The sequence below is a fragment of the Oryza glaberrima genome, chromosome 2 (genome assembly GCF_000147395.1).
Source record: "Oryza glaberrima chromosome 2, OglaRS2, whole genome shotgun sequence".
Lineage (NCBI taxonomy): Eukaryota > Viridiplantae > Streptophyta > Magnoliopsida > Poales > Poaceae > Oryza > Oryza glaberrima.
In genome coordinates this window covers 22,027,660-22,142,948 of record NC_068327.1, presented here as the reverse complement: position 1 = coordinate 22,142,948, position 115,289 = coordinate 22,027,660, and the positions used below count along the sequence as shown (strand labels likewise).

The 115,289-nt window shown below is 40.3% G+C and overlaps 12 protein-coding genes across 22 annotated transcripts; 9 read left to right on the top strand and 3 right to left on the bottom strand.

Moving 5' to 3' along the window:
- The first annotated feature begins 27,859 nt into the window (after positions 1-27,859).
- Positions 27,860-29,349, top strand: LOC127764064 (leucine-rich repeat extensin-like protein 3). The gene is made up of 2 exons (XM_052288888.1): positions 27,860-28,034; positions 28,473-29,349. Exons 1-2 carry the CDS (start codon positions 27,941-27,943, stop codon positions 28,736-28,738), a joined length of 360 nt encoding a protein of 119 aa, XP_052144848.1. The 5' UTR covers positions 27,860-27,940; the 3' UTR covers positions 28,739-29,349.
- A 2,042-nt stretch (positions 29,350-31,391) lies between these two features.
- LOC127764298 (extensin-like) lies at positions 31,392-32,250 on the top strand. Its single transcript, XM_052289157.1, has 2 exons — positions 31,392-31,562; positions 31,922-32,250. The coding sequence occupies exons 1-2, from the start codon at positions 31,472-31,474 to the stop codon at positions 32,194-32,196; spliced, it is 366 nt and encodes a 121-aa protein (XP_052145117.1). The 5' UTR covers positions 31,392-31,471; the 3' UTR covers positions 32,197-32,250.
- A 2,342-nt stretch (positions 32,251-34,592) lies between these two features.
- On the top strand, positions 34,593-35,748 carry LOC127764162 (uncharacterized). Its single transcript, XM_052288996.1, has 2 exons — positions 34,593-34,735; positions 34,859-35,748. The coding sequence occupies exons 1-2, from the start codon at positions 34,730-34,732 to the stop codon at positions 35,381-35,383; spliced, it is 531 nt and encodes a 176-aa protein (XP_052144956.1). The 5' UTR covers positions 34,593-34,729; the 3' UTR covers positions 35,384-35,748.
- A 4,906-nt stretch (positions 35,749-40,654) lies between these two features.
- On the top strand, positions 40,655-42,226 carry LOC127763871 (uncharacterized). Its single transcript, XM_052288671.1, has 3 exons — positions 40,655-40,817; positions 41,096-41,174; positions 41,268-42,226. Exons 1-3 carry the CDS (start codon positions 40,812-40,814, stop codon positions 41,921-41,923), a joined length of 741 nt encoding a protein of 246 aa, XP_052144631.1. The 5' UTR covers positions 40,655-40,811; the 3' UTR covers positions 41,924-42,226.
- Positions 42,227-46,229: 4,003 nt separating this feature from the next.
- On the top strand, positions 46,230-49,302 carry LOC127761283 (uncharacterized). The gene is made up of 4 exons (XM_052285556.1): positions 46,230-46,427; positions 46,540-46,642; positions 47,781-48,161; positions 48,812-49,302. The coding sequence occupies exons 1-4, from the start codon at positions 46,330-46,332 to the stop codon at positions 48,938-48,940; spliced, it is 711 nt and encodes a 236-aa protein (XP_052141516.1). The 5' UTR covers positions 46,230-46,329; the 3' UTR covers positions 48,941-49,302.
- A 1,844-nt stretch (positions 49,303-51,146) lies between these two features.
- On the top strand, positions 51,147-57,821 carry LOC127764195 (pentatricopeptide repeat-containing protein At5g65560-like). 6 transcript variants are annotated; one of them, XM_052289039.1, is made up of 4 exons: positions 51,147-53,986; positions 54,793-55,575; positions 55,672-55,889; positions 57,484-57,821. In XM_052289039.1, exon 1 carries the CDS (start codon positions 51,277-51,279, stop codon positions 53,812-53,814), a length of 2,538 nt encoding a protein of 845 aa, XP_052144999.1. In that variant the 5' UTR covers positions 51,147-51,276; the 3' UTR covers positions 53,815-53,986; positions 54,793-55,575; positions 55,672-55,889; positions 57,484-57,821. The 6 variants fall into 6 exon arrangements, with proteins under 6 accessions (XP_052144999.1, XP_052144998.1, XP_052144997.1 ...); XM_052289038.1 differs by having other exon boundaries at positions 57,372-57,821; XM_052289037.1 differs by lacking the exon at positions 57,484-57,821 and having other exon boundaries at positions 54,793-55,175; positions 55,319-55,575; positions 55,672-55,965.
- A 1,882-nt stretch (positions 57,822-59,703) lies between these two features.
- LOC127764350 (uncharacterized) lies at positions 59,704-63,673 on the top strand. 3 transcript variants are annotated; one of them, XM_052289222.1, is made up of 4 exons: positions 59,704-59,962; positions 60,816-61,034; positions 61,135-61,218; positions 62,500-63,673. In XM_052289222.1, the coding sequence occupies exons 2-4, from the start codon at positions 60,872-60,874 to the stop codon at positions 63,261-63,263; spliced, it is 1,011 nt and encodes a 336-aa protein (XP_052145182.1). In that variant the 5' UTR covers positions 59,704-59,962; positions 60,816-60,871; the 3' UTR covers positions 63,264-63,673. The 3 variants fall into 3 exon arrangements, with proteins under 3 accessions (XP_052145182.1, XP_052145181.1, XP_052145180.1); XM_052289221.1 differs by having other exon boundaries at positions 59,705-59,945; positions 60,816-61,049; XM_052289220.1 differs by having other exon boundaries at positions 59,705-59,962; positions 60,816-61,049.
- A 4,030-nt stretch (positions 63,674-67,703) lies between these two features.
- LOC127764617 (uncharacterized) lies at positions 67,704-72,563 on the top strand. 2 transcript variants are annotated; one of them, XM_052289516.1, is made up of 5 exons: positions 67,704-67,981; positions 69,340-69,429; positions 70,401-71,104; positions 71,304-72,025; positions 72,154-72,563. In XM_052289516.1, the coding sequence occupies exons 3-5, from the start codon at positions 70,529-70,531 to the stop codon at positions 72,260-72,262; spliced, it is 1,407 nt and encodes a 468-aa protein (XP_052145476.1). In that variant the 5' UTR covers positions 67,704-67,981; positions 69,340-69,429; positions 70,401-70,528; the 3' UTR covers positions 72,263-72,563. The 2 variants fall into 2 exon arrangements, with proteins under 2 accessions (XP_052145476.1, XP_052145477.1); XM_052289517.1 differs by lacking the exon at positions 69,340-69,429.
- A 2,791-nt stretch (positions 72,564-75,354) lies between these two features.
- Positions 75,355-76,236, bottom strand: LOC127764556 (uncharacterized). The gene is made up of 2 exons (XM_052289449.1): positions 75,946-76,236; positions 75,355-75,791 (listed from the first exon to the last, which is right to left on the bottom strand). The coding sequence occupies exons 1-2, from the start codon at positions 76,043-76,045 to the stop codon at positions 75,574-75,576; spliced, it is 318 nt and encodes a 105-aa protein (XP_052145409.1). The 5' UTR covers positions 76,046-76,236; the 3' UTR covers positions 75,355-75,573.
- Positions 76,237-78,932: 2,696 nt separating this feature from the next.
- LOC127762324 (protein PHYLLO, chloroplastic) lies at positions 78,933-92,874 on the bottom strand. 3 transcript variants are annotated; one of them, XM_052286801.1, is made up of 27 exons: positions 92,456-92,874; positions 91,931-92,127; positions 91,731-91,848; positions 90,981-91,097; positions 90,752-90,853; positions 90,068-90,124; positions 89,511-89,579; positions 89,022-89,132; positions 88,764-88,958; positions 88,434-88,532; positions 87,333-87,899; positions 86,987-87,211; positions 86,217-86,519; positions 85,848-85,915; positions 85,450-85,608; positions 85,080-85,205; positions 84,875-85,006; positions 84,208-84,316; positions 83,276-83,428; positions 82,958-83,200; positions 82,697-82,864; positions 82,403-82,546; positions 81,860-82,321; positions 80,764-81,060; positions 80,531-80,688; positions 80,309-80,416; positions 78,935-80,081 (listed from the first exon to the last, which is right to left on the bottom strand). In XM_052286801.1, exons 1-27 carry the CDS (start codon positions 92,849-92,851, stop codon positions 79,823-79,825), a joined length of 5,142 nt encoding a protein of 1,713 aa, XP_052142761.1. In that variant the 5' UTR covers positions 92,852-92,874; the 3' UTR covers positions 78,935-79,822. The 3 variants fall into 3 exon arrangements, with proteins under 3 accessions (XP_052142760.1, XP_052142761.1, XP_052142762.1); XM_052286800.1 differs by having other exon boundaries at positions 78,933-80,081; positions 80,531-81,060; XM_052286802.1 differs by lacking the exons at positions 90,752-90,853; positions 90,981-91,097; positions 91,731-91,848; positions 91,931-92,127; positions 92,456-92,874 and having other exon boundaries at positions 78,939-80,081; positions 80,531-81,060; positions 90,051-90,119.
- A 2,502-nt stretch (positions 92,875-95,376) lies between these two features.
- LOC127763550 (ASC1-like protein 1) lies at positions 95,377-100,017 on the top strand. The gene is made up of 6 exons (XM_052288288.1): positions 95,377-95,754; positions 97,561-97,784; positions 97,870-98,025; positions 98,210-98,395; positions 99,184-99,365; positions 99,558-100,017. The coding sequence occupies exons 1-6, from the start codon at positions 95,605-95,607 to the stop codon at positions 99,587-99,589; spliced, it is 930 nt and encodes a 309-aa protein (XP_052144248.1). The 5' UTR covers positions 95,377-95,604; the 3' UTR covers positions 99,590-100,017.
- Positions 100,018-105,857: 5,840 nt separating this feature from the next.
- On the bottom strand, positions 105,858-106,631 carry LOC127763933 (uncharacterized). The gene has a single exon (XM_052288742.1). The coding sequence runs from the start codon at positions 106,461-106,463 to the stop codon at positions 106,221-106,223; it is 243 nt and encodes an 80-aa protein (XP_052144702.1). The 5' UTR covers positions 106,464-106,631; the 3' UTR covers positions 105,858-106,220.
- Between the last annotated feature and the right edge of the window lie 8,658 nt (positions 106,632-115,289).

Sequence of the window (115,289 nt, the reverse complement as noted above, 5' to 3'; positions counted from 1 at the left end):
AACTTTCGTCGTCGGCCGAATTTCCTCCCTGAACCTGAAAGCCAGACATCACTCATCCTAAACCACACTGCAGCCGTCCGCCTCCTACAAAGCTCCATCTCGCGTGACTTGTGCGTCGCCACCGCGGACGCGGTCGCTGACACCGTGCTTCACGTTCGCCGTCGCCGCCCGCCCTCCCCGGCGTGCCCGCCGTGCCCCCTAGCGGATGAGAGAGAAGAGAGAGAGAGGGGTGAGGTAGGAGTACATGACAAGTGGGCCCATAGTTTCTTAATATTTCTTTGTGATTGGATTGCCACCCTGGCACCACGTGTGTGCCACGTAGGAGCAAAATTACTCTGGGTTGAGCCAAGGGTAATTTATCCGGTTTCAATAGTTTAGTGTATCAAATGTCTGGTTTTGAGGTGGGGGTGGGGGTAATTCGTATTGTCACGAATGTTCAAAGGGGTAATTCGTACTTTTTCCTTATGTATATATAGTTTTATGTATTTCAAAAAAAATTATTAAGATAAACGGTCAGACATGTTAAAAATCAACGGCGTCAAATATTTAGAGATGGAGGAGTAAGGTTTAATTACAATACGCACTAAGCACAACGTATCACATAGACGTCGTGCGTTCTTATCTAGCTGACTAAAAATAATCACAAACTAATTAATGTCGTACGAATGCTACGTACAGTCAACTTAATATTTCTTCACCATGAATCGGTCCATGCATGTGTGATAACGTCAACGGGATCGACTAAAGGCTGATCGTACCTCGGATCACAAGCCATGCATTTTCCTCCTATAAATAGGCCAAGTTCACGCACGGCATGCCATCTACTACACAAAACACACGCATCATCGTAAGTGAGATCGAGGGAGCTAATTAATCAACTAGCTAGCTTGCACAAATTAATGGCGTCCAACAAGGCTTTCGTTGTGTTCGCTCTCCTGATGCTGGTGGCTGCATCTGCCGTCGTCGACGTCGCCTCTGCCGGTAATGACCACTATCTACACTACATATATACATATGGATAATTCAGTTTATAACATCAAGGAATAATTAAACTCGAACTAACATCGAATATTTAATCGATCAATACTTATCAATACGTATATAATACTCCCTCCGTCCTATTTTAGGTGCTACCATAATTTTCCACGTTCAACTTTGATCATCCGTCTTATTTAAATTTTTTTTATAATTAGTATTTTTTTTATGCAATGATAAAACATAAATAGTACTTTACTTGCGACTTATGTTTTTAATTTTTTTTAAATAAGACGGGCGATTAAAATTGGACGCGGAAAACCATAGCTGCACTTAAAATGGGACGGAGGGACTATAATATACCTTTGTATTCGATATCAGCTTCTACTTGCATTGCTTAACACTTGCTAATGATGCATTGATGTTTTTGTGGTATGCGTTTTTATATTTCCTCTCTTTTCTGCTGTATATATATGATGTATGTATATGCGTTTTTTGGTACGCATATACACACACATACACACATATCATATAATAATATACTTCGGGTCTATTTGGTAAAGTTTTAACTTCTAAATTTAGCTCTAAGAGTTGGGTCTGTAGTGAAGTTGTGGAGCAGCCTACACCCAGCTCCACATCTTTAGTTCATTTTGTAAGAGTGCTCCACCCAACTCTACTTTTATTTTACTCCCTCCGTTTTTAAATATAAGTGATTTTGGTTGGATGTGATATATTCTAGTATAACGAATTTGGACAGCTTTCATGTCCAGAATCATTGTACTGTGGAATACGTCGCATCCAACCAAAATCTCTTATATTTAGAGACGGATAGAGTAGGTAGAGCTGAAACTGTTTAGCTGGACTCTACCTCCAAAAGAGATGGAGGTGGAGGTGGAGCTGTGCTAAACAGTCTCTCCGTATCATGAATCAATTTCCGTGTAATAAGCTTAATTATTCGAGATCCCATCCATGCAGATCACGGCGATCATGACGGCAAGAAGTGTGGGCCTTGCAAGTGTAAAGGCTGCTGCCACTATGACGAGTGCTACGAGTACTGCAGCGGCGACAGCGGTCCATGCTGTAAATGGGGCAAGTGCCACTCGTGCTGCTCATGAAGACGATGAATGGATCGATGGCAAATTAAACGCACGTAAACCTTATGCAAATATATAGTATAAAATCTGCTATATATACATGAATGACGATGTGCTTGTACAGCTACTTCGCCCTATAGTTTGTTTGCTTTGGTCAATAAAGGATTGCTTCGATCTGCTGTGTGTACATGTGTACACACGGCTAGTGCTAGTATTTATACGAGGGCTATACGTACGCAACAATCCGTGCCTTTGGTGTCGTGTCATGGTATTGTAATATTGTAATTTGTGCTGATCTATGATAAAATGCGTTATAATAATGCTTCTATAGTGTGTGTATATATATATATATATGTATATATATATGTATACATGTATATACATATATATATATATATATATATGTATGTATACATGTATATATGATATACTCCCTCCGTGTTTTAATGTATGGCACCGTTGACTTTTTATTAACGTTTGACCACTCGTATTATTCAAAATTTTTATACAAATATAAAAAATACTTATGTCATGCTTAAAGAACATTTGATGATAAATCAAGTCATAATAAAATAAATTATAATTACATAAATTTCTTGAATAAGACGAAAGGCCCAACATTTATCAAAAAGTCAACGACGTTATACATTAAAATACGAAGGGAGTAATTCCTTGTATTTTGAGTGTGCAAACGACGACGACCTAGATTAATTTAGTGCGCATGTGTGTTTACCTGGCCCGGCCTATGGAAAATTTATGATCAACCGTAAGACTTGTTGAATCAAGCTAACACCCATTTGTCATTCGTAGCTATAACACCCTTGTATTTTAAGAATTCGCTACGTCCTATATCATTGCCTAATTAACCATCTCGTAAACCAACCGATTTGTCACTTGAAAGCGTGATTCTTGGGATTTCATCCACAAGCTAATTAACACCCATTTATCAAGTTATCATCAGTCAATTAATTACTAGCCTAAACCTCTCTTTTTCTCTTTTTTTTTGAATTTTTTTGGCTAATCCGTTGATTGACACGTCGTCGTTTAGCGTTCTGGGCTCCTCGTACGCGCGCTTGTGACTGGCAGGTCGATCGCAGTGCGTCGGTTAATCAGGTGGTTTGGGGCAAATTAATTGTGCATGGCTGCGTGCCTGTTTCCCCCCACCTCTTGTGGCCGGTTTCAATTTGAATGCAAGCCATGCGTCTTATGATCATTTTGCAAAAATAGCCTCATGTATATACTATATAATGAATTTTAACCATACCCTTCCGCTCCCTGACAACTCGTGACGTTATATCTGGAATGACCCTTATACTTATGTGAAATACAATGTGAAGAAGATAAAATTCCGTCTATAGGGATGGCGTTGCAAACGTGATAATTAGAAGGGATATAATGCAAGATAGCCTAACCTCCACCCTCCCCCCCCCCCCTAGGTTCCTGCCTCCTCTCCACGCCCGCACGGCACCACCCCACGTCCCGTGGTCATCACCTTGAGGCGGCGGCGGGAACTAGCAGTCGCGTCGGAGGTGCCGACGCTAGCCCCCTGCTCGGCTGTCTACCTCGCCCTAAAAAAAATCGCTCCCATTCATGCCTATGTTACCTCCTCCGCCACTCGCCCCCTACGCCGTCCTCTACCGCCGGCGTTGCCCTCCTCCTCCTAGCTTCGTCCCCGGCGCCGTCCTCTTACCTCCGGCGTAGCCCTCCCCACCTCCTGCCACCACCTCCTCCTCCGTCGCACCTCCTGCCGCTGTCCCCGCCTCACGTAGATCTGGGGGGTGGACCTCCGCGGGGAGGCGTTAAGGAGGTCAGCAGCGCGGAGGAGCTCTCTGCCCCTCTCGCGGTTGGGCTAGCTGCCCGTAGCGCTCCGATGGCCAGGTCCGCCGCCCGCGCCCCTTGAGTCGCCGTCACTATCGAGAGGAAGAGGAGAAGGAGGAGGAGAGGCTAAGGGCGCGGGGGTTGGGGAGGGGGTGAGATTGGGAAAGAGGAGATGAAGTGTTAGGAAGGGTGAGATGGGTGATTTTTTAATATAGCAACTTTTTTTCAGTCGGTGCTCCTTATACGACATTCGATTTTCGCTAGCGAGGTATTTTTGCAAGCGGATCTCTTAAGTAACAGCCAATGAAAATGATGAACGGAATCTCTCTCAAGTATCTTTACAAGTGTGTGGTCATTAAACCCGTCAGTAAAAATAAAAGGATGGTGCTATGAAAAATGGTTTTTTTTAGTAATGTGCTTTATGTAGACTGTGAAATGATAATGAAATTAACACCAAATAGGATTGAAGAATCATGATAATTGACGTAGTAAAATTATATAGAGAGAACATGTTATTATTTCTTAATTTCTCAAGAGCAAGACAAAAGTACATACGTTTACAGTTTAGCTTCTAGGCCACTCAATCTAAGACTGTTTCTTTCCTCCTAAAGAATGGAAAAGCTTCAGTACTTCTGTTTCTAATGCTTAGTTGGAGTACTTCTTTGCTGTTTAGTACTAACCTTTGCCTAAGCCGGGCTATTGAAGTATTTTTCTCTAAAATAGATGACATACAAGTTACGAGGGGATATTTACTTGAGGGATAAAAATCCATATCCTGATAGGCGTGATGCTAGAGATGGCCGACATCGGCTGGCATCAACATCGGCTGGCATCAACATCGGCTAGTATTGCTATATCGATCGGCTTGTCAGCCGATCGCCTCTTTGATCATAAATTTATATATCTTGTTAGTTATAGGATCAAACTGACTGGCACGCTCGTATCTCATCAAACTTTAGGACCTGCATTGGAGCTAAGCAGATCTCCTAGGCAATTGTGTTTCTCGACTTATATAGTTCGCTCGAAAACATGATTTGGCATCATCGGCTGAGCGCGGATTTTTCGTCAACACTTATCCAAAGTATAAACAACTTCTTCTGTTCAGAATGTTTGGAAACCTTCAATTAAAGTAAAACTCTTCCCATTCAGTATAAGAAACTTTCAACAAAAAAAAAACCACAGCAATCAAACTTAATATCAACTCTTCAATTTCGTGGAACCTTCGCATGAGATTTTTGTGGGTTTTACTAAGATCCGCCAGCACGGTGATAGGTGGTGCTAGATTGCAGTGCCGATAGCTAGACGTATTCCTACCACTATTACATATGTGATTTTCCTAGACACCGGCCCCTTTAGGTTCTAGGCGGATCCCTTTAGTATACTAATAGGAAACCCTCGCTGACTTAGTTGCATTCCATGCTCACGTGTACGCTAATTGGCATGTTCCCAGAGAAATTTGACTTTCATACCATATTAATATTCTTTTTTCCGAATATGTTGTAATTCGTTAGCATTGGTGCAGTTCATTATCTAGTTTTACTTTTGTAGATCAGTCCTGTGTCATATATTTGAATACACAGTAAGCATGCTTGCATCATACATACAATATGCCGTGAGTGCTTTTCAACCTGACGGCGCCATCTAATTAACGTCGAATGAATTCTATGTAGTCAAACATAATATTTCTTCACCATTGAGTCGGTCACTATGAATATGATAATTCCAACTGGCACTAAACTAAAGCTTTCCTATACTCAAACAGACCTGGCTCATAGAGATCCATTTGCACCTATAAATATGTCTAGTTGGTGCATGTTTTATACATACAAACATATAAAGATCACTTAAGCTACTACCTTAATTAGCTTACATTACAGAGCCATGGCGTCCAAGGCAGCTTTGCTTGTGTTCACTCTCCTGCTCGCCGCTGCTTTCATCGACGTCGCCTCCGCCGAGGACTCTCGTGAGCAAACTGCATCACAGTATCCTGCATATATTTTACCAATATGTTACTTCTTTCGTCCCAAAATATTACATGCATAGCTCTGTCCAGATTCATCATATTACAAAGAAACGTAGATAGTAATTACCTCATTAATGAATTAAAAGCCAAGATTGATCGAACTAATCGATGCACACTCTGCGTTCGGGAACCCTCACTTCCCGGCACGTAAAACGGAGCAGCGATTAGCATGTGATTTAATTAAGTATTTGCTAAATTTTTTTAAAAATGAATTAATTTGATTTTTTTAAGCAACTTTCGTATATAAACTTTTTGCAAAAAACGCATCGTTTAGTAGTTTGAAAAGCGTGCGTGCGGAAAACGAGGAGGAAGAGTTGGGAACCTTGACTGCCGAATGCAGCCTAAGAGTAGGTACAATAGCAGGCTATAAGACAGTATAAACATATTTTAAGATAAATCAGGAGAGAGAAGGGGAGCAGGCTACAGATTTGTAGCCAGCTGTAGCACAGACTCCAAGACGCAGCATGTGTATGACAGGTGGGACCATGTATTAATAGTGTAGTATGTAACTATTGTAAGAATGACCTATTAGATTAGCTATAGATGAATTAGAGCTAGTACTTGGCTACACTATTAAACTTGCTCTAATTAACTGCACTACACATCTACACGCATACTGTACCGTTTATCGATTATCTGATCCCGTATTCCCATGCATATGCAGACGATCAACGGCAGCGGCGGCGGCGGGCATGACTGCCACGGCCGGGGTTGCTGCCACTATCCGGCCGGCAAGTGCATGCGTTACTGTCATGGCCATCATCAGAAGGACTCGTGCTGCCACTGGCACGGCAAGTGCCACCAGTGCTGCTCCTGAAGACATACAGTAGTATAATTTGATGTGGATCTCACAAAAATGAAAAAAAACGCACCTATACCTACAGTTTGAATTAATGTTTGATTGATATGCCCGGGTTTGCTATGTATCTATATATGATGATGTTATATAGCCAGTCCCTATACAGTTTCGTTTGTTAATTTGTTGATCAATGTATATAGGATTGTGTGTGTACCGTGTACACTCGTGTATGTCTGTAATTAATAAATGAAATAATTAATGAGTTTTTATCTCCATATCTCTAACGATAATTAATGGTGTGCAAGATGGGGGGCTGAAAAGGCCCTAAATTTTCGGTATTTTAATTCATTTCAATGTGTTCCAACATGTTTAAACGCATCTCACTATATTTTTAAAAGTTCCACTCTCACTTTTTTAATGATTTAAATTAATTGCCTAAAACATACTAATTTTCTATGGTTCCGATAATGGTAATCATATGGTCAACTCAAAGAGGTATGGCTCATGACAACGATAAGATGTTGCATTCCATGCATCAAAGATTTTTTTTCACATAATAAAAATAAACAACTATATCTAGACATATTTCATCTCCCAACCTCGAACTTAGTAGAACGCCACTGAGCTTCAAATTTATGTTTTGCACGGGGGCTCAAATTGTTAGACACGGCCCTGATCTCTATCTACCATACAAAAGGCTCTTAGGGTGCTATCTCATGATCAACTGCAAGATCTGTTGTATCAAGTATACTCTCGGCCATTTAAGCCATAGCCCGTTGGATCATAGAATGGAGTGAGCGTCCTTATCCTCCTACAATGTCCTTATCCCATACGCCACTCCCCTTCGCTCTTCATCTCGATCCCATCTCCCAGCATGGCGGCGGCCATCTCTTCATCTCCGCTGTCTCTTCTTCTCCCCGGCGCGGTGCGACACGGTGGTAGCCGCCTCTTCCTCTCCCCGGCACGGCGCTGTAGGAGCCGCCTCTTCCTCTCCCTGGCGCCCCGGTGGTAGCCTCTTCCTTTCCTCTGTGTAGCGCAGTGGTAGCGGCGGCGGCCACCGGATCTAGCTAGCATGAGCTCTGGGATGGCCAGATCCATCCGCCACGAGCTTGGGGCATCCAGATCCATGCATGGTCGCCTCTTCCTCTCCCCTGCATGGCAATTCATAAAACCTTAAAGATGTCAGTTCCTAACTTGAGGGGTGCTGGTTTCTATGCTTGAACTAGTGGATTTCTCAATTAAAACCTAGCTATTATGATTCTTGTAGTAGTGAAAATTTGTCACTTAAAAGATGATTCAATGCCCACTCACCTTTTTGTCCGTTGTGACATCAGCTATCTGACTTTCCGAAGAATTAATACGTACGTTACCCGCATCGGTGTGCGTGCTTTTTCCATCCGTCGGGGGCACCTCATCATCCTACTCGAGGCGCTCGGTGGGCTCGCCTGGGCCTGTCTTCTATCGTGCCCCACGCACGCCCCCCACCCACGGCCCGATCTCAGTCCGCGCCCGCGTGCGCTTCAGCTGCTTCTCCTCCAACTCCAACTCGGCCGGTAAGGCCACGCGCGGCGTACGTGAAACCCGTCGATCCATCTATCTCCAGTCTCCACGACCACGACCAGCTTCTCCTTAACTTGTGGGTGGCAAGATACAGGTACATATGGAGTATATCCTACTGAGGACGACACCGCGATCAGGTGCATGCATGCTCTCGTATAGCTTCACACAGCGAATTAGCTAGCGATGTGTCAGTTCGGCGCAAACTCGTTAATTAATTGCCGGCCGCGCCGTCGTGCATGCCCGCCGTACTCTCCCTCCCTCGCATCGGACAGCAGCGCCGCCTCGCGCGATGAAGTCCCAGCGCGGGTGGCGCTGTACTGCGCGCGGTCCGCCGCCGAGATGATGCATGTCCATGTACATGCAGATTTTTTAAGCGTCCGCATTTATTTAGGACCCGAGACAACCCGTAGCATGGCTCTATCTTATCGATACATTAAAAAAAAATTTCACTTGAATCGTTTGATTCCTATTTACCGAAGAAACATGTGCTCAAAATAATCGAGCACAGGATTTTCTGGTTAAAATGTATCTTGTCTTTATTTATCGTGAGTTCTTTTTTTTGGGTTAATAATACTTGTTGTTTTGCCGATATTTACAGGTTCATTAATTTTCTTTTTAACTCATAGAGGAAACAAAATCGTTAGGTGGTATACTATATCTAGCATGTGCAGAGAGAGCTCCTGAGGGCAGTTGGTGATGATGTTGTCCCGAAAATACTATCTAGCGACCAGTCACGCGCGCCCCTCCCCGCGCGACTGGACACGTGTCGCGCGTGGAGAGGGAACGGCGGACGGCGCGCTGCGCGGGAGCGCTTTCATTCTTTTCGTTTCCCTTTCTGTTTTTGTTCCGTTTTTTCTTCTCTTTCTGTTTTGGTATTTTTCGGGGTTTTTTTCCCAGTTTTTTCGGTTCCTCTTTCTTTTTTTCTGGTTTTTTTTAGTTATATGTATGCAAAGTTTGTACTCGTATGTATACCAAGTTTTATATTCGTACATATACAAAGTTTGTATTTGTGTTTTTCCTCTCTTTTTTTAATATGTACATATACATTTGTATACGCATATATAAAGTTTACATACGCGTATAAGTTTATATACGTGTATACAAACTTTTTATACTCGTATGCAAACTTTTTATACGCGTATGCAAAATTTATATACGCGTATACAAACTTTATATACATATATATGTTTATGTAAAGTTTGTATACATGTACTTTTTTATACATCAATTTTATAGTATACACAAAAAAACTATATATACACATGTGTATATACTTTGTATACATACGTATAAACTTCATATTTATATACGTATGTATATAAAGTATATACATATGTATATATACACGTAGTAGACTGGTAGTAGTAGTACTAGAGGAGGAGGAGTAGCGTAGCAGCCCTATAGGGGCGGACTGGTCACGCGCCTGGAAACCCGCGCGACCAGTCGCGCATTAGGTGCGCCCGATATCGTCCATCACAACTTTGACGAAATCTACATCGAATTTAATAAAAAAAGATTTGGAGATAGAGATGTCCCTCTAAATATTTTTTAAAACGAAATTGTGGCGTGTTATAGATTGAACACGAGATTTCAGGGTTAAAACCACACACTCTTTACCACTGCACTGCACTATTAAGAGTATCAGTGCACTATTAAGAGTATCTCTACATCGAATTTGACAAGTCGAGTCTATGAGATCGTGACACCATCATAAGATCGGCATTGTTATACATAACGCATATTAATTATCAGACTTCGGACATAAAAATCAGCTTTGCCTTCTCATTCTTCTAGCACATATCAAAATTGCATCTCAGGAAGAGGCCAGGAGGGCATCCTGGTGAAGTGTGTCGATGCTCTGAGCAGCTCCAGTCGTAGATCTTCTTGATGCCGAACTCCTTCAGGCTTTGTTCAGCCCAGCATTTACTGCAATCTCCAGTTGTTGCCTTTCCATATGGAACCTGCAGCTTACATGCATGCAAGGTGGCCTTCTTAATTCTCCACGAATAACTATATTAATTTGATTGGGTGGATAAGAAATAAACCGTTTTAATAAGTAATCTGGCGTACCTATATGAAGAATATATTTTTTAAAAGTATTTATCTGATTATAATAATTAAGCCGTAATAATTTAATAAATTTATTTAATTATAGTTTTTCTCGTTGCACGTACGGACACTTTTGGTAGTTATAATTATATTTGGAGAATCGAAATGCTTCACCCAGGGTTCACCACCGGAGAAACTATCCTTCGTCGGGTACCTAGAAACACAAATATTCCGGTTGGTTTAAGAACATATACTAAAGATGCTTTAGTACTGGTTGTATAAGTCCAAAGTCCTAAACATTTTTGGTCTAGGTTAGGAACACCAACCTGTAGTAAAGATGGAGGACGATCACTAAGATGTCTCCGTGGTTAATTTGGTTCCAAAAGAAAGCATCTCTACCCAGGGAGCGTATCCTATATACACAAACCCTCGCGTGTACACACCGTGTACATCAACTAAAAATTATCACAAAAAATTTAGAAAAATTCATACATATACTTCCAATAGCATTGCATCTATGTGCAAAGTCGCATCTTCAAATTCATTTTACATAGAGAGTAACAAAAAAGACAAAATTCTGATAGAATTACAACCTTAAAACTGTTAGATGTTTTTTTTTTGTTACGGCTAAAATACAATGAATTTGAGGTTATGATTTTATCCCTAGATGTAATACCATTGAAAGTACACGTATAATTTTTTTTCTAGAATTTTAGGTGACATTTGTTAGTTGGTGTGCACATGTGTAAACTTGAGAGCTTTTGTGCGCATAGGATATGTTGCCCTCTATCCAAGTCAGATGTGGCAGGTAAGATGGTAACACGCGTAAGGCTAAGGTGAGAGATCTTGAGTTAGAATCCACTAAAAATCACTTCTCCAGTAGTGGTTGCAACATACATAGACGAGATTATTATTTCTGAATGAATTTTGATATTTGATAAAAGATCTCTATTGAGGATTGGAATGTTTTGATGACTAAAAACTTCCTATTTAGATTAAGAAGCTTTTAAGGCACAAAACTATATATAATAACTAAACTTCATTTCAACTCCTCAATTTTAAGTATCTTCTACATGGAATTTTAATTTCGTAGATTTCACTAAGATTCTCGCAAGTATATACGATGGTAGGTGGGTTGGTACTAGTACTTGTTAGTGGTAGTAAAAACTTCCAATAGGTTATCCTCGCTGACTTGGTTATCACGTCGTGTAGTCGCATATGTGTGTATATATATGTAGCCTGTTCGCACATCATCTTGTACTCTTTCACAACATATATACAATGATATCTAGTTTACTCAATGTGTTATAGAAAAATTAACGTTGGTATCCACTGTCAAGTTTAATTCCAACACACACTAAGCACGTATCACATAGACGTCGTGCGTTCTTATCTAGCTCTGACTAAAAATAATCACACACTAATGTACAGAATGCTACGTACAGTCAACTTAATATTTCTTCACCATGAATCGGTCCATGTGATAACGTCAACGGGATCGACTAAAAAGGCTCCCCTGTACTTGATCGTACCTTGGATCACAAGCCATTTTCCGCCTATAAATAGGCCAAGTTCACGCACGGCATGCCATCTACTACACAAAACACATCATCGTAAGTGAGATCGAGGGAGCTAATTAATCAACTAGCTAGCTTGCACAAATTAATGGCGTCCAACAAGGCTTTCGTTGTGTTCGCTCTCCTGATGCTGGTGGCTGCATCTGCCGTCGTCGACGTCGCCTCTGCCGGTGATGATCACTATCTACACTACATATATACATATGCATTTATAATTCAGTTTAATTATAACATCAAGGAATATATAATTAATCAATCGATACTCATTAATACTTCCCCCGTCCTAAAATATAAACAATTTTAGATAAATGTGTGATACATTCTAATACAATGAATCTAGATATACTGTATGTTCAGATCCATTGCACTAAGATGTGTCACATCCATCCAAAATCTCTTATATTATCATATGGAGGGAGTACGTATATACTTCGTGTTCGATATCAGCTTCTACTTGCATTGCTTAACACCTGCTGATCGATGATGCTTAATTAATTTGATGTTTTTGTTGGTCTTCTTCACGAGCTTGCATAAAATTAACGAATATATATAATATAGGAGTATATCACCATATAAATGAATCAATTTCCCATATATATGTATCCATGCAGACGGCAAGTGCGGGCCTTGCAACTGTAAAGGCTGCTGCGACTATGACGGCAAGTGCATGAGCTACTGCAGCGGCCATAGCGGCCCATGCTGCAAGTGGAAAGGCAAGTGCCACGGCTGCTGCTCATGAGCACGACGACGCAAGAACCGAACGAATAATGGATTATGACAAATAAAAACGCACACATAAAACCTTACAGATATATGTATCTGCTATACATGCATGATGATGTGCTTGTATAGCTACTTAATTATCCCTATAGCTGTTTGCTTGGTCAATAAAGGATTGCATCTGCTGTGTGTATACTGTGTACACACGGCTAGCTAGTATGTATGTATGTATATGCTCTTATACAAGGGCTATACGTACGCAACAATCCGTGCCTTTGGTGTCGTCAGTCGTAGTGTCGTGTCAGGTATTGTAGTATTGTAATTTGTGCTGATCTATGAATAAAATGCGTTATAATAACGCTTCTATAGATGTATTTGTCTGCCATATACTCTCTCCGTATTTTAATATATGACGCCGTTGATTTTTTGACCAACGTTTGACCATTCGTTTTATTCAATTTTTTATGCAAATATAATAATACTTATATCATGCTTAAAGAACATTGGATGACGAATCAAGTCATAATAAAATAAATAATACTTACATAATTTTTTTTAATAAGACGAATGGTCAAACGTTGGATAAAAAGTCAACGGTGTCATACATTAAAATATGGAGGTAGTACTTATTATGACTCCTTCAGAGAGTGCTAGCTACCAAATGAATATCAGGGGCAGATCCAAGGTCTCGCGACGACCTCATCAGCAGGGGTAGCCACCCTTCCGGCTCATTGGTAGCTAGATTACTTATGATATAACGCCTTGTATTTTGGGTGTGCAACGACAATAACATAGAATAATTTACACATGGGTTTACCAGGCCTGGGCTATGGAAAATTTTTGAATCCATATACCAGACCACCACAGCTTATGATCAACCGTAAGACTTGTTGAATCAAGCTAAAACTACCCATTTTGTCATTCGTCACTTGTATTTTAAGGACTCGCTACGCCTTATATCATTGCCTAACCATCTCGTAAACCAACCCATCCGTCACTCGAAAGCGTGATCTTAGAATAGATCATCCCCTAAGTTAATACCCATTTAAATTTATCAAGTTATTACAACAAAACTATGCAATTTTCAATTTATTATTATTGTGAATTGTATCTAGTCGTGAAGATGTTGTGCCCTACAATTTACTTTAGAAAAGCGATAAGTACAAGAAACTCTTTTTTTTAGAATTACGAGAAATAGTTAAATGCAAATGACAATATATGTATGCACACATCAAATATTATTCCTTCCAATCATTAATAATATTTGATGTTTAGTATAAGATTCGGTCAAACTTTTGAAACCATGATTATCAACAACTCATCAATAGTACTTAGTGAAAAGAAGGGTATGCATAGATTTTTCTTGGAAAGTACTATCATAATATAATAATATCATAATTCAAATGATAGGGGAGGGGAGTTGTGAATCGTATGCCAAATATATTCCATATAAAGTATAGGATTAGCATCTATGGAAACATAAACTAAAAAAAATACTCCCGCCGTTTCACCAAGATTTTGTTGTTCTAATTATAACATTCAATTTATCCCAATGCAAATGCATTGGAAAACTTAGTTATTTTAATGTAAAGTCGAAGGTAAAAATTTAAAGATCTTATCATAAACATCAATGTTTATGACCAGAGGGAGTAAATTACAACCATAAAAGTCTACTATATATGCTCGCAAGAATTCAATTATTGGAAAGTGATGAGAATGTCACTATAAAAAATGATTTTTCATGGTGGCCAAAATAGGTTTTCACAAACAGCAGGTGACACCGCCAGAGACCAAAGGCCAGTGATAAGACAGCATTTTAGCTAGCATTTGCCAACTGCCAGCGCGGATCCATTTTCACTAGCGCTCTTTGCAAGGTAGCCACCTGTAGAAATGAATTTACACGGGAGGCTACCTTATATCATCCGCCTATGATAATACTAGCCAGCGCTAAAAAAATGATGAAGCAACCCCACTCTGTCCACCTCCGTCAGCACCAAAAGAGAATATGCTGCTCGATCCCAAAATCGATAGAAATTATTCCCAAATCCCAAAGTTAACAAATCCATAAATCATCACAATTTACAGTAACAAATTTCTACTCACAGGTTTTCAATTGGATCAATCCCCATCTCCAAACAAACTAACCGGATTGGATCGTCGTCGCCCCCGGTCGTCGTCGCCGTCACCGAGAGATGAAGACCTAGCACGGGCCGAGCACCGCTGCCGCCCGAAGGATCCGAAGCTCCCCAAATCCGCCACCCATGCCTAAGTTATGCTGTCGAATGCATCACCCAAGCCCCGAGTCATCACCATATCCATTGCCCGCCTCTCACGACCGAGCTCCACCGCATCTGGCGACCCCACCACCTCGAGCCTCCAGATTCACCGCCTGCCGGATCTGGGCGAGGGGAGGTGGTGGAGGAGCCACCGAGACGTTCTCGAGGCCTAGCCATCATCATCGTGGTAGTCAATGCCGCTGGATCCACCTCCTCCACCATGACCGCCCCTCTCGTTTGCTGTCGAGGAGGTGGATCTAGCGGTCCCAAGCACCACTCGCCGCCGGATCCATCCCGTCTACCATCACTGCCATTGCCTGCCTCTCGGCCGCGGATCCACCGCCCATGCTCCTCCCGCGGTTGAGTCCACCATCTGCGACTCTCAGCAGCTAGGCCCGCCGTCCGCGCGTGCCCCTCGATCGAGTCGCCGTCTTGTCAAGAGGAGGAGGAGGAGGAGAAGGAAAGGCTAGGGGCACGGGGGTTGGGGAGGGGGTGAGCTTGGGGAAGGAGCTAGGAGGTGAAGTCTGAGGAGGAGGTGAGATGGGTGATTTTTAATATAGCTGTTTTTTTGGCAGTCAGTGCTCCTTAGCCGCCGCCAGTGAAAATCCAATTTTTGCTGGGTGTCAGTTAAGAGATCCGCTTAGGAAAATAGAGGTATTTTTGCAAGCTGATCTCTCTTAAGTGACAGCCAGCGAAAATGATGATCAGAATTCCTCTCAAGTATCTTTACAAGCGTGGGTTCATTAATCTCGCCAATAAAAATAAAAGGTGTTACTATGAAAAATGGTTTTTTAGTAGTGTGTTTTTATATAGACTGAAATAATGATGAAATTAACACCAAGTAGGACTGAAGAAGCATGATAATTGATATAGTAAAATAATATATAGTGAGAATATGTTAATTTCTCTGAATTTCTCAAGAGCAAGACAAAAGTACATACGTTTACAGTTTAACTTCTATGCCACTCAATCTAGGACTGTTTCTTTCCTCCTAAAGAATGGAAAAGCTTCAGTACCACTCAATCTAGAAAAGTTTCTAGTCTAAATTTCTAGCAAGACAAAACTGTATTACGTTTACTGTTTGTCTTCTATGCCGGCTCAATCTAGGACTGTTTCTTTCCTTCTAAATTAAAGGATAGAAAAGCTTCAGTACCCACTGCAATCTAGAAAAGCCTTCTACTTTAGTTAATTTGTCTAAATTTCTTGAGAGCAAGACAAAAGTATATACGTTTACTGTTTGTCTTCTACGCCAGCTCAGCATAGGACTGTTTCTTTCCTCCTAAAGATAGAAAAGCTTCACCTGTCGTGATTAGCGGTGAAAATGGGGCGGGTATTTCCCGACCGCCCGCCCAACCCAAGGCTCGCGAGTGGAATATGGGAGAAAAAATGGGATACCCGATACTATCCGAGTTCGAATCCGAATTCGTTAGAAAAATATGGGTTAGGATACGGGAAGACATGTATCCGCCCGGATGTCCCGTATTATAAAATATGTATGAAAATTTATTACAAATTCACTTAAAAATATGATAAAAGATTAGTTAATCACTATTTTACATGCTCATTTGTAAATTGTATAATTTTTTTTCTTGATGTATGTCTTTTAGTACTTTAATTACCTTATTATATTTAATATCTATGAATTAGAGATACAAATAGATATCCGTTCTCGAATCCGATTCGAAGGAAATAACATGGGATAGGATACGGGATGAGTGATATATTATTTGGCACTACCCGTACTCAACTCCGAATTTAATATGGGTTAGGATATCGGAATGTTATAGTCCGACCGTACCCGCCCGTTTTCACCCCTAGTCGTGTTGCAAACATCTATGGATGAGATTAATTACTTCTGAATGATTAATTAACGTACTGGCAGAATCGCTCGTTAATGTGTTTTTGTCCTGAACGAGGGAGAGAAAGATCGCTTTTTTGATAAAAAAAAAGAGAAAAGATTCAATTCAGGTGGGCCCTACCCCCGGTGTCTCTCTAAAAAAAAGAAAGAAAAAACAAAAGCTTTACATGACTCGTATATATAGATAGGACAGGAATTCAACATCAGTTTAGACCGAGTTTAGTTTCAAATTATTTTTTTAAACTTTCAACTTTTTTATCGTATTAAAACTTTCTTACACACACAAATTTCTAACTTTTCCGTCACATCATTTCAATTTTAAAGTTTTGACTTGCCATTAACTGTGTACAGGACCTTGCAAAGGCAAAAGAAAGAACTTTACGTACGGAACTTCTCCCGTAGCGGTAAATGCACATAAATAGCTGACTTTTTGGCCAGACTAGTTGGGAGAACCTGCAGTATACAAATTGGTAAATTGTCGTTTCCTGTGTCGTGTAGCATAGCGGACAGATCTACTGGTTTGCCCAACCTCTTCTCTAAAGTCTATCAGTTGTCCAGACTCCATTCTACAGAACCAATCATGTAAATAATTTGTATTTTGATCACACCCGACACTTCTATATTGTTTCATCAAAGATTGTTTTTGCCACTCTCAAGGATATTGGAGTTGTAAAAGCTGACTTTGCCGTTTATTCCTCACTCAGGATGAACTTCGCAAGGGACATAAGATTAATTGTTTTTTTACATGAGACGATATACATGGCATGTCAACGAGATGACCAAGAGATCGAGTCCATTGCTGAGATATACGTCGGATATGGTCACACCGCCTAATAATATCCTAATTTTGTTTGAAGCTTTGATGGAGCATTCCCACAGAATATTCTAATTAATTATTGGTCACTTTACACAGTTACAGTACTTGCTTGACTTTAATTTGATTTTACAACTGCTAAGGCCATTGAACATATATATTCATGCATACGGAGGCAACAAACTGAAAGTCTGAAATATAAAATTAGTACACTCGCTCTCACAAGTGGTTTAATTTGTTTAGTGATTTTTTTTAGATAGAGGGGCAAACTCAAGGGGGGAGCTAGCTAGTGCGTGCGCGCCAGCGACACGCACTTCCACGCGTAACTAACTCCATTAGTTAACGCTAATGACAGTAATTAGAAAAAAAATATAAAGATTTTTTTTTGGAGATTTTGATGAGGACATCCTCCACTATTACCCGCTGGCAAAGACGCAAAAGTCGGGCGGCGACTGTGTGGGTCTCTGAATAATCTCACCTTGCTTAGCTTGAGAGGAGGAAGCCGCCTTCAAAGGAAGAGCCACCCTTCCTTTATTGGACTAGTGTTTTAGGGAGATTGGGTATTTCCCCGAGTGGGTGTGTCTAAGAACTGTTGGGGTCCGGACATCCTTAATTTGTTGGGTCTCGGCCAACCCCAACTGTTGGAGTGCGTGCTGCCGGCGCGCGCACGTATTAGGATTCTTGCAAACTCGATTATAGTTGCTAACCACGCTTTTAAATGAGAATTTTTCGAACAATATATGAGAGAAATATCCCCGTTTTGCCGTACATTTGCAGTTGGTAAAAATTAAACTAAAAAAGTTTCTCCAAAAAAAAAATGAAAGTAGTAAAGAGTTATTTTTCCCGTGGACAGAATTAATGGGCCCTCGTTTGAAAATTATTATCATAATGGGCCAATTATAAGCCCATGACACATGGGTCTCTTAGACTCTTACGGTCGCGTGCAAGCCTAGTGGGCCGGTGCCCCTGCCCCAAAATGTGAGGGCCGAGCAGGATACTTTTGAATCGAGTTTGCTACTCGATAGTATCGTATTTATTACATACGTATTTGGAATTATTTAATCAACACAAGTTAAAATTAGGAATTTCATGAAAATGATTTTATATTTATCAATATATATTTTCAGAAATTTTAAATTGAGGAAATATCTTGAAACGAATGGAAAAATAGGATGGATTAGTTATACATATATAATTTTCAAGTGGTGTATGTATGTATTAGTTACAAACTTTCAATTTTGGAAATAATAACAGAATTAAAGTTTTCTGTTCTGAACATAAAAAAAATCAGTTTTTTTAAATAATTTTCGACAGAACTAGTAAAATAGCCCAAAGTATGACCACTGTGTTTAATTCATGAAACTTACAACTAGCTAGAAACACTTGTCGACTTAGGAGCGGAAATGCTAATGGGCGGGTGATAGCTCCCCCACCCGCCCAGCGATCACTTGCCCGCCCCCTCCTTATACTACTAGATACACTCCTCCCTCCTCCCCTACTACAGTACACCACACAAAATTTTTTAAAAAAATAAAAAGTTAGAAAAATTTATGTATATAAATACTATATATAAAAAATTTGAATTCAAATTCAAATTTGAATCTGGTATGTACACTTTTGACTTATAAACTTTGAGTCTATAAACTTTAGGTGTATAAACTTTTAGATGTATAGAAATACTATATATAGAAAATATTTGAATTCAAATTTGAATTTGAATTCAAATTTGAATTCAAATTCAAATTTGAATCGGGTATGTAAACTTTTAACTTATAAACTTTGGGTCTATAAACTTTAGGTGTATAAACTTTAGATGTATAGAAATACTATATATAGAAAATATTTGAATTCAAATTCAAATTTGAATCGGATATAATTCAAATTCAAATTTGAAACGGGTATATAAACTTTTGACTTATAAACTTTAGGTCTATAAACTTTATGTGTATAAACTTTAGGTGTATAAACTTTAGATGTATAGAAATACTATATATAAAAAAAATTTTAAATTCAAATTCAAATTTGAATCGGATATATAAACTTTTGACTTATAAACTTTTGGTCTCTAAACTTTAGATGTGTAAACTTGAGGTGTATAAACTTTAGGTGTATAAATTTACTAAAATAGGAAAGTAATACGGTGCCAAAAAAAGGAAACCAAGTGGAGGGAGGGAAGGGGGAGGGGGTAGCGAATCTGATCGCTAGCCCCATTGGTGGGCGATCGATCGCCCATTAGGGCTGCCACTTAGGAGTGTGGGCATCAAGCAATAAGCACGGGATCTAACTTTTTTTTTAAAAAAAAAAGAAAAAAAAACTAACCCTTTTTTTTTGGGTTACTACTACCTCCGTTTTGACTTTTTTATAAACTAGCCGATAATATTTTGCTATTACCTCCTTTTTTTAATATATATATATATATATATATATATATATATATATATATATATATATATATATATATATATATATTGAATCTATTCTACACCCCTCCCTAGAATAACTATTCTACACCCTCCTCCCATGGGTCAAACCCACCTCCCCCACCCTCTCTTGGGCCCAAAACCCCCCTCCCACCTCGGTCAAAGCGTCCTTCCGCCGGTCAAACCCGCCCACCACTCCTTCCCCCACCCACCACTTTGCTGCTCTCGTCTTGCAGGAATCGTGCAGTAACAAGACGGTCATCGTGCAGTAACAAGACAACATTATCGCAGTAACAACGTCAAAAAGTAGCCATGATGGATCTAGTTTCGTTGAGCCTTTTTTTATGAACTTCATGGTGCAAACGGATTGGAAATACAAGATATGATGTGAGAGATATTGCTCTCTAAAGATTGAGATTTACCTCTTTCTTAGTCATCGTCTCACTGGAACAGCGTATTAACACGACGGCTAATATGCAGTAACACGTCTGCTTTTCGCAGTGGCAACGTTAAAAAATAGTTATTACGGTTCTAGTTTCGTTAAGCACTTTTTTTTTACGAATGCCAATGATGCAAATGGGTTAGAAAAATAAGACATGACATGTACGTTAGTACTCTCTAAAGATTGAGATTTAAAATACTCTAGATCTAAAAAAACATTACTATTATAGGGCCACTGTTACTATGCATGTTCTCTGTTACTGCAAATTTCGTCATATTGTTACTGCAAAAAGTGCAGTAACAACCTATAAAGTTTGCAGTAATAACCTATACATTTTTGCAGTAACATATGATGTTACTACCCTTCTGGGATAATGTTACTGCCAAATCATAGTAACAAGGTATGATTGTTACAGGTACATAACTAATTTGTTCACAAATTATCATATGGCTAGCCATGAACCATGAGATCATGGGTTCAAGTCTTGAATTCACCAATTTATTTTTATTTTTTCTAAAAAAGAGAGAAGAAGGAGGGAGGAGAGATTGGGGGGGGGGGGGATGAGAGATCGAGACTTCGGGAGGAGGGGGAGGAGTGATGGGAGGAAGGGAGGAAGGGGCGCGGGAGGGAGGGAGGTGGGGACGGATGGAAGGTGGGAGGGGGGTGTAGAATATATATATATATATATATATATATATATATATATATATATATATATATATATATATATATATATATATATATATATACACACACACACTATATGGCACCTTAGGGCATCTCCAAGAGAGGGCTAAACAGGTTCCTAAAAGATACTACCTCATTCCCTAAATGTTTGACGCCGTTGACTTTTTTAAACATGTTTGACCGTTCGTCTTATTCAAAAACTTTTGTGAAATATGTAAAACTATATGTATACATAAAAGTATATTTAACAATGAATCAAATGGTAGGAAAATAATTAATAATTGCTTAAATTTTTTAATAAGACGAACGGTCAAACATATTTTAAAAAGTCAACGGTGTCAAATATTTAGGGATGGAGGGAGTAAATTTTAGGATTTTGATGAAAAACAGGCCTCCAACAGATTCCGAACCATGGTCCCAAAATTTACCTCCGACTAAAATCAGGGCCAATCTGAGCCAAGACTTGGGAGCGTGGACGCGCTCCCAATCCCACTAATCGTGCGACTTTTTCTTTGCCCGCGCCCTTTTCCCCTCTCGCGCATGCATGTCTGATGTTTACGTACCCTCGCGTTTTCTTTCTTTCGTATTCTCTAGCTGCGGATGATACCGCACTTACGCCGTCTTCGATTCCTCGCCTAGATTGCCGCATCTCCTCCATCCATGGCATGGGGTCCCGCGCCGCCTCCGTCCACGAAGACTTCGTCGTGCGCCGCCTCCGTCGTCTCCTCCGTCCAGGCCCCCGCCTTCCCATCGTCGAGGTCGCTGGCAGCCGTCCATTCAGGTGCTGCTTTTCCCCGTTCAGGTACCGCTTCCCCTCTGGCCATGTGAGCAAATCTTGTGTAATTTGGTGCTACCTAGTTGAAGTGTAGCCAATACTGATTAAATGATAACGAAAGTGAAATGCAAATATTTCTGGTGGAGATTATGTGTATGTTCAAAGTGTAGCATGAATTGAGAAAATCGCCAATAACTTTTGATGGTGAAAATCTGTCTCTCTGAAGTTAACAAATACCAATACCATTTCCTGATGAATTGTTGAATAAAATGGCTCCATGCTGTATTGTTACGCAACCTTGCTGATCTGTGCTTTCCCTTTTTGTTGCAGAAATTTTTCTTTTGTTCATTCATGGTTGAATTACAGAGATTGCATAAAGATTGGCTTTTAGTTACGTTGACACAGATTTTTAATCTGTTTCTTTGGTTCAAATTGTGGAACTTTAGGAGTCTATCATGTCTTTCTCTATTCATTAGAATGTTTGTGCTTTTTAGCGTGGAGGATGATGACTTGGCAGTATAGTTTCAGTTCTCTGAAAATCAATTCGTTGTACAGAATGCAGAGTACTCCAACTTCAGCCTTGACTTTTTATATTCAGATTTATAATTTTAAGTACACTAGTACATCGCGTTTATGATGTTCCTCTGAGATTTGATGGTTCAGAGTTTCTATAATTCTTGGACAATTCAGTGTGAAGTCTGATTCTTTTTCGGCTCAGTGTGAGAACATGGTATATATCCCTGTTGTCCAGTAATGTAAAAAATTCAGTTCTATCCTTGTTGTGGAACTTCAGGTTTTCAATTTTTGTTGCTTACTGATCATCAGATCATGTCAAACTTGTTGGTGTTTTTTTCTTTGTGCAATCCATTTAGACGTTGTACTGCAAAGTGCAGACTGGAGTAGCTGAAGCTCCCATAAATAAAATTTTGTACTGATTTGAGCAAGTGGACGATTAGCAACTTTGGTCTTGAGATGAACTAATCCTGTCGATAGGGAGAGGAACATTCGGCTTGATACAGAACCTGGTTGCTGATCACCAGCACTTAAATTTGGAGCAGAACTTGTCATGTTCTGTGATAATGTAACTTATGTTTCTCACATGTTCAGGTAAGGGATCACCTTTGCCTTCTGTTTCTCTACACGTTCAATCCGCCGGCGACGTACTATACCGGTGAACAGAAACAGTACAGAGACAATGGCGATGACGCGATGTACTGTAGTATTGATATTTCAAGCAGGCTCGTGCGCGGGGCGTATGAGATTGATATTTCTACCTACGTGGCTAACAACTAAAATATTGGGATCCAAATTTTGGGTGTCTCTTGGAGTATGGGATGATTTTTAGGTCCAATTTGTTTTAGATGGCCCCAATACGAAGTTCAATATTAGCATTCTCTTGGAGATGCTCTTAAGGTGCTACCTATTAAAACACCTGACACAATGACCAGACCCACCAACTGCGCACACCCCCCACCCCCATCCAGAACCCACCCACGTTGACCTAGTAGTTAATTTTTGACTACTGCATGTCCACTTGATTGCCAACTATATGTGTTGACAGTTTTCAATAGTAATTTTTTAACTATTAGGTCATATTAGCACGTACAGTGTTATGTTGTTTCATATGGAGTAATTATTTAACTCAGTTTAACAGTTTTAGTCCAACCAGAGTATTTTTTTTCAATACGTGTTAGACGACATCTTTTTTTTACTCTACATGGTGTTAGCTTACTAGTTATGTTTTAACTCAAGTTAGCATAACCATCCGCTCACTATTACGTGCCACAGATTTTATAATTTTATTTGTTTGTTTATGTCATAAAAATACTTTTTGTTATTATATTTTTGTTCTCACTATCCAGAGTAATTTTACCACTATCGCAAACCACCACATAGTCCTGCCAATGTCATCACACATCCATGATAGTAATTTTTTTACCTACCAATATACTGAACATCCATAATAGTAATTTTATGGGAACAGGTTGGATTAGGGTCCCATTCACTCTCCAATCTCCATCCTTTTTTTCCGGATCTGGGGGCAGCCGGCAGCATCACCGGCCACCGGGGCGACAACCTCTCCCTACACCGACGACGTGGTTTGCTCCGAGGGAGTGAGCCTAGGCGGCAGCTCGTGGACATAGATGGTGCACCGCTGGATCTGACTCCTCTCCCGTGTTGCAACAGAATCAGGGGCATAGAGGAAGCCTGTCCTGGTCGTCTGCGTCACCTTCCGCCGACGCAGTCCTGCGCGGTCATCGGCGAGCACATCCGCGCGTTGCCCTGATTCTGTTGTGTATTTTTTGCACGCCGTTTGTGGTCGTCGTCCACCTTCAGTGAATACTGATGGATACTACAGCTGCGTGCCTTCTTTTTAAGCTGTAAAATGAATCTTCGTCCTTTTTATAGATGTGTATTTTTTCCCTCACATTATAGATGTGTAATTTTTTGTCTCACATAATGACGCGGCACGGTACGGCTGCGGGCACAGTGGTGACGGGCGACTATGGGCGGGAGATGCAGCGGTTCCGCCTCCACCGCCGAGCGGCGGCGTGCGCGGCGTCGGCCGATCTGGCCGTTGATTGTTCGACCGTTGATTGTTCGACCATTTATCTTATACAAAATTTTAGTATAAATATGTAAAAGTAAAAGTGTAAGTTTATACTATAATTTCTTTATGATAAAAGAAGTCCTAACAAAATAAATGATATTTATATAATATTTTTAATAAGGAAAATAATCGAATGTCATCTAAAAGTCAACGATGTCATGCATAGGGAGTACTAATTAATTTTCTTTGGTTTTCTCGGGAGAGGTCGTGAAATGATGATGGCTTGTCACTATTACAAAATCCATTTTTCCTAATGGCCATAACACATTTTCACCAGCGGACTCTCTATCCACATGTGATCAGGGTCAATGAAAATAGATAATCATCGTAGGTGGGCCTTATCGGCTTGCGAAAAACAGTTTTCAATGGCGGCTACATTATACGGACCGCCAGCAAAGAGATTTTTGGCTAAAAAAAAATCGACAGGCAAAAATATTAAATTTTATTTTTAGAACCTCCAAAACCAGATTCATAATCTACATCAGTTTGTCATTAATCCCGCAATCACAAATCCAAATCAAACATCACATCCCACAATCGCAGATTCTATGAATTTGCATCTAATCCCACAATAACAAATCCACAAATCAAACATCGCATCCTCCAATCCCACAATCACAAATTCAAGAAATCACAAACCACAACATGCATGCAACACACTAAAGATTCACAAATCGACCACAACAGTGCACTTGGACACTAGTGTAGAGCATCTCCTGCCGGCGCGGAGGAAGGAGGTCGAGGTCCACGTCGCCGAATCTTTGTACTTGTTGTTGCCAACACACCGTAGGACCCACGCCTGCAAGCCTCGTCGTCGCCACCCGCTCATAACCTTAGCCACGCGCAAGCTCCGTCGCCGCCTGAGCTTCATCACCCATCGACAGGCGCGCCCGAGCTCCGTCGGCCCACCTGTGGGCCTCCCCACCACCAAATTCACCACCCGAATACCTCCCTGTCGTCGGATCCGCCTCCAGCCACCGGATCCGCAGCCCACGCGCCTCCCTACTGCCCGCGCACCTCCCGCCACCGGAACCACCGCTCGCGGTCCTCCCCGCGCGCCTCCTTTGTGGATATATGTTTCCGTTAAGCTAGGTTGGCTGTGTATTCTTTGCAGATATCGATGCCGGTTTAATAAAAGATCTATTATTAAAAAACGGTGAGCTAGCGAGAAAAACACACTTGGCAAATTATGACGACATAGTCAAATATAGAGGAATTATAAAACGTCACTTGCTCATTAATTACTTTGAAGAATATTAACTTTGGCTTTGCTTGTTTCAATGTTCTACCCTGACTTACTGAAGAAACACCAGGGATCTTTCGGCTAGCTTCATAAAATAATACACTAGACGATCTGAGTTTAAAGTCTTACCCCTTCTAATTATTTGATATTTGATTATTCTCTAATATTCGCGTATTCGGAGAGAGATTGCGTCTGTCGATCTTATTCCCTACACCTACTAGATACGATTGAACAGGTCACAAGGGCTGGGGCGTGAGACAAGATTATATTAGTTATTATTTACATAGATATCCCATTGTATGTCAACAAGATGACTGAGAGTTTGAGAGAGATGTTCATTATGGAGATCATCAAGTCAAAATCATTAATTTTGAGATGTGTACACTTTCGGCCTTTCGGGGAGGCTATGACCACATATATAGTAGGACCAATGTATATTTTTTAAAAAGAATATATTATTGTACTTTGGCAGTCTAGATATGTATATACGGAGAGCTGAGCTACTAGATATCTACACCTACTAGGGAAAAAAATATTATTGTACTTTGACAGTCTAGATATGCTAATATAGTCTTAACAACATTTAGAAATTACATTATATTTTTATAAAATTTGCATGGGGATTAAGAAGCTAAGCCTAGGACTCAGATTCTAGTTGTCCTAAGCCTAGCTACGTCCTACTCCCTCCGTCCCATAAAAAAATCAACTAGTACCTGTGACATATCTATATACTACGAATTTAGACATACATCTATTTAAATTCATCGTATTAGAATATGTCACATCCGGTTCTATATTTTTTTTATGGGATGGAGGGAGTAGTGTTTATACTTTTTTTTTTGTTTACAGTGATCATTACGAGTGTTGTGCAAAGACAAACACTTATCTCTAAGTATATAAAGGCAATAAAAATCATATCTTGGAGTCTATTTATAACTTACAAGCATCTGAAGCAAACTCTAGTGTTTTGTTTATGTTGGGTTTTACATAATCATCTCTTTGATAGGAACATTTACATGGTATACTTGTCATTTCGTAACCTGTCTAGCCTAGACGACTTTTGTGGGTCAGCGTTCTCATAGAAACGTTCTTTAGAGTTGACCTTCTTCGGCCTAGTTGGCCTACAGGATCGAGCTTATGGTGGTGTTTAAATGTCCTGAAGATATAGATGAAGATAAAAATTAAGTGTTTCACGCAAAACAAGGTTGTAATAACGTGTGACTAATTGAGTTTTAATTATTAATTACAAACTTGAAAAATATATTAATATGATATTTTAGAACAACTTTTATATAGAAAATTTTCGCACGAAACGTACCGTTTAGCAGTTTGAAAAACGTGCTACGAGTATCCAAATTTAATCCAACTTTTGTTGGAGAAAATGTTTGTGTCCTATCTATCCAAAATGTGAGAAGCAGCTAAACCTTTTCATAACACAAGGATCGATCGACGAATTGATAGCCCGCTCCCCACCTCATAAGCAATCTCACGAATGTCCATAACGTACGCCTCCTCACGGATGGATCGCTCAATCTGGACTAGCTAGCTACTCCAAGTTTTTCCCCCTTTTTATCTAAGGCCACCTCATATCTTATCTTACGTTTATTTTGGTCTGGAAAATAGAAATGTGCGTACTTGGGTTTCCATGAACTTCGCTTAAATAGTGACATATATATATCCAGAAATTATATATGTGTACATATTGTGAGGATGAATTAACTAAACTTGCCACATTTGTGGCCGACGGCCCTGGCAAATATAATTGAGTTTGCTTTTGCAGCTGAGCACCTCCATTTGTGGTTAAATCGATCAAATCGAACGATTGACTTTCACTTAATTTGCAACTCGATTAATTTCCGGTGAATCGAACGAGCACGTACGTATGGTAGATGCCAAGCGTACTTGCATGAAGTACTTGCATGCAGTTATTAGCCTGCTAGTATATTACAGTACATATTTCTTTACCTTGAATCGGTCGATCGACGGCGTCAAGAAGCTCAAAATTAAGCACCGGTTCGTCATCTACTAAGAGTACGTATACAGTACTAGATCACATGTATGTGCCTCATCCTGCCTATATAAACACGTCTAGTTACGTTATCGATCGATTCTCATCACACACTCGAAATAGTTCAAATTAAACTAGCAATTTCGATTACATATATCTTTACTTCGTGAGGAGAGAAATTAAAAGAATACATGGCGTCGTCCTCCTCGTCGTCGTCGTCCAAGGCTTTGCTTGTTTTCGCTCTCCTGCTCGCTGCTGCTTTCGTCGCCTCTGCCGAACAAACTCGTGAGCACACACCGACACACCGTACCTCATTAATTCCTGCATATAATTTAGTTTGATTTTCATACTGGAGTTGAAATATTTTCTTAATCAATTCGATCGTTTTTCTCACACACACACACACACGCATGCATAATTTCATCTTTTTTCAAAAAAAAAATTTAACGAACCGGCTCATCGATGAATTATATATTGTGCTCGTCGGTTTGATGAACTTGAACATAGGCACGTACTCTCTCCGTTTCACGATGTAAGTCATTCTAACATTTCTCATATTTATAGTGATGTTAATGAATCTAGACATATATATCTATCTAGATTCATTAATATCAATATGAATATGGAAAATAATAGAATGACTTACATTGTGAAACGGAGGAAGTACATATTTGTTTTTGCATTTAATATGTAGGTAACGCGTGCTCCCAATTAATGCTGCAGATGACGACGGTGACAATCCGCCGGAGTCGCCGGACCACGAAGACCCACCGCCCTCCCCTGAATACTACGACCCACCGCCATCGCCGGACTACTATGACCCGCCGCCGTCCCCGGATTACTACGACCCGCCGCACTCACCGGACTACTACGACCCACCGCCGTCACCGGACTACTACGACCCGCCACCGTCGCCGTACTACGGCGGAGGCGGTGGATATGGCAAACCACCGCCGCCGCCGCCATGCTGCCCATGCAAGGGTGTCTAGGACTGATGCGACTGGTCCAGCGAGTGCTGCTCGCCGTAGGCCGATGGAGCGAGCTCCGTACAACTCATATGAAGCAGATCGCACATGGTGGTTCATAAATAAACACTTCTCCTTAATTAAATATTATTCAAAATTACTAGAAAAATGTATACAGTTCAAATAAAATAGTTGATGTCATGATCTGATACCTATGGTGTCATGCTGACGTCATCATGATATGAGTATTACGTCCGGTATCACGGTATCATATTCGATATACCTATCTAGTATCATAGATACCACATATGATATCTAAGGAAATAGCATTATGAGTATTACATATTCTTTTTTATCGAAACGATATAGGATTATGTAGTAGCCCTCAATTATTATTTGCATGTACTTTTATATACACCTGAGTATTAGTCTTAGTAACATACATCACTATACCATATTAATCTACTGGACTACTCCCTTTATTCAAAAATATAAGCATGCATATTTAGCGCTCCAGCTACATACCCAGAAATACTTTCTCAACTTCTCAAACTGTAAGTTTGCAAGGTGCCACAGATAATTGTTGTTTTGGGCTGAAGAAATGGGCCATGCTCCCAATAAATCCTCAACAGTCCAAATCAAATCCATATGTACAAGCCCATCACTAAGGAGGGGGCCGTTGATACGCAACCAGCTCCACCTCTATTACGTATACGTATATGCATATGCATACAAAGTATATAAATTTGTGTATATATATAATGTATATATAAATTTATATGCGTATATATAAAATATTTGTGTATATACTTGGTACATATACACTTATACAATTTTTTATATGTATAAATTTATATTACACTATATATATATGTATATATATATATATGTATATGTATATATGTATATATGTATAAAAACTATGTATACATGTATATAAGTTTACATGTTAATGTATAAATTTTGTATTGTATATATAAATTTTACTCGTATAAAATTAAAAACAAACTTAAAAAGTAAAAAAGTTGAAGAAAATAAATAGGCCAAAATTACTGAGCCCATGGAAAAATCAAGCCAAAAAGGAAAAAGAAGTATGCATAAAACCAATCTAGATTTAGCCTATATAGTAAAAAATTATTAAACCAACATTTACGTAAAAAGGAAAGTAGATAAGCCGACAAAACATACGTATGCCAAAAAAAATGAAAAGGCGGGGTTCTTCGTGCGAGTAGGCCGGTGCGTGACTAGTCACGAATTAGCACTTTCGCATCTAACGAGGCCTTTTTCAGTTGGGTCTCACGCGATGGATAGGCCCGCCACCTAACAAGGTGAAAAGGTTTGGTCTCATCTTTTCGCTTATGCTTATCCTTATCAACCAAAATTTAAATTTTTAACATTAAATTTGGAGTTAATTTTGAGGGTTTTTTATTGAAGTTTATTTTTCAGCATTTGCTTTTAGATCACTAGTAACACGTATATAAAATTTTTTTTCGCAAATTATTTTTCATTCGTAAATGTGACATTTGACTTATCCCCATTAAGCCATCCGATGGCCTCCTCGATTGCAGGACCCCGTCCTGGACGACCGATCGACGACCCGATCGTCGTAGCTCGCGGCGAGCCGACCGACGACCAGCGCCGGCGTGCTCGCATTTTCCGAGCTCACCTAACGGATCGGCGAATGAAATTAATCCTACGCGCGCCCAAATAAAATCGCCCTTCTCCTATGGCGTCACACACTCACACTTGTACTGGTGGTGTTTGGTTTGAAAAGCTAAAATATTCTAAACAGACATGTGGGCTTGGGGTTTCCACGAATTTTGCTTTCATATGACATATATATTTGATGCAAATGGGCATGCATATGGCGTGATTAGTTGTTGACATTGGTGGCCGGGCCATCGTAAAGTTGACCTTTTATGAATAATGTACTCCTCCCACTCATTTCTCGTGTGGTTCTGATTTTCCGCACCCAACATTTAACCATCCATCTTATTTAAAAATTTTATTAAAAAAAATTTAAAAATAAGTTGAGCATAAAGTACTATTTATATTTAACAATTAAAATACTAATTATAAAAAAGTTTAATAAGACAAGCGATCAAATGTTAGACATAAAAATTTATAACTGCAATTGATTAAAATGGAACGATGGAACGGAGGGAGTAATCGGCAACCGGGGATTAATGCGGTAATCAGAATGGCAAAACGGTTAGGGCACCCACAATGGTTATCTATAGGCTCTCTACAAGAGATACATGTCAGCATATTTTCCTACTTGGAAGGTATTAAATGAAGAGAGAGAGCAAAGCTATCTACTAACTTGGAGATAGTATATAGAGAAAAACGAGGCAATGAATGAGAGAGATATAGATACCAATATAGATATACTATTAAGGTGGTTTACTATTAATCGAGTCTATTGCTGAGATGTACATATTTTATAAAGAGCACCTTACTTTACTATTATGGGTGCTCTTATAGGTAGTCGCTAGTCAGCTTAATTTTATATGTTCTGCTATACGTATAACCTTGAATCGGTCGACATGAGAAGACGCAGTGTGTCATCAACTAGTAACTAACGCACTACTACCAGAACCCTAAATCTCATAATAAGGCTTCATCCTGCCTATAAATACGCTTGGTTTGCACGCATAGGCTTCTCACCACACTCGAGATTGTCCGATCCAGTCCTAATTAATTATACCGTGAGTTGAAAATTAATTAAGATCACTTAAGGTCTTAAAGCTAGCAGCCATGGCGGCATCGTCCAAGTTGGCTTTACTGGTGTTCACTCTCCTGCTCGCCGCCGCTGCTTTCATCCACGTCGCCTCCGCCGAAGAAACACGTATGTGAGCTAGCTAGCTAGCTAGCACACACCCTGCATGCATATATATATACATACAATTTTTCGTTAAATTTTCTCCTGCACATACACATATATATTGCTTCCTCTGTTTTACAATATAAATTATTCTAGTATTTCTTACATTTATATTGATGTTAATAAATCTAGACATATATATCTATTTAGATTCATTAACAATAATATCAATATGGATATTAAAAATACTAGAATGACATGCATTGTGAAACGGAGGGACTACGATACGATATACTACTACATGTATTGTGTTCATGCATGCCTTCTTCATAGTATTCATTTAGTATTAATTAGTATTTGATATGTCGTCTATATGCATGCAGATGACGATCACGACGGCGGCGATCACGACCCGTCGCCATCGCCGCCGGACCACGAGGACCCGTCGCCGTCGCCGCCGGACCACGAGGACCCGCCGCCGCCGGACCACGAGGACGAACCGCCGCCGCCGTCGTCTCCGGGGAAGGAGGACGTCTGCAAAGGCAAGGGGTGCTGCGACTGGTCCGGCGGCGACTGCAAGCACTACTGCGACGGATACGACGACAAATCCTGCTGCGACGACTGGTCCGGCGACTGCCACAAGTGCTGCTCCAAGTAGCCCGGCCCGCCGTATATACGTCGATATCGCCGTACGCCGTACTATGTGTGTATACGACTGTATACGCAACACAAGCTCGATCGTAGTATTGCTTATTGCACTCTTCGTCGTCATCAATAAATTAAGGCACGCGTGTCAGCGTGTGTACGCGGTGCCGACGTGCGTTTGTACGTACGTGTACGGCTTGCTAGGCCATGAGTGTGAGCTCTTTCCAAAGGCTACATGTACTATGCGCCAGTCGATGGCTTATAATATTGTAATAACATAAGTTGTGCGTGAGTGTAACATGATATAATATAATAATAATAATATGATGTGTGTGTGTATGTTTGAACGTGAATAATATAGATCTGCAGTTCAAAATAAAGCTATAGGTGTAGTTGTAAAATGACTTTTCGTTTATAGGTTTTCATTAGAGAGAATTTATCATGAGATACTTAAGAAGTAATTTTCATGGTGAAGGTCTGAAAAGAAAATAAAAACACCGTTGTTAGTTTGTTACCTTCAGTCCAAACACCTTTCGCCGAGGAGAAGAAGAAGAAGAAGAAATGGAAAGTGTTAAAAGGCAACCCAAGGTGTATTTCTCTGGAAACTGGGCCATGATCTTCATATGGTTCTATATTGGGCCGTTCTCGCAAGAAGTGATCATTAATGGGCCAAATCACCTCTTGAAAGAAATAATGGGCCAAATGATCAAATCCATGGGCACTATCCCAGTAATGATTTATTCTTCTTTGTGAAGTTTCTGAAATAGAAATTTCGTTCTTTTCCTCCCTTCTGAACCATTATACTTATTTCCTAAGGAACATCCGAAAGGCAAAGCATGTGTTAAAAGTGAAATCTTACATCATATTGGGTTCTGTTTATTCTCTTCAAGGAAGAGAAAGTCCCACCGAACACGCGTTAAAGTAGCAGAATCACAAAAGACGGTTGATTATTCCTGGGAAATTTTGTTTTATTCGGGAGACATTTCCTGGTTCAATTCTCTTCTCGTTTTCTTTACGGAGAAAGTGAGAGCTTTCTTACTCAATTAAAGATGCTTTCGTTCACCAAGAATTAAAGATTCAATTAATGGCCGGTGGAATATCACCCAAGTTAACTATTTAACCAAACCGCTAATCCAGCTGAGGAATTTTTTTTAGAATGGGAAATCGCAAAAATATAGATCGGTTAGGCAAAATAAGTTTAGCACCCTGTCAAACAACCGTGGTTTGACGGGGACCTATCGAACTGCAACAGTTCAATAGGATAGTTGGTAAAAATAAAAAATAAAAAAGTAGACGCTACAGTGATTGGTAGGGGCATGTCGAACTACCCATGTTCGATATGTTTGATACTACAGTGATAATTCTCTTTTTTAAAATTTTTTTATCACCTCGACAAGTACCATGTCGAACCACAATTGTTAGATAGATACCCTGTCGAACCACGGTTGTTCGACAGGATGCTAAACTTGCGATTTCGTCTAACCAACCTATATTTTTGTGATTTTCCATTAAAATCGTATTATTTCTTAAAATAAATTCTGCAGCTGAGTGCTACACTGTTTTGCTCTCTCCGCATCTTTGATAAAGTCGATGTAGCCCAATTCGGTGAAGATATAAACAACATTCACAAAAATAGTACGATCAATTGTTACGAACTTACAAACTGAATCGCAAAACCAAGAACGGTGTTCAGCCAACAGAAAATTAACTCGGGGTTTTGCAGGCGGCAGCTTGCGCTGCATCACGGAAACATCTGATTGTGCATCACGCACGGGTTAATTAACAAAACTCAACTTGTTTCTAAGTAGGGAAAAACAAACTAGAGAACGAGAGAAATTAATGTTTGTTTTTGAAAAAAAAAATAAGAGAACGAAATGGAAGAGATTGAAGATACATGCATGCATGAATCGTTGATAGTCTGATGAAGTTGGATTGACCAAAAAATAATAATTGTCAACTCCTAACTCCAACCTCCACTGGATGATTTTTTTTTTTGAGCCGATAATCATTTGAGTTATCATTTTTCTCACCTGCACTCGAGCTTATCACTTTCAGCTCACCAAAAACCCGAACCTTGTAACCCATTTTTGTACACCCCGATCGGACCGTCCGATACACCGACTGTCCTGCATCCAACGGCCGAGATCGATCGCTCTGCACCAATCAAATGGAGTACAAGCGACACGTACCCACGTAACATCCATTAAATTACTTGGAGTCTTCCTCGCAGTCAACCGTCCATAAAAAATTTTCGGCTCCCGCCGTGTTCGTTGATAATTGGTTCGGATCCCCGCTGCTTCGTCGCAAATAAAAAGAATCTCTTGAAAAAGATGTGCCACCCAACGCCGCAACCGCAAGGTGAATTGGAATTGCCCTGAAACCGGTAGTAGCATCTGTGTGCACGCATAATCTCAGTATAAAAGCCCGCGACATCACGCTATATCTGCTAATCTGCTCTGCTCTGACACAAACCAATTCGATCAATTCTGCTCTCTCTTCAGCTCGAACGCTAGCTTGCTCGATCTGTTGCAAAATTGTACGGCGCCATGAGGGTAAATTTGCTCTCTCTTCAGAATTCAGATTGATTGATTGGTCTTAGTGACGATATATGAAGATGAATTGAATTTTCTTTTCTTTTTTTCTAATGGATATATGTTGCTGTGTTCTTCTTGCAGACGGAGATGCTTATCAGGATGCAGGCGAGCTCGGAGAAGAATGGGAACGCCAAGGCCATGAAGGTGGCGGCGGCGATGGCCGGCGTCGAGTCCGTGACGCTGGCCGGGGAAGGTCGGAACCTGCTGCGGGTGGTCGGCTCCGGCGTCGACTCCAACCACCTCACCAGCCGCCTCCGCCGGAAGGTCGGCCACGCCGACATCGTCGAGCTCCGCACCCTGAACGACACCTACCCACGTGGCGCCGCCGCCGGCAGCTACGCCGCCACCTCCACGAGCGGCCGCCTCGGCAGCAGCAACGGCGGTTACTACTACTCCTCCCAGCTCTCCGCCGGGCGCGGCGGCGCCTACAGCTCCGGCGGCCACCAGCTGTACGGCGGCGGCTACGACTCGCCGTACTACCACCAGGCGCCGCAGCATCCGTACGACGGCGGCTACTACCCGTCGCCGTACGGCGCCGCCGCGGTGCAGCACGAGTACTACACGACGAGCAGCAACGACGATCCCAACGGCTGCTCCATCATGTAGCAACGACTATAGTTTAAGCTTAGCTATTGTGTATAGCTGTTTCTTTTTTTTTTTCTATGATTTCTTCTTCTCATTTCATTTCGGTGAGGTTTGAGCAGTGTTTACTACTACTATTTGCTGGTGAGGCTGCTAAATAACTGGGGAAATTTGTGCTTCAGTTGATTTGTTTGTTCATCTCTGCATGTAAACAGATTTGTGTGAAGCCGTGATCGGTCGAGATAGAGGGGCTATGGTTTTTGTCAGCCCCTTCGATCGTTCCATTTGATTGTAATTAATTGTTAATTTGCAGCTGTGTTGTTTTCAGATCTGCCAAGATAAATCAGTGTGAAATGCAGAAATGATGAATGAATTTTCAGAGATGCACATCGACCGACATTGATTGGCTGAATCTTTTTTCCTTTCGGAAAGTATGAATCGATCCTTTACACTGCAGAACACACTAGTACACATATTTGTGTGAATTGTTTTCACATAACGTAACGTGGAAGCTAGTCAGTAGTCACCTAGATATACAAATTAAGCAACAGAACAAGTCGTGTTATCGGTAAATTATCATCTCTTGTATTGCACATTTGTCTTCTGGGGCTAATGACAATTGTCAAGAGTTCGGGTGATTCATAGTCACACCAAACGTAGATAATTGGATGATTTGATGGGTTAGACACAGAGATAACGACAGAGGGTGGATGGGAGATCAGTCTTTGCCATCGCTGTATTGAGTTGCCTTTCTGCCAGGCTCCACAATATTGGGAGAAGGCAGAGCACAGATAAAAAGGTCTTGCGCAATCCAAGTGAGAAAATTGACATTTGTCAACAAAATGGAAGAAAAATATGGCTTATATATTTAATTAAACCTCTGCAGTATTACACAGAGCATCTTTAATAAGTATTGAACGGAAAAATATATAGTGTCCAGTATAAACTTCATGTACAGTACCAACATGAAAACTATATATCGATCATCAGATACATGAATGTACACACCTAAGATGGAGAGTAAAAAAATTACTCAAAATAATATGGACAAATCACATATATCTATTTGTGCATCCTATGATAGCTTTTTAGTCTACACTACACAGTTTCCCGTGTTGGATAGAGTATCTATCATTAAATATGTTGTTTAGAAATAGAGCGGATTTCTTTTTTACTTTGGACCACACATTATTATCAAAAATTTTGTGTTCGATCCTCATTTGATCTATCTTCTCATTTTGTACCAAATAATTTTATATTTGTTATACTTTAGCCCACCTTAACTCTCTTTTCAAGCCATATCTATCAAATCCTTAAGCAAAAATATGGCTGGGGCATGGATGAGGGAGTTTATTGAGGTGTGAGTGATCCAAATTAAAACTTTGTTAATAAAATATGGTACAAAGTATAATTAACTCTTAGAAATATACTAAGTCGTATGTTAACAGTTTAATTTTGAGCTTGACCAACTATTAATTAAATAATATTTAGGTTTTTCAAAAAAAATATTATTGTATTCATGTTCAAAAATACTAGACCATGAGTATGGTTCTATAACTTTGAGCAAAATTGTGTAAGAGATATTTACAATCAAATTTCATTGTTAGGCAGTTAATATAGTACGTGATGTGATATATTTCAGTACTATAAATCGATGTGACATATGCTAATATCATGAATCTGAACATTTATTTATTCAGATTCGTGATACTGGGATATATCCTACTCCCTCATCCCATTTATTTATATTTTATGATCTAATAATAATAAAAATATTAATCATTAAAAGTTCTAAATAAGACAGACATGTAAGCGTTGGATATTTAAATCCACGACTGTGCTTATTATATGATAGAGAAAGTACTGGTTTATCTTATTAGGGGAAGGATGGAGCAGCGCTTTTGCTCGGGAAAGCATTCCAAGGATCGAAACGGTAATTTCCCGTCTGTACAACGATGCGTCGTCGATGACTCGATGGCAACCCCACCCGGCCAGATTAAGCAACGTCGCAAGCACGGTTAAGTTAACCAACATACTTGCGCAAGTTGCACATGTACATACCCGTGCAGTTAATTAGTTTGGTCGCACGCGCGCGATCCTTTTCTCCGCCCCCTAGCTGCTAATTAACATGTTGCGTCATCGGAGACGGGATCGGAGGACGTGTTTTCCGTGACGCGCGCGCCACTGCGCCTCGCCGACCGCCCCCGATCGACGACGTATAAAAACGAGTACGACGACTTGGACATGAGTCCGCGGGTTTTAATTTTCGCCCGTCGCCACCGGTGTACATGTGGATCAGCTACCGCGCGCGCGCCCACGTATATATCTCGATCGGCCACCGAGTTTAACACGTACGTACGTTTCGCGATCTCAGCGGCAGTTTTCCTAGCTAGCCCATGTGGCATACGATGCGTACCCAAAGTAGCTAGTGTCGCGCGCGCGCGCGACTCGCGCCTACGATCCTGTACGTGGTCGAATCCCTGTCCAAGCAATCTAGTCCTAGCAGCAGCAGCTACGACACGTATACGTACGATCGAGAAGGTACAGTACGCACGTTGCGTTGCGCGTGGCACGAATTGCCAGGAACTTGAGCTCGGTGCTTCAGTTTCTCGCCACATATGATTGATTTTATCATATCTTTCTCGCTGATCCGTCGACGACGTTTAATTTGGCCGGTTTCATGCAATAGTTCTTGGCCACAGCTGGTTAATGAGCCGATCGATCCCTACTCTGGTAGTATTAGTTGTTGGTACATCGCGATTTGCTCCGGGAAGCAGTGGGCGGTGGCGCCAATAGAGAGCGAGCGAGCTAGCTTAGAGCATTTTTAACCGCCTCTCCAAATTAGCTTCTCCAAACACTTATATAGCCAACTCTCCATCTAATTTAGCTAATCAAACTAGATGATCACTCCAACAGACTCTCTATTGATCCTCTCCAAAATAACAAAGAACCCACATGTCAGCCTCTACTCCTCTTCTTCCCCCCTCTCTCTCTTCCTTCCTTCTTTTTCTTTTTCTCTTTCCTTCCTTCTCATCGTCGCACGGAGGGCGCGGCGCCAGCAAAGCACGACAATGGAGGAGGGGCGGCGCTGTGGAGGGGCGGCGCGGAGGGACAGTGGCGCGGAGGGGCGACGGCGGCGTAGGGGCGGCGCGGAGAGGGGTGGCGCGTGGAAGGGCGGCGCGTGGAAGGGTGGCGCAGAGGGGCGCCGCCGGCGGAGGGGCGGTGCGGAGGGGTGATGAGGCGAAGCCGGCGGACGGGCGGCGCCGGCGCGGACGGGCAGCGGCGCGAAGCGGTGAAGGCGCGGCGCCGGCGCTCATCTGACGAGAGAGAGAGAAGGGGGAAAAGAGGTGGGACCCACGATTTGGCTAGGCTATTTTGGCTGGCCAAATTTGGCCAGCGGGAGGAGTAGTTTGGCTAGTCGGATGGCTTAGCTAGTCTGTTGGAGCATGATTTTGCTTTAAAATTGCTAAAATTTAACTTGAAGAGTTGAATAAGGAGGCTGTTGGAGATGCTCTTAGGCCGGACCATGTACGTACATGTGTATGTACTGTTCAGTACTCTCTCCATCTTTTTTATAGACATATTTTCAAATCTAAAAAATTTACTTTTGATAAGCATATTTCAATCCAACCACCTATTATCTTAATGACTTTCTCAAATTTAATGCATGACTCTCTATTCTTCTACACAAGATTAGTTACATGGACATCGAGAAATGTAAATATTAATAAATTACTTATTTACGAGAAATAGTAGCATGTTTAAATGAATGATAAGTAAAATTACTTATTTTTAGTTATTGTGCCAAGATGAAATATAACTATCACCGATCTCTACACGTGTAGCGAGGGATAACAATCGACGATAGATGATGTGGCGCCGACGAACCATGCAAATTAAATGATCATGCATGTAGATATATATCCATCGGCTTTAATTCGATACATGTATTTGCTGAAACTATATGTGTGGGTATCGAATTATCTAATCTCCTTTTTGTCAGTTCGTTTAATTTGCCATACCCCAGACCGATCTCGATCGGGTATGTCCTCCGTGCGTGCAACACTCGGAATTGCTCCACAACTAACTTGCGACAGTAAGCTAGGCTATATATTGGCACGTCGGGCACGTGAAATATTTTGTTTTGATACACAGAGCGCAAGCAAGATAACCATGCCATCAATTTTCTTAGACAGATCAGATCGATCTCGGGTAGATGATCTTCTTTTTTTTTTTTTTTTGTTTATTGCAACTGCTTGACTATAGGTCTACTACAAATGCTTTTTAACTCCGCCGTGCATGCAGAAGCTAGCTAGTGGAAACGTGCGCGGAAAAGACCCACATTTAGTCAATCTACTTTCTAGTGTGTGTATATGTTCATCCATTTTAAACTTATACTACCTTCATTTTTTTAATAAATAAAGCTGTTGACTTTTAAAATAGTGTTTGATCGCTTGTCTTATTTAAAAATTTCGTGTAAATATACTAAAATATAAGTCATATTTAAAAGTGTGTTTAATAATAGAACAAGTCATAATAAATATATAATTTTTATATAATTTTTAAATAGAACAAATGGTCAAACGTTATGCCAAAAATAATCAATGATATCGTCTACTGAAAATACAGTGCTTTTGAACCGTGGGTGTTAAAGATTTTGAGTTGCATTTGGATGCAACAACTGTTAAAGTTACTTGTCTACTACTCCCTTCATCTCGAAAAAGATCAACTTAGGTGAGAAGGACAACGAATCTGAAGCCAGATTTATTGTTTTAGATGGTGTTAAATCTTCATTTAGGTTTTTTTTAAAAAAAACGAATAGGGTATATTTTTATGGTACATGGAAAAGTTATCGACCAACATGAATTATTTTTTACTAAAATAATTACACGTGACCAAAACAATACTACTACGACGACGACGAAATTCAAGTAAAGGCACGTGGTGGTGGACGTCTGCTCCCGTCAGCAAGGAGATCCTGGCATGTTTGGCTGATATATCTCGTATGATATTTGTGAGTGGATGGGCCTTTTGTTTATGCATAAACAAAATCCATATGGATTGTTTTGGGGGCCCAACAGTGAGACATGCCCTGTATAATAATCCTCCCCTTCGAGATAACTACACACAAAGCCGAGCCAAAGTCTCTAGGTCAAAGTCAACAGTTAAATATGCATTTCTCTCAAGGTCTATCTAATCAGTGTGTTTCTTTCGCTTGGCTACCAAGTACTAGTACCAAATAAACAAGATATTATGGTATTGTCACACATGGCAGGTACAAACCACTGAGCTAACCACAGTAGCTCACAGGCCATTATCCTGTCAGTACTTAAGAGAGTGAAGCACGCAACACACGGTTGTTAATCTCCTTAGCCCTCTCCTCCATTGGAGCTATAGCTAGCAAACTTTTTTTTTTTTTTACTGAGCAAATTCAGTTAGCGAAGCGAAAACCATGAAGGTAATTAACATGGTTCCTTTTCTCTCATGATTCCCGTGTTTCTGCAAGTTTGAGTTCGAATTTGGTGTGTTTTAATTTCTACGAGTTGCACCACGAATTGGTGCGTGTTTTATGGAGGTTTATTTGCAGAGTTTAATTGGTGTTTCCTCTGAAAGTTTCGTCTACGTACATATTTTGCTTTGGTCTGCTTGAAACTTTTTGTCCGAGACACAGGCGAGATTTTAGTTAATCCATGTCTGAAGAACTTATCTGTGAAATCCATGCGTTGAAAATTTCAGAAGGAGATCATTATCAGGATTTCCGTGAAAACCGAAAAATGCCAGAAGAAGGCCATGAAAGAGGCTGCTACTGTCAGCGGTAATCATCTTTGTTTTGATCTTGTTTTGAATGCGAAATCGTGGTTGTGTTCTTGTTGATTTCATGGTTGATTTGATTCCGGTCGAGCTGCAGGGGTGCAGTCGGTGACGCTGGCCGGCGGCGACCGGAACCTGCTGCTGGTGATCGGCGAGAGCGTGGACACGAACAAGCTGACCAAGAAGCTCAAGAGGAAGGTGGGCTCCGGTGAGATCGTCGAGCTGAGGACCGTCGACACGTTCGAGGCGGCGGCGGCGATGTTCCCGGGCGGGATGATCATGCCGCCGGCGGCGCCGGGGAGCAAGGACGCCGCCGCCGCCAGGGCGATGGCGACGACGCGGGCGTCGCCGTACCACTACCAGCCGTCGCCGTACGGCCCGTACCACCAGCAGCAGCAGTGGCAGCCGCCGTACGCCATGGCGCCCAGCCCGTACGCGTACCCGTACCAGTACCACCCGTCGCCGATGGCGATGGCCGGCGGCGGCGGCGGCTACGGCTACGGCGGCAGCAGCTACTCCCGTGCGGTGGCGCTCAGCCACCCGGCCATCTACTCGCCGCTGGTGGAGAAGCACGACTACCACCCCATGAACCACTCCACCACCACCAAGAAGAAGACCACCACCACCACCACCACCACCGGCGCCGGCACCGGCCGCGCCGCCGCCGCAGCCGCCGGCGGCAAGACCTCCAAGGCGGTGTCCCGCTCCCGCCGCCACCACGAGAGCGACAGCAACGCCTGCTGCATTCTCTAGCACCAAATTAATCTCTCTCCATAAAATTACCTATATATGTGCATGCATGTACATATGTGTGATTTTGCTTGGTGCTTTCTTGCCTTGTTCTTTTCCATTTTTGAAGGTCGTTAACCTTTTGCTGCTTTCTTTTGCGGTTAATTAATTTGGCAGCTTTTGCTGCACAACCTAGTGAATTAACCATGTATAATAATAAAACTGTATATCGTAAAAACTGTACCTGTAAAACTCTGTTACTGCTTGGATTTCTTCAGAGATTATCTGAGGTTCTTGCAAGAAAAACACATCTCCTATTACAGAAGAGTGGTAGCTTTGTCTTGTACTATTAAAGATTGTGATGCAAAACTACTCCCAGATTTACAATTCATCTCGGTTAGAGACTACAGAAGAGTAGTAAACGATCAAAGGAACAGGGAACTGCAAAAGACAGTAAATTGAATAACTGATAAAGATCAAGGAATAGAGAACTGTAGAAGTAGAAGCTAACTTGCTAGATACGCACACCGTTAATTGTTTGGATTAGTTGATGGAAACCAAATTGCAGCTTCAGAAGATTAAACAAAAAAAAATTCCTGTAGCAAGTCACCATCAGTACAGAGAGTCAGAGAAGATAGATATTGAAGCATCCCGAGAATCCAATCAGCACTCACTCGACATCGATTAAACATAGCAACCGATCGTCATCGTCGCGCCCCCGTTTCTGAACTATTTTAATTCCTTGAGCTGATGCCAGACGCAACAGGGATAGTTAACTGGCATTGCTTCTTGGCTGGACTTCAAATTCTTTCAGCACTTTCACTTTTTAGTTTGAGTTGAGTCCCGATCAGCTTTCTAGGCTCCGTTTCTGATTTCCAAATGGAGATTTGTCAAATGTTAATTGTCAGTAGTAAGGTAGCACAAAACAAAAACCACCCTAGTTAAACTATTGGGTGATTGTAAGCTTCATCTCAAATTTAGCAGATTATGTACACGCACTACGCAAATTTATAAATTGAAATGAACATTTTACAAGTTTATTTACTAAATTATTCTCCCTCCGTTTCAGATTACAAGACGTTTTGACTTTGGTCAAAATCAAACTGATTTAAGTTTGTCCATGTTTATAGAAAAAAGTAATAATATTTTTAACCTAAGATAAATTTATTATAAAAATATATTCAATTGTAGATTTGATGAAACTTATTTAGTATTATAAATATTACTATATTTGTCTATAAACTTAGTCAAACTTAAAACCGTTTGACTTTGATTAAAGTCAAAATTTCTTATAACCTGAAACAGATGGAGTACATATCTGTTGAATAATCTCACGTTGGTTGTGGAAAGGCAAGTGACCTAATATATAAGTGGGGGACCCCCTCACCTCATTGGCTAGCTTTTGGGGTGGGAAATACCTTCACGATCATACAATTGGTATCAGAGCCTGGTTAGTTCAACATCTGGTGAAGGGGTGGTAAAGGGCTGAGGTACGTGTGAATGCCTGATGGACCGTGGATCTCACCTTACCTCATTGGTTAGCTTTTGGGGTGGGAAAGGGGCAGTAAAGGGTTGAGGTACACCAATGTGTGAAGGTAGACCTAATATATAAGGGCATCCACAATGTAAGCCATTCCTAGAGTGTCCTCACTAACTGAGGACACTCGTAGGGGAACTCAGCTCGCAATGGAGAACACCCCTGGATGGGCTCCTCAAAATCCCAGCCTACAAAGCCACAAGTGTTGTTTTCCTCTTCTACCCCTCTCTTCAAACTAAGGAATTTGAAGATATGAAGCATTCAAAATACACGAATATATTCAACACATGAATTTTCCATCAGCAACGGGTAGCCTCAGGGGCGTGTCCCTAGCTCCTTCCGTCCATCTCCGTTTGCTTTTTTCGTTCGCACCGTCCCCCAGCGACGCCACGCGACTCCCGCCTGGGCGACGCGGCTCCTCCTCCTTTTCGGCCAGGGGACGGGCTCGAGGCACGCGTTGCGGCGACGGGTGCTCCACCTCCATATTCCCCTTCCACTCCTCTCCCCTCTCTCTCCTGTTCCCCTCGAGCTCAAGCCGGAGGGAGCTCGCGGGCGGCGCTATGTGGCGGAGTCGACGGTGGCATGGTGGGGCAAAGTCGCAAACCACGCAGCTCGAGCTTGTGCTGACCATGGTGGCAGCTCGCTCCTACCGTGCGCCCGCTTCAATTGCTCCGCCTCGCTTGCTTCGCCCGGTACCCAGCTCGGCCGCGCGCGCGAGCTCGTCGGCCGACTGTCGCCTTGCTTGCTCCGGCCGGTACCTAGCTCGGCCACGCACGCGAGCTCGCTACGCCATCCACCGAGCTCACCATCGGTTTGCTGCTCTCGATGCCTCTAGAAGATTGGGGGAAAAGATGAGATAGAGTAGTACAGATGATGCGGTGAATGGCTATGAACGAAGAGGATAAGATAGAGTAGTACAGATGATGCGGTGAAGTAGTACTAGTACTTGAGAGTGAGATAGAAAATAGTATCCTATTGCTTAATTAGATTATAATATATAGGTTATCCTTAATTGGTCCCTCACCTCGTTGAATAGCTTTTGGGTGGGAAAGGCTCTTTACGTTTCTTCGATTTACTTTTATCATAAACCAAGCCGCATTTCGGTGTACTGGCTAATGGACTTTTCTCAACTTATACACTACCATTTTGGTTTATAAAACGAGATAACTTTTAAATCCTTATTTAGGCTCAGCGATCAGTGGCCAAGGGACAACTGCCGTTCCGTGAATGAAGTCAAGTCAAGGATTGTTGTATGTTTGCTCCAAGAGTCAATTAAACACTTAGGTTATTAGGACGGTTTCACACGTTCATTTTTCAACATGGTGAGATGGACCACCGGGAAATTGGGTTTATTTTGTTGACAAATAGGATAGCTAGCTGTACCGATCATGCATGCTCATGTCACGAAATGACAACAGTAGATTAAGGGGAGACGACATACTCGAATCTCCTTGATATATTCCCTCTAGAACAAACTTGGACAACCAACATGATTGTTGGAATACTTGCAACTGTTGAACTTGTTCGTAAGTATTTTCAATGAAGAATTATTCAAGTAAAAAAAACAGAACAGTAATTTGTCCCTTCTCTAGAAAATATGAGAGTTTGCATTTTTAAATAAGAAAGGTATAAATCCCTAGTATCTGCATCCGACGTCAACTTAAGGATGCACATTACCACTACATTAGCTAAATGTTAATTGAGACCTAAAACGACTAAGAAGAAAGAACAACATGATAAAAACTTTAAAAAAAATCTGAACCTGTCATGAAACCATAGGCCGACCGACCACAAAATTGCAATAGTTTTTTTAGCGAGGAGACATTTCAAGCTTCAGTCCTACAATAATGCTTTCAAAGAAAGGATACAACTTGTACAATCGTCATCAAAATCCAATCAGTACAAAATTATATTAAATGTTTTCACCTTAGTTCATAGTATGTACCATTCTCCTATACAACATCTTCAAGACTAGGACATCCAATATATCCAATGTTTTTGGACATCCAATCCAATGTTTGATGCTTTCACTGTCTCCAACGAGTGAATGCCAAAACCAGTTTTTCCACCTCAAGAAGAGCATCAAAAGACTATACCTGGGTATAGATACATCACTGCACATGTAACATGATACTCAGTAGTACATCCATAATCTCACTATAGTCTCGTTAGAAACCTATCTGCATATACATAATATTTGTGGGTACCAAAATTTAAACTCTGACAAATAAAGTCATTCACCCATGACTCCACGCCCCCGACTATTATCGCTAAATTCAACTAATAATAACTTATCCTCACTAATTAGGAAGCTAGTATAAACCCTTTATTTCAATTAGGTGTTAAGAGAAGCAAATTTTGAGGATTGTCGTGATCACATTCAAAACCAACAATAAAACCGTTTGATCTTAATGTTGATGAACATGATCTCTTCCTTTGTCGTTACATTTTCATTTTCATATTGAACTATTTACATAACCATATACTGTTGTGCTCATCATAGTAACACAACTTATTATATATACTGCCATAAGCATATCTTCTGTGGGAGTAACTTTTATACTCCAATCATAAAAATCTAAATTTATACGTTTCATAACCAATTTTATTCACGGTGACGTGAACAAATTCAAGAAACTTTTATATACAGTACTCATGAATAAAAAAAGAATCAAGAATCTGAATTTTTGTCAGACACGGATACCAAATACTACTACGAATTCAAATTTGAAGAGAATAATAATTGGATGGAAAGTTTTGAACATCTAACGAACTCCCTCCGTATTACCGTTCTACCCTCTATCATTGGCTCTACGCGTGCTCAACCGCTAATCCCCTCCCCTCTCTCCCTCCGATCATCCGCGGCGGCGGCGGCGACCGGCGACCGGCGGCCATGCGGGTGGCACCCAAGGTCCTCGTCCTCGTCCGCGACGCCGCCGGCTACGGCGCCGCCCTCGCCGACGCGCTCCGCCCAACGCCGGGGCTCACGAGGTCCCCCCTCTAAAACCCTAGCCTCTTTGTGTTTTTTTTTCTCTCTCCCCGAAAGGACCAAAATCCAGCGCCTTACGGTAGCTGACCCGTCGTCGCTGGATGCTTTTTGCAGGGAGTCCGCGCCCCTGGAGCTCCCCCTCGCCAAGTACGGCCTCGACGGGGAGAAGGCCTCCGGCGAGCTCGTGAACTTCTCCGATTTTAGTGGCGATCCGCAGGTAAGCGTCCCTTTTTGGCCAGTTATTTTGTAGCTTCAATTGGTACTATGTAGCCATTTGGATTGGAACCAAAATTTGCCAATCTTTGGGTTGTTTTGTTTGATGCTAATTATTGCCCTGCAAAAATTTTGGTAGGCTTCAAACCAAAATGGCCTATATGTCGCAATTTTACTGAAATGCGTGAATACTATAACTTTCACAATATGGTTTAGTCACTTAGTAAATCTTGTGTCTTAGGGTTTGATATGGTATGCACCAATCAACTACTGGCAAGTGTGTTTTGGAGGCACAGGAAACTTTGTTGCTGAGGAAGAGAGAACTGATGGTTTCGATATGAACATATGTGTTATATCTGAGTGTTTGGAACTGATTATCATCAATTCATCATGATTCAGTTTGAGCACTTGATATATTAAGCCTGAGTTGTATTTGTCAGTTATCACTCTTTTGGTTGCTGCGAGCCTATTACCCTTCATTTTGAACTGACTTCTATAAGCATGGCGTTCATGTATACTGGGCTTATTTCTGTTGGTGAAGATCTTTGTACTTCCTGTCTAGCAAACATATAATAGATTTCTGTTTTCAAGGTCATGGATATAGCGCTCTAGATTATCTTGTTGCATTTGGTCAGCACGGAAATTACATATTTTACAGTTGATTAAATGGTACCTCATATTATGGTGGAACAACCTGAGGCAATCCAGTGCAAAAGGCTACCTTTTTGTGGTTTACTTGTTGTCGTACTTTTTTTAGATGAGCAGGTTTTACCTTGTCCCCTAGATCTATTGATTTCATGTTGCTTTGTCCTGTTAGGAAAGGTTAATTTTCATGTCTTATGGTTAACTGCCAGTCAGCTGGCACCTGATAGCTTTTGCAGTTTTCACAATACACAATTGTAAGGTCATAGAACTGTTGTCATGCACTCTCTCTTTCAATGTCACTTTATACAGTTCTGCAGTTCTTTGATGACCAATTGATACTGAATGACTGTCCAACCAACTATATATAGTTTTTTACCTATTTCTTTAATTCTTTTTTACTTGGGAGTGTTCATTTCTTTCTGATAGCTAAAGTTGCAAATGAGTTCCATATGTATACCACATCCGAGCTGCATTTGATTTCTGTTAACTTTTGCCAGGTGTCCTTTTTTGTCCTACCAGACTATAAGCCTCCTGTTGCAGCGTGTGCTATGAATGAGGTTTTAGCATTGGTTTCTTCAGAAGCTCCATCCACTCTGCCAACCCTCATTGTCCCATTTATGACAAGATCTCCAAACTATTATCATGGAGCAAAAACAGGACAGTTAGCTACACTCCATGGTGCTGAAATAGGAGCAACAACTGAGTTTACTCAGATGTTAGTTGACGGAACTACTAAACTTCCTCAATCTTTACAAGTGCGAAGTGAGCCAATACTCTGTTTGCTGGAAATGGTTCGTGTGTTGAATATACCGACAGTTATTCTTTTTGCATCCAGTGGACAGCACCAAGGAAAAAGCTCTACAGATGTGGACCTTGAGGTACATACTCACTGGCTGCTAAGTTCCAATTGAATTTTTCTTTGCAGTGTATTTCTTCTTTCTCTTGTTCTAAATGAAGATACTTGCAGAATAGGAAACTACTACAGTTTTAATAGCTAAGCTTGAAGTCAACTTTATGGTAATATAGCAATTGAGAAAACGTTAACAGACTTGGTATCTTGGAAATATTAGGTTGGAACCAAGATAGAAGTTGAACTATAAAAGATGTGTCCAGTAATAGGAAAAGGTGCTCTATGTACTCTTCCTTCCAAATAGAAATCTATAAACCATGATGTTTCCAAATAATTGTATGTATCACTATGATGCTGGAAATAATATTATAATGGTTAGAGAAATTTGAACTTTCAGTACTTCCATTTCATGATATTAGTCCACAATATTAAGCAATACATGACAGTAAAAATTATGTAGAAAAAGGAAAAAAAAATTTCGTTTCGAGCAACTGTGAAGGAGGCAAGGAGCTAGTCTTTTGGTAATTATATAAGGATTCTTGCGTAATTTTGTCTGCCGCACACTCCCACCCAGGAACTTCAACTTCTCTGTACATGTTGCCACTATCTTCAAAAAATATCTGCAGCTTTTATACTTGCATTTGTTGGCTCACCCGACCCCTACCTGTTGTGCTTCAGGTGCTGCAATGTGTAGGTGATCACTTGGCTAAGCACATCAACTTGGAGTTCAGCAAAGAAACTGTTCTTCAGAGGGGGATCGAAAAATCACCGGTCTTTCAGGAACCATGGCGTGAATTGTACCGGTGACAGAATTCTGGCATGTCAGCACCCTCTGAATTTAGTTTTGTAGGCCTTACATGTTGGACTAGTACGGTGTACCAGAATGCTGGAATTGTTCTGTCAAAGGGTGTGTAATATGACGCTCTGTTTGCTTCTGTTTACTTCCATCTTGATAAACTGCTTCTCATTCCTTGCTGCCACTCTAGAGCAAAGCTCCTATAATTTTATAGAAGAAACCGCTGGACTAGTCAATCTGGTCTTCTGGCAATCCTAATTTTCCTAAGGGTTGGTTGGTTTACTTGAGCGTGTAATGACTGGAATTAGTACCCCGGAAGTTTATCATCACTTGTTTGGTGGATGATTTAATGCAGATATCACTGTTATCATTACATTTGGACATTTAAAGGTAGTAGAATGCAAGAGGAAAAGGTATTTCATGTGTGCCTTCGTAAGAGATCGATTCCTGAAATGTGTCAGAGCATCATGTATTTGGACGATCAGTTCGTTATTTATGGGCTGTTTGTGTTTTGAGGAATATTTGATCAAGGGAAAAGACTGAACTAGAATCTCGAATGTAATTAGTAACTGAAACCAGATTTAACCCTTGATATCACAATATTCATTGTCTATCACAGAACATCCATGCAAACTGGAAGAGCCTCTTTTTTTTTCTTTTTTTGCATTGTGTGCTTTTGTTTGGTACTAGAGAGAAGGAAGATGACCTCACACACGCAAATCCTACCTCTGTAAACACATATGAAAGACTGAGCCGACATATTGAGATTAACGAAGTCACCACATGCGTTTTGTTGTTGATGGGTACGTCGCTTATTGATGGGTACATCACTTACCACTGAAAGCTCAGTTAGGGAAACAAGCTAAAACTTGAGCTCGGCTTGGCTCGTTTCCTGGCTCGAGCTGGCTTGCAAGTCTCCTGTTGAAACATCTATTCATATATATTTTGTAATTACTAAAAAAAAGAACAAATCTTCAACATGTAAATAAGTTTATATATTCAATTCTTCAAAATTTTAATGATAAATTTCAAGTTCACAAATAATAACTCCATAAAAAAGTAAAAAAATTGATACAAACACATGATGGCCTAGACTCACGAGTCAAAACAAGTGGCTCGCGAGCCAGCTTGGGCTCGGCTCGTTTCAACAACGAGCTTAAAAGGAGGCTTGGGCTTAACTCGTTTGGCTTACGAGCCAAGCCAAGCCAACCAAGCTCGAGCCAAGCCCGAGCTTTTTTTCCACCCTAGTTAGCTGCAAATATGAACCCATATGTGGTGGAATGCGAACCCGGATGGTTGGTTCCACCACAAGAAACCTAACTAATTGAGCTATGCTCACTTCGCCTATATGCAACGTAAACTTGGAAATATGTAGGATATAGAAATGGACTAGACAAATGTCAAACACTCATTTTTTTTTATCTTACGATAGTTTCTAGATTAGTACTAATACATATGGAATTTGCACTGCATATTTTTTTTCTCGATAAAACCTACTTTCATAATTCATGTAGTACTTTACATTATTGATGAAAGTAATACATCAATTTATCAACCAGATTTAAAATCATAACTCTATCCATTCTAAACTAAATGAGGTTGTGTTTAGTTCCACGCCAAAATTGAAAGTTTAAAGAGATTGGAATGATGTAACGAAAAAGTTAGAAGTTTGAAGAAAAAAGTTGGAGGGCTGGTTTGGTTTGAGGCCTAAATTAGACTTACCAATATTTGGCAATTTCAATAGTGTTAAGTGTCTATTTGGTTTAAAGCCATATTTTGGCATGCCTAAAAAAAGGCCATTTCAATAGTAAACTTAGACTATTTTGACTTTAATCCAAACACAACTGTGCCTTACCAAAATTAGCCATGCCAAAACTTGTCAAAATTTGATATTGACAAAATTTGGTAAGGCCTATTTAAGCCACAACGAAACCAACCCGGAATCTAAACAAAGCCTAAATCTAGGGCCATTTTGGTTTGATGCCAAAATGGTGCCCTACCAAAATGTTGGCATTTTGAATAGTAGTTTAGCTAGTGTTTGGTTTGCTACCAAAATATGCCAATAAGACACGCAAATTGTCAAAATATTTGGCACTACGAAAATTTGCCAATGGTTTGGTATTGCCAATATTTTGACATGGTAACAAACCAAACAAGCCCCTAATGAAGTTCGTGACAAATCCTAGTCTTTATGAATCAGGACAGAAAATAATTCGCTTCCGTTGGTGGTGATGCATAGCGCAAATCTCAAAGCAGGGACAGCGTCAACCCGGCTACTGGCGAAGGAGCACAGCCGAGATCCCCCAGCAATGGCGGCGGCGCAGTGAGCTCGCCGCCGATTGCCAACATGCGGGCGACGCCACCGCCGCCGCCGCGTCCCCCGGCTCGCGCGTATCCAGGAACGTCTCCCATGGGCTCGTCTCCAGCCTTGCCGCGCTCCACCAACCCGGCGGCGCTCCTCGCCCACCTCGCCGCCGTCCTCACCTCGCCCGACTGGTTCCTCAACCCTTCCCTGCCCCGCCTCCCCGCCCTGCTCGCGCCGTCCCTGCCCGAGTCGCTCCCCGCCCCGCTCCCCGTCCGCCTCGCCGCCGCGGCGGCCAGGGCGGCCGCGCCGTCCCGCCACCTCCTCGCCGTCGCGCTCCCGGTCGTCCTCCGCCTCCACTCCCTCTCGCCTCCGCCGCTCCGCCCGCTCTTCGACCGCCCCTTCGCCTCCCTCCTCGCCCACCTCTCCCGCTTCGCCCTCGCGCCGCTCGCCCTCCGCCTCTTCGCCCACATGCACCGCCACGCCCCGCCGGCGCCGGCCGCCCCCACCTACAACGCCGTCATCCGCTCCCTCTGCCGCCGCGCCGACCTCGCCAGCGCCCTGCGGTATCTCAGCCTCATGGTCCGCTCCGGCTGGCGCCCCGACGCCTACACGTTCAACTCCCTCATCGTAGGGTATTGCCGCACCAACCAGGTCGACGTTGCCCGCGACCTGTTCGACAAAATGCCCCTGAGAGGGTTCGCCCAGGACGTGGTCTCTTACGCCGCGCTGATTGAGGGGTTCTGTGAGACGGGGAGGATTGACGAGGCAGTGGAGTTGTTCGGGGAGATGGACCAGCCAGACATGCACATGTATGCAGCCTTAGTGAAGGGGTTGTGTAAGGCGGGGCGGGGGGAGGAGGGGCTTCTCATGTTGCGTAGAATGAAGGAATTGGGGTGGCGGCCAAGCACCCGTGCTTATGCAGCTGTGGTTGATTTCCGGTGTAGGGAGCGTAAGGCCAAGGAAGCTGAGGAAATGCTTCAGGAGATGTTTGAAAAGGGATTGGCACCGTGTGTTGTGACATGCACTGCAGTGATAAATGCCTATTGTAAGGAGGGAAGGATGAGCGATGCATTGAGGGTGTTGGAGTTGATGAAGTTGAGGGGGTGCAAGCCGAATGTGTGGACATATAATGCATTGGTCCAAGGGTTCTGTAATGAAGGAAAGGTGCACAAGGCAATGGCTTTGTTGAACAAGATGAGAGCATGTGGAGTCAACCCAGATGCTGTGACATATAATTTGTTGATTCGGGGCCAATGCATTGATGGGCATATAGAGAGTGCTTTCCGATTGCTACGTTTGATGGAAGGAGATGGTTTAATTGCTGATCAGTACACATATAATGCGTTGATCAATGCTCTCTGCAAGGATGGAAGAACTGATCAAGCTTGCTCCCTTTCTGATAGTCTAGAAACTAGAGGCATAAAACCTAATGCCGTGACATTCAATTCCTTGATAAATGGGTTATGCAAGTCTGGTAAAGTTGACATTGCATGGAAATTTTTGGAAAAGATGGTTTCTGCAGGTTGCACACCCGATACTTACACATACAGTTCATTTATTGAACACCTATGCAAGATGAAGGGGTCACAAGAAGGTCTGTCCTTTATAGGGGAGATGCTACAAAAGGATGTGAAGCCCTCAACAGTCAATTATACAATTGTGATTCATAAGCTTTTAAAGGAGAGAAACTATGGATTGGTTGCGAGAACCTGGGGCGAAATGGTTTCATCGGGTTGCAATCCTGATGTAGTCACTTATACAACGTCTATGCGTGCTTACTGCATTGAAGGAAGACTAAATGAAGCAGAAAATGTTTTGATGGAGATGAGCAAAAATGGGGTCACTGTAGATACAATGGCATACAATACTCTGATGGATGGACATGCAAGTATTGGACAGACAGATCATGCAGTCTCAATCTTGAAACAAATGACAAGTGTTGCTTCTGTGCCAAACCAGTTTACTTATTTTATCTTGCTTAGACATCTTGTACGCATGAGATTAGTGGAGGATGTGTTGCCTTTGACCCCAGCTGGTGTGTGGAAAGCCATAGAGCTTACTGATGTCTTTGGGTTGTTTGATGTAATGAAGAAGAACGAATTTCTTCCTAATTCAGGAACTTATTCTTCCATTCTAGAGGGGTTTTCTGAAGATGGAAGAACGGAAGAGGCGACATCGTTAGTTTCTCTTATGAAAGAAGATAGTATATCTCTGAATGAAGACATCTATACTGCTCTCGTTACTTGTTTTTGCAAATCCAAAAGGTATTTGGATGCATGGGTGTTGGTTTGCTCTATGATTCAACATGGTTTTATACCACACTTGATGTCCTACCAACATCTGCTTTCTGGGCTTATTTGTGAAGGACAAACAGATAAGGCTAAAGAAATATTCATGAATTCTAGATGGAAAGACTATAGTCCCGATGAGATTGTGTGGAAAGTGATTATTGATGGCCTGATAAAAAAAGGTCACTCAGATATATCCCGTGAAATGATTATCATGTTAGAGCGTATGAACTGCAGACCAAGTCATCAAACCTATGCAATGCTGACTGAGGAATTACCTGACAGGGAATAATATGCCACACAAGTTTCATTCATCACTCGAAGCAAAATCCCCATCAGCTGTGCAAACTGGCATCTCATTAGGTGCTGTTCAAGCACAAGGTGCACCAAGTGATGTGAAATGGATCATCCAACATACTCTCTCACACACAAAATGAGTTCACGCTCTATTTGCTCTCTGGAAGGTACAAAACTGGTTCTTGGTATTATGACTTTGCTATTTATTTGTTACTCTCAGTACATGACTATATGTTTTGCTTCCCGTAAAGCTTTTGACCGAAGTGTACAAATATAAAATTCCGCATTCCACCTGATCAATACTAACCTTAACTTTACATACTGAATTGATACTAAATTCTCTAGCCTTCAGTGTGTTCACTGAATAATGTATGACACCACATGAGAATCCGTAGCTCCTGAACTAAGAAAATAAAAGAACTCTAGATAATGGTGGAAGCACATATAACGACTTGATGCTATATGTTGACAATTCTTTTTTTTTTTTTTGGAACATTGTGTCTGGATATCCACAAATAAGGTCCATAGAGTATAACTTTGACATTTACCCATGTGAACTATTTTTCTTGGCAAAGGAAGATTTTTGAGCTATACAAAACAACTTGCTGTACTTGGCAAGGTTAGTTAATTGCTTGGGTTATCAAGTGAAACAAACATTGACATATATCTGAGGTGTTCAGAGAAAGCATTCATAAATGTATCACTAAATTGATAGGCCGTCAGGAAAAATGATGAATTCTGTGATTTCTTGAAAAAAAATGGCTTTGTTTTGTTATATGTTCCTTGAGTTCTCTAGACAATTCCTTGGATTTCCTTTTCCATGTGTAGTGTACAGATTTTCTGAGCAGAAACATCCCTTCTGATAAAGCTGTAGCGCTGTACTCGAAAGATAACTTGAGTTTGAAGCTTAACAGAAAAAGGATATCACCAAAAGATCATAAAGCTAATAATACCGTGTTCCTTTTCTTTGTAGAGCAGTGATTATCAGATTTTTGAAGACTGATATGAGCGCAAAGCATTTGAATCCAGATTGTGTGTGTGCCTGTACAATATCAGGTCGACAGATAGTGTTTACAGATTTGTAGGAGCCAAAAGTCCCATACCGCTATGGCAGGCTTCGCTACTTTATTATTTTATTGATCTGAAGAGAGGTTGCCAAGTTTGATTCGACGATTTTGTCACGGATCTTCTGAGTTACTGTGTGGCACAATTTCTGATGCTGGTTGTTGAACCGATGAGTGATCTGATTTTTTTGGGTGGCAAGTATTGTTGCCAGTAAAATATATGGAAGGGCCGAAAGATTTGGAAATGCGCTCAGCGATCAGTTTCGATAAATCATCAACATAGGAATTACTGGTAAGCCTCTTTCAACTTTTGCATAATGAATCTTCAGTTCTAATTCCATGTGCAATATAGGTAGATTTATCTGTAATTGACTGACAAAATGTTCCAAGAGAAGGAACTAATCTGGTCGGCTACTAACTTGTTTGCACTGCCAGTAATATTGAAATAAGCAGCAATCTTGAAGTTGTGTACGCGCAACTCGAATAATATTTGCATTACGTTGGCACTGTAAAAGGAAATCATGAGTTGATGCTACGATATCAGTACTGTTATATCGCTTGGTTTGATGTCTGGAAGCAACGGGATAGCTGACTAGAGCATAGTGACAATCTACAGAAGTCTCATTTCTTCTGTTCAAGACCGACACATAGAAAGCATATGGCACTACTTATATAGTTACTATATGGTATTGGTATGTGTTATTCTGTCATACGTAGTATATGCTCAACTGTGCATTCCATCTTAGTACATTTATGTACTGATGAATAATCCATCTGGATGGTGCCAGGTCACAATCTGGGAAAGAAAAAAAGGAATCTATTAACGGACGGCCAAGATTCCCTGGCCCACTCAAAACAGCGAAATGCACAAAGCCTCGCTCGGCGTCTGACAGGCTGTCACGGACGTGTGCTCACAATCGGGCTTTCAGGCTGAATGTATGGCCCAGCCAGATAGGAAAGACAGCGTTATAAACCAAAGCCACGCTGCAGCCATAGCTGAGCACATGTAGGTGCCCCATTTTGTCACACTAAATGTTACTTACTTTGTTTCATATATTATAATTTGTTTTGATTTTTTTTAAGTCGAACTTCTTTAGGTTTGATCAAATTTATAGAAAAACTTAGCAACATATCTACAACACCTAATTAGTTTCATTAAGTTTAACATTGAATATATTTTAATAATATATTTGTTTTGTGTTGGAAATGTTATTATATTTTTCTCAAACTTAAAAAAGTGGAAAAAATCAAAATGACTTATAATATGAAATTGAGGGAATATAAGCATGTTACACTTTGTTTGGTGGGTGTTTGATTTATTGTCATAACCGTGGTTGATCACACTTCTGCTCCACCTATCTTAGACATACTCTCTCCGTTCCTAAGAAATCCAACTTCTAGGGATAAATTACGGACATAGTGGCAGCTTTAGGAATTTCTCGTTGGGTGATTCTACTCCATGCTCAAAATTCTCTTAACGTATAAACTTAATATATATATGTGCAAAATTTACTCAGAAGTATGATACAAATATAGCATATAGTACCTCATAATATTACACATCCACTAAAATTAGCATTTGAGCTTTGTAAAAATTACAACATATATAGTCATTAAGCCATGCATATAAACAGTGGCGAAGCCAAGGCCCGGCTTGCACGGGCAATGGCCCGGGCTCCACCAGCTACACGCAGCAATTCACTAGTAAATTAGTGCCTAATTACCTTAGCAATCATCTTTCTTACTAACCGGTATGGCATGGCAGTACAATGCAACTAGTACAGCAGCAAACACGCTCAACACAAACTTTTAAAGCAAATGTTCATACTAAAGTTATCTATTATAGGTTTTTATATACCTTATTTGTTGTTAGACTTGTCCAGACTCATGAAAATTTTTGAATCCGCCGTTACATATAAAGTGAAATTGGCTGGATTTGAAGGAGGGAGTCCTTCGGGACCAAAATTGATGGTGATCAAGGGATCACCTGGATCACCCTCAGAACTGTCACTGAGCACGTAGTAATTATTTGTTAAATTTTGTGGCTAGCAAACTCTTAGCCACACTTTAATAAAACTTAGAAGAAAAAGCTTTGTGATAAAAAGGCATGGGGAAGTGTAGGTGTCAATCAATATGCTCTTATCATGGAGTACTCCTGATACGGATCAGGTTACTCTAATCTTATAATCATGGTGACTGTGGGTCATGTGACTGTGAAGCAGGAGAATCCTAGTTTGTTGGAGACACGTCTGTGAGAGCCGTACAATAAGGTGATGAGCAGGTACAATAAGATGATGCAAATAGGTTGTACAAGTTGCCACGTTATATTCGTACTTATGTGGGGGGAGAGACAAGAAAAACGGGCTATAGATTTATAACTAGCTGCAGCATGTGCTTAATAATCTATGTGAGAGAGATAGGTAGATTAGATATTAATAATGCAATATTTATCTACAACCAATAACTAATTGTATAAATGGATTATTAGGTTGGCTTTTATATTAACTGACAGTTGGGCCCAGAAAGCTATCTGCCGACGTGTCAGCGTCTCGCCGCCGGCCACGCGTGTGGGCTAAAGCCACTGTTGTTGTCCACGTCAGGTCGCCAGCTCAGCCGGGGCGGAGGCAGCCAAAGGCACGGTCGTCGTCGCCCCCAAGCTCCCAAGGAGAACAAACAACGGTCACTGTCAGGGCGGGCCCACGGGGTCGGAAGAGTAAAATCGCTCGACGACGGTACGTACGGTACGAGCTCCCAATCCGGAGGCAGTAGGCTGTGCGAGTGTGAGGTACTGTTCCACAGTACACGAGTAAATGCTTTTGGTCCCCCTATTGTACTGGCCTACCACAGGGTTAATGTGGACCTCCAACTTGACTGCTCAAATCTTGTATGGCTGTGTTGGTGAAATGGGTGATAATAATGGCTCCGGATTATTTGTTGGTTGTATACGGTATAATATTCCATTATCAGTGTGGGTCCTTTTGAATAGTAGGAATGGGAAAATAATGAATAACAAAAATACATGATTCTGACAAAAACATAAGTGCAAAACAGAGAATTGTAAAATGTAGGAAAAACATAGGAATAATCGTTTGATTAGACCGTGGGAAAAATATAAGAATCGGATGAGAGATAGACTCGAACGAAAATTTCTAAGAGGTTGGAGCTCTTGATAAGTTTTCTCCAAAACTTTTATAGGATTGTTCATTCAATAGAAATTTTAAAGGATATGATAGGATTCAATCGTTCGTTCAAAGGCTTTCATAGAAAATATTTCTATAGGATTTAAATCCTCCAAATTTTTTATATTTGTCCTACAAATCAAAAAGGCCCTAAATTGTGAGTTTAAACCATATAGCAGAGCATATTGATGGGTATTGCTTTGGTAAATACTACTACTAGTACACTGGATTGGTTCGTGTTTTTGAAAGGTTTTCTAGAGGGCTATGGTAAAAGGTCCATTTCGTATAACAAAGTTCCATGGGATAATAAGACATCAATATTTTTAGCAAGTCAAGAATATAGATAAATATTGCATTTGAGCAAAAGTAGTAGTAGTACCTAGGAGTATTTTTACCAGATTATAATATCTAAATGCTATACCGCGATATCCCGTCTGGATAGGATAATATCAGGTATGATACCTTTTTTTGTTAATACCAGCTCATACCGGTCGAGTACCAACTGGTACTGACGATACCTATAGGTACCCGTCCATATCTAAACATGTCGATATATGATACGTATTCAGAGATAGAGCTGGATCTAAACATGACGGACGGGGGTGTTGGAGAAGTAGGAGACAATGGCACGATTCGATTTTGGTACTTTGGTGCTCTAAAGTGTCCAATGGCGGCGGGGCACTCGAAAACTCCTATGCCCATGATGACCCACACATCACCGCCGTTGCAACTGCCATTGTCGGTTGTTTGCCGCCACCATCACACCTCTCTCAAGACTAAGACCTTCTCCTCCCTCGCCATTGCCTCTTTCTTCGCGGCCTCCTCATCGTCCTTGCACCTGCGTGAGAGCAACAATAGTGACAGCACCCCCTCTTTCCAGTGTCAAACCCTTTGCCGTTACACTGAGTTCGCTAGGGATGAGAGAGGAGAGGGTTACGACAGCCATAGAGGAGGGACTTGCGGCAAGAACGACACATATGAGGGTGGAGGTGATGGTTGCATCACATACCCGCGAGAAAGAATCTACTATGCATTATATTTCGACTTGTGGCCTCATCCTACGTAGCACACACTTTCTCCGTGAGGATACTCTTAGGGTGGTTTTCACTCTGAATGCTCTTAAAATCTTAGTTTGAAATTATTCTCACCAGGTGTCATCAGTTTATAAGCAAAACCCCTAAGCTCAAACATACATGCATTTTTAGAACATTACAATGTCGACGGAAAATTAATGTCTTAGACATGGAGATGTACTTCAAAACATAAATTATGTAAAGTACTTATAGAACATAACAACATTATGGGGTTAAGAAAAAGCTCTACATTCGTATCATGTCCTTTTTGTAGTCTCCATCGATGTCGTTTTCCACCGTTTGACCAAAGTATTCGCAACAACAATACCGACACTGAAATTATCTAATGCATTCCTAAATATGAAAAAAGAAAACGAATTTCTTATCGCAAAAAAAAAGAAGAGAAAGAAACAAACAAAAGGAATTTGGCGAATATAAACAAAGCAGAGAGCAGAGCAATCTCCAAAAAGGAAAAGGTAAAAGCGAAAAATAACCAAAGGGGGAAAAAAAGAAGAAGAAGCAGAGGAGTGAAGAAGAAGAGGGTGGATAAAAACGGATTTACCTTTTTTTCCGAGTCTCCCAAACACACAATCTCCTCCTTCCCACTCTCTCCGTTGCCCCCTTCCTTCGCATCTCCTCTCCCTCTCCACTCCTCCGCTGCGGCGGCGCCGGAGCTGTGCCCGCCGCCGTCGGAAGCGTAGCAGTAGGGGGATGGCAATGCCCCCCCGGGTCACCGATCCCCGGCGGTGAATTTCAGCGGGCGGGGAGCCGCGCCGCCGCCGTCGACGACGACGACGACGAACGACTCTGGTCCGGCCTCCTCACTGGTATGGTATTGGGGGGGGGGGGGGGGGTTCCTCGATTTGGCTTCTGCGTGCTCGTCCTTGTTGTGTCGGGGTAATCGGTGAAGCTGCCTCGTCGCCGGGGAAGGTGGCTCCCCGGCGACCCTGACGGGGGACGGCGGAGGCCGGTTGAATCCAACCGGCTCGGTGCGTGGAGGGAGGGGAGGGAAAACTCGGGTAGATTCGCAGACCTGTGGTTCATGGACATTCTGTGAATTGTCCTACCATGAAAAATGGTTTACATCTACCGAATCTGTAATTCGCTATGTTCTCATGTCTCCTGGGGAAAGGGAGAACCTGTAATTTTCACTTTTCAGAAGAAGAAAAAAAATTGTCAACGTGATTGTATAAACTCTAGTTGTTTTTCTCTTTTTTTTTTCTTTAAAAAAAACTCTAGCTGATTCCTTTGTGAGTTCAGTGTTTGTTAGTCTATGAATATATATATCATCATGGTGTAGATGTTTAGAAGGCAACCTAAACTGAACCCTAAATAGCCAGGCACAATGCAAAGCCATTTTAGGGGTAGTAGCGTATTGTTACTGTCATTTTCCTTGGTATACTGTTTCTAAAGATAATTCCTCTGTATACTTGAATATGAAGGTGTCGCTGTTATCTTCGAAAGCCAGATTTTTTATGTTATTTACCGATTCATTTTGATCTTTTTTCTTTTGCAACTTGCAAGGACAATGAAGTCATATGGTTCAGTTTCAATTTTAACTGTACTTTTTTATGGAACATACATTTTCTAGAACTCTTACTATGAATGTCTTTATAACTGAAAATTCTGTACTGATATGGGAGCTGTTGTGCTTATCGCGTTTTTATACATGTCTTCTAGGTCAAGCTACTGCATTTGTACAGTTCGCTGAAGATCGGTAGTTCGTACAAGCTGGGATGAAGTCAAAGACTAACAGGAGCATACAGAAGGCGAGAAAAACAGATAATGTCCAAGGAGGACCAAACTGGGTTCTTGTTGCGGGAGGAGTTTTGCTGAGCACACTCTCAGTTAAACTTGGGTGCAAATTGAAACAACTATTTGATGCGAAGCAACGAAATAGTAATACTTCCAAAGGTCTAATGCCTCCATTTGCTGTTGTAACCTTGATTCCTTGTCTGTATTGTTTTAAATGTTGACTGCTGACTTTGCAAAATTGCAGCCCAAAGAAGGCCAGGAACATGTGAGTTACACTCAAATCTCTACCGGTTTAGTGATCACCTGAGCTGCTACCATTGTAATTCAGGTGCTTCTTCTGTAACTTAATACGATCTATTGCCTTTTTATCACTGTATGCTGTACCTGCCAGCCTATGTGGTTTTGATTGTTATCACTCTTCCTTCAATTTATAGAGTTAAAATGCAAAACTATCTTAGTTACAGGGGTGCATATATGCTATTTGCATTTCAAAAATAATTTGCAGTATTATCTTTGTATAGCTTCAATGGAATAAAACATTAGGCGTAATACTTTCTGCAGCATTCATAACATTTTGTTTCAGCACTTCAAACTTGCTGAATACCCTTCTTCCCTCACTTTCAAGGCGCGATCTCAACTCATAAAAAAAATTATGAGTTGTACACCAAACTGTTGGGAAAAAATATTTAAGCATCATTCTTCGACATTTCCAAAAACCAAGGCACGTTTTTATCAAAATCCTACTAGTGGGATGAAAAAGTTATTAGTCGTCCGTGAAATAACCACGCTACCTTCTATAATCTATACTATAGAGGCCCAGACTACCATCAGGTTTGCCTCTCATTTTAGCTCATAGTGTGATTAGTTCCATGAAATGAAAGCGCACTTGATCGTTGTTCTTTTGAGAACTTATCACAGACAGAGTAACTAAGTCTACTAGGATTCTCTTGACGAAGATGCTTTCGTGCAAAATGCTGGAGTAACAACAACCCAGAAATAATAACATAGCACTGCTGAGAAAATTGCAACTTGCTCGATTTGAATGGTAGAATAACAACATCCCCAGAAATGAGAACTAAATAACAGTGTTGAGAAATTGCAACTTGCTCAATTTTTCTGGTTCATACAGAAATTATCTGTTGATATGTAAGTTTGTTATAACTCTAAGACCTAATCTTGCACTGTCTGTTACCAGCTGTAGTCATTAGTCAAGAGTTAAGACCATAATTATGCTGCTGTACAGAAGAATGTTTATGCACAGAGAAAGAAAATTAGAAAAGAAGATAATGTTTTATATGAGTGGAGTACTATTGTCATTATCACATTTTCTTACTTCCTTATCGAGCACTTTGATACACAGAAAGTGCTGGTGTAGCTTTACTTTATTCCTGTCTTTCTGGCTGTGAAGCATTTACAGACAATTAAGCAATTTTCACGTTTCCTATCTGTTCTTACATTTATGTTCCTGGAATTAATATAACTAAGTTACATTGTATTGTGTTGTAGTTTCCACATTGTAAATTGTGTTTAAAAACTTTTTGTTAATTTTTTGTTGCCATGGCACTTTGTCAACATATGGGAAGTATTTATTCTTTGCTATTTTTTGCAGGGTTTTCAGGCAATGGAGTAGGAGTAAAGCAGGCACCTGCAAGTCCTGCATCAAAACAGATGGAACCCTCCCTTCCACTTGTGAAGATACCAGGACCAGAATCAAGCAAAGAGAATAATGGCGTCATGTGGATATCATCACCTGATCGACTTGAGGATCCTCGTAAACCATTTCAGTACTCAAACAGTTCTGGCTCTCCTTGTGTTTCAGAATCAGGATCTGACATCTATAGCAAGAAAGAGGTTATACAGAAGCTGAGGCAGCATCTCAAGAAACGTGATGAGATGATCATGGAGATGCAAGCTCAGATTGCTGATCTTAAAAATTCTCTTAACATTCAGGAGACACATTCCACCAATTTGCAGTCTCAGCTGGATTCCGCTAACCGTGATCTCTTCGAATCTGAGCGAGAGATTCAGCACCTGAGGAAGATCATTGCAGATCATTGTGTTGCAGAAGCACTCTCTCATGATAAACCTTTGCTGGCTGGGCATTGGCAGTCAGGTGCCACCAATGGGCATGCCAATGGCTATGCTGATAGCAGCAGTGTTGATGACCCTGAGCTGCATTTTATTGGCCTCGACAAAAGGAAAGGAGAGGCAGAAAGGGTGGAGATGCTCAAGAGGGAGGTCGGTGAGCTAAAGGAAGTTATCGAAGGGAAGGACTTCCTGCTTCAGAGCTACAAGGAGCAGAAGGTGGAGCTCTCTTCCAAGATAAGGGAATTGCAGGAGAAATTCTCAAGTCAAGTGCCCAACATCCTGTAGGATCTAAACATAATGTCACGTTGCTGCAACGAGCAGAAGCCAGAAGGTGGATCATCTCTGCTCCATTGACCGGGGAGTTTCAGGAGAAGAACTGTCAGCACAGATGCTGAACATTTTCCTAGGATATTTTCAGAATGTTAGGTTGATTGCCGTCTTTCTTTTCAGTCATCGTAATGTTAGGTTGATTTGCTTCCTTTCCAGTTTTTGTCACTTTGGTATCAAAAAGGATATCTTTTTTCCCCAGCTGCTAGTCCTAGGGTAGATGAATTAATGGAGATCTTGATACTCAAGGTGTTGTACAGGTTTTCGTTCTGCAGACACGGCTGTGTAATGTCATTCTTTCTCCAAACTACTTAAGACGCATTAAGCATTCATTTAGAATGCAACAATGGCATCTCTACATTTAGTTCTGCTCGGCCCATGCCATGAGACATTGCTTTTACCTGTGGTTTGCAAATACTGAATACTGAGTCTCTTTTCATTCAATGCAAATATACACATTGACCTTCTGAATGGACAAAGCCCAAGATCAGATATCATACAAGAGTTGTCACTTGAATCAATACAATTTATTAATTACTTGCACTTATATGTATCTTACTTTAGCTAACAGGAAGCGCATCCCATGTTCATGAGAACATGCACTCTGCTTAATTAAGTTTGGCCAAATGGCTCTCGCACATGGAAAGATCCTTCTAAGATTATCTCCTCTTTTGTTTGCTTTCAAAACGAAGAGTAGGCAGTGTTGCGGAATTCAGATATGGGAATTCAAAAAGGAAGATCTATCGGATGAAACAGAACATAGTTAGCAATATAGTAATATGGTAGCACTGTCACTGAAAACTATCTCATGAATCAAATCTAGTGAGCTCAGGCCAGGTTTCTAGCGTTTGTCCCTTGACAATATTATAACATTCGTGTACTACATATTCATGTTGTATATATAAGAAAACACAAGTCAGATCATATGACCTGGCTAATTGAATTAAACATATTTTTGCCGAATTGACTGCATCCCTGTCAGGTCGTCAGTGTGCAAGCTAAGCTGAAATATTTCGGTTCAATGTTTCGATTAGTTGGGCGGTCTATTCCTGAAACTTATGAGCCATCAAGTGTTGGTCAGCATCGGACGAAACCTAACGGAAGGCAGGATGTGATTTAGATGGCTTAGCTTGATGGTGTTGTGTATGTGCATTTCATTAATGTTTTAATTCTTGATTTCGAGAGTCTAGCATTTCTAGTATGTCAATATAGTAGCAGCCAAAAACGATTTTAAGGCAGAAATTTTACACTTCTACTCTTAGCGTTGTAGAAACAAGACTGAATAATAGAAAAGTGATGAAAACTAACTAGATATATTTAAAATTATATTTCAAAATTTATTTTTTTTATCAAATATTTCAAAATTCAAATTATGGTTGGGCTTGTAATTTAGCAGACGAGCTGCCAATGGAGTACTTGCTTGGCTTTGGTGACATCTTGTCTCTATCTTGTAGTAATATAATGAGATCCATATAGCAAAACTTTTTTTTTTCAGAGATTCTTTCTACGGCTTTCATCAATCAAAATTTCATATGATGAAATATTGCCAATCAATCTAAGACCAAAATTTCTCTCTGAAGATTATAGGTTTTCATTAGATGATACACACTAATTGGGCTGTAAAATTTCCTTGGAAAGAATAATACGCCAAGATACATACTAAATCAATTACTGGAAATGAACTTGTCAAGTTTAATTTATACTTTCCCACCTTAAATAAACAAATATTGCTTCCAATAAAATTTCAGATAATCCACAAATTACTTCCAGCTACTGCAGCAAGTCGTTATGTGGTTAAAATTTCCAAACTTCGGTCAAAATTTCCAAAACTTCGGTCAAAATATACTAAGGTGTATTCTTTATTATAAAGAAGACTACATTCTTGTTAATTTTTTTTTTTACAAAACAAAGTGTTGCAATTTTTTTGTCTTTTTCAGATGACAATTTTGATATGTTTTAGTGACAAACAGCTACAGAAAGCAACACATTTTTAGACTGAAAAACAAAACTTTGTCCAAAAACAGACTGTTGGAGAAACTAATAAATGTACCTTTCTAGTACCACATTTACTACACAGTACCATGATGCAAAACATGTAAGAGTAGTAGCGTGACATGTTGTTATGTGTAGAGTATATTATTTCGCACGCTAACATCTTATCAAGTGACACAAACCTCACAGTCAGTACATCTGCCCCAATATTTGTTTTGCCAGTCTTAAACTATGATGAAAAGGACTTCACATTAGTTTTGTTCGAAGGAAAAAAAATATTTTCATAGCAAAAAGGTCATTAGTTTAGCTCGAAGAAGAAAGCTAGACTCAATATAATTGGATCCATTCCAAATAGCAAGAATTAGGATTCTATTTACGTGAAAAGGTTACATCGTTTACTATGAAATTGAAGCAAAAAAATCAAATTGGTACTTTTTTATTTAATTTTAAAAGTTTTTCCCTGTCTAGAAATGCTTCGTTGGTACCAGTATGTCTAATAAATTTTGGGTCCGTAGAGGTGGTTTGGAATTTGGAGCACTTAAATGTGGGAGAGCTGTCCTCTACTGCTGGTTTGATTTCGCCATTTCCTCCTCTATTTAATGCTTCTCTCCTTTGACTTATCTACCATTTCTCAATAATGCCCTGCTCATAATATGTTATTACCAGACATTCACTAGATATAGTTTCATTTACTTAAAATGGAATATTTATTCTATATACGCGATATGCTCTATGATATATATATACTCCCTCTGATTCAAAAATAAATGTTATCGGAAGCAGTGAGTCTCAAAATTCTGAATTTCAGATCCATAAGTTGGTTCCTATATATTGTAATATATTTGAAATCCTAACAGAATTATGCTATGAACATTCCTTTTGTTTTGTTTTGTTTTTGCTAGGAACATTCTTACCTGTATACATTCATTATGTATATTAGTCGAAGTAAAAATGCAACATCATCTTATTTTCTATCTACTGTAAGATGAAAATCCACTTAGTGGAAATGGATAATGAAATACTAAATGGATTATATGCTACTCAAGAACATGCTAGGAAAACATCAATTATGTTCCTCTTCGTCCCATTAAAAAATCCAATCCAAACCTGGACATATGCGTGTACAGATTCGTAGCTAGAATTTGTCTTTTTCTTTTTCTGGACCGAGTAGTAATCTAGCATCTCGTCACATATTCCTAAGAGACAACTCTCCCACATTTAAGTGCTTTGAATTCAGCTTAAACTATCAACATTGTCAAATTTAGAGTTTTTTTTTCAGATGGCCTAGTGCGAAAAATATTTTTCCCATTTAGAAATTAGAAAATAAGTTCAAAAGTTACTTGCTCATATTTTAACATGCACCGTGGAGTATCCATAACCTACACAAAATTTTGTATGGTAAAAATAATTATACTGCATAGAAGAATAATTATTTAAAGTTAAATAAAAAAGCATCTCTATTTCTCGCCGAGCTTAAAAAGAACCATCTATATGGCCACATAAACCTTATTTCGCTAAATATGAATTTTGTTACTTTTCGATACTCTCCAACGCAACCAAGACATTATTTTTAACAGTAAAAAAGGTCTATTTTACTCCTCTTAACTAATTCAATGGATCACTCAACCTCCTCAGGTTTTTTTTCCTCAGTTTACCTTCTAAACAATTAAAAATGGAACACTTTACTGATTAATAACATTTCTATTTTTTTACTCTTAATACAAGTTGTATTTTAAGCTGAAATTTTTTTAGGCCATAACTAATACCATTATTAAAGTTTGAAAATGTTTTCGAATTTTTTCGTGGATGCTTGTTTCAGCTTTAAAATTTTGATGTTTAAATCAGTCTTAAGTGCTTTCGAACTATATAAATAGTTAGAAAAATTCAAAAAAAAAAGTTCATATGTAAGTTCTAAATGCATCTATATTCTACCAAATTTTGATTACGAAATATGATTTGTATAGAGAGAAAAAAAAAGAGAAATAGTGTTAGGGGAGCAAGCTGAACCATTTTCAATAGTTCGGGGAGTCGAATGAGCCAAAAATAATTTAGGGGGTTAAGTGATCTGGTGGAATAATTTGAGGGAGTAAAATGAACTTTTTTTCTTTACAGTATACTCTTTAAAGTCATTTTTTGAGTGTGCTTCAAAGACATTTCAGGTCACAAGGTTTTGACACCTGAAAATGCTATTCTTCCTAGTGAACATGAACATACAAGTACCCAACTGAATCGGACCTGGTCTGAAAAACTCATGAGAAAATACTCCCTACACACTAGGGCCAAACCACAAAAGTTGGAACACTTGTAACAAATTGTCCCAGCAACTTGTGTTGTAAGCAATCCAAGGACTGGCCTGTAAATATACACAACACATCCATCATCCAGAGAGGGAGGGAAGAGGGAGGAGAGAGAGAGAGAGAGAGAGAGAGAGAGCATCGATCGAATTTATTGCACAGCTCTGCCCCCTCATGCCTTTTATTTAAGTGTCCATGCTTCCGTTCAGATTTTTTTTTCTCCTTCACTTCCGAATTCCTTGTTCGTTGGGCTTCCTGCGATCCCCCGTAGGCTCACTCATACCTTCCTTCTCCCTCTGCTGCTTGCAAACTCTCTCCTTGACGTTTCTTTCGATTTTGGAAGAGGAGGTAGGAGAAGAGAATTAGTTGCCGAGTTTATCTGAACTTGAGGTGAGTTCTTGCTCTCGATCTTTCCTCTCTCTCTCTCTCTTTTATCGTCGTTTCTTTTGATCGCTATGCTCATATCTTTCGTTCTAATCTTCTGTTGATGAGTTCTTGGTGCTTTTGATTCTTCTTTCCTCATCATCTACTGTAAATTTCTCTCTTGTCAAACTCTCTTACTCCACTCTGATTTTTTTTAAAAGAAAAACTGATGTGAGCTTGGACAGAGTAAAAAGCAACATAGTTTCAAAAAAACTTTTGTTCATGAGCATCTCATATGAATTTCATCAAGATCAAAGCAGCAATCTTTTCTTCTTCTTTTTTTTCCTGCGTCTCCTCATGCTTGCTGGTTAAGCTCTCCCTTTCCTGCCTGCCGGCCTGTGCCGTAGTAACTGCGGTGTGTGTGGGGAGAGGGCGCCACCTAGCTGCAGACAACGCCTGCTCCATGTAGTTAATGTCCATTAATTTTTCCTCTCGTTTCCTGCCAGCTTCTTGAATCTGTGGCCGTATACCCGATCGATGTATTCTTGTTTTGATTTATTTCTGCGTATTTTGTTGTTGCGTAATGTGTTCTAAACTGTTCTTGACGATCTTGACGAGTAGTAGGAGACAGTGTCTGTATTGTACTGTATGTCTAGGACGAGAAGAAGCACCAATTGATGGCGCATCTCCGTACTCCGTATCATGCAAATAAACCGGCAGTTTTATGTTAGAAAAAAATATGTTTAAATAATTGGACAGGAAGTTTAAATCTTGAAAAATTTTGGGTTAATAGATTGCAGTGTCGTTTGTTTTCCCTCATCTGAAGTCAGAAACAGATGGTAGAGGCTGTATGTTAATTTCCAGAGAGAGAAAGGAGAATTCGTTACAATCACAAACAACTATTTCGATTTTCGATCGAGGTAGTATTTTCGAGGCCATCTGTTGGGAAAAATCTAATATGCCTAGCATGCTTAAACCGTACGTTTCTTCATTTTGTGTTGGAGATGAGTATGCTTGTTGTGTATGTTTTTTTCTGTTGATGTTGCGGTTTGTACTAGGCTACTACTAGCTCATGCAAAGGACGTGAGATGCTTCAGTTTGTCGTCAGGACAGTTTTCAAGATTTCGTGTTAATTTTCTTCATTTTATTTTGACCGGATTTGTTAACATAATGCGAGAGCATGGAGTTTACAAAAAATAATAATAATAATCAGCATTCCTTGTTGCTAGTAATATTGTCAATATCCACAGAAAAAAATAATACTTGCAGTAACTTTTCTGATTATATTAAGTTGTTCGAGTTTATCCATTCAATGTAATTATTAGAACTCATATTGCTGCTGCTTAACCGTTGTTCCCATCTTATTATACCTCTTTCGCATGCAGGACATAAGCAATTCTTTTCTCCATAAGATCTGCATCTATATCGTGAAACTAGGTGACCTTTTCAGTTGCACCCTTGTCTACTCACAGTAGGTAAGAACACCAACTGTTTTCTAGTACGGTCAATGCATCACTGTGGCTGGGATAAAATTTAGGATTATTTTTTTACTTTCAAGTTAACTTTGCTTGGTTAGTAAGGGTGCCAATATTCTTTGTTCTTGTAAGCTGTAAGAAATTGTGCAGTCAACTGCTGTGTTGAGAGTAGCTAGGGTAGTCAACTGCTACTTAAAAATTAGGATATCCAGCAAGTGATTCATCGTTAGTTGCGAACACTGATTATTCACTACCTAAAACCTACTCTGTTGACTCCATAGCTGTAGCCTGTTTACAAAAACTGAAAACCACTTTTAGTAATAATAATGCAGAAATTCAACTTGATCCCAATCAAAATGAAAGTCTACATTTTTTTTCAGCAACTTGTGGACACTGAAAGGGGATATGGCCTTTTCTTAAGAGTGAGAAAAGGATCCAATTGTGTGTATTCGGGGTCTCGATCGATCTCGGTTGCAGGCCTTGCAGCTCTACCTGTCAAAAATTGATTTGTTAAGTGGGAAGGCATGATACTCATAATGAAAAATCAATGTCTTGACGTGGTATTATGCTTATATATACGTTGGTTCCACCAAGACTACCACCAGTCCACCAGCTTCTTTGTTCAGAGTTTCAGACTGGGGGGAGAATTGTCCCTATCATGGTCTTCATATACTATATTTTAGGAAGATGGCAGTTTGCAGTCACAAGTCACTACAGGAAAATTTAATGCTTATAACTGATTAAAAGTGATTTAGCAACCAAAATGGAAGAGGACAATGCTAGATATCTTAATTAGGTTGAATTTACATTCCATTCTGTAGGATTTGCCCAAATGATGTTTCATCGTGTATTAGTAGTCAGTCTTGGGTTATATGTCAAAAAAGATAACTTGGTATGCTAGCATGACATTTATTTAAAAATATATTTTTTTGCCTTGTGAAAGTTTTGATATTTTTGTATTGGCTTGACAGATGATGAAAATTTCGACAACGGTGAAATTTCTGATGGAGGTAGCTTGATAGCTACATTTGGTCTGAAAGACTGAAACTGGACACAGAAGTATACGAGAAAAGTGATTGGCTGGGTTTTGATAGGGAAAATGGTAGAAGCCTCAAATCCAACACAAGATATGATAGATATAACTGGACATGTAGTACATGATGATGTTTCTTACGACAAGGATGTTTTGGAGATAAAATTGCCAGATACTGTTGTTACTTCTGATTATGGTGGCAATTTTGTCAAGGATGTCTGCATCGATGAAGGAGTACTTCCGCATCGGAAAATTTCAGCAGAAAAAAAGTTAGATGAGAAGTCACCACCAAATTTTGATTTCCTAATGATAGACACGAATAGTGATCTAACATATGGGGGGAAAGGTGATGCTAAAAAATATGCACATGGACAGAAACCAAAAACTGTTCTCCTACCTGTTGGATTCGCTGCTGACGATAACACGGAGAAACAATGTGATCTTGAAAGCAGGGATACTGCTAGTGATATCAGTGAGAAGAAAATAAGTTTGCATGAGTTACTTAAGCTTGAAAGTGCAGAAGAATCCAAGGAAAGACTTAAACTTGAAAGTGCAGAAGAATCCCAGACCCAGCATCAAAGCACAACTTCTGCAATAAATGAAAAAAACATGCCCCCTGTTCATGAAGAGGCTATTGCACAGGTAACCACATAAGTTACTGGCTTAATCTGTAATCAAATTTGTTTTCTCATTACCACTATCACCAGGTTTGTCATTATTATTTTTTTATTACCTGACCCTACTCTTTTGGGTGATAACTTGAATTATATAGTTATGAGAAGTTCAATCATCCTTAGATTGGTTTTTTAGACTGACAAACAGGTTTGACACCACATTGCAGGTTTCCACAAATGACTGCAATGATGTTGCAACTGCATCAAAAACTGATGAACTTATTACTAGCAACGTATCAAGTATCAATAACACCAACGGTTCATCAGCAACAATATCTGACAGACATGATGCAACCGCAGCATTAGATAAACCCATGTCCACTGCTGAGACTACTGACGGTTTAATTGGCTCCAAAGAATTTAACGAAGTTGGAACAGCAGAAGCCATGCCTGATGCTCTGACATCAAGTAGTTCTTCAGAAGTCCAACCATCCGAAAAGAGCAACGACCACCCCGAAAGCTTCACCAGCGAGCCGATAGCGGATCCACAGGATGAAAATGCAGTGGCCACATCCTCATCACCTCATGTTGTAGAGTCCAGTGATGCAAATAGGCAGATGAACAACAAGAACTCTGACAACGATGGTGCTACTGATGTGCATGATTTCAACCAGACAGATTCAGAGAGCTGCGCAGACGCAACAAACAACGGCAGAATTAGCACGAGTTCTACCGATGCGCAAAAGGATTCCACTCATGTGGATGAACTAGATGTGCCTGATAATAATGCAAAGGGAAAATCTCTGATTGGCAATGGGTATCCCCTTGAGCCATGCTCTCTTGGGCCTAGCATCATGTGCAACCCAGTGTCGACCTCTGGTCACATTGGCAACATCTCCATCCGGTCAGATAGTAGCACGACAAGCACCCGGTCCTTCGCATTTCCAGTGTAAGCATCCATCCTCATCCACTCTGTCATGTTACAACTATAAACTTAAACCTTCTTTTGTGTTCATGAACAACTTTTGTATCAAAACTGAAAGTTGGGAGGTATGTGTTGCTGTGGTGGATGAACAGGTTACAGTGGGATTGGAACAGCAGCCCGGTGAGGATGGCGAGAGCGGAGCGGAGGCGAAACAAGCGGCGCCGTGGCTGGAATAAGGGCTTCCTCTGCTGGAAATTCTGAGCATCCCCTTTTCTTATACCTCCTGAAGAATCTCTGAAATTCTGATGCGCTGCTGAAATCGGTCGAAATCTATCTGTAACTCCACCGAAGTGTCTGATTTGCACGCCATATATGTATACCCTGCTTCTTCTTTTTTGTTGGTCCTGTAGCAGGTAAGATGGCTTGTCGGTTTTGTCAGTGGCTTGTAACTCTGTACCGTGAGCGAGAAGAGGAGTGAAGAGGTGTACAAATAGCGTGTAGCCTAGGGGGTGATGGATCATTGGATTGCATTGCTATCTGTAAAAAAAAATTAGTTTGTGTTGATCTTGCTGGTTTGAGCCTTTGAGGAGCTAGAACGTATTCCTTTTCTCTTCATCATACCAATATTCGTCTTCCGGTCTGAATTCTGAAGTCTGAACTGACATCTGGTTTTCTGAATCTGCGACCAAAGTGCTGGAATCTGAAACTGGGGCGATCATCAGTTCATCACGCGATGTCGCGATGGGACTGGGACTGGGAGGGGAGAGGGGAAGCGCTTCTCTCACCGTTCCGGTGGCACGTCTCCTTTTTTCACCGCCGACCCTATTATTGTTTAGTACCATACCGCTCGCCGAGGAGCGCGTCCCCCAGGATAAAGGAGTGCGCCCCGGAGTCTCCATCGCCGGGCCTGGTGGCGCGGGCCTTCAACTCCAGCTTCATTGGAGGGCAGAGTTGGTAATGAGTCGGATATCCGTGGGGGCCGTTATCTCTCGTCCTGGGTCTAAGTTTACCCGAGGCAGGCATTGCTCCCCGGGGTCAGTGTCGGTAGAGCCAATGTCAAAAAAATAAAGGCCCAGAGAGAATAAATTTTTACCCCCGCACAGCCCACTAAGCAGTCATCGTGATATTCACATGCTGAACTTTCCACTTAGCGGAGTCTTCGTGTGAAATATCTTCACATGCAGAGCCAAGCCCACTTAGCGGAGTTCATCGTCATAATTCTTTGCAGTGTGGATAAATGGGGGGGAGGTGGCTGTGTATGTGTTCTCGCACCCGCTTTTGCGAGAGTGTACTTTGGGCTGCGCTTTAGCCACAGGTGCGGGCTTCCACGTAGTAAGGTGACGAGGAGACTTCTCTTGTGGGAATAAGTTCACTTTAGTTCCCTCTATTTGGCCCAATCCAATTTCTCTCAACCTCAAAACCGGCTACGACTAGTTCTCCGTCTCAGTGGCGCTGATGTGACAATTATATCTTGGAAAAAATAATAAAAATCATAGGCCCACAAGTTAACCATAGAAAAAAATAATTTAAAAATGATGGGTCTCACATGTTAGCTAAAAAATAAATATGGTGGCCCACATGTCATTCCCAAATGACCAAATAATCCAATTCTCCTCTCTACGCGAGGCGCGTGTGGCAGCGGCGGGCATCTCTCTCTTGCGCAACAGATGCTCTACGCGAGTCGCGTGTGGCAGCGGCGGGTATCTCTCTCTTGCGCAACTTGGATTAAGTTTGTGACCACGATCGATCGCTTCAATCAAATCACCGCAATGCAAACAGAAACACACGCGTACATTGAAACCACACTCGATTAAGTACAATGCACGTAGAATCCGAACCAATTTTAAAAGTTCAAGGACTCTGGAGTTTACTCAAATTCACCATCTCGCACTCGAAGCAGAGCGAATCACTTACCAGTGGAAGGGAGGGCCATGACGAGCGAGGAAGGAGGCGCCTCGCACGAACCGCACACGGATGGCTGACGCATAGGTGTGGCGCCGGCGGGAGAGGAGGAAGCAACGCCCGCGCGCTCGCCGGTAGGCCAGGGAGCTCGCCTAGCCGTCCGCCGCCCTTCTAGCTCGCCGGCGGGAGAGGAGGGAGCTCGGCACGGCTCTAGCTCCTTCGTTCCTCTTCCCCTTTCCCATACGCGCGTGCCCGGGAGGGAGTGAGGTGAGTACGAGCCGCTACCGCCGCTGCTGTTGCCGCTGTCACGGCGGACAGGGAGAAGAAGCCGAGGGCGGAGGCCGGGTCAGGGGAAGAGGCGAGGGCACGGAGCGTGGTGTTGAGCATGAAGGAATTGGGGGCGCAAGGGAGGGAGGCGAGGAGGGGAGAGCGCGGCGTAGACGGCTTGTGGAGCGGCGGCAAGCGGCGGCGGGAAGATGACGAGCGCGGCGTAGAGGCGCTTGGCAATGCCGTCCCGGCGCGCGCGGAGGGCATCCGGGTGGTCGGCGGCGGCGACATGGATGGCAGCGTCGATAGCGTCTTCCAGGGCGCTGCCACGCTGCTCGCCTTCATGCGGAGCGGCGACGCCGACCACGGCCGCCGCCGCCGCCGGAGCTCGCCTGCTCCGCTGCCCACCCGCGGCGTCCTCTGCCTGAGAAAGAGAAAGAGAGAGGGGAAAGGGAAGAAGAGAAAGAAGGGAGAGGGAAGAAGAGAGGAGTGAGACTGACATGTGGGGCCCACATGGCCCCCACAATTTTAAAATTATTTTTTTGTGCAGCAGACATGTGGGGCCACATTTTTTATTATTTTTTTGAGATATAATTGCCACGTAAGCGCCACGTCAATGCCACGTGGGACGGAGACCTAGTCAAACAAGCCACGTATGCGCCACGTCAGCCAAAACCGCCTTCAAAACCACTGAGGGACCACGTTTGCCCGGTTTTCGTAAGTTGGGGGACGGATCATACCCGGTTTTGCAGTCAAGGAATGAAAATCGGACTGGACAAAAAATAGAGGGACCCAAAGTGAACTTATTCCTCTCTTGTGGGGGGCAAAAAGGGCTCGCACACTTTGACCCCCCTCTTTACCAACTCTCAACTTTTTTTATCCCCCTCTTAATAGGCTCTAATTTATTTAGAAAAATCTTAGAGAAATCAGTTGTCAATCTCCCTCTCAACATGGACTCGAGGACGCATTGGATATTTGGGTATCCATCAATTCTTCAAAAAAAAATTCTAGTTTTTTCCTCCCTTCCATATTCAAAAATTTTCTAAATAAATTGAGAATTCCGTAGTCAAATACTCTCTGGACTCAAGAGAACGCCATGGATCGGATACCCCTGAATCCTTTAAAAAAATTCTAAAAAAATTGAAAATTCAGTAGTCAAATACAGGCTACAAAATTGAAAAGATGCTATATGTGACATCTTTATTGAGGTTAATTTCTCAACGACGTGCTGCTGGAAAGTAGTACACTACTAGCTATGATCTATGGAGTTTGGTCACTCCTCTCCTATCTTAGCCTAGGGAGAGAAAGATAAAACTGAGAAAAAGAAAAGCTAGTCTAAATCAAAATAGATACAGCGGGAGGAACTTGGCAGCTATATATCCATCTATCTTGGCTATCTATACTCATAAGTTGTGCTTCTTAGGGTGAGGCGTTGGTCCCCGGCGTTCAACCACTACTATCTTCGCAAACTGATGAACATCCGGGCTCCCTCCATGGTCAGAGTTTGATCCAACTTGCACGGCTTCAACCTTCTTGGTCTTCTCCTCATCGAGCTTCTTCTTTGAATCTTCTAATCCTCTTTCTGTTGATGAACCACGGCTCGACATGGACGTGTTCTTCACTGCAAAAAAGATAGTAATACTGGTTAAAATCAACAATAGTTGAACATACGAAGAAAGAAAAAGGGAAATGCTCCTGCCACAAATTTCATGGTGCTTTTCTCAGAGAAAAACTATGGTAACAATTAATTGCTGCAAAGATGAATATGAACTTACAATGGCGTGCGTGAGCAATGGGACGGTCAAGTAAGAGCAAGGAGATGACCAAGGCGATCACAAGAAGACTCGAAGTCCTTCGGCAACTCATGATGAACATGAACTGAACTCCAATCTTGGCGTACGTGCTTCTTTTCTCTGGATGCACTACGCTCTTCTGCTCTAGCTTAGCTAGCTTGGTCAGTCAGTGAGTGAGAAAATTAACAGTGTACAGAGGAGAGGGGGGCTTAGATCGAGTAGTAAGATCTTTATAGGAAGGCAAATGCTTAGCCGCTTAATTTGTCAGTCAGCTAAGAGGAAGGCGTGGTCAAAGGCTTTGCTCAAAACTCATCTCAGATTTCTTACACACACTGTTATTATATGCCGTACGTACTCCTGTTTCTACCCTTGTTTAACAAGCCCTAGGCCTAGCTAGGCGTTGTTCTTTTTTACAGCTCGGTCCTAGTTGCACTTGCACCATATGCCACGCACTGATGCACCACGTGTGGGCTCTGCAACAATGCGTGCTGGTGCCGTGCCTTCTGCCGAGATCGAGCTAGCAGTGGCTGGGCTTCGGGAGTTGAGCTCCCTGTTGGAAGCCCGCGGCCAATCGGCCACAACACCACACACACATCTCGCCAATTCGCCATGAGACTGGTTTCTAATACATGGGTGTAAAGTTTTGGCGTGTAGTATAGAGTGTTTTGACATTAATAAAAAATAATTATAAAATCCATCAGTAAACCGCGAGACGAATATATTAAACCTAACTAATCCGCCACTAGCATATGTTTACTGTAACATCACATTCTCAAATCATAGAGCAATTAGGCTTAAAAGGTTCGTCTCGTACATTAGTCGTAATCTGTGTAATTAGTTACTTAACCTATATTTAATACTTCATACATGTGTTTAAATGTTCGATATGACAGGGTGAAAATTTTTGTTTTGGCATCAGGGCGTGTGTGAGCGTGTGACTGGGCAACGCTTCTCACGTGGTTGCGCCTGCGCGGCGGCAGGTTTTCTCGTTTATAAAAAGAGGGAAGTTGTAGAGCGATTCTACGGCACTGACACTAGTGTTAAAAGACCAGGATCCAAGGCAAGGGGCACCCGGGATGGATCAAGACTCGCACCCCTAGGAAGTTTAGAAAAACCAACATTCAGGAATCGGGACAGAAGTCACAGAAGGCGGAGGTGTGAGATGCCTCTCTCTGCGTGCAGTCGGCTGGTTATTACGAATTCCGACACGGTTTTAACCCACAAAAGTAACCGACCGCGGCAACTTGGTAGCAACAGTGCCATTGCAAACGGAAGGCGGAAAACACATGGAGCAAGTGGTTTTGAGCATAGTTTTATTGCACAAATCAAGCAGATTCATTTCTAGCTTTACAACTGCAAACTTCATTTGTTCGATCAGCTTTGAGCAGATGAGATTTTAACACCATATCCCATTTAAAGTCCATAATGATGTGTTGCTTTATACCTAGGTGATCAGCAGTGTTATTGTAGTTGTAGGCGATTGGTACCGTGAAATTAATGTGTTGATTTAATCTATGTGATAAACAATTGTTAAAAGTAAGTGTTTATTGAAAATACAGTGAATAATATTTTTGGTCGGTGAACAGTGCAGTCAGCAATGGGTGGTCGGTCAGACCGGAGGTGTTGGATAGCCCGACGGTTAGACCAGCAGACTCTGGGTTGTAGTTGGTTTCGGGTTGTTTTCATGGGATTTCTAAATTGCTTCATGTTTATGACTTTTAGATGTTTCTTTTCGTATGTGATACTATTTTGTGCTTATATGAGTCAAGTTGGTGCGAACCTATACTCGAATACGGAGAGTCTCTTTGTTGTTTATGTGTAGGTGTTGCTTGAGGTCATGTGAGTATAGTCGACAATGGATCAGGACTAGGCTTGGGAGAAATTGAGGTCCAAATGGTCATATCACACAGGATGCTTAGGCTAGAAACCATGCATGTGGAATGAAGGTTTCCATGAAGTATACACATAGTGTTGTGTACGTATGGGAAGAGGTCCAAGTTTAGAAAGATTAGAGCGCGGAGTTGTATGGGAATGTTGTTTACCTTGTTGAGTAGGTTTCCTATGTGATTGGGAATTCTAGTTCTTGTAGGATTTGTGGCTATGGGTAGCCACGTTAAGGATATAAATAGATGAGGGGTTGATGCTAGAAGTATATCAATTTTTTGGGAGAGAAAAGTTATAGTTTTGCTTCGAGACTTCAATACTAGTTCGTGAGTTGACAGAGGAGTGCTTTAGATACACTTTGTAAACATATATTGATGCAATAAAGTTGATCTACTTTCAATAGTTTCGTCTCGTCGATATGTGTTTTTTGGATCCCGATGGTCAGACCGACAATTGGCGAGCAGTCTATGGCAGGACTACTGCGGCCTAACCGGTAGCAATCAACATGTTAGGCCTCCCCCTCCCCTCTCCTCCCCTTCCCGTCTCCGCCATCGCAGTGTCGGCAGCGGGCGGCGGGCGGCGAGCGGCGACAGCGCCCTCCCCTCTCCGTCAGCAGCGGGCGGCAAGCGGCGACACCACTCTCCCCTCCGGCGGCACAGGTGATGCAGGCCCACCTTATCGTCACCGGAAGCACTCCGCCTCCTTCCCCGCTGGCCTCCGGGTCGCCGTCGCTGTCGGCATCCTCGTCCTCGGCAGGAGGGAAGAGCGCTGGGCCCGGGCCGGCGATGGCGCGAACGAACAGCATCGCGGCGAGCGCCAGGAGTTCTCCTTCTTTCTTTGTTCTTCTCTTCTCTTTTTCTTATTTTCTGAAGGACTGTAGTTCCGAATTAATGTTCATGTATATAATTAATCTTCTGTTTGAAGAAGTGTAGCTGCAAATTAGTCCCCTTTTTGCAAGTGAGACTATGGCTGTGTTCGGATTCCAGTGATGGAAACTAATCTCTCCCGCATGGAAAACGGAGCGGTCCATTAGCGCGTTATTAATTAAGTATTAGCTTTTTTTTTCAAAAATGAATTAATTTGATTTTTTAAAGCAACTTTCGTATAGAAACTTTTTGAAAAAACGCATCGTTATGCAAACACAGCGTAGGAGTTGTGCATAGCAATGAGTTATGTATGATTTTGTTGTTGAGTATGTTCATTCAATCTGTGGTATCAAATTGTTGTTGAGTATGTACATTCAATCGGATTTGGGCAATATGCAAGCAGTAATAAACAATGAAAAAAAAGAAAAAAAATACATTTAGTCCCGATTGACAACACCAATCGGGATATCTTTAGTCCCGGATTAGATATCTCGGTTTGCAATGGGTTCCCCAGTAGTGTCACTGTGTCAGGAGCTCAGCTCGGATGAGAAGCTGGCCAACATGTTTTTTTCACGGATATGCATAGGACTTGCATATCATTTTGTATTAATAAAAAAGGGTCACGGCGAGAGAGAGTGGCAACTAAACAACAGGCAACAGCATATACAGAGCAGCAAAATATGAAAAGAGCACTGTACAGCTCGGGACAATGCTGCAGCACACAAGTACTCCTAGAATTCGTCCTCACAAGTACTCCTATACCGCTATACGTGAAGCTCATCAATGATGATTTTTCCTGCTACTCGTTGGAGGGAAGAATCTTCATCTCTGAAGACCCTCGCATTGCGTTCTTTCCTTACCAAGTCTCTCACATGGTTAGGAACTTTGCATGATAATGGAGTCACATCCCTTCTCTCTGGATCTAATCTTTAATCCTCCCCCACCAGTCCACAATGAGTAGTTCCCGGGCTGGTGTAGGTGAGACTACCGGCGGCAGAATAGCATCCAGAACTGCCGCACCCATCCGCACCAAAGAGTTGGTCTGCTCTGCTGTCTCTGGCTATTGCTGTAACTTGAACTCCTCTATATAGATAATTCCATTTCGTAATCTACTTGGATATCACGTCTGGTACATCTCTTACCAAGAACTTCCTGATTGCTCTAACTAAAGGAAGAGGGTTCTCAACGTGCACGGCGTGGCCGCTGTCTGGAATAATGATCATCTCACATAGACCATCGGATTCGCGATCCTTGTGCTTTCTTATCTCCCTGCACATTTGCTGCGATATCTCTTTGAATTTTGGGTCCTTTTCACCTGCGACGATGAGGAGAGGGCTCTTCAAGTGCTTCAAATCTTCCCACAGGGACCTAGAACATTGAAACTAACATGAGATCGAATCACACATGATTTTCTTATTACACAATCACTAATGTAATGTGACCATCAAAGTGTTCACAGGCTCTATATGTATCATCGGCACACTATATTTTTTACCACTATTAACGTCAAAATTACTAACGGACTCGATGGAACATGACTTTATGGATATCATCAATGAAAAATATAATACGGAGTATGGGAAGGCAAGCCTTACTTTTGCGTCCCTATGCTTGAGTCAGCGAGAACCTTAGATAGAGCTTTGATATTATTGTGTTTCATTCGTGTCCTCACTAGAGAATCAAATTTAGGATGTTCTCGTAAACTGTAAATTTGGTCATCCATCAACAGAAAATATCCCAGAAAAAGAAAAGAAAAAAGGCATGTCAATACATTTTTGGCAAAACAAAAGTATATTGTCACTGCATAACAATATTACCTGGCCCACATTTTCGCAGAGTACCACGTCTCGAGAAAATTTTCCAGTCCACAAGAAGACAAGAAGTGGGCTCTTGATCTATCAATAGCACTACGACGTCTTTTACTTGCCTCGTCTCTCAATCCAGGACTACCCGAAATTATAACAGCTCCACTTATCTGTCTTAACGGGACTGCGTTAGAATCATAAAAATAAAGAAATAAACACAAAAGGTACAATGTCGAGAAATTTACCTTGTGGTTTTGATTTAATGCCATGTGTAGTGCAATCCTTGCACCCATTGAGTAGCCAACAACAACCACCGCTCCATCAGTTATATTTCTTATCAACTTCAGTAACAAATCTGCAACTGATTGAACTGAAAAGGAGATTTGGTTGGAGTTTTCAACATCATGCTGTAGAATTTCGGACTCGCCATGGCCAGGAAGATCGACAGCTATAACCCGTGCACTAGGAGAGAGAGCTTTCATCATAGGAACCCAGTCTTCACTCGTACCAAGAAATCCATGAAGAAAGAGAATAACCTTTTCCTACATTGGTTAAATCATGACAATAGTTACTGTGACAGCACCATCTTACTACATACGGAGAAACTACCAGTATCTCAAGTATACAGTGCAAGTAAAACTTAGATAATTGAACATATGCTTGCATCTGGTTTTTAAGTGGATAACTGGACAACCAAAATCAAAGGAGTAAAAACATAAGCAGAAATTTAACTATTACTGAGATTAGGAACAAGGCACACAAATGAAAAGAGAGAGCGTCAAAGCACTCCCAGAATGTATGAAACTTGTCCATTGATTGAATGATGTGAATAGAAAACAGATAACATCATAATTAGCAAGAAAGACAAACTCAAGAGAAAACATGTAATTATGAATGTGCTTCCTTCAAGAAATGAACCAAGGACCTATCAAATATATTATTGAATCATTCATATGGAGATAATAATATAGTTTTCACTTGAATTTTAACTGTTAGTACTAAGAACAGTAGTTTTAAATCAATACGTGAACAATATTCTGCAGACCTTTGTGATAGTTCCGCGGTCTACAGCATACCTCCTTAAATCCCGAGTAAAGTAGGATACATGTCGATTAAAAGAATTCCATCTTTTGAAACTATGATATGCTTAGCAATATATTCCAGTTAATATGCTACTAGCAATAGCTCCTGCTGTTTGCAACTTAATCCTCTAATTTGCTCTCATACTGCAAATATCTAGCCATGGATCTCGTGTCAGACACTGAGCACTAATCTAACCCTCTTATATAACAAGCTGGTAATAAACTGTTGGTTTTCAAAAGAAAATTGAAGAAATCTTACATGTGTGCAATCACCACCCTCTTGAAGCTTGACTTGATAAGAAAAATTATCCCCATCAACTTGGATGAAATATGACCTCAATTTTTCTTCACTATAAGTTCTTTCTATCTTCTTGTCGTTTATAACTAAATGCTGGAGATAGCCATGGGCATCTTCTGCCGAAGCTCTGATTCCATCACCAAGTGGTGGCACATGGATTTTTAACTTTTGATCTGAAACATCTTCCCTTAACCATTGGTATGTTCCAAGTCCATGTGCCACATTTCCACAAGAACCTTTGTTCTTTATTCTGGATGTTATGTCATTTTGTCTGTCAACATAATGTGCAAACTGTATATAGGTTGCCAAACCTACAGAACTCTCATAGGTGCTACTGATGACAGCCATCTTATCATGCATGTGAGCCCATTTTGCTATATAAGCTGCAGCCTCAAAGCCACCAACAACACTGGGTTTTATAACCTGAATATCAACATGAAAATGAGGTCAAATCTAGAAAATGAAGCATCAGCTTGAAAACTAGCCCGTAAAGTTTGAACTCACAAGAGCAACTATTCCTGGATGTGAAAATTGATGTAGCTTAGGGATTACATCCCCTGTAAGGTTGTCGATAGTCTCGTCTAGTGCAACAGGCAAGCCACTATTTTCACAGAACTTGATGATGTCATTTACAGAGTCCACTGGTTCCTGTGGTTAAAACAAATGAAGATTCTCAAGGAAGAACTGCATGAAAAACAGTCTCTTCCCCAACCAGTATTATGATATGCTGGGTACAAATTTAATGCTTTGTCTATTTTAGATTTTCGATGCATATCAGATGAATAAAAGGCAGATTACCTCGATGTATTGCAAACATAAGCCTTTTACCCTGGATCCAAAATCAATTGCCTGTTCATATGTCCATTTCCTATTTGCGTCAGCGCGGATATTGATCTTGTATCCTACAATTTCCCTTACTTTTTGAATAACAGCTGCATCTTCAGCGGGATTTTCGCGACGCCCAACCTTTGGGAGATTTTAAAAAGAAGCAATGTACAGATTCTTTTAGAAGCTAATAAATTCAACTTCCTATAATTACTGAACTGGTAGAAGATTTACCTTCAGTTTAATGGTGGTGAAACCTTCAGCAACAAGTTTGACAACAGCAAGTGTTACATCCATTGGAGTGCCACAGGAGTCTACGAGTGCACATATCTGTATGCTTGCAGTGCTGCTCTGATTATATTCGACCACATTGGAGCCAGTAAAAATACCATAGGATCTATCTATTCGTTGTGACTCCAGCAAATTAAGAATAGCCATCTCTAGACCACACTTAACACTAGGGAATACTGAAGAAGGCTGTGAAGAAGAACACGCGGAAAAATATCAGTCTCTCGTATGTTTTTCACAGAAAATTTTCTTAAGTCAACTTACAGGAATCCCAAGGGTTGTCCATATCCAATTGGAGAAGGATCCTCTCAACAAAGGAACAACATCTAGCTCAGCATCTTTCATTCTGTGAAAGAGAAACCTAAGCTGTTCTTCAACATCCAACAGATCCTCCTCATGAATTTCAATTGGTGCAACCTGTTATTTTACAAGGGTAAAAAATAATACTTAATAAAAGCTAAATAAATGCACGGTGCAACATGTAATATATTTTTAGACGAAACAAAGTTAGGAGTTCTGCCAATCAATTAAGAGGAATGAAGAAATAACAGACCAGCCTCAACTAAGTTTACAAAAACTAGAAGCCAATAAACATAAAATAAAACTACTGTAAAACCAACACCAAACCTCCAGTAATATGCTGTATATTCCTTCAGTGAAACATGGGCATGTATAAGAAACATTTTTCTGTATTATCCATTTGAAGGATAACATCTTCTTCAAGTATAAAACTGTGAGGTAAGGTAATTTTTAGACCAAATTAATTTGCACGAGGAAAAATATCCTGCCTACTACAAGTTTGCCAGATATTCTGGTTGAAGCACAGCATGAAAAGTAACCTTAAACTGCTATAACATATATTCAGCTAATATACAAGGTCAAATGATTATGTTAACTGGAGTATTTTTTTAATTAGTGTTTTATGTAAATGTTCACCCACTCTGTGGTTCTGAGGGTTTTTTTCTAGTATTAAAGTCAGAGTTTAGATCTGGACCCACTTCCATGCTTCCATGAGTATTTGGATCAAGCTAAAAAAATTGTAAAGGAGAAATGCTCCAGACCAGTCCATTTCCTACTTGAAAACTGTGAGTAGACAACTAAGATAACATTTTAGTATAGCATAATTCAAGAACAGTAATTAAGGCCCACAATGAGTTAGAAAAAACAGACAGATTACAGTAGTAATAAAATCAAACCTCGCCGAATCCCACAATGCTGTCACCCACACATAACTTTAGTATGAAACCTTCATGAAAGAAGCTGCTTTCTGATATCCCAGATGTACGTGGTGCAGCAAGTTGGATCCTGCATAGAAGGTAAATCCTAAAATAAGAGAGTTCCCAGTTCTAACTACTGTTACACACTTTGTAATTTGTCATTGTATACTTTTGAAAATTCATAAAAAAATCTATGTTAAAATATGTTCACTCAAAAAAATATGTATAAAAATATAATCGTTGTACTGTACCAAAAGGAAAATAAATGACTTATCAGAACTTTTGCAAACAATAACTTTCTTGTCTTTTGTGTGTGGTGATACACAATACATTTGATCATATATTTGCGCAATTTGTGTCTCTGCACATTGTAGCATGCCCTGCATGTTTTTTTTTCTAAATTTTGTACAGCTGCAAAATCCAAAACATGACTTTCTTGTCTTTTGTGTGTGGTGATACACAATACATTTGATCATATATTTGCACAATTTGTCTCTGCACATTGTAGCATGCCCTGCATGTTTTTTTTCTCTAAATTTTGTACAGCTGCAAAATCCAAAACATGGTTTAGCTACACCTATGTTTAGAATTTCCAGGCTGTGACCTGTGCAGGAGTGAGGTGTGTATTGATTGGTTAAGGATGTACCTGTAAAACATGTATTCTGCTGCATGTATTCTACCAACAGAAAAGCCATTTACCCCATCCTTACAATATGGACCTCCCAGAAGATATGCCAGATGCATGGTTGCAGTATGGTCTGTGAACATGCTTATAATTCTGCAGAATGAGAATGAGCATATAAACGCGATGTAGACCAAAATAATCAAAAGAACTAGTTTGAATATAAAACCTATGAAAGTTGGCATTATCAACAATGCGATTCTCCACTTCGACAACACAATCAACATGCCCCTCATGGGACTTCACCAAGGCATCATGAAGTTCAGCTTTTGTCTGAACTAGAATATGTTTTATCCTGAAATACAACTCATGAGAATGCTGGGGATGCAAAATTGCCACCAGAAAGTTATTTGTTGTATCCACAGCTGACTCCATAACCAATAATGTAACAGGCAGAAGTCTCAGCAGAAAACATCTAATAAATCCCAGAATCAGTAACAGCGATGCTACGGTAGCATCAGGCAGGCATATTGTTAAAATTGTATTTCTATAAGCAAGGCCGAGGTATGTAAGCACCAGAATACAACAATCGCTTTTACCTGTGTGCAGCACAGAGTTTGGAAATCGATATGTCATGCAAGGTGTAGAAAAATTTCTCCAAAATTTGGAGTGAAGCTGTTTTTGCAACTGGTAGAAGGCTGAAGATTGCACCACCATGGTTGTTAATGACAATTACTGTCATGGGTTTCCTCTGCGTCCTTCAGGAATGTGAGATGCATTATCACTTTATCAGAAATAAATATTCATTTAAGTAGATGGTTATACAATAGCTTTACAGAGAGAATATCTGTAGTTCTTTTTATTTCTTTGACTAAGTAGTAATGCAAAAACAAATTCTTGGGTGAATGAAAAATAAATTAAGGAAATGACAATGAGCCAATGACTCGCAGAAAAACAAACGGTGGTGGATAGCATAGAATAGATTCAAACTGTAAACCTTTGGTTCAGAAGTGACAATCCATTGGTATCATGAAGAAAAGATATGTCACCAATCACACAGAATACCTGAAAATAGTGCAGCCAAGTCAAATTTCTGCCAAAAGCTTACTCAAAAAGAAGTACAGCATAAATGCATTGGCAACTGTCAGTATCTAGGAAATACACAATAAAAATATTATAAGATAATCAGAGTAGTTTGAGAACTGCAGGTGGCTGTGATGAAAATTAGGAATATTCTCTTTGAAGCATAGTGTTTTTCATTGTCCCCAAGTTTGTGCAGCTGCAGCAAGCGCATTTATGCATTCCATATCTAGGGTAACAAATTTCATCACATGAAGTACCCATATGAGCTAAATAACTAACTTACATGCTTGTTTGATCCAATGGCAAATCCAATTGATGTACTAAGCAAACCATCAATACCACTTGCTCCCCTGTTCCCAGCTACTGGTGCACCAAGAAAGCCTGGAAAATGGTGCATCATAGCATTATTTGCATTTGTACTATGGTCAATCCAGCCCTTGCCAAACATATCCAAGTCTCGAATGACCATGCTATTCCCAATAAACATAGTAGCATCACCATAAAGTGCTTCTCCAATTACATGAGCAACATATGGTTCTGTAAGTGAACATTCTGAATGCACCTGAAACATTATCTCCTGTGAAACCTGGAATAAACAGCAGTTATCAGGATTAGAAAAAAGCAGATGATGGCAACAAAAGGTGTTTGTTAGTTATTTCCAGAAAAAATCTGTTCAAGGGCATGCTTACAGAATTGAATTCCTTATGTAGTCAAGTTTCCATGGGGACAAATATATGAACTAGAGGCAGTTGGTTAAGTGATAAACCCCTTCATGCATGCTATTTACAGATTTCAGAAAGAGACATTAAATATCAATTGAGTTTTCAACTTTCAATGTCAATACTATTTCAAATCAATTTGTGGTGACCTTTTACCTATACTATAACCTGGGTGTAGGGTGTATAATACCAAAGCTTACTGCAGAAAATGATTGAAACAAATGACTAAAGTTCAGGAAGGTTGCTTACACATAAGGACAAGTTTTATCCTATCCATACTATCAGAATATTTTGTTGCATATTTTCAAGATAACTACCCTCTTATGGACCATACCGCTGAATTCAGAACCATTAAAATATCTGACCATCTGCTTGTCTTTGTTTGGAAATTACACTGGCACAGACTAGCAGCAAATTCAGTTATAGTAGCCTGGATTCTGTGAGTGACAACATGTGAAGGATCATGGCGGCATGGGTGTGCATCAATTAAGATGTAAGAAGACGGGGAGCAGGACTCAAGATATGTTCCCACTCGTTTGCTAGTGATCCGGCTTCCAATCTGTCAAGCAAAAAAAAAAAGAAAGGTGTCATTATAAATATATCACATAATGAAAAGGAATTCAAATGATTAGGTAATGCAAAAGTATGGAATAAAAAGAAGAATCAGTGAGGAGATGAACCTGGACAATAACATCTGGAGTTTTCCAGCTTTTAACAGATTCAGACAGTAGAATTTGATCTATGTGGTCTATAAAACAAATGCTCTTATCTAGTCCTGGAATTGATTTCTGTACTTTCCTCATTCGCAATCCAGACAGAACATCAGCAGCAATCGGCCAGGAAAGGTGTCTAGCTAGTAAAGTCACAGCCCAGATATCATCTTCTGTGTGAATAGCACCAACTAATAAAAGCCCCTGGTTTGCGTTCTTTACAATCTCCAGAACCTCCATTACTGAACAAGAATAGTTACCTAATGCAGAAACCATTTTCATTCCTAGGTATCTAGTGTATGGTTCTCTATTTATAAACCATTTGTCCAACCCTTTCAAACAGTCAACACTCCAATCTTGATATCCGTAGTCTAGTGGTTCTCTAAAAGCACAGTTTATATGCACTGGCCCTTGTGGTGCTTGCATGGCATAGTAGGCTGCTGAATCAACTGTTGTAAGAACCATTCTCGCGTAAATATGATCATCTGGTGGAGGGAGACTAAAAAAGTGTCTTACAAAACTGCCAAAATGATTTACCTGAAAATAGTTAAAAAAAAATGTGACGAGTTCTTCACAAGAATAACAGAAGAACATCATAGGCATACCAGATAAGTTTGCATATGCTATAGAGGCAGTATGCCATTAAAAGGAAATAAACATAAAACTATATGCATAAACTGGAATGGTAATCCAGCAAATTCCAAGTTCACTGTATGGGTCTTATTGCGTGAGGAATATAGGCCTTTGCTTCTCAAGTTCACTGTATGGGTTTGACTAGTGTTCTGTATATGTCTTTGCTTGAGTGAGACACATAGGTCATGTGAGGAATATATATGGATTGTACAGGTAGGACAAAATTTTGATGGTGCTGAGAAATAAAATAAACACTAAAACATAGTTAAGGGAACAACATGATTGGCTTTATGTGCATGACAATACTTATAAGCAATTTAAGGCAATTAAAAGGTAGCCAAAATTCTGAATTAACAGTGCTGATTCGAAGCTCTTTTCAGAATAGGAGCTATTGCCAGAAACTTTTAGTTTTTGTAATATTGTATTCAGTTACAATACCTGATTGATGGCTTGGTTGGCTCCTACATCCTGCAGCTCAGGAGGACGATCAGCTGTGAGTAAAATAAGTGGTACGAAATCTTGACTTGCCTCCACCACCTACATATGAATCTTGATTAAACACTATAGACTATTTCTCAATAGTTGATATATCCATTACTGCATGGATTGCCTGTAGTAGCACATAGAGAGCATAAAGGTATACACTACACAGAAGAAGTTATAGCAACAAGACTTGTTGAATTGTGATTTCAGCAAATGGTGGGTATTTCTGTAAAGGCTGGAAGTAAGGAAATAAAAAAAGTAAGAAAGAGAAATGTTCCAACTCACTGAAGGAAGGAGATTTGATACAGCAGTTCCTGATGATGTAATTACTATTGCAGGCTTCCGAGAACCTCTCCCATAGCCAAGAGCATGAAATCCAAGTGAACGCTCATCATAACATGATATGCAGGTTGTCAAAGGATGGACTGAAGCAGAAAGTGCAAGTGGGGATGATCTCGACCCTGGAGCTATACAGAAGTACTAAAGCAAACCAGGTCAGAGGCATGGTAAAAACGCTAGAGCTATGTATTCAGTTAAGCTTACCGTAAAACCAAGCCTGACAAATTCTTCAACTATGAAGGATGCCCATGCCAAATTAATGTTAGAGCATCTCCTAATGAAAGATTCAATTTTGTTGCTTTGCAAACATAAATCCTATAAAAAAATTAGATAAGTACAACTTCAATTACAGAGAGCAAATTACATACTATCTGTTTTTAAGCTAACCCACCAATTATATCATATTCTAATTATATGCATCATTTTTTTTAAATTGGAAAGTAGAAAATGCTGTAGGAAAAGGCTTACTACAGAAAGCTTGTACTCCCTCCGTTTCACAATGTAAGTCATTCTAACATTTTCCACATTCATATTGATGTTAATGAATCTAGATAGGCATATGTCTAGATTCATTAACATCAATATAAACGTGGGAAATGCTAGAATGACTTATATTGTGAAACGGAGGAAGTATTTAACAAAATAATTTGATGGTTATTTATGAAAAAAAGAAACTCAGGTAGAAACCATTACCATGTTTGCACAAAACAAGAACTGCGGCGAAAACCGAACAAATGACTGATCAGAAGTTGGGCAATTCTCCTACAGACAAAAGAATAAGTTCCATATCCGATCAGGGATATAAATTCAAGTTTATTGTGTCTAGTCTTATAAGAGAACATGAACAACAAAAAGTTTAAAAAGGAAATAATAGGAAAATTATGTCTGTCCTAACAATTGTGGCGAGGTCTATGTGTACCCATGAACTTCTTGACTTTAACTTTTTGGTCCATGAATTTGTGGAGTTGGTCAAAAGCAATTCAACTAACTAACAGGTAGGCAAACTTGTTAGTTACCAGGTAATGCAGGGCAGCAGGGACGTAAAAAAAATAATCTTGAATTACTATTATAAATGTGATAGGTGTGAATGTGCCTTCCAGCAAGATACAGACAAAATATCCATAAACCGCAAAGAAAGAAACATAATATTCCTTTTTGCAAGGGGCATTTCTTATATTAAAACCAGGGATTAATCTCAATTGCAAAGTAATGAAATAGCTTAAAGAAGCTTACCAGGGTTAAGTGGATACCTTTTCCGTGACAGCTTTGCCATCTATTACAGCGAGAAATTCAGCATCCAAGTATACCTGGAACAGTGGATTCAACAAAATCAAATTGAGCACTTTGATGTCTGATGATAATAGGAATAGCAGATAACTGTCGAAATACATAAACAGCTATAAAGAGTGTTTGTGTGCAAACTAGAACTATGTTCCATAACTCACAAACTGGTTAACGATGAATAGCCAAAACTCTGTATGGAATACAATATGAGCACCCAATCTATATCATTAGCCATAGCTAATTTTTTTGGAAGCCAGAATGTTCTATATGTTAAAAGGCATAGACGTTTCATTTATCTATTTTTGTTGAAAAAGAGGATTTTTTTTATCATTCAACCAAAAACAAAATGGTGGGAAGAATGGCCATTAGAGATTGGAGAAGCAATTGTTGCAAACTTCAGTAGAGCACATCACAAAACTCTGCTATTATAATCCCCCGTAATATAACTAAATAATGTTTCAGCCTCAAAACCCTGTGAACTAATTAAGGCATAGAAGTAAGAACATCGGAATAGTGAATATGAGTGTTCATGTGAAGGCCTGATACAACTGAAGCTTCATCACAGATGGACTTTGCAGAGTGGAGAACAAATGGCACAAGCGTAAATTCATGAAATTAACAAAGTGATTAAGATTGATAGAAATATGTACCAACTGAGTATTCCTGCTCTCTGACATACGCGATTCTCCAATGTAACTTGTTACCATGTTTTCATAACAGATAGTAGCTGAAGAATCATAGCTACTCCATATCTTACAGGGGAAAATACAAAACAGAAAATTAATTGTTTTAAAAGAACATGGAAATGCTATATTAATATGAAAGAAAGTTAAACAGAATTAAATATATTTTTTTCTTAATCTAGTTAGTTCCACATACCTGACTGAAACAAGATTCAAATAAACAAACAGAATCCTCAAATGTGTGAGACACGGAGTCATCCCAAACAATAGTTGACGATAACATGGAATAGCCATCAAATTCACTCAGCTCAACCTGTAAATTCAATTTTGCTGATCATCACGAATGCTATAAGATCAAATATCTACATTATGCCTGCAGAAGATAACCAAGAAAGAATTCTGTAAATTCTTACTTCCTCCTATGTGACTTGTATGCAAGAATGCAAGAAAAATCCTCAACCAAGTTGACCTCCACTTTTAACCCTTTGCATTTGCATTACTTTCTGTGCAATAACTTACCAGTCAAAGTAGGTCATAAAGTGTTGTGATCCTCTTGTAAATTGTTTATGTAGATCTTTTTAATACATTAAAAAAATGTACTAATAGGCTAACTTCTATGTCATTTTTCTAGATATAAGTGCAGTACTTGTGCCACTCATGCATGTTCAGAATAGGACTTTCTTTGCACCAACGGATTACTTTGAGGACCCCACCACAATCATAAAAAGGCTAACAAGAAAAATTCAGGTGTAAAACTGTTTCTGTTGTCTGACAATATGATATTAAACCATGTAACCAAATTTATACAGGGAATGTCATATCACAGAACTTCGAGGATTTTCCTTGCTAAATTCAAAAGGGCTTGTACACATAGTCTGTATCTCGCACCAACTTGATAAATATTCAGGTAGCTAGAGTAGCACCACAGAATACTGAAAGTTGTTACCTGAGGAATAAAGAAGTAAAATGAACCGATTCTCTCCTCTAAAGACAATAGTTCCTTGTCATATTTAACACCTACTGATCCATAGGCTCTAATCAAGTGTGAATTAAACGAAAGATATCTGCAGGGACAAACAGGTCCTAATTTAGTTAGAAACACCCTGCATCACACGTACGCTACGGAAAGCAATAGAGAGGAGGCACCTTGATATCAAATCAAACCCATTATCTACTCGAGAGGAACCATGAAAGCAAATTGCAGAGCCAGCGCCAGAGATTTCAAGCTGAATTGATGAATCAGTGGTTTGCTTCCTCGACAAATAAAACTGAGGAAACAATGATGATCTCTTAAACTGTGTGCACAGCCATTTGAGCGCCTTCGTACTGGGTGGAACAAGCACCTGCACCGTTGCATTGTCAGAACTGAGAATTAATCATCATTGTTTCACTTGTTGCTTAGACCGTAAGGGATAAACAAATCCAAATGCATCGCAAAGCATAAACAATGAGCTAGACGCGAGCTCGATTTACGCCTATTGCGTCAAGGAGCTGAGCGGATTATTCAATAATTTCACAGTGCTGGATTAAAATTCGTAAGGGAGGGGGGGGGGGAGCATGTCGCCTCGCCGCCGCGCAGCAAATATTGCAGCGGCTGCTCACAACGAAACCAACTGCAAATCTGTAAAACACGACATATCCCCTCCCACACAACCTCGCTGGGCGGCTCACCTCGAACCGGATGATGCCGCTCGCGGCGGCGGCAGGCGGGCAGGCCTTCACCTCCTCCCCGGCCCGCCGCAGCGCGGCGAGGCCGTCCCCGAGGGTGAGCACCGGCGGCAGCCTCCGGGTGAACGACACGTCCACGGGGAGGTCGCGGTCGCCGACCTCGCCCACCTCGTCGACGTCGATCACGATGCCCGCGCGCCTCGCGGCGACGGCGCGAAGGAGGAGGAGGCCGCCACCGCCGCCGCCGCATAGGCAGCGGCGCCGGCGAGGGGCGAGCAGAGGACGGCGAGGGGATAGGAGAGGAGGAGGAGGAGGAGGAGGAGGAGGGGTGGTGAATGTGCCGGGGAGGACGGGGAGGGGGAGGAGGCGGTGACCGGAGGAGGAGACGACGGCGAGCATTCCGGCGAGGTGGGTGGAGTGAATAGGAGGAGACGGCAGGTGTAGTGTTCGAAATTTTTAAGCAATTTTTAATGTGAGGGGATAAGGTTTCTGGGCCCACGTGGACAGAATTTTCAGATTTCCGGCCTACACGTAGATATGGGCTAGAGATCGGCCCAATCAAAATTTCTCAAATCGTCCATGCCAAATGTAGTGTTCATTCAATTTTTCATCAGAAATATTCGTGATACAAATTTTTTTGCGGAAATATATTATCGATATCGTACAACCGTTACGCAAAAATGACGTGGTGACATCGTGGACGGTATCGCACGATAAAAGTACGAGACAACGCGAGACCGCGCGGTCTCGCGGAATAAAAGAGCGAGACCAAACGCTCTCGCGAAATCAAACAGCGAAATTGTCCAATATCTCCATTTGATTAGTAATTAATTACTCAATTAACAATCAACTAGTAATAATTAGTGATTAGTTATCCTGGTTAGCAATTAATTAATAATTAATTAATCGCTAATTAAATCATAATGGCACCGGTATCGCTCCTTGCTTGAGCGAGTCACTACGCGAGACCGCGCGGTCTCACACTTTCATTGCGCAATACCGTCCGCGACGTCATTCCATGTCATTTTCGCGCAACGGTTGTGCGAGACCGACGGTATATTTCTGCAAAAAAATTTGTATCCCGAATATTCCTGAGAAAAAATTGAACGAACAATGTATTTTCAAATTTAATTCTGGTTATAATAGGGTTAGAGATGGGTTGATCCATCAACTTGGACTACATAGATGGGTAATTTACGGGGTCAATCCACTTGATTAATCTATTAAGTGAATTTATGGTTCGATTTACTTGCATCCATGCCTGGTAGGTTTCATACTGAACTTAAACTTTTGAGTGGAACCAAAACTAAACTTAAACTTTTTAGTGGAACCAAAACTAATCCATAGATAAACATCGCTTTCTAGGTTATCTATATTATCCATGGGTTATTAGGGTTGATCTAACTTGATGTCGGTAGCCTTGTCACATCATAATAGAAGGAGCAACCACTCCATACAACTCAAGCTCCTCCATCTTCAACATTGCTAAGACCATGAACAAATGGTGATCATGTTGACGATATAGCTCTAAGCCTCTAACCAAAAGGGACAATATCAAGATGTGCTAAGGTTTAACTCTTTTATTCTTGTGCGTCTTTAGTCGAGACCTTTATTATTTTGGATTGATATGACTCTCTGCTACTCAGAATTGAGTATAAAGACAATAGTTCAACACTCGAACAATTCCTATGCCTACAAAACATAAGAAAAAAAATTACTATAGCATAAGGGGAAACTTTACTGTACAAGTTATATCTTTAAATACTTTATTTTAGAAACTTAAAAAAACACACTTAAGGGAAAAAGACCATATATTCTCACACATCATGTATTGTTCTTTTGCAATGTTCTATTTACATCGTAATCCTCATATATAGGATAGAGTCAATGTGATGCACTTATTGACTTTTGTACTTGAGTACTTTAATTTTTTTTACAATAGAAGTATAACTTCGGGTGAATGTATTAACCAATACTCTACACATAGTCATGCTTATGGGCACTATGATCTAAATCTTGTTATATAGTAGATTAATACACTCGCAATTCCTAGATGTGCAATATTCATGATTTAGAAGTTAAACTAACTTTGTAGGAATACTTTTAAAATGAATCTTTTAAGAATATCTCTAACAAAAGATGTATCAGTGCTGTTAAGGAACAATAATTACAAACCCTTAGGACAACCACAATGTATGAAAAGATAACCTTAAAATAACGATTGAAGTTATAAAGTGAGACATATACATTGTGGGAAGTAGTATTACCTTATGGTATACCTTATGCTTAAGGTCTACCACAAGAAAAAGAAATCATTTTTTTCCTCTCGCATTCACCTCATTAATCAGAGCCGAAGCATTTTTTTATCTCATGTGGGTCTATCTTCTGACCAAATCCTATCTATAGAATTGTGAGAATTGCTTTAACAATGATCAATTATTTATGGGACACATGTTACGGTTACACAAAAAAAAAACACCGACATTGCCTTGTGGTCTAATATTTTTCTGATCTTATTTTTTCTCCAAATGCATTTCCTTTGTATGATAACATTTATATTCAGCTGTATGAATAAGTTACAAATAATTCACCTATTGATTATTTACAAACACACAAGGAATATACAATTATTTTTGAATCTCGATGAATCCTACCCATAGGATAAAAAACCCACAAAACTCGCTAAACAAGTTATTATAACCATTTTCGGATTATTAATCATAGTACACCAAGTCAAAAAAAAATGTCAAAAATGATTGAAAAGTCAACCTGGCTACAATTTCCATCTCTTCTTTTCAACGGTAGATGCAATACAATTCCCAGCTTCCTGGGATTAGAAAACACGGTTCATTACGCGCTTTCTATTGTACCACCCCGTGCAACCACTGCGAGACTAATAAAAAAAAAGGAAAAATATAAAATAAAAATAAACAAGTGGGGAGTAGTAGTAGACTAGTAGTGGTAAAACAGAGGCGTCGGCTGAATCAGAGGGCGAAGAGGAACAGAGGAGGGAAGTCCAATCGGAATCCACCCCAACCCCAACCGGGGTCGCCTCCCCTCCCCTCTCGATCCTTCTTCATCCAGCTTCGCGGCCGGCGCGGCGGAGGAGAGATCGATCTCTTGCTCCTACTCGATTCGGCCTCCGGCGGCGGATGGGGGTCGCGGCGGCGGCGGGCCGGCTCCTGGCGGCGGTGGACTGGGAGCGGGAGGCCTACCCGGCGTACCGCGACTTCTTCGCGCTCCCCTTGTTCGCCGTCTTCTTCCTCGTCGTCCGCTACCTCCTCGACCGCTTCGTCTTCGAGGTGAATCTGTTACTGTTGACCTGTTGGGTGCGGAAAGCAGCGAAGCTTTTGTTTTGCTGGTGTGTGTGTGTGTGTGTTTTCCCTTCTTCTCCGGGCTGGATTTCGCGTTGGAGGAATCACCAACCAATCCGATCGCGTTGGATAGCTAGCTAGCTGGGTTTAGTTTATGTGTGTGGGGGGAAACAAAGGCGCTGCTAGCTTTTTAGCGTTTTAATGATTGCTTGTCGGGCTAGCTTGGCATGCGTTTCGCGTTTCCTGGAATTGTGGGGGGAGAGATCAAACGCTCGGATTCTCAGGAGAGATGTGCTGGTACATCATGGCATTGCTGTATTGGAGAGTCGTCCTCTTCTCTTGTCTAATGATTATCTGGTACTCTGAATCTGATTTTTTGTTACGGAGGGGCCCCTGTTGTGTTGCGCTGCAGTGGTTAGTCAGGGAGTATAATGGTTTAAGATTTAAGGTTTGTTCTTTGGTGATGAATAGTGTGATCTCTGAGGCATAGGCGCATCAACTATAACAATAATGGTATACAGTTTCAACATCTTAAACAATAAGAATTTAGTGATTTAGCTATCAAGATCCATATATGATTCCCTGGGTTAGTTTGTCTTCCATTAAGAAAATACATATATAATGTATTTTTCGAGGCGAACAATGACGGACTTACTGGGCCAGCCTGAACACAAGTTTATTAAGGTAAAAGTTCATGCAAGGAGAAGGGTTTTGCGAGCAGAGAAATGGATTGCAAGTTGAGTTGATATCTCTCATAACCTATCACACGACTATACAATTTACTGTTTATCAGTGGCATAAGGCAGCGATGTGCTGCGAATTTGAGGTTGTCAGCAGCTCAGTGCAGCAACAGACCACGAGTAGATCTGAGTGGTTTCTGGCATAAAGAGAGCAGTATTTCTCTCGTGTGAGCATCTTGAGCAAGGTTAATGTAATTTATATCCCTCAAAAACTAGAAATACCTCGCGGTTATAAATTTGCAAATTGCAACCATCTCATTGCAGTAAGAATAGTTGCAACCGCCACATTTATTGTATGAGTAGTATACCTTTCCACTGGGCTATCTGTAACCAGGAAAACATTTGTGTCGTGATGTTTTCTTGAGATTTTTTTTAGATAATCTTGATATGTATGTTGAGGTATATGTTAGCATGCTATTCATCTTTATGTTACATACCATTATGTTATTTAAAAGGTAATTCTGATCATTACAAGTCATCAGGACGGAGAACTAAGACACTAGTGAGGGAGAGTTCTTTCACTTCTAATATGGATGGACTTAAGCACAAGCACACAATGATGCCTTCTTTATGAACATTTACTAACTCAAAAGGCTAGGTTGGAGTGCGATACCTAAGTTGATTACATATAGCTTTTTTCACAAGAAAATTATTTAGACAGAGATGCATGACTACAATATACAGACATCACAGGGTACTGCAATTATGGCACATGGCCATCTGGTTACCATTTGTTCTGTATTTGTTTGAGACATGTTTTTTGTTTGCTAGATGAGATCATTTGCTTCACTATGAGGGTTATTATGATTCTAAAGTAATTTATGCTTCTTAAATACATGATTGGTGAAAGGTTGAGCACAACAGCTACTTTAATTCTGTATTCCGAACCCACCAGAAAATTACTCTTGTTCCTGTATAGTTCTAATAGATTCTCTCAGTCTCCACTTTGTATCATAGATATTTTTACTTTAAATAATTAACATTTTCAATTGTTAATGTAATTCTAAAGCTTAATGTTGACACTTTCATTGTTTTTCTTTTATTTTCGTTTCAGTGGATTGGAAGAAAACTTATATTTGGAAAGGAAAAGGTTGATTATGAGAAGGAGGAAACAAGAAAGAAGATAAGAAAATTTAAGGAATCAGCTTGGAAATGTGTCTATTTCCTATCTGGAGAGATTTTATCTTTGTCAGTTACATATAATGAGCCTTGGTTCACAAACACTAAATATTTCTGGGTTGGACCTGGTGACCAGGTTTGGCCTGACCAAAAGATAAAGTAATACGAATTGGTCCTTTATTGCTTCATGTTCTTACTAGTTCTCAGGCTGGTGTATATCTAACAATTTTCCCCTTATCTACAGATGGAAACTTAAGGCTGTCTATATGTATGCTGCTGGATTCTACACATATTCCATATTTGCACTTATGTTTTGGGAAACAAGGCGTTCAGATTTTGGCGTGTCAATGTCTCATCATGTTGCAACTGTTGTGCTGATAGTTTTATCTTATGTGTTCAGGTCTCTTTTTGTCTAACTTTTAATTTTGTTGTTTCTTGAATATGAACTTTTTTTACCTTGATTCAAGCATTACTCTATGAGTTAGTAGCACAGGGCCTTAATATTTTATCTTCACTGAGTTTATTTCACTCATTTTTATTAACACTTAACTAATTTATTTCTGAAATTTTTCTTCATGAACCAGGTTTGCTAGAGTTGGCTCAGTAGTATTGGCAATTCATGATGCAAGTGATGTGTTCCTGGAAGTAGGGAAAATGGCCAAATATAGCCATTGTGATTTGCTTGCCAATGTTGCATTTCTTCTTTTCGTCGTTTCATGGGTTCTTCTCCGTCTCACATATTTTCCGTTCTGGATTCTCAGAAGTACAAGGTAAATGTGATGTACTGACCTTGTTGAGATATGCCTAGAAAAGTCGGCCAGAATTTTGTGAGAAAGAAGTTTTTTTGAAAACTAGCCTAGAACCCATGCATTGCAATGGAAAACAAATTGAGTTTTTAGCTTATTAAATCAATCAATAAGCACTTATTTGTTCTAAGTAATACTATGATTTTTCTTATTGAACAAGTGATTTTGAAATTTAGGGGAGCCAATAGTGAAATGGGGGATGACTTGTTGAAAGGGGTGTAATAGTTGTGGGGTTCAGATGTTAGTGGTAGGGGTGGTGTGGGGGTGGACACCACCACTTCTAACATTTTAAGTAGTATAGATGTTGTGAATTGTCAAAAGCAAGCATATTATTTACTATGCGAAATTTGTACCATATGAACTTTGGATGGTGAATTCTGCTGTTCTTGCCAATGCCTTCATTTTAAGGGGAGAAAAGAAACCCAAGCCAACAAGTAATTCAGTTAGAAAACAGTAATTGTATCCAGTAGGAAAAAGACCTTTGAACATAGCACAGTATCTTATGCCTCTTGAAAACAAACTTATCTAGATCATGCCACCGCATGCTGAAATTAATTGGGGATTTTATTTCCGATCCTTTCTATGCCATGATAATCATACTTATATTGTACAAAATATATGTGTGATAGCAGACTAGAATACTATGTACAATAGTATCTTGCTGTCCCATTGCCCCAGCATGTAACAAAATGGTGTTTTCATTCCTTATTTATTAGAAGTTACATGAGCTGACTAAGTCCCGATTGCTTCAGCTATGAAGTCTTGTTGACCTTGGACAAGAAGAAGCACAATTTTGATGGTCCTATATATTACTATGTGTTCAATTCTCTCCTATTTTCACTACTTGTTCTTCACATATATTGGTGGGTTCTGATATATCGGATGCTTGTGAGACAAATCAAGACAAGAAATGTTGGAGATGATGTTCGATCTGGTAAGCTCTGCCCCCTTAGAATCTTGTTTTTGCACAGGATGAGCATGCAAAATTGCATGGTCTTATTTTCAGTCCCATCTGCATTGGGACAAGACAAAGTCTGCTTATAACATGCATTACTCCAACCACCATTGTGAGTTGAAAATTATTTTGAGTTTGCTACCATCTAAAACTGTTCTGCTTTATGTGCAGACTCTGAAGGTGAAGACGAGCATGAAGATTGATTGCTGAACCATCTGGTTTCTATCTTCTCATGATGCTAGGAACGCCAATACCTCAGCTTATGATGAATTCTTTTCCTGGATGAGGGAACATGTGCAGATTGTTTGGATATGAGTATTATTGTTCATGCGAATTCGCTACAGAGCCGAGCAATCATTTCCTCTGTCCCGGTAGGATACTTGTGTGTTGATGCATTGTATGCACGAGAGGTCGCACTCCGAACCTTCCCTCTGGCTGATCATCACAGAAGATATTCTTTGACTGCTCAGTTCTTGTAGAGATTGAAATGTACCGAAAGGTGTACCAGTAGCGAAAATGTAGTATATAATTCCAGAAATGCAGTCTACATATACTAAAACCCTTTCTTGGTCATTTGTGTAAGATATGTATACCATATGACCATTATATGAAATTGTGTACTATTACTATCGCTCTATCAGTATTAAACTACATTACAGCTGCCCACGATCACTTTGTATGCTGGGAGGTGCAGTTTGCATCTTGCGAGATGAACTGCGAATCGTGAAGTGTGAAGCGATAATTATTTCACTTCCCAGGTTCCATATTGTAACCAGTCTTATGTGAAGAATGAAGCCACATGGATTTGTATAGTAAAGCACACGAGCTACTCCCTCCGATCGATAATACTTTGTTTTGAATAAGACTATTGTCAAATTTTAAGATCTTTATAACATCTAAAATATTTATCTTAGAAATATGGAAACCATATTTATAGATAAGTCTTAAAAAAATATTTCAATAAATTATTGATATTTTTATATATATTATAAAATAGTGACCATTTGTTGTTTCTTGGAGACTGTCCATATATAAAACGACAAATATTATTAACTTAGAGAGAAGTCGATATGAACTAAGAGAAATATCGTCAATATCTATTTTATATACTAAAAGTACTTTAAACTTCCTCAAAACGCTCTTATGTTATCACGTGGCTTTCTCAAAGCACTCCCAAACTGTCACGTATATACTAAAAGTCCATTAATCTTCTCCAAAAGGATTTCAAGCAGCCACATAGCTTCTTCATAGCAGTAGTATGTGTCCACATTATTCTCTTCTAGATTAACTTATTTTAGAATGGAGGTAGTATCCTTTAATCATCTACTATCTTCTTCGTCATCTCTAAAAAGAAAGTAGACTTCGTTTGTCTAGAAAAATGTCTAACAGATTATTAAGAGGGTACAATGTGCGTGTTGTGTGTTCATAAAAATGACTGTGCGCACGTTTACAATATTATTAAAAATATATAATATTCAAATATTATCCAAATTATTCAAAATAATTTTAATACAAATATAAAATTATCAAAAAAATATTCAAAATAATACAATATCATAATGGTCAAAATGCCAATAGCAAAAAATTATGACAATTTCAATAAGGTGTCCGTGAGAATGTGTGAGCTACATTTCTAGTTTAGAATAATAGGGGTAGTTTAGAACAGGTTATATAAGCAACGCTGTTGTAGAAAATTTTGACAGAGAAATTGTAGTTTGAGAACCGTGGTAACAACAATAGTTCATAATTCGATAACTAAGCTGAAAAAAACGTCTCGCGATTTCCGGACGGGCCTACCTCCGAAGGGAGGCGCTAACGTTGTAAGCTTGTGCAGAAAAGCAGATGGAGAATCGATGAACCTGTGTGCGCGCCGCTGCATCTCTCCCTCTCTCTCCTTTCACCCAAATCGCGAAAGCAAAGCTGGCCGATATTTGCTCGGAGTAGGGGACTACTCCTAACCCCAAGAGGCCAAGATTCCCCCGAGAAATATGGTCTCGGAGAGGGAATCCACGACCGTGACGTCGGAAGGGTAGCTAGGGAGCAGCGCAAATTCCATCTTCCCATGGATCGATCGATCGACACGCCGCTAGCTCACGCGCGCGGCGATGGAAAGCAAGCGAGCCAGAGGCACAGGCAGGCAGCCTGCCAGCCTAGCTCTGCTGACGGCCGGCCGGTCACGCACCGCGCGCCCACCACCACCGGGCCACACACCGTCTCGCCCACATGCCCCCACCACGGCACCGCGGGCAGCTGGGCCATATTCACCCGGTATTTCTTCCCCTACACCTACGACATGACAAGTGTGTGTTGCTGACTTGCTGCTGCTGGCTTACCGGGGTACGGTAATATAAATACCGCGGTAACCCCTTTAAATTCAAATAAATTTAAAAAGTAATTTGAATTTTTGATAAATTTTTCTCGGTTTTGTATGGTTTTTCGCGGTTATCGCGCGGTTACCGTGCTTACCGCCAGGGCGCAGTAACCCCGGTCCTGGCGGTTTGGGAAACCCTAGTCGTAAAGCGCTCGCTGTACAGGAGAGGAGCAGCATTCTCAGCAAGATTTTGGACTGTGTACGTCCGTGTGCAGTATATGGTCTGTTCTTATCTCCAACCAAAGTTAGATGAAGATTACACGCTTTTCAAACTACTAAATGGTGTGTTTCGTGCAAAAACTTTCTATATGAAAGTTGCTATATAATATCATATTAATCTATTTTTCAAGTTTGTGAAAATTAAAACTCAATCAATCATACGTTAATACCACATCGTTTTGCGTAAAAAACTTAATCTTCATTTTCATTTCATCTTCATCTTCAGGAGAAAAGAAAGTGCGATATATGTTCAGATCAGCCTGTTCACGGTTTGGGCTCAAACCGTTCAACCCGTGAAACCAAACCAACCCAAACCGTTTTTTTCATTTATTCACGGGCTGGTTTGGGACCAGCTTAACCCATTGAACCCGGCCATGTCTCGTCCTTCAGGACCTGCGCTGCCATTACCTGATAGCTTCCGCGGCAGCAAGACGCCATGGCGAAGGCATCTGCGTGATTGAGGAAACCAAGCAAGCATCAGCTATTTAGCACGCACGTAAGTGAACAACCCCGTAGACGTTGGTGCCGGCGGCGCCGATGCCGGCGAGGATGCCGAGGCAGCCAAACGGCGGCTCCCATCCAAGGAGGAAACAATCGCTAGCTCGCCGCCGCCGCTGGCTTCCTGCCTGCCTGCCTCCATCGCATGGAAAGGCTAAGAGCCATGGTGCAATCGCCCGCTGTTGAGCTTGGAAGGACATCCATGGTTGTGTTGCTGTTCTTCTGCTTAATCCCGGTTTAACCCGTCAAAACCGTTCAAAACAAACCGTATAAACCGGTACTAGTATTTCTGGGTTGGTTTGCCTTTTCTGACCAAACTGCTAAAAACCGTCGATGAACAACCCTATGTTGAGATATATCACATATATATGTGGTGTTTGAATCTCCAAAAGATGGAGATGAAGATGAGGATTAAGTTTTTTACGCAAAACGAGGTGGTATTAACGTATGATTGATTGAGTTTTAATTATTACAAATTTTAAAAATGGATTAATATGATATTTTAGAGCAACTTTTATATAGAAAGTTTTCATACGAAACAGACTGTTTAGCAGTTTGAAAAATGTGCCACCAAAATTTTAATTTTCATTCAATTCTTGTTGGAGAAAAGAGCTGGACCATATTAGATTACATTTATATTGAGATGGGTACAGTACTACTTACTTCTGTCATCTAAAAAATAAAAATACTAAGATATTTTCATGTACAACCAATATAAATTTTAGGAAATGTCACCGAGGTATATTTTCAAACGGGGAGAGAGCAATTAATTAATGAATCGCCCGAGGCAGAAAGTGATAGCATCGCGGCTTTTGAGGCTAGCCTAGCTTCCTTCTGGGCGCTATGTGCAGGCCGTTGCTCACCAAAGCGATGCATGGAAACTACCCACCGCTTTGGTCTCTTCATGCATAGCTACAGAGCTTTCTGGCAGGTTCGCTCCCGCTTTGCCGTACGTGTCTGCGCGTGACGATGCCGTGGAATCAACCGGAGGAGACGCTCCCCATGCATTTGCGGCTAGCTTTGCAAAGGCTATTTGCAGCTTAAAATGTCTTTCAGAATTTTCTAGACCTTTCTAATTAGTAGTGTATCAAATTTAAAATATGATGCTAATTGAGAGCGTCTGTTGAGCGGTTAAAATGGTGGTGGGAACGCGCATTGAGCCAGGCGAGACGTGGATTCTATCTTCCTTGATTTTTGCTATCCTCCGTTAGACACCTCCATTCATATGGTTCTAAGCTGCACTTAGGTTCTCCCCGATCCTGAGCACTTGCGCACACAAGTGTTCGGACGAGCAGGTCTTAAATCCATCCACCAGAGTACCTGCAAGGGCAGGTGGTGATTAAATTTTTGGGGAGCGCATCCTTCATGCGACCGCTCTGCATCAAACTGACGCTACTTCATCTACACCGAGCCATCTCTACTTCCTCTGCATCAACCTCCGGACCATGTTGATTAGTACCGGAAACAGAGACAATGGCGGCAATGACCACTGGGGGGACTACACCAACACCACCGTCTATGGATTCAGATTATTCTTATGTACATTACGCACCCTTTTTATTTTAGTGTTAAACATGTTACTATAATGATATTAATATTATTAGCACTATCATTGAATCATCTATTACTTTTATGTCATGTTTAGTATAATAATTTTCTGAATTAAAATATACTGAATTATGATTAGATTTTCAACATATTTGTCATGAAAGATTGTGTCATGTAGTTTTATTTTTAGTTTTCTTGTAGACATATAGTTTGAGAAAGTAATTAACCACGTAAATTCGAGATTGTGTCAAATGTTCAAAACATCCTTGTGAGTACGAAGGTAGTATAATATTCTTTCATACTCTTGTTAATTAAATGCTACGTACCACTCTCATATATCAATGGAGTGTTTTAAAAATCTAGCAAAATACCCATGCTTTACTATTGGTAATTAAATAAAATATATAATAATATGTCATAGGTAGATTTTTTTTTTCTTGTAAAATTGCAAAAGTAGTAGTGGTGTTGGCGAATCACCATCATCACTATTATTTTTTAGTAGTATAGAAGTTAGAAATATATAAATGAAGTATCCTTTCAAGTATACGATAACTGTTCTCTTATTTTCTATGTACAGCTCTAAAATTATATATTCATATATAGTATTTGGAGTCAAAGGGGAGTACAAATTAAAGAGTGTCTTCTGGTTGAGGCTTTTTTGAGGGATTCGGCTATTTAGCATCACTGATATATATGGATGGTTAGAAAAGAAGATATATAGCTATGTTAAAGCTACCTATATCTCGAAAAAGACACTATTCAAGTCGATCGGATCGGACTGACATGAGTGACTGAAGTATTGGTGGTATATATTGACTCCCTTTTAACAATATGATCGAACTAATGATTAGTAGTATCAGTCAGTACAATAACACAAAGCGGACAAAAACACATATTCCCTTCATCTAAAAATATAAGCATTTTTTACTCTGATACAGTCTTCGAAATGCTATTTTGACCAACAATATCTATCAAAGTAAGATGTTTTAAATAAAAAGAGTTACATATTTTAATAGTTGTTCAATGATAAATCTAGTAACATCAATTTTACATGATTGATGTTTTTTATTTTTTTCTATTAATAGTCAAAATTAAAAATGTTTGACTTGTTACTATGTTAAAAATGCTTATATTTTGGGACGGAGGGAGCAGTAAATATATAAGAGAGATCAGAAGGCAGCAGGTCCATCGAAAAAAAAAACATGGAAAATTAAAACAGGTATTTCTAGTCTGCATGACATACACTCCGATATGATCTAGAAACATCAAATTCATAAATATCTTCCATTAAAGATGGTCCATGCATGCAAAAGTGTGATGCTAAAATATGTTTATTATCTTTATATATATATTTTTGAGAATTACTTATATATAATTAATATGTGTTGCTGCTTAATTAATTTCCACATTCTTGTTTGTGTTTCTTAATTTTAGGTATACGGGGTCGAAGTCGGCTGTGTGTCATATATATGATGTAGAGTCGTTTGAGATTTCTATTCTATTATTAAAAAAGTTGGAGGTATATAATAGCTAGCTCCTTTCTGAAAATTGCAACGAATTAATAAAAGGCAGAATTATATGCATGTTAAAATTCAATCTCTATATAAGTTGTACATATGCTCACATGTGACAAAAATAATAAATTTAAGTCAATCTAGTATACATATGCTCATAGTCATATTTGTTTTTTCAACTTATATAAGTCAAATTAATTTAAACCTATATTTTATATATATAGTGAGATGTATCACATACTACTTATCTTATTATTTTGTTAAAAAAATATAACTATTTAAACGATATGCAAAGTACCATAGGACAGTAGGATTAAAAGAGTTCACATGCTCCACATACATATACACATGGCAAGATCTCAATCTGCGAACCGGCATTACAATTATTCGTGGTCTAAATAAACATATATAACATAATAATCCACAACAAACATACATAACAATTTAACATATACATATATGAGAAGAATTTAATTATGTAAACGGAGACCTACGTACGTACATGCAGTGCGGTACACAAATGGCCGGTTGAGACAACAGATGCAGTACATATATATGGCCGCGCCGGCGGCCGTCGTCCGCCGTCGCCGTCGCGCGTACGCTAGTCCCCCTCGATCCAATGAAAGATTGGTATCGTTGAGCTGGTGGGTGTGGTTGGAGATCGAGATGTGTAGATCGAGCTAGCTAGGCGGCGGCGACCTGCTTCCTCTGGTGGAAGCTGTTGATGTAGTCGGAGGCCTTGCGGTCGACGTCGCGCTCGCCGACCCACCACGCGCCGTAGTCCTCGTCGCTCGACCTCACCTTGCTCCCGTACCTCGCCGGCCACTCGCCGCTCAGCTCGCCGTCGTCGTCGTCGTCCTCGTACCTCCTCGACTTGCACGACAGGAAGCTGAAGATCGGGCACAGGAACGACGACTTCCCTCCCATCCCCTCTTCCTCTCCTATATCTTCTAGCTTCCTCTCTTCTCTTCTCTTCTTCTTCTGCTGCTTATGATGCCAATTAAGCTAGCTAGCTTAATGCAATATTCGATATCTGCAGTGGCTATGCTAATCACAAGGTGAGCTGAGGCTGAGGTGCTCGGCTTGGAGCACAAACCCCCAATTTATAGAGGCTGATGGATGGAACTGTACATGTACTATGGTGGATGCAAGCTAGCTAAGCTGATTAATTAAGCTAGGGCTCTAAAAAAAATTAAGGAGCACGCGTACGTATACGCGGCAGGGGGATCGGGGTAGGGAGGAGGCAGGTATTGGACGGACCAGATCGATCGCGAGCGCGCGAAAAACGATGCCAATTAAGAAAAGGGGCAAGATGCTAAAGCGAATGCATGTATGTTTAATTCTCTCTATTGGATTAGAGAGGAAGAGGCAGAGAAGATTATTGATGACGAAACCGGCGAGAGCTAGATTAGCTATGGCGGAAAAGGGCAGGGCAGCGCGGTTTCCAGTCCTCTGCTTTAGTTTTCGCTAAGCTAGGCTATAGCTAAGCTAGAGACCAAGGAGAAAAAAGAACTTGGAAAAAAGCTAGGCAAAGCATGCATGGATGAACTGATCTCTCTCTCTCTCTCTCTCTCTCACTGGCTATCTCTCTCTGGGCCGTCCTTGCTGCTGCACAGCTTGATTCAACTGATGCTTAATTGAATTGCAGGATGAATCGATGATCGATGATGATCATTGGCAGCATATATACATCACTATCTCTCTCACTCTCAAAGAGAGCTTTGGAGAGCACTATGCAGAAAGGGCATATGAAAAATATCCAAGAAAAGAATATCTCATCATCTCATGTGCGTTGCTAATTAAGCTGTGTGTGGTACCGTGTACCGGGCTGGCTTTGTTTGCATTTCGCAACTTGCAGTTAAACATAGCATGAAATAAGCTTAATTTGCAGTTTAATTAGGTACATAACATGCAGTGTAAAAAGTTGTACTATAGTTTAGCTTGCAGCTGCGTGCTAGCTGCGTGCATGCTCTCTCCTAATTAACACAAAAGTGGAATGCTCTTCCTTTGAAAAGGCAAAGGGGGTCAAAATTCAATTTAACAATCTGCTTTAGTTAACTTAATTAGGTTACCCTTTGAATCTGTACCTTACATGCAGGCATGCAGCTGCTAAGGAAGCACTTGATTTAAGGGTTACTGCAAGTTGGTCTCGTTTAGCCTTCCTTGAACAATCCTACAGTCTCGAGTAGTACCATTTTACATAAGTTGCTCCAGTCATAAATATTTAGCAAATTGTAATACATGACATACAAACTTTTGTGTAATTTGTTGTTGGATACCGCAAAAACATGTCACGGCTACATGACCCAAAAAACTAATAACTTGTTAGAGAAAAGTTTCGGTCCAATTGGAGAGAGAAATTCTTTTAAAAAAAGTATCTCTAGAGGTACAAGTTTCTAACCTGACGCTGGAATAAAAATAAAATATGATATATATTAGCAATATGTAGTGGGGGTGAAGGCAAATTGAGAGTTGCATCTCAGTTAGGTTCGAAACTTATGGCCCCAGGGGCATTCTCTCTTTTTCTAAAAGAATTTCTCTCTCCAATTTGACAAAAATATTAATTCTTTAGCAAATTATCAGTTTTTGGGTGTTCTCCAACCGTGACACGTTTTTCGATATCCATCAGCAAATTACCCAAACTTTGAACCGCATAGCAAAATTTGCCTAAATATTTTACATTTAAACAAGAATAGGTTAGATTCTTTTTTCAAGACCAATAAATTATGAATATCCTCAAATTTTCTTACGTTTAAAATTTGTCAAAAATAGTTCATTTTGTCCTTTTACCTACTCTCGAGTCATAAAGCAAGAAGTTTTATCCTTTCAACACCCCTCACATACCTTATAATCACTTGTCCTTTTACCTACTCTCGAGTCATAAAGCAAGAAGTTTTATTCTTTCAACACCCCTCACATACCTTGTAATCACTTGATAACACTACTTTCTTATTAACAAGGAGCACCCATGCATGCATTTTTTTCTCCTCGCTTGTAATTTACTTCCTCCATTCTAAATTGATCTACATAATTTTCTAAATTGATTTACATATTTTGTAAGGTACACCAAGACCAAGAAAAACTAATAACTCTCTAATACTATATTTACCCTAGCAACAAACTCGATACATGCAACAACCCCACTATTTCCTAGCCAATAGCAAATCAAGATATTGCATGTGGGTTATAAATACTTGTGTGCATGGATGCATGCATCAATGTCCATTTACTCCAATGCACAAATAACGAATAGATTTAATGAATGAACACAAATATGTACAGTAGATCATTTAGCAATAACCTAAAAAAAATTATATGTAGATCAATTTGGAATGGAGGGAGTATCAACCAATTAATGGTGTAAGTCAAGTCTTTTAGGGACATAACCAACATATATTATTCTTAAATTAAGCATGTGATAATTTACTGGTGGCCCAAGTTGTCGAGTATTTTGGGGAGCACTGCAGCCTCGATCGAGCTTCCATTCTGTTTTGTGCAGTGGTTCGATATGATCGGTGTACGTACATACCGTTGCCCAATGATATGAGAGGAGATCAAAGTGGGGTATCCAAATTCGATCGCCACTTCCACTTCTCAATTTCTTTACACAAAATGTCGAACATTTTATAGATGCCACCATGCACGTAGGACAGCTCTTTTACAATGTAGGATTAAAGTTAAGGATAAACTATGTTGCAAATTGCAACCATAAATAGTTAGGCGCGCTGCCTAGCTTCGAACCTTCCGTTTTGCGGCGCCTGGTGGATTCGTAAATCCAATTTAATTATGTACGTAGTGTGTGTCGCTTCTTTTTGTATTCTGTGTATGCGTTTAACTAGCTCCATGATCATGCATATGGGAGGTCTGGATAGTTCTGGACGAAGCGACATACCACGGGGTTCTACGGCCGGTTGTCCACATTTTCTAATAAATCAAAACGGTTTATTAAAGAATAAAAATTAATTTATATATAAAATTTAAATACCAATATAAAAAATTAAAAATATCTTAAAATTAGCTTCAAAATTAAGATAAAAAATTTAAATTTGACTTTGGCTTATTAGGCCAACCGATGATCCCTAGTCATAGACTAGCGCATGGGTGCTTTTATTGGTAGTATTATTGCCGTCCTATAATATTATAAGCAACTTTTAGTTATAAATTTAGATATATAGTTGTTTAGATAACTAAAAGTTTATATTTTAAGATGAAGGAAGTAACAATTTTGAATAGGCTATATCGTGACTACGGTATTTGTAGGGTATGGTGTTCGTCGGTATCAGGGTGTACGCGATATTAGGGTAAAAGAGACAATAGGCAAGAATTTATATATAGGTTCGGCCCCCTTAACTGACAAGTAATAGCCCTACTCATATTAGCCAAATCCAGAGTTACCTTTATATATCAATATCTCATTAGTACAAATTGGATGACTTAATCCAATCCTTGTTAGCATAGCGGCATTGCACCCTTACATGCAGCCAACAGCTAGTGTAGTCTTTTTCTTCGAATGTGAACTCGGTGAGATTGGAGGTAGCTCTAGATCCCTCATGTTTGCCTTTGTAGCTTCAGATTGGATTTGTCTAGGCTTGTTCTGGTGTATATATGTTGGCTTGTCTTGGATTCTCTAAATCTGTATTGGCTTGTGTAGATTTGTTCTAGATCTATCTTCTGGCTTGCCATCTCTTATCTCCTTCTAGGGGGGTCATGTATTTATACCCTCAGGTGCCCCCTTGTTCAAGTAAAACTAGGGAGACAAAGTATGAATATGATCCGAGTAGTCCTTATAGTGCCCGAGTAGAACTTTACTTCCCCTTCCTTATCCAAAATATCTTCCGTATATAATGTATGATTCCGTATAGAACTTAGTATATGGTGGATCCCGCAGAGACTAACCCAAGATTATTGGGTATGACTTATTTATAACATTAACAGACGGGTACACGTAATCCATCCCTTATTAATTTAGGGCAGACATATAATCTCGTACTAGAATGTGACACATCGTAGTACAACGAATCTGGACATACAAGGTTGGCTTTTTTCGGGACGTACGAAGGGAGTATATACTATTATACTGTCATATGTCTAGATTAGATCAGCCATGGAATTAATTTATATGAGAAATTTATCAGCCATGGAATTAATTTATATGAGAAATTTTATAATTTTTAATACTAAGAGTTACTAAATTTTTTAAGTGATTTATTACAATACCTCGACTGGAAGGTACAACATTTTAGTGTAAAATTTGATACCTCTCGCTACCTCTAATATTAAAAGGTACCAATGTTAGTATAAAAAAAAATTAGTACCGGCCTCTTATTACCTCCCAATGATAGTAAAATTTCTCAAAATTTTTAATACGAATTTTGGTATCTATTAGTACCGAATGGTATAAAGAGATATCAAATTATACACCTAAAATCACTCTACTTATATATAAGTACTGATTAAGGCATTTAAGCGGAACAGAAGCTAGATTGATTAGTTTGTTCAGCGGTGATCAGTACTGATCAAGGGTGATCAGCCTCCTTTTCCAGTATCAGGCTCTGTACGCGTACATAATGATTAGTGCATTTTTTTTTTCTGCCTCCAAAGTAGCTGGCAAACCGGCGATCGATCTGTGTGCTGCAGGCAGCAGCTGAGTAGGCCGAAAAGAAATACTCTCCCGCCACCTTTCCCTTGAGCCACGAAGCCACCAGGAAGAAGAAGAAGCATTAATATACAAATAATGAGCAAACTATTAAGGAATATAAGGAGCAATAATTAATGTAGTCTTATCTTTAAACTAATTTTCTAGTGATAGTCTTTCTGGGGAACGCATCTCAGCCACTGGAAAGAACGAGGAACGTACATCTCATCAGATCAGATCACACCGTCGATCGTCAAATATATAATCCCCCTTTTAATTTGCTCTGATGCTGCGTGCATATATACCTGTATGCTTTTCCTCCATCTGTCAGCTAGAGCTTGCCAAGGACATATGTAAAATTCAGTGACAGCTTAATTAACCAGCTAGATACAGTTTTACTACTTTACATGCATCTATACCATGTACGCCTGTATGGATACATGTATATATACATAATGTACATATCCTTAAGCTCTAAGCATATGCTAGATCAAGGCGGATCCCATCTCTCCAAATTAAGTATAGCTACACAAGTACTATAAAGCTACATGTGTGTACTGGCAAACAGTATGCTTAGCTGCTGTTTTGTGCATGCATCGATCCGTATGGCATCACATAAAGCAATCTAAAGGCGTTATCTTGATTTTTGGGGCTTTGGCTTAATTAGGTGCGTCTCTGTCGTCGTTTGCGCTGCATCATATCGACCGGCTTGAAACGCAACAGGGGAACTTTGGATAGTGTGTTATATATCTCACCAACCTGATCGTGAAGCTTCCAAATTAATCATGTGTCAACAGGTCATCTCGAGATGCATTGGAGCTGGAGATTTCAGATTTGTGATAAGATAGTGTGGTTATGTTGGTATTAAACAATTCAGCATAAAAACACAATAGCATTAGAGGTAAAGGAAGAATATTAAGCCAATGATTAAATTGTGGGTCTAAATTATGGCAGTATAGATTAAAGCAAAGAGTTCATAAAGAAATACAATTTAAAATATATGATAATCAAATAAAGTTAAATTAAAAGAAAAAAGAAAAGTCAATGTACAACACAATATGGTACTAATTGCAATTCAAAATTAAAAAAAATAAAGCCATCAATTTAATTTCAATATGAATTCCAAATTAAAATCACCAACATTAGAAACAAAATAAATAGATAAATAAATAAATAAATATGAAAGAAAATGTAAATTTTGCATTGACAGTTTTTATATAAATATCTGAAGTTACAATTAAAATACCAAAAGTATAGTCCATGTAAAAATATTAGAGTTATTTTAACTATAAATTGAAAAAATAAAACATTAATTGATTCCACTGAGAAGTTCATAGAAAATGTCTAAAACACTAAGAATTGGTATAAAAAAATTGCAAACATTACAAATTTGAACAAAAGAGTCCATACCGATACCATTCAATGGAGAATATAGCTGAATCTTTAATATGAAAATTAGCAATTGAATTGCCATGCAAATTTCATAAAATTTGTTGAATGTTATAATCTGAATATAGATTAAATATATTAATGAATAATGCATGTTAAACATGAATAAATAAACATAGGGAATAAATAAATTACATATTAATTGGAACATCAGGCATAAAAGTATATATATGATCAAGTTGGACCAGAGTTTAAAGTTATATTGTCATCTTTTAGTATTTTCCTTTCACAATAAAATGTGTAAGTATATCTATTATGTATGAGAAATTTTGTAATGTGCTAGCCGTGCAATCTGCAAGGTCACCACTCTTGCTTTGTCAATCAAGTCGGAGATCGGCTTGGCACAGAGAGGCGCAGCCGATGGCAACGGAGGCCGGCTCGATGCGAGAGGCGCGGGCGGCGGAGATGGAGGCTGGCTTGGCGCGAGAGGCACGACCGATGCAGGGAGGCCGGATTGGCGCGAGCGTCCGGTGGAGGAGGCCGGCTTAGCGCGAGAGGCACGGCCGGCAGTGGAGGAGGCGACCTAGGTGTGAGGAGGAGCTGCCAGTGGGTGTGGCGCGGTCTTGGACGCACGAAGGCTGGCCGGCAGGAGACGCCGGTGCAGGGGTCCCACATGTTGGTAGAGCTTGTGTGGTGGTGGAGCATCGGTGCGTCAGCCGTGCATTCGCAGGTGGTGAGCGGCGGGTGAAAACCCAGTCCGGCCTTGGCCGGACCGACAATGATGGTTCATTTCCCCTCCTGAGGGCGTTGTTGCTGTCTCACCCCTCAAGGGTGATTGCCAGGCAAAAGCCCAGTCTTGGCTCCTTTGAGTCCCGATGGACGGCGGCGGCGGTTTTTCCGTCGCTTCTATTCTTGAAGACGTCGTTTTGGCATCCCCTAGGGGACGATCTCGTCTGTGTCCCTTTGTTGGTTTAGTGAAGGTCGGTCACGCTTAGCGGCGGTCGGTCTGGTGCTAGCCTTCTCCTGGGCTTGTGTGTTGGCGATGTCGGTGTGTGGGTGGTGATATTTTTTTCCTTTCGCCTGGTTACGACCCTCTAGGGTTATAATCTTGTAATTTTTTCCTGCTCTATCAATAAAACTTCGCACCGTCTTGTGCGAGTCTTTGAAAAAAGAACCAAGATATTTGCAATTGTTGCGTAGCTAGCGTTTTTCCTGTGTGTAAACAGAACAGAGGGTGCAGATCGAAGAACTAAGATATGTGCATGCTGTATAGGTACATATATGCAGCTGGCCGTCAGTCATCAGACAAAGGTATTCAGAGAAAACAAAATGGCAAGTATTAGACTCAAGAGTGCTCGAGAATACTCTTGGAATAACACATGTACACAATGTCCCGTATAGGAAGGTCAGTACAAATTTGTCCGGCGTGCATATGCTTTGTTGGAATCCCATCGATGGATCGTTTCATCGATCGGCTCCAGCTGAATGCGTACTTTTTTCTAAGAACTTTGCATTGCCTAATTAATTCTAAATCCTGCCCTGGCCTGCAAAGCAACGCTGCAACTTTGAATATATGTAGCTGGAAGAATGTTCGGCGCCGTACGTGAAGTGAACTTGTTAGGTATACACGCTACTTGTTGAGACACAGCTGACACAGTCGTAGTAAACTAATCGTTCAACAGGTCAAACGTGTCGTACTGTTAGGCCGTTAATTAGGCTAACGTATGTGGATGCTAGGGCCCGTTTGTTTGGATGTGCATGCCATACTGATACGGGTAGTATAGTGGTCATGCATCCTTTTAAATGTATGATTTTTTGTTGTGTGAAGATTGAACTGATTTACATGAAAATTCAGAAAATTTATGTGTCCGAACTCCGAAGGTAGTGAGATAGATTGGGGGAAAAATTGATGATTTGTCATTGAGAGCTGTTTGGTGTTTGATCGAGTTCAATTCTAGTAAGGGGAATATTACATAATGGTACTACGTTTAGACGGGATGATACCTCAGAGGTATCTTCTATACCTGGGTATCATCCGATACCTATTAGGTACCAGACAATACACCAGAGGTACTATCCCGTTCGAACGGGGTATCAGCTGACATCTATCAGGTATTAGGCGATGCCTCTGAGGTATCATCTAGTCTTAACCGGATACCGTACATCTTGTAGCATTTCCCTTCTAGTAGCATACTTTTCGTACAGAGAAAGTGGAACTATTTAGCCCTCTACAATAAATCTCATTAAAGCCTAAACTAGGATAGCGATGTTCAATTGGGCATATTGCATACTCACTCTGTCCCATAAAAAACAACATAATACTGGATGTGACACATACTAGTACTACAAATCTGGATATAAATCTGTCTAGATTCATTGTACTAGAATATGTCACATCCGGCCCTAGATTTATTTTTTATCGAACGTTCCCTCCCTATGTCTAGTTATAAGGACTTTTGGAACAGTGTAGAGTTAAACATTTTTCAATTTTTACTATCGGTGAAAAAAAAAAGGAAACATAGATTAATTTCGTAAGAATATTTTTACTGTTAAATATGTAACTCTTTATTCTTAAAATAATTTATTGTATAGATATTATTTGTTAAAGTAGTATATTAAAGACCATGTCAATAGTGTTGTATATATATTTGTACGTAGAGGGAGTAGCAACAAAGTTGGTGGCCACAAGATTGGCAAATGTTGCCATGGTCTCTCAAGGCCTCAACCAA

What these genes read in the sequence shown, in the direction of transcription:
- LOC127764064 (XM_052288888.1), top strand. Translation starts at nt 27,941, where the DNA reads ATGGCGTCGTCCTCCTCGTCGTCGTCGTCCAAGGCTTTGCTTGTTTTC. An exon ending in CGCCTCTGCCGAACAAACTC is followed by an intron (nt 28,035 to 28,472) that starts GTGAGCACACAC and finishes TTAATGCTGCAG; the next exon opens with ATGACGACGGTGACAATCCG.
- LOC127764350 (XM_052289221.1), top strand. Translation starts at nt 60,872, where the DNA reads ATGAAGTCAAAGACTAACAGGAGCATACAGAAGGCGAGAAAAACAGAT. An exon ending in AAATAGTAATACTTCCAAAG is followed by an intron (nt 61,050 to 61,134) that starts GTCTAATGCCTC and finishes GCAAAATTGCAG; the next exon opens with CCCAAAGAAGGCCAGGAACA. An exon ending in CTGCTACCATTGTAATTCAG is followed by an intron (nt 61,219 to 62,499) that starts GTGCTTCTTCTG and finishes TATTTTTTGCAG; the next exon opens with GGTTTTCAGGCAATGGAGTA.
- LOC127763933 (XM_052288742.1), bottom strand. Translation starts at nt 106,463, where the DNA reads ATGGGAGGGAAGTCGTCGTTCCTGTGCCCGATCTTCAGCTTCCTGTCG.
- LOC127763871 (XM_052288671.1), top strand. An exon ending in AGAGGCTGCTACTGTCAGCG is followed by an intron (nt 41,175 to 41,267) that starts GTAATCATCTTT and finishes GTCGAGCTGCAG; the next exon opens with GGGTGCAGTCGGTGACGCTG.
- LOC127764617 (XM_052289517.1), top strand. Translation starts at nt 70,529, where the DNA reads ATGGTAGAAGCCTCAAATCCAACACAAGATATGATAGATATAACTGGA. An exon ending in ATGAAGAGGCTATTGCACAG is followed by an intron (nt 71,105 to 71,303) that starts GTAACCACATAA and finishes ACCACATTGCAG; the next exon opens with GTTTCCACAAATGACTGCAA. An exon ending in CGGTCCTTCGCATTTCCAGT is followed by an intron (nt 72,026 to 72,153) that starts GTAAGCATCCAT and finishes GTGGATGAACAG; the next exon opens with GTTACAGTGGGATTGGAACA.
- LOC127762324 (XM_052286800.1), bottom strand. Translation starts at nt 92,851, where the DNA reads ATGCTCGCCGTCGTCTCCTCCTCCGGTCACCGCCTCCTCCCCCTCCCC. An exon ending in GGGTTTGATTTGATATCAAG is followed by an intron (nt 91,849 to 91,930) that starts GTGCCTCCTCTC and finishes TTGTCCCTGCAG; the next exon opens with ATATCTTTCGTTTAATTCAC. An exon ending in CCATTGGATCAAACAAGCAT is followed by an intron (nt 85,916 to 86,216) that starts GTAAGTTAGTTA and finishes CACTATTTTCAG; the next exon opens with GTATTCTGTGTGATTGGTGA.
- LOC127764556 (XM_052289449.1), bottom strand. Translation starts at nt 76,045, where the DNA reads ATGTTCATCATGAGTTGCCGAAGGACTTCGAGTCTTCTTGTGATCGCC. An exon ending in CATTGCTCACGCACGCCATT is followed by an intron (nt 75,792 to 75,945) that starts GTAAGTTCATAT and finishes TCTTTTTTGCAG; the next exon opens with TGAAGAACACGTCCATGTCG.
- LOC127764298 (XM_052289157.1), top strand. Translation starts at nt 31,472, where the DNA reads ATGGCGGCATCGTCCAAGTTGGCTTTACTGGTGTTCACTCTCCTGCTC. An exon ending in CGCCTCCGCCGAAGAAACAC is followed by an intron (nt 31,563 to 31,921) that starts GTATGTGAGCTA and finishes ATATGCATGCAG; the next exon opens with ATGACGATCACGACGGCGGC.
- LOC127764195 (XM_052289039.1), top strand. Translation starts at nt 51,277, where the DNA reads ATGCGGGCGACGCCACCGCCGCCGCCGCGTCCCCCGGCTCGCGCGTAT.
- LOC127761283 (XM_052285556.1), top strand. Translation starts at nt 46,330, where the DNA reads ATGCGGGTGGCACCCAAGGTCCTCGTCCTCGTCCGCGACGCCGCCGGC. An exon ending in CCAACGCCGGGGCTCACGAG is followed by an intron (nt 46,428 to 46,539) that starts GTCCCCCCTCTA and finishes TGCTTTTTGCAG; the next exon opens with GGAGTCCGCGCCCCTGGAGC. An exon ending in ATTTTAGTGGCGATCCGCAG is followed by an intron (nt 46,643 to 47,780) that starts GTAAGCGTCCCT and finishes AACTTTTGCCAG; the next exon opens with GTGTCCTTTTTTGTCCTACC.
- LOC127763550 (XM_052288288.1), top strand. Translation starts at nt 95,605, where the DNA reads ATGGGGGTCGCGGCGGCGGCGGGCCGGCTCCTGGCGGCGGTGGACTGG. An exon ending in TGGCCTGACCAAAAGATAAA is followed by an intron (nt 97,785 to 97,869) that starts GTAATACGAATT and finishes CCTTATCTACAG; the next exon opens with ATGGAAACTTAAGGCTGTCT. An exon ending in TGGATTCTCAGAAGTACAAG is followed by an intron (nt 98,396 to 99,183) that starts GTAAATGTGATG and finishes CGATTGCTTCAG; the next exon opens with CTATGAAGTCTTGTTGACCT.